The following is a 144,179-nucleotide window of genomic DNA, read 5'->3' as shown; positions in this document are numbered from 1 at the left end:
TGTGGGGGAAAGGCTAATATCTTGTGTGTCAATTCACAGCATGAAACTTTTAGATCTATATAAGGTTACTCATTGCAGAACTTATTTTCTAAGAGAAAAAAGAAATCCATTATTTATGAACATATTCCCAGTCCATGGCTAATTGTTTATTTTCTTCACAATTGCTTTGATGTAACCAGCTAGACACTTATAGAAGTCTGTCGAAAGCTGAATATTTTCCATTACGCTCTCTTAATATATAATTATTGTGTGTCATTGCACTAAGGTTTATTTTAGCTTAGTGTTTCCCACATGTGAATTTGAGAAGATTAAATAGATATTGCCTATGTCCTGCTCTAAAATGTGCCACAATGGGTCTTCCTAAAGATGTTCAATTTTTTATTTCCCCTGAAAAATATTTCTAGTTTTCTTTCACTAGCCCTGCTTGGCAGTATTACACCCATTCATTTCCCTTTAGTTCTGTATGTGAAAAAGATATAGAAAATGCTTTTCTTGAAATAAATGAAACAGTTGTTTGAGTGAGCTAGCTACAAGGTGCTGTGTTTTTTGTTGGGGTTTGTATAATGAGCATTTTTTTTTTTTTTTGGTTAACACTGCAACCCAAGTTGCCTGATCAGCATTCTTTAGGGTGGGAGTGGAGGGCCAAGCTACAGTGGAAATCAAACATTCATAAAATCAGATTACTACTATTACAAAGATTATGATCTCTAATAATTATATTAGGGAAACATAAAACATAAAAAGAAAGCAGGATTGTGCACGCACGCTGTGCCAATCATGAATATCCACATAGTGCCCTGCAGTTGTTATTGGATTGTTAGGGGAACAGTCATTCCAGTGTGGTTATATTGGATAACTGGCTATTTTTGGTAAATTTTAGGTGGGTGTGTGTTTTTTTTTTTTTTTTAATTTCAGTTTTGAAATTGAATTGAAATTGAAATTCCATGTTGATAAATAGGAAGTTGTCTTAATATCAGGAAACAATGTCAATAATGCCTTGAGGCAACTGGTTCTTGTGATTTGGCACTATATAAATTATCAACATTACATGACACTATTTTGCAGTCTATCAAATAAAAGCACTTCAATTGATGTCAACCAACCAACTGCCCTGATTATGAGCTTATGTTCTACATACAACCTTTTGAGCATGATCAGTTTCATACCGGCCAGCTCCACCTGTCTAGACTTAAAGTTTCCAGCTGGCAGGCTATAGGGGAATGGCCTTCTCGCTGAGGCTTTACGCAGAGCAATGTCGTTCAAATGCCAAGGTGCCCAGTGGCAGGATCTGTAGCTCTGTTCTGGATATCAGCTTTCATAGGATCAAAGCACTGGCAGCGATATCCTCCCCCTCATCAGCCGAGCAGCAGTGCATATACCCAAGGGATATGATCGGCGGATGGGAGTGAAAAGAGGGAGTGAGGGAGAGAGACAGACTGATAGACAGAGTGTGGTTGGGGGTGGGGGGGTGCTGCTGAAGAGGGGGGAGGGTTTAAGGAATGGGGAGACGTGAGCTAGGTTAACGGCCTGCAGGGCTGGGGAGAAAGGGAGTGGGTGAGAGAGGGTAGGAGGATGGAGAAGATGGTTGTTATGGATGTTTGAAGACAGCGGGGGGAAGTGCTGATGGGAAGGCGATGTGTGTGTGTGTGTGTGTGGGGGGGGGGGGGGGGGGGGGGGCTGTGTAAACGAGACAGATACAGCATTCTCATCAACATATAGGCCCTGAGTCTCTAGATGGAGCCCTAACAGCTGAGTTTCCCCTAGCACAACAGCATCTGTGCACCCCACCCTGCCCACCCCTTTACCCCATCCCTTGCCTCACCTACCTTCACCACTCTTTAAGCCCATGAGTCTATTTACTCACCCGTTTGTTTGCCGAGAGCGACAGCATACTACCCCTCCTCCACCAACACCGCCAACCCAGACACCCTCTGCTCCTGCTCCTTTCCCCCCTCTTCCTATCCCCTCTATCATCTTCCTTAGAGATATGAGGAGCGAGGTGCAACACTTTCCTCTTCCTGCTCTCCTCCCTCTCTCCAGGCGCTTTTTGATTTCTCCTCTCACCTCCTCTTTTTCTCTCCCTTTCATATCCCACAGTGCTTCTTTTCTTCTGTTCGTCTCTTCCGATCGCAAGTTCTCCTCAAGGTATCAGTGTGTGGTATAGAGTTGTGGCGGAGTCTTTTCTTAAAAGTGCTAGCTCATTAAGGAGTGAGAGTGTTTGGATATGCGTAGTTTGTATTTTTAGTGTGTTTGTTTGTGCCGCTGTGCCGGGGCTGTGTTCTCAGTTCACCGTGTGTGTGCCTGTGTGTGCATGTGCGTGGTGTAAAGCAGAGGTAGGAACAGTGCTGAGTCTGATTCTTTCTGTTCCACTGTGGCGTTGGGGAAACAAAAACTTTATTCCTGTATAACAATAACATCTGTTTACAGTGTTGAACATACTGAGCACCAGGCGAGGTGAAACAACAAGATGTTTAAAAATCTTACTGCATAATGTAAGGACGTGATGGTACAGTAGATGGTGTTGGATCAAACTTTGTTGTAAACCCAATTTCTTAATATAGATGTAGGCAACAGTGATAGCACCGACAAAGACACACTGGCGATATGTTGTTTTTGACAGCAAACAATGAGCGACAGCTTAATTAGAATTAAAAATAAAAATCACATGAAATTTCTAATTATAATAAAGTGCCAGAAAACTTTTTATGTATGGAAGTTTGAATATCTACATTTTTTTTTCTTACAAGGGGGTAAATTTAAAGTGATGAAAAGCTATGAAAACAAAATGCATCAAGCCCGCCAAAGCTTAGGACTGGGAAAAACAATATTGCATAAACTTTTTTTATTTTGGATAATATTTTGAAACTGTCAGCTCTGAATTGTGTCATTTATCTATATTTTAATTTAAAATAAAACATTTTAAACAGGCATCCTCCACATAAATACATTTTAATTACTACCAATTGACATTCTGTAAAGGGTTCAGAGAGAAGCCGCAAAATGTGTGGGAGACACAGCTGTAGCCTTATTAAAATGTGTCACGGAGCATATGTAGCATTCTGTATGAGTGTTTCATGTGAAAGTTACAACTCTCTCCCCACTACAATGTTTTCCTTTTCGTTTTGTATTTTAAATAAACTGTATGTTGTTTTCCGTGCATTAAAGTGAAAGGTTTCTTTTGTATACTTTGTCACATTTGACAGTTTGCCCACATCCCGCAGTCCCAGTACTGTTTTTAAATCTCCCATCTTTGAGAAAATATGATGAAGACTGAAAGTATTTCTGTGGCATGGTGTCATTCTCACAAGCGGCTACATTGGAACAGTGTAAGCTAACAAGCGTGCTACTGCCGAGAGTGTGAAATACACTGAAAAGGAAAGTGAATTTCTACATTTGAATGGTATAGAATGCAAATGAGGAAAGATGCTTATATAGATAATCTTTCATATACGGATGAGAATGCCGGCCTTTTAATATATCAAAACAGGAAAACCACGACAGTGACTTTAATAGTAACATCTGATGTTTTGTAAAAATATTTTTATTTAACTCAACCAGTGCCTGACTGTGTACATGAAAATGGACCTGAACTGACACAGACACATAAATAACCCTGGGGTCTATGGGTTTGGGCCGGGTTTGTAACCATGCATTTGCAAGCAGACTCAAAATGGGCATGTGTGTACCCAGTTGCTGTCACCTTACGTCCTGACAACAAATTACATTGTGCACACACAAACAAGCACATACACATATACAAACCAGGAAGCTTAGCTGCTGCTGCAAAACTCAACCCAAGCATCAGGCTGGCAGCTCCCAGTTCTGTCCCAGTATGATTATGTGTGATTTTGTGTGTGTGTGTGTGTGTGTGTGCGTGTGTGTGTGTGTGTGTGTGTGTATGTGTGTGTGTGTGTGTGATAGAGTCTACCCCATAAATATTTCAGCCTTGACCCAGTTCCCCAAAGCCTGGGATGTGCTGTCTTCACCAGAGGAGACGTGGTGTCATATATTCCAGGTGGTTAACTGAGTCACTGTGTGCGCTGTGACATTTCAACCCACTGCCACTTAATTCATATGCAATCAGAATTATACTGTGCGTTGACCAATACATGTGCAGGCCTCTCTCTATTCACTGTGGATTAAAAAAGATGGTTGACTTCCATTACATGAAATTGAAATTGTAAGAAATCATGATTAATGAGATTAATTAATAACATGATTAGGTATAAGAAGAGCATCCAAGAGAGCTTGAAGCTTTTAGAACTAAAGACAGGAGAGTGAGACCGCATGGGCCGGTGGTTCAATATTTAACAGAAGTTGTCCCGTAACGTCAAATTAAAACACATTTTGGTATTTCATCATCTATGGTACATAATGTAATTAAAAGACTCAGAAAAGCCAGAGAAATGCCACTAAGCATGGGGCAAGACTGTTCCATTAAAACGATGGAGGAGTGGAAATCTCTGCATGGGCTCAGGAACACCTCCAAAACTCATAAACATATTTCATCACTGCATCCACGACTGCAAGTTAACGCCACCGTGCAAAAAAAAGAACCAAAAAATAAAATAAAATAATAAAATAAACAGGTTCCTGGGCATCACATAATCACATAATTGCACTTTTTCAGATGTGCTTATGTTATCCTAAGATGCATAAGCTGTCTACCGTTTGCAGCAATATTGGCCAGGTAGTCATCACAGGTCCATTTTAATCTGCAAAGGGTTGACACTGGTCATACTGTAAGTTGGAGGGTATCAGGACACTGTGATCTGCCTCCCATTTGACCATTGTGTTTTGCACTTAGTTCACTTTTTTTGCCAGTCACTTCTGAGTTTCATTTTCAGCTGCTTTTTACTTTGACTTTCAGCTCCTGGTTCGGTTTAGGCACCAAAAACCACAGGTTTAGGCACTAAAAGGTGCTTGGTTACATTTAGGCACTTAGAACATACACTTTTGTTGCTGGCATCAAAGTCAAATGAATTTTGAAGCCCCAGACTGAATGAAATTTACAAGATACACTATATAGACATTGTATAGGCAATTTAATATACAGTATAAACACAACTTTGTTAACTTGTCCATGAACAGACACACACACAAAACAGGGTACACTCAGATGCCTTAAGGTATATCCTGTATGTGCAGAGTCTTCCTGGAAAGAGGAAGGTAGCACTAGCTGGCAGGCTCACTACTCCAAATCAATACAGGACTGCTTTTACTGCTGTTTGTGGATGCCTCTTCACCATTGTGTTATTTGATCCTTCACTGAGCTCTGTTCATTTGTTGTTCATTTGCTCTGCTGTGTTGGTTCAATAAATCTTATATCATTTTTTGTTTTCCCCTATTACAAATAGCCAGCTCTTCTCTGCCAGGTCCTCCACAGTATGTCTGCGCATCCTGGGCAGTTATTGTCTTACGAGCTTTATACGGCAGGCCCATCTGTGAGCTGGACTGAACAGATTTGATGGAAGCATGTGATCTACAAAGACAACCACATTTACATACACACTGAAATCACATGCTTCCTGCACACACACACACACACACACACACACACACACACACACACACACACACACACACACACACACACACACACACACACACACACAAAAAGGAGATATTAGGAGTGTAGTAAGCAAAATTGGCATTTCAGAGCAAACCCCTATTTTGTTTGGTTGCAGGCTCTGGCTGTGCAGCAAAACCAACTAAATCTCAGGCTCGGTGTGTAGTGAGAGTTAAAACATTAGTGTTTAATAAAATTACAAGCTGGTTTCTCCTGGTTTTCTGGAGGGTTAAGGCACTGTGTTTAGTGCTTTAACATTTTCATCCATCTGTAAAAGTGATTTACACTCTGCTAGAGTGCAGATAGACGATCACCTCAGTGACCGATGAAACCGGATAGCTTGACAGTCAGTGAAATATTTGCCAAGTTTTCTTTTAATGTATAGAAAAATTATCATGAGATTAACAGTACATGCATTTTGCCATGCCACAGTATCCTGTTAGCATCCCGTGTGTAGAACTGACAGAAAAGGGAGCAATCAAAAGATAGCAGCTAGGCTAGAAGAGGTCCACAAGTATACAACCCAAACAACCCAAAAGAGTGACTGTGTAAATGGATTTATTATCCTCATAGATAATACAAACAAGCACAAATTCAATGGCCAACCTGCCAGAAGCTCCATTTAGGTCACAGTCACAGTCTGCTTGGCCACAGGTGGTCTTCCTATCACAACCAGTGGACCGTGACTATGCAGGATTAGTGTGGAAAGGTACTCATACAGTACCACAAGACTCAGTTTATATTAAACAGGGGACTGAGCAGCTTAAATTTCAATGAAAACAAAAAAAAGAACAGTGATGTTAGGGTGTTCTAGCAGGAACGAAGAGAAGAGAAGAGAAGAGAAGAGAAGAGAAGAGAAGAGAAGAGAAGAGAAGAGAAGAGAAGAGAAGAGAAGAGAGAAGAGAAGAGAAGAGAAGAGAAGAGAAGAGAAGAGAAGAGAAGAGAAGAGAAGAGAAGAGACGAGACGAGACTGACTTTCAATGTCCACCAGGATTGTGCAAAAGACCGTGCCAGGCATGCCAGGAAACCTGTCACTGCTCTCAAGGCTGACAGCTCTGGTGCCACCCGCCTTTGTTTATGTTTTATTCCACTGCTTCCTTGTCATGGCAACCTTCTATGTTTTCTCTCCCCCCCCAAACCATGATTCTTCTCTTTGGTCTCCTTTTCTCCACCTCATCACCTCTTTTTCACCATGTAAAGCGATTCTCCAGGTGGAGGTTGGCCATTTAGGGTTGTGGACTGGCAGTTGACTGGTGCGCGGTTTCTCACTGAACCCATGCTCACCCCAGGGACTGAAGCCCGAGGGGCTCTTGAAGCTTTGCGCGGCTGACGTCCAGCTACTCCTCATCTAGAAGGACTGCTGCCTGGCCATGCTTAGTGCTTCCAGCTCCAGACAAAGACTGTCCTGTGAATGCTGTCAGAAGCAGTTAGGATTTACAATGAAGCCTGATTAAATTGTGCAGATTATTTCCCTCCAATAGTTTGGCGCAAACCAAACTTGCCTATGGAAAGAAATTTGATGTCCTTGCCATCATTCGGCACCATTTGTGATGTCTTTGTCTATACATCAACATAACAATGACATTTCAGTCTCTCTGTATGATGGTGTAATATGTCTGCACACTTGCATTGTCTCTGCATGTGCATGGACCTGTGGAGGTGTGTGTTGCCAAATAGAAGATCACCTTGACTGTGGTCAGTCAGAGAGAGCCATGGGCAGCGAAACTGAGAAGGTGGGGTTGTACTGGCTCCCAGAAGGCTGTTCTGTTCAGCACAGCCGTCTGCAACCCCCCTTTAAACTCTCTCCCGCTCTCTCTCTCCTTTCTGTCTCTCCCTCCAGCTGGGAGGTCCCAGGAGATAGTAAGGCTCACTGACTGATTAGGTCCCAGGTAAAGCACTGCCCTGGAGCCTGCTATAAAGCCAAAGTCAATGATGACGCGCACAAGCACACGCACATGCACTACTGTAAACCTCACTCTATAATTTTTTTCCTAATAGAATATGCATACACACATACAGGCGCACACGTGTGCACACCTACTGTCTCTATCAGACAGCTGCTCATGCAGTCTGCTCACCACTGGGATTTCCCTGTGTTGTATATGATATAATGATATTATTCCCTCTATTTGCTGGGTAGTTAGGCACTATGCCAGGCGGCTCTCTTATGAAATTGGGGTACCATTATGATATTATTTCAGGATATGAAATGGCTATGGAGTGGGACTGTAGATATAGAGAGTCTTATTTAGAATCTCTACATTATGTTTCTATTTTAATTGTCTCCTTTTCAGTCTTCACATATCTTGGTCACTTTTCTCTCATTCTCATCTTGCCTCCAAGCATTCTTTACAATAGTTTTGCCTTTAACAATAGCTTTCATAGCATTGTACCCACATTTATAAACAAAGCACCACAGTGCAAATAAGGAAGTTAGTGGACAATGGTGGTGCCCCCCTCCAATCCACAGGCAGTAAAACGATAGCAGTCTCTGATTCTATTCTCTGCTCTCTACCATTTTACAGTCTGTCAGCCTGTTAGTAGCTCTGTAGTTTGAAGCTCAGACCGGAACCCTCCAATGCTATTTCCAGCCTGTTTCTGAAAACCCGCTATTGTGGAGGTATAATTACAGGCCTATACGCTGTGCTTAATTCTCAAACAATAGGGTATACTTTTACACAAGGACATGAAATTACTCTCCATTCAGAATGTACTTGACTAGACAACAGAGCTCTTCATGTTCAGGGGGACATTTATGCTTCTGTAACAATACTGTGCAAAAGCCAGACTGTTTCTTCCTGTTGTTCCCTGTTATTACTTTAATGTTCTCCAACAAAACAATGGCAATGGCAATGGTGTAATCTATCTATCTATCTATCTATCTATCTATCTATCTATCTATCTATCTATCTATCTATCTATCTATCTATCTATCTATCTATCTATCTATCTATCTATCTATCTATCTATCTATCTATCTATCTATCTATCTATCTATCTATCTATCTATCTATCTATCTATCTATCTATCTATCTATCTATCTTCTTCGTATAGTAGCAGGTGGAGGAGGATTGCAACTTGGAATCAAGTTTCAGTAACATATTTTCAAAGCTTAACAGGAAGTCTTTTGATTCCACTCACTTTTCTCTAACTGCTGTCCTTTTTTCCTCATCTCATCATATAAGTCTGCTGTAAGCTTGTTGTTTCTGATGGAGAATGTCCATTAATGGGCTTTTGCAACACAGCATCAAGCTAATTTTTCATGGAACTTAAATTCCTCTCTATTTATTTTGCCCAATTCAAATTTGTGTCAGTTTCAAATTTGCGTTTTTTCCATAGACTTTGCAGTTTGGCATTTGGCACAAACAATATTACAGTGATGGTGTTTGCCAAATCTCCATCGGCCTCCTCTAACAGCCACCCAGCTCCTGACTCTTAACTGGTGGAAATGCTAACAGCATCTGCTCCTGGTGAGATTTTTTATTTTTTTTTTTTCGTCCGCAATAGTAGTTATCCATGCATTTGACAGCCATAACGTCATAACCTTGGCAACAGACTGGACCCTGGCACTGTTCTGGAGTACTTGCCACTCAGCATTACTTGTCAGCCTCACAGAAGAGATGGGCTTTTCACTCATCCAAGAAATAAAACATTTTCAGAGTCAAATAAGATAATAAGCTTATTTCAGCCCCCACCAAACCACACCACAGTAAACAGTCTTCCCAGCTCACCATGACTAACCCTGGGCTGTGGGAAAGGGAATAATATTTTAGTGGATGAATTTTGTGTCCTGCTTAAAAAATTTTCTGTCAACAGTTCACAGTATCAATGTGTCAGTTCATATAATGATATTTGAATTCTCTCTTGAAATAAGAATCATACTTATAAGTACTTATTTATGATGATGACGACAGAAAATGACCCCAAAGAAATTCATTGACGTGAGAAAATACCACCTATCTTGGTTAGTGATGGCAAACCTTTTGGAGAAATAGCCAGGCTTAGTTACTGTGTCTTTACAGTCATTAGTTTTTCTGCCTTCTAGTTTAATTTGATTAAATTTAGTATATTTTATTCTTTTGAAATTTAAAATCATTAAGAACAGTGTAAAGACTATATGTAAAACCACTTGGCTCACAGTTCTTATTAAGCAATTCAACATGACATGATTTAAAAATGACACCAAATAAAATTCTTCTACAAGCTTTTATTGCCTTTTCAACCTTTAATAATTAATCATTTATAGACACAAATCTCTTAAACTGAGTTTTTCAGGAGCTGTACAAATACACACACATAAGAAAAAAAAATTGTTGGAATAAAGTAAACATGCATCTTGGTTCCTGCAAGATGGCACTCAGTCCACACATCACTTCGTATTTGCTGCTATTTCATATCCACACCTGAGAAAACACAATGATGGCCATACAGGAGAGGAGGCAGCAGAGGAGTAAACAGCATGAGGGCACCAGTTTCAAACTGTGGTGACCAATGGCTCCTGTCTGCCTCACAGCCTTGCCTCTGCCCCAGTGGTTCAATGCAGGTATTCACAAACTGGATTCCAGTGGCCACCAAACCATCTAACCAAAGTGGACACAGTGACTCTTCTAGGTAAATAGAGGCTTGTGCCAAAGTATAAACCATATAGTCTCCTTTTTTTCTCTAAGTATCTCTGTCTTAGTTTTTGTGCTCTGTGGATTCACGACTCTCTGAACCCATCACAAGCTTAAAAATGAAAATGAACGTGCTGTTTAACAGACCTCACAACTCACATCCTGGAATTAAATGCTCCCAGTCAGTAATAAATGTAAATGCTGTGTTGGCTCTATTTTCTCTCTAGAAAAGGAGCTAATGATGGTTTGGGGGAGGTTTACTTCAAAACGATATTTATAAAGAAAGATTAAAATGACATTAAGTTGTAAAAAGAACAAACGTGTTAAGCAATTGAGAGTAATTTTTGATCCTTTGTTGGAATTTATGTAATTATTGTTCTGCACTTAATATCTCACCTAAGCAGCCGTGAAAGCTGTAGGAGACTTGGTGATTTGGCATACACTTGGTAGACACAAAATGCAAACATGGGTCTGCAGAAGAGGCAGACAGCTCGCTGGAGAACAAACCACACCGCTGAGAAAAAATCAAACCAAAAGCACAGCTTTCTGAAATCAGAAGACCATATCTCCGTGCCCACGTTGGCATGGATAGTTTCTTTTTTGTTGTTTACTTGCTGTTTGACTGATTTGTTTCTTGGATTCCAGTCGTTCCAGACTCTCGGTGACACGAACTGAAATTACATGCAAAGGTTTCCTAGTCAACCTAAATGTTAGTTTTGAGTTCTGCATTTTGAAGCTTCAGCATTAGTGTTTCGGCTGCAGTTGTTTTTTTTCTTTTTCTTCTTCTTCTTTTTTTTTTTTTTTTTCTTTTTTTTTTTTTACCTTGTGTGGATGAAAGCATGGAGTGCTAAGATATCAGCTAAAGCTAGAAAGCTTGGTTAGCAAGCTGCATTCATAACCTGGGGTAATCTGTACCACACAGCAAGTCATGATATTAGTCAGATAATCCATTAAAAGTGTTCCAAAAGGCCAACGGCACCAACGGCACAGTGAAGAGGTCCTGTTTAAGGACTCTATGTATTTGAGGAGGCCTAGCAGATGTTGATCAGCTCCTGCTGCCTGTGTCAATCAGGGCGACCACAGTCATAACTCGAGTATCCAGGCAGGAGAGTTATTCAAAGAAAGAAAGAAAGAAAGAAAAAGAAAGAAACCACTCCATTTAGAGCTGTTATGATGGTGGAAACTATCCATAGAAGCCAAAACCAATTTTTGTACCAGGCTGTAAATGTAAATGATTTTAATTCATTTTTCACATTGCCCCTTGGTTTTGATGCAGCATCAGTTTTCCATAGTTCACTGGTATAGAGAAGTTCTAAATCTTCAGGTGAAGCAAACACCTTTATGAAAATTACAACCTAGTTACGGTTTTTATGTTATGTTATAAAGCTACTGAGATCACTAGTAGCACTCTATCTTCTCTGCCTGTGAAGCGCAAAGATAAAATCAAACAAAAGACAACGTTCTCCAGAGTTGCTGGATCAAGTTTCATCCACTGAGTTTATTGTTTTAAGCTGTTATATGATAATTGCAAGTCCAGCCATTTTTTTCCCTTTATATTTGTTTCTTTTTCTTTTTAAATTAAATATATATATAAAACAAACAAACAAGCAAAAACCAAAAAGCAAGCGTGAGTAAAGTTAGAACCACTCCTTGGGCTTGCATATTTCAAAAACATGACAGCTACAGGGCTGGCTTCTTGTTCCTCCTCTTTTGGGGTTGTGCCTTCCCTGTTGCTCTCTGCATTTCTTCCTTAGTGGGTGTAGCGGAGCTACTTAAAGGTGCAGCACACCTAAGCAGGTTGGGCTTACGGCACTGTGAGGCAGCGTTGCCAGACCTTGTCTTCTCTCATTGTTTCTCCTCTTCCCCAGGCTGGCTGGCTGACAAAACATTTGATTTTCTCTTTTTGTTTTTGCATGCACTCACTTACTCATACACTTAGCATGCACTTGCACATCGCATACATGCTAATTTGCTGAAAATAAAAACATTGATTTAATTAAAATGCCCAACATCATTTTGAGACTATGTGGGGTCTCCTATCTTTGTTACACTTTTGAGCTTAGTTGTGACCAAAAATGGCAAATTATGCAAATGACCATAACAGATCATTAGAGGTTGTGTGATTACATGCTGTATGCATGAAGATGTAGATTTATATTGCAATTTTGCTTTGTGCAAAAAGTAAAAACTGTCATGTCAGTATGTTGTCATACATATATAATAACATTATGCAATATTACATTAAAATTTTTATATTAAGTTTAATAATGAGACTTCTTTTGGAGGGTTGGGAGGGTTTACCATTACAAGCCAGTAAAACAATGCTACATATTTTTAAACTGTTAAAGAGTTTAAACAGAACTCTAGGTGTTGGGATTCTTCATCAATTAACAGAATACTGTTGCCAGACCAAACAACATCTTTGAAGAACAAAATAACAAGAACAAAGTAAATCCTAGAGTTTTTATATGAACTTAAAGACCTGCAGTAGGTCAGGGATTGTACTCGAATAAATATATTTTTTTTTCTCATTAACCTTTCTACATGATTTATTGGCTATGACATAAGTAGAGACCGGTGTATTTTTGTAAGAACCTAAGCATCATCTTGCTATGGCAAGCAGTGGTCTAAAGGCTTTCCACATTTATCAAGCATAATTGCTGCTTAAAGTCTTAAATTATTTATTATTGTGAGATCTGACAGTGCTGCTCAGAAGCAAATTGGGATCATCTTCCATGACCACCAAGGATTTGCAGATTGGAGGCAGAACTAAGTTTATTTCCTCAGCTCTGCTTTTATCCCTGCAAACGAAGCGTTTAAAAGGATCACCCGCGACAGATAACCACGTTACTGTACAGACGAATAACGTCGCTGCTCTTAAGATCCCGATTTTGTCTGTGAATTTTTTTCTCTCGTTCCTTCACCCTAGTCTAATTGTGCTGATGCTCTCCCCGTGGGTTTTAATGTTTGACACGGCGAAACGCTCTTAAATCCTCCTCAGTGCTCCCTCCCTTATGAGGCCCAGTATCTTAAAAGCAAAAAGGATGTATGTCTAATTCACAAATTTATCACTTTGCAAAATGATGCATTAAATGAGAGGGGACACGCTCTGATTTGAAATGCTGACTTTAGAAAAGAAGTTGTGATTTTCAAAATTAGTTTAGATGGGCTCCCTTTCACCCATCACCCACCCGCCTGCCTCCTACGTCCTCTTGCTTTCGCAGTTATGGCACTCTCACAGTACAAGCACACACTTGCTATATATATTTGTAAATTTTACCTTTGCAATCTGTGTGTGTGTGTATATATATATATATATATATATATATATATATATATATATATATATATATATATATATATATATATATATATAAAATATATTCTGTACATACTTCTCTTTATCACTTTATTGTCTTTTTTAAAGAATGTGCTCACAGGGTTGCCTTCATCAGATTACGTTTGCTGTTGAAGACAAGGCGTAATCTCTCTTTTCCAAGCAATGGCTGTTTTCATGTTTTTGACCTTGAGAAACTGCTCAGATTCTGCTTAAGGCCAGTGGTAATATTTCAGACTTACTGGCAGAGACTTCTCAGACAGTTTTTGACTGATATTGTTCATCACAGACTTTCTTTGATGTGCTTTACACATGCCCTTCTTCATTCTTTGCTGTATATAATTATTCCCTGCTGTTATAGGAAGCAAAAGTAGTACTACACCAACTCATTAAAACAAAAGTGAACCGGTTTCATCAGCAAATTGTAAGGTAATAAGTACATTTTTATTATTATATGTTATAAATATATTTCCATTTTCCCATGTTTGGCATCCATGGAAAAGCTGCTCTCTTGAGTATTTTGAGCTCCCCAGAGGTTGAAAGCAGAGAAACCATTTTTGAATGCAGTTCTAACAGCTTTTGAACACAGCTCAACCGACTGTGAGGCACCCTGGGCTTCCTCTCGACAGGTCAACCTGCCAAGAAACAAGTTTAAAGAGAAAAGAGAAAAAAAAAAATCAGTGTAAAAGAGTAAATGTAAATGTCCGCTCAAGAGGGAGTGATCCCCGGAGATGTGTTAAAACAAGGGTGAGGACTAAACTGATGACAAGTTCATCCGCACAGCCAACACTGTGGCGGGAAATAGCATGACAGGCTTACTTTCAAGAGCTTTTCTCTTGACAGTCACGTTATCACCTATGCTATGCTCTTGGAAAGTGAGTTGGTAGTGGGCAAAATAAATAAATCAAAATGTTATATTGTGTTATCTCATTATTTTAGATTCACAGTAAGACAAATAAAAGTGTACATAAAAAGTAACCACTGATGCCACATTAGATCACTTAAAAAACTATATATATATATATATATAATTTTTGTACCATATGCATGAAAGTAAAGCAATTTTCAGTGTCGCAGTGTTCCTGTCACGAAATAACACATTCTGAAAGATAGCATTTCAGTGAAAAAACCTAGCCGTGACACATGCTGCCTTCCTTTTGGTATACTGCACAGTGTAGGCGAGTGGGTCTGAAAAATAGTGTTCATTGTAAAGTTACCAGGCAGGCAGAGTTCTTTGGCTACTTACCAGACATAAAGCTGTAAATCAGAGGGAGTCAGCAGATTACTGAAGCATGGCGCGTGGTTACAGGCTGACTGCAGGTGTGTGTTCTCAACACGAGAGACGAGAGAGAATTGCAGGGAAAGCCAGAGCAGAACTGAGAGCACATGTGGTGTACGGTCACTTCTTCAACTTTCCAGGTGCAGGATCACATCACTGTTCTACCACCCGCTCCCTCAGTTTTTCCTTATAGGTGTACGTGTGGATATAATAGATTTAAAAAATCCATATACCCATACATATGTATTGTTTGAACTAATTGGAACAAGGGACGCTTCAAAATATTGCTGTTCTTGTGTTATTTTTCCCACTTGATTAGTGTGCACAGAGAGAGAGAGAGAGAGAGACAGTGTGTGTGTGTGTGTGGGGGGGGGGGTCCATGTGTACAGTATGTGTCTCAGGGGTACATCATGCTCTATGTTACACGCTGTTTCATTCCTCATCATAGGTAACTCAAACACTATTGTTCCTTCCATCTCTGTTAGAAAAAAAAGTGAAAAAAAATGGCCTCATTAGATAAACACACACCTACACAGCCACACACACACACACACACACATGCATGCATACGTAGAAAAAAACATAAATACAGTTGATGTAGAAGAGTAGAAGGTGAGGTCTGACAAAAGTAGTTGCAAAACTCCAGCCTGGATCAAAAGCCACATATAATTAAATACCCGAAGGAATAAACAGCTTGGACAAGTAGAAGAATGTATTATAATGATACGTATGGCACATATATGGTGTGCTGAATTTTTATGCAACACAGACACGGACACAAAGGTGCATGCAGATACATCCACACATTCATAGAAATTTCACCTGTCCAAGACATTATTACATCTGCTCGTATCTTATAGATTTGCAAGTATACAGACAGCTGGTGTTTTCTCAACTTTATCTGAGACAAGGAGGAGTGTGATAAAAATCTACACAACCATTCTCCATGAACCCACTGGGTATAAAGAAGGGGTTTGAAGAGAATGTAAAGGTGAACAGGTGAAAGAGAAAAGCAGAAGAGTGAAGCTTTGCCTGCCACCTCTCCGCCCTTTGTTGCTCCCCCCATCCCTGCATCACCTTGCCTCGGGGGGTTGAACAACTGCTCTTGATGGGGGGGCAAGTGTTCTCTCTGTTCTTTCTCAGTGCCTCTGGGTGTACTACCAACTCTCACTACCCTGGCGATCTCCTGCCGCCTCACACTTTCAGAGTTTCACAAACACAGAAATACAAACACACGTACGAACACACAAGCCCTGTGCAACATCTGAACCCTCTTCACTCTCTGCTCTCTCTCATCTTCCTATGTGGGGCTCTTTGTAGCTGCTGTGCCTGAGCTTGGTGAGGAGAACAGGGAGAACAAAGCAAGGGAAAAAAGAAGGATGGAGAAAAGAGAATCGTGGTGGTGTTGCAGAAGAGAAGAAGGGAGGGGATGGATGAGAAAGCGAGGGAAAGCGCTCATGTTCAGAACCTATTGAGAGTGTTGCCTGTTGTTGCTTGAACAACGCAGGTCTGTGAGCGTTTGCGCGCCACAGCTTGATTTGGGGGTTGTCCCCAGCTGTGCATGGAGACAGCAGTAAAGAGATGTGGCAGAGACTCTAATTAGATGGGCCTAAGTGTTCTGAACTGAGGGAGAGCCCTGGAGTGCAAGCAAACGCTGCTCAGCCCCCCTGCAAATAGAGCAGGAGGAGACCCCCAGCAGTAATTACAACGTTTCACAAACCAAGCAAGACATATCCAGGAAGTTTTCAATCAGAAAAAAACCCTCTTCCACTCACTGGGGAGCAGGAAAGGAGTTGTATTTCATTAGCCCTCACCATAGGATCCTTTAAAAGAGGGTGCGTGGGGTTAAGCTTTGACTGGGGGGGTCATCCTGTTGCGTCTACTGTAATGTGATTGTGATTCAGCACTGTTAGTGAAAATACGTTAAACACAGCATCTCAAGGGACTGCTGCAATATCATGGAAATACTCATAATGTAAGTATATAGGAATCCCACTTTTTATATGAGCACTAAAATCTTAAAAGTCGTATTCAAGTGAAAATCTGTCAAGTTCCACGCCTGCCCAGAAATGACCGCCTGCCCAATTAGTAAATCTTGTGAATATGTGTTTTGATGGAATATTGGTGGCATGGGAAAAATAAATAAATAATAATTAGTGTCACAATGAGGAATGAATCTTTGGAGGGTGATCTCTGATCACATATATCACATATTCTACTTGTATTCACAATGCAGTCTAGTTCTTAAGCATACGTTACTAAAAGTTGATTCAAATGCACAACAAAAATGGAATAATTTTTTTTTTTTTTTAACTAAGCCATATGTGTTACTGTTCTGTGTGTATAGCAAGTGTGTAAGTAGGCTTTTGTGTGTGACAAAGACAGCCACAGCAAACGTGTGAAGGCACTCTCACCTGTCTCAAGCCGGAAGCATCTGAAACCTACACACACACATACACAGATGCATACACGTGCTGTGCCATGTGTCACCGAAAACAGATGCGCTAGGAACAACGCTGCATCAATTATCTCACCAACTTCACTCAGTAAATTAGAAAGGGATAATTATGTCTTACTTATTTTCCTACCGTGTCTTTTTCACTTTTTTTGCTTTTGGCATGAGTAGTGGCAGTTGTCATAGAGTGCATGTAAAATCATCTGTGCAGGTATAAAATGTCTAATCTATATTTTTCCTGTTGGGATTATCCAAGGATGTTGTGCCATGGCTGTCACAAAGTATTAGTGAGGAAAAAAGAGGAACGGGAGCAATATGGGACACCTACAACATTCCTGCCAGACCAAATTCAGTTTATATATTAAAAAAAATAAAAAATAAAAAATAAAAAAAAATATATATATATATATATCATTCAATTATCCTTTGAATGTTATGTTGATCATTCTTGTTATAATAATTATTATACCAATAGCTAAAGACATTATGCGCTACTAAGATAAATGCACAAGTAACCCTCTTTTCACATATATTTTTTTGTATAATATTTGCTTACATCAGAAACATAAATATGTATTAGCTTTATCTTCTCTTTCTCTCTAAAATCCACATGCGTTTACTTCACTGCAGAAATGATAATTACAATCACACTAAATAGGCTTCAACCGTATCAAAAATTAATTTATATCAAATTTATTTGGGTTATCCATTGCTAAAACACATGGTTTTTGCATGCTAATGCCATATATTTTGAAACATTCCTGCAATTCAATTACTTGGGAATATCATTAAAGGCAACAAATTTACAGTTTAATTTGTGTGGACTATTTAGGACGCTCCAGAGCTCCAGAATCCCCTTCCTCTGTAAGTGGATTAATTAATTTGAATCAATAAAGTCTCTTAGTCGGTTTGTACCACTCCCTCAAAAAATAACTAACTCCACACAAAGCCTTATCAGTCGCAGCGGAGGTCCAAACCCTCCCTTTTCAGCTCTAGAATGAAGTTTTGCTGAGACAATTACTGGCAGATTCCTGCACTTTATTTTGCTCCTTAAGCTTTTTTTTTTTTTTTTTTTTTTTAATGTGTTAATCTGTTTTTAGTGTGAGCTTGTGTTTGCAGCACATTTTGGCTTTTGAAAAGTAATAATAGCATGTTTGTATATGAAAAAAGAAAACTATTGGCATTTAAATATTTTATTATCTATTTCTTTAAACCCAGATTTTTAAAGTTTCTATATATAAAGGAGAAAACAATTTAACAAAATATATATAAAAAAATTAAAATACATTCAAATAAATTGTGATTTGAGGTTTGTATATCACCAACATGCATTTGGAGAAGAAATTTGTCTGAAGCCTTATGCGTTTTTTTTTTTTTTTTTTTTTCTGTAATATGTATTAAAAGTTTGCTAGAAGTACAGAATATAAGCTTCAACTCCCTTCTTCCCTCTCTGTATCCTGTTACCAGCTTCGTAGCATGGCTGGAACATTCAGCTTGTGAGTCTGTGTGTCTTTGTGTGTGTGTGTGTTATCCTGGTAAATTATGATCCTGTTATACCTACTATATTAGGGACTACCACAAAGGTACAGTTAGTACTTTACAGGCATGGTCCGAGAACTAATTACCGCTGTTGTGTCCCATTGCGAGATGGTAGAATTTGTAGTTTTACAACTGTTTGGTTACATATTAACACCCCATTAATATACAGTAGTCAGTTTTAGCTCAACGAAAGCTGAGAATATTAACTGGGAACAAAAGTTAACCAGGGTGTCGCATACAACCCTGAAACTTAGAGAAAAAAAATGAAAATCCACAATCCAAGTACAGAAAGAAAATTCAAACATTCTGTTTTGACTGAATAAGAAACAGAATAATTTTGCTACCTACTGGAAATGCAAGTTAAGCTTCAGAATCTGTGGATTAAAAAAAAAAAAAATCTCCATTTGACAGGTTTTGTGCTAAACAGCAGGAGACCGAGTTGCTTGATGAGTCACTATGACAACCCTGCAATGTAAAATTCATGTAAAGAACAATATTCAGCCTCCACATGTCAGTGTTAAACACTGGTTTTGCTGTTTTAGTGTCATTTTATATTATTGAAAAAGCATAAAAGTGCAGCATGTAGCCTTACTACAGGGGGAAAAAAAAGCACCTCCAGTGGATTACTTCAATTTCTGTGTGTTTCCTTAAACTTGTAAACAAGATCATTCATGGTACATTTGATTCCTACTTTCAATTAAGGAATTAGTTCGCCTGTCTTCAGACATGACAATTATATTGTGTGATTAGTGTCAACTTTCACTCCTGACTTCTAAGAGGAATGCCCACTTTAGTTTTGACACTCAAAAGAGAGCGAGTCTGAAAATAGTGCTGACAGATGACTCATTCATAGCAAGTTGAGGGTGTCTTGTTTTAAACAGGCTGAGAACAAAATATTCATCAGTGACAGGTAACAACATTAAGCACATATTGTTTACATACAAACACACGCCCATGCACGCATACACACTCGCGCGTACACAATGTCTGGTTTTCCTCGCAGACTCACTTGCTCCCACACTCCTTCCCTCCGCCATGGTGAGGAATCTGTTGCAGAGGTGTTGCATTTCTGTTTGTTTACGTGTCCGTTAGAAGTCCAGTGAGGAAAATATGAACAGCTACACTTATAAAGAAAGCTTCTCAGTAAGGAAATCTTAAGTTGCATGTATCAGTGTAAGAAAATTGCAATGTTCTGATGTATATGAGATTGTTACATTTATAAGACATGTACGAAATGGTCACTTTGTCAGTGTTTCTTGTTTCTCTGTATTGTGTTTCTCAGAATCTACAGGTGGATTTTGTGCAGCTGTTAAATGTAATATCTTAAATAAATAAAAAGTTATATGTATATTGTTTCATTTAAAACTCAACTCACACCTTTGCAATATGAAATGTGTTACTCACCAATATAGCAGAAATTAGGAAAATTGAAGATATCAAATATAATATGAAGCGCTGGATTAAACTACTCTAAACAGATGGTGACAAAAGATGGTCTCTGTCTTTCAAATTGCCACATCTGTGTTGTAAAGCTGAAGCCAGCACAGATCCCGTCAAAGTTACAAGGAAATGCTGTTCAGGAAAAAAACAAAAAAGATTTAAGAATATTGGCAATGTTCGCTAATTAAAAAATAAACATGTTCTCAAGAAGCAGATATTTGATTTAAGTTGTCTGCTGCTGCAGCCACAGTGGTTTGGTACAGATGTACTTCAGCCAATGATGAGTATACTGAAAATGCCACTCTCTCTCAAACTGACTGAATGCTCAAAATAAATCCTGAAATGTTCATAAAATATAATTTTTCATTAATTCCTGTTTTTTTGTAACCCCCAGCAGGACAAATAAATATTATTTATTTTTCATGTTTACAAATGATACTGGAGCCTGTGATCAAAAGACTGAGACCATGTTGCCCATTAAAGTTCAAAGCGTGACTGCTTGTGTGTTTGAGTACTTTTCCTAAAACAATCTATGTGCATACAAAGTAGCATAATGGGCATTCACGATCTGGAGTAAACAGAACAGAAAGCAGAGGCCCGACTGTTTGGTTGAAGTCACATGATGGGGCAGGACGAATCGGGATTGGAGATGTAGTGCCTGATAAGACCCATTCAAACATCAAAAATGAGTGGCTGTGTCATTCATTCAAACAAACGCCTTGGTCAAAACTGAAAAAGTAGAATACAGCCTACAGCGCCAAATGGCATGCATGCTAGCTTCAGTGCATTCTAGGTATTATTGCCCATTTGCCTGAGTAAATACTCAGAAAGACCAACTTCAGAAGCATTGAGGCTATGCATCATGTGGTAACAAGGCCTGCAGATCAATGGGGATATACAAGCACTCAAAGGACCGAGTAAATACTGCTAACCTTGACACCTGGAGTCTGTATAGGAAAGGACCAAAAGATAGCCAGGTGGCAGCAATGCAGCTGATGTGGAACACAACAACGACTGCCTCTGTCACTGCCATCACCACTACATATACTAATCATCAAAGAACTCTCAGATAAAGTCAGAAGTGGACAGGAATGGAAAACTATAAGAGGAAGAGTGTGTGTGTGTGTGTGTGTGTGTGTGTGTGTGTGTGTGTGTGTGTGTGTGTGTGTGTGTGTGTGTGTGTGTGTGTGTGTGTGTGTGTGTGTGTGTGTGCGTGTGTGCACATATTTCACCCATCTTTTGAAAATTACTGTGACAAATCTATTTTAATCATAAGAGAAGCATTTAAAAATGTTTTTTTTTTTTTACATTGTCATTGCCAGATGATGACACTGTCACTGATTACATTTTCTCCTTCCTGATAATGCCATCCTAAGACATTTATTTGTTTTCCATGTGCTATGTATATGTCACTAGTATGTGAAATATGTTAGTAAATGCAAATACTAGTGTAAGTGAGAAAAAGGAAACTTGGATGTTAAGTAACTAGTCATGGAGTATATTTTCCACTTTCATAATTCAAGCACCATTCACTGTCCTTTTAGATGATTTTTTTTTATGTTAGGAGAGTGGTGGGCAGTTAGGTATTTTAACCTAAAACACTGTAATGGGTGACACCTCAGAGCTATACTCGCACTCCATGTCCATCTACTCAGAACAGCACTACCAGAAACGAAGCACAACCAAGAGCTGCCCTTTCAAAATGCTTTTACCCTTTAATGGCTCTACACAAAGGTACTAAGTTCTGGACTTGTAAAATGACACAAAATCAATACTGAGGAGAATCAGAGCTACAGCAAGCCCAAATAATGTGTTAGACCAGAAAAAGTGGTCAACCTGGTGATGCTAAACCCATGTTTAACCTACTAAAAATGACTACTAAATACAGAAGTCATTTTGTTGTGGGAGCTGATAATATGTTTTGTTTTTGTTTTTTTTGTTCCTTCCTGACTAATGTTCCTCCAGAAACCCTGCCGCTTTGCTGTTATTTCAAAAATGAAATGCATCGTTGTTAACAAACAGAAAACAATCACTGGTGCTTCCAATAATAATAACAAAAATCCAGCCGGATGTGACCATAATCCACCAGTGGTGCCAGGGCATATGGAAGATCTAGAGACATGCCTCTCTATCCTGGTGGATCCATCTGTCAGTCCTTGCTGGTGCTTTGCTGCTTTCTCTGGCACATTTGACAGCCCCACGCATCAGCTAGATTAGAAAATTATATAAATGTAAGGTTGGAAAGGTGTAATTGACGATGGCAAAAGGGCTGATTGGGAGACATTTAAATGATTATTCTTTAGTGTTCAACATGGAGGGTGTGTGGCAGAGGCCGCAGTGAGAAACACTTTGAAATTATTCCTGACAGGTGGATGACAAGTCTCGCGCTGTCTCTTTCTCCTTCTCTGAACCTATGCAGAGTGTCAGTATGTACATTTATATAAGCTTTTGCTCATATTGTCTGAGTTTGCGTGCTCTGCATGAGCTTGTAAGTGTGTTGTATAAACGTTTTTGTGTGCCTTTGCCTGCGTTCACTCATCAGGATGTGTGAACTTGCATGTGATATGGCTGGCAGGCAAGAGTATAAGCCCTGTGGAGTTTCTTACTCAGAGCTACCACAAAGCAGGAAGGATTTACATCAGACGGGTTACAGTATTGCTCCAATGACAGCATCTAATGGAAGAAATAAGACACCTTGTAATGAAGATGCTAATTTAAGAAATATCACACTGCTCTCTGAAATATAAATCAGAAAGACAAATATAAACCAGACACAGATGCAACAGTGGAAGAAAGACTTAGCCTGACAAAGGGATGTTCCACCTTAATTAGGTGCATTCAATAGGAGATTGTATGTAGTGACGTTCATAAATATTTTTCAAGGAAGCCTTTACATATATTGCCCAAAAATTATGTAAAATGCATTTTTTTTATAATTATGATAAAAGGCTTGACTGGTACAGTTTTTTTTAAAGACCAATACCAGTATTTGATTGATATAAAATCTGACATTCTGATATATTGATCATGTTTTTGTTTGTTTTTTTCCTTCAAGCACTTTGAGGCAACTGTTGCTGTGATTTGGTGCTATATAAATACAACTGAGTTGAATTAAACTTAATTTTTTTTCACACACAAGAAACATAAACATATTTCCCCAACATTTGTTTGGTGCCGTTTTTTATTACTCATTTCTTTACCCTCTGCTCGACTCCGCCTGGATCAGCTGGTTGTTGTGTTCATGGCGTTCCAAACACGTGTTGCCAACAGGGAAGTTGCAGAGAGTCCACTGCTAGACAAACTATGCAACATCATAGATAGATCCGCAAATAGCTAATATCAGTCTGCTGGGACATTTGTTGGGCTTTAAAATTTTAAATACATGGGTTTTTTTGTGTGTTTGTTTTTACAATTCTTTGAATATAATTATTAAAAAGACTGGTCAACACCGATGAATTCATATTATGTTGTGTGGGGATTGTACTTACAGAAAACTTTTATTGTCATCAGTTGGCTCTTTTGCAAAGTGCCACATTCAGACCTTGTTGTAGTTTAAGTGCAGTCTGGTAGATGATACATATCACAAACCTACTGTTTGATGTCTCTAAATTGCTTTTGATTATGCAGGCATCTGTATGCAGAAATATGTCTCCTGTTTCTTGATGACGCACACACCCATGTTTATCAAATGGCACCCCTGAAACCATCTTACACCAGAAAATTGCCAATGTCAGTTATGATCGCGCAACGCAACAAAAGGGGACTTTTTTTCTTGGATATGCAAAGAAAATATACACTATGCATTACATCATCAAAATCATTTTATTGCTCTCATTTTTAAAAACAAGGTTGTTACACAGGAAAGCTTACTCATAAAATTAGCCTTTTAAAAAAAATTCTTTTAACCAGGTTAGGACCTTCACTCTGTTGCATGCGTGGCAGTCAATGCCACAATGCCACAATGAAACAACTGACATATCATTTTTTCCCCTGACATAGTCAGACGTTTTCTATCTATGTGGTTTGAGTCAGAGTTGTGCTCTGTCATGTTAAATGCAGTTGACAGAAGGGGCAGGCAACACCCTAAACCTCTGGCCTGAGACTTTGTTTTCCCTAGGCACCAAAGCACAATACTTAATCAGACTTTGGTCTGTGAACTGCAGACTGTGGCTGTTTAACTGTACTCTCTCATGTCACATTTGCCGTACTCTTAAGGGTTTGTAGCAAAGTATGGAGACACCTTGGCTTGATTGCTGGACTTACTACAAAAACTGACACTCTCTGAAGTGGTACACAGGACTTTAAGAGTATTGAAAATGATAAAGAGAAATATTACTAATTCATTTTTGAATAATATAAAAAGAGCAAAAAGCAATGTAAACAGTTTGTGTTGAACACCATGACTAAAAATTGCATCACACACCTTGGGTATACCACAGTTTAAATGACCTTAGACTGAGCTCAATAATTTGATTATCAATGCTGTTAATTAGGTAATCTGGATACCCAGATAAACAGATAAATTACTTATTTCCCACACAAAGATTACAATTGTTCAGTGGTCCCTGACCCTAAGAACATAAAGAATGCAAACTTGACTTACTGATTACTGATTGATTCATTATCTTTTCACAGTGATTAATAACATAAACTTGAGTGTTGTGCAAAAATATATATGAATGAATATATATATTTTGTGATGTCCATGAGAGCTAACATCCAGAAAAAGTGAGCATATGAAAATACATGACATATGCTCATAGAAGCAGTGTCCATCTGTTGCATCTCACTGGGGTGACTGTAGCTCAGGAGGAAGAGCAGGTCACCTACTAATCGGAAGGTTGGTGGTTTGATCCCTGGCTGCTCCAGTCTGCATGCCAAAGTATCCTTGGGCAAGATACTGAACCTGATGCAACCCGATGAGTGCTCAAAGTAGAGTAGTAAAACGCTATATAGGAACCAGAACCATATAGCAAGCTGTCCAGCTTAAAACACATGAAAAAGGAAAGAAAAAAAGATATGCCCAGGCAGAGATTTTCCTAAATAATATTTAGATGATGGGAAAAAAAAAACACATTTTACATACATTAACTGAAACAGCAGGAGTAGGCTATGCACTGCTTTGAATCTACAGGCAAAGGACTTACTCTTCATACTAATGCTAAATATAGCCTTACTTAGAAAGATACACCATTAAGCTATTTATTGCTTGGCATGTTTTCAAATAAAGGCTGGATCATATATTGAGTTAATAAGGCATTATTGAATGTGGTGCAGTTAGAATGGGTTCAAATTAATGGCATCAATAGTTCATCAGTGTCTCTCGTCTGTTTTCTTTCTTTTTTTTTTTTTCCCAAGTCAAAACATCTGCCACAGAGATTTACTCGGGGGAAAACACATAACATTATGAGGAGAAAATGAGTTGAGATTTAACTGATGTACTTCCACTATTCCATTGTAAATAATTAAGACTTTAAATGCATGAAATTGTGTGTTTGGTCAGATGAGCTTGTGAAAGTTTAAGATCTGACTAATCAAGAATCAAGAAGTCATCCCATTTTTTTTTTTCGCCTTCCTTACTGCGCTGATGAATATGATGTTTTCTCTAAATTGCAGATATGGGGCTGATGTTTCAACTGGACTGCTCATCGCATTAGGCTAATTTGAATCTTCTGCCACTCATCATCTCACAAGTTCAAAAAGCACCACACTATATATGTTTAGTTATTTTAAAACATTTATTTAGACTGAATAAACTATACATTAGCTACAGTAACAAGAAATGAGCCTTCCCTCCCAATTTACACTCAGCCCCATGGAAACAGGGTGAAAAACGTGGGGGAGATTTATGTGGAAGTTAAGGTAAATACAGAACAGTAAGTGCAAGGGAAATTGCTTTGCTTTGTTACCATGGCCACCTGAAAATGCTTTGTGTTTTTCTCCAGCACAAGAGATGATGAACAGAGAGGGGAGCAGGAGGAAAAAATATGTGTTCATGACAGATCTGAATGTTATTTGATTACATACAAGATTAACGGTATTATGCGTAAAGAGATCTTCATCTATTTCTTTCATAAGGTTTTAAGTATATTTGACATTTTAAACTTTTATGCCTGATTTATTTCAGTCATTAAATTGGAGATCATGAATATATGCGTGATGTATATTTTGAATTCCTTACTGTAGTAACAAGACTCACATTTATTTCTTGTACAACTACCCTTTTGGAAAAATGTCAGACTGGAATTACAGAAGGTACAGTGTGGGCTAAAGAGTTAGCCGTGGCACTAGTCATAACCCACCTTTCAAAAGAGCCAGATGGAAAGGGTAAGGTTTCAGTCAAAATATTGTTTTTGGATTGAGGTGTGTAAGCGTTCTCTCACTCTTGCACTCTTTCAATCTCCCTATGTCCTTGTCTCTCTCAATCTTTCTCTCTTATGCTTTCCAGCACTCCTTCAAATCCTCCTCCTGTTGTGTCTTATCTTATCCTGTCAAAGGGGTCCCTTATAAAACCAGCAGAGCTCATCAGGACAGACCTCTGAAGATCCAGCTTGGTAAGTCCTGGTTAGGTTAGGTCCTCTAATATTTTTAAAAAAAATATCAGATTCAGAGTGCAGATTAAAAGTCAGCACTTCAAATCTTTTTTTCTTTTTTTTCCGCAGAGTGATTCACGACGAAATCTATGGTAAAAGGCACCCGAGCGGCGGTCTTAAATCAGCAGTCTCACCCTTAGACGCTTGATAAACAAACCTATGGTACCCATAGGTTTGTGTCTGGCCTGGTGGGGCTGCGGGGCAGAAAGGTATGTGCTTAGCGGTGATTGTGTGCCATGGCCTCCCCTCATTCTCCAAAGCCGAACACACACAGAGTGACCTTGTGTGGAGCAGAGGGGTGGGCAGACACACTAAAATCAGCTCACGCTATGCAGTACTGTTGGCAAAAGAAGAAATGATCTTTCAGGATTACACACACACACACACACACACACACACACACACCAAAAAGCATTAGTTCTACTCTGCATTATTATCTTTTTTTTCTTTTTCTTTTTTTTAACTAACATACACTTGCACGTATTCCTACATGATTCTCATAATCATCAGCTCCAAGCGAGACTGGAGGGTTGCCCCAGACTACTGTGGAGTTGTTATACAAGCGCTCATAAATCCACCCAGAGTTACATAAACCTGTCAGTGAGTTCATTACAATAATTATTTTAATTTTCTGTTGATGATTTAATGATAAAGCAACAGAAAAAAAACTGAGAAAAAAATATAAAAAAAAAACAAACAAAAAAAAAAAACAGTGAAAGCAGTTTTCAGAAGCAAGGCTATGCCACGTTTCCTGCTGAATGCTTGTCACCTTTCAGCTGACAGAACACTTTGTGTTTCAGAGCTTGGCATAGCCCACAGTGTTGTGAGCCATACCAAAAGAAGCACCTTCACCCTCAGTGGCACATACAAGTATATACAGTATATACCCTGAACGCATACAGGACTCTAAAGCTGCAAAAACATTATCATAAAACCAGCAGTGATGCAAATTAGGGTTGTGTTACTTTATTGTTAATTTAAAGAAAAAAAAATCAATAAAAGAATCAGTAAAATGACTTTTTCCTAGACTTTTTCACAGACATCTGTAGCCTGTGCATAGAACTGATTAGCAATTATAAATAACATTATAAAACCACCTTCCTATAGCCTTATGAGAATTAATCAGAAAATATAATAAAACTCAAACTAAGACATCTACATGGGAAAAAAAAAAGGCTGCAAACATTGTTGGAGCCTGCAGACTTACTTATTAAATACACATTGCAAAAATATATAAATAATACAAACCCTGCAGCCACTGCACAGGTTAAAATAAGAAGTCCTGTGCCATTTTTTTTTTTTCATTTAGTGCACAAGTGCACAACACTAATTGCTACAATTGCAAGGCTGTGGCTGTTTAAGGTTTCCTGTTAGAACTAACATGAAGTTTGTGAGGTTGTTGCAAAGGGCTTGAATGGGGTTTGTTGGTGCAACATTCACTGAAGTTACAACTGCATTTGTGTGCAACTGTGTGTAGACATGCAACAGATCGTCACTGTGAGTTACGTTTGATTTTGTTCACACAGCATAATTGCTTTGACTGATATATTGCTAATCTTACCCATATAAACCCAGGATGACCGTCCTTAACTTCACTGAATTGTTTTTTTGTTTTTTTTTTTGGTAGCTTTATCAGCTGTTGAATCTTTACATGTCTCCTGACACCAACTCAGCAAGTATAAACATTTAGCATGACATCCTTTCTAAAATATCAACTACGTGCAGAGAGGTACCATTCTCGTGCAGTCACACGCAGCTTCCTCTCTCCTGACATGTCCTCAGACAGTTTATTATAGATTATAAAGCGACTTTTGTTTTTACTTTGCCATGGATATGACTTTAAATACAGCAAAGCACAAAACCTAAGAAAGAAAAAATGCAAAGAAAAGCACAAAATAATGCCTTTTAGAAATATTAAAACTATTTCTAGAATGAAAACTATTTTATTAGGACACGATATGCATGTAAAGTTTTTGTGACTGTACTACATCTTTACTGGTTCTTGTGGTTCTTTCTCACCATTTTTGCCCACATTCATAATCACAAAGTCAGGCATTGGTCATCTGTGGTGTTTAAGGTAAAATGCCCTCTTACCATTTCAATACAGACAAAGAAGTGTACTAAGGGGAAGTCTTTAACCAAAATACACAAGAAAATAAATGGATGCAGCACAGTCATATCATCTTTGATCAAGACACTGAATCCCTCATTGAGGTATGTCACAATTAAATGAACTCCTCCCTACAACCCTCTCCACTCCCCACCCGATTCCCTTCAAAAAAGATTACCGAATTCCTGTTCATGATGTCACTGCAAATGTACCAATGTATAGGTATATTGGATTGGATAGGTGTACAGGTAGTCATGGTGACAGAAAAACTTCCCCAGATAATCAGATTAGTTGATTATCTGTGCCCAGAAACATGAAAACAATACAACTAGATCAATACAAAACATATTTCACTGTCAGGAGTGTGAACACCTATCATCCAGGGAACACCACTGTTTTATCTCCTGTCTCGGTGGATCCACTCTTTTGGATGTATTCTGGGAAAATACCAATCTATACCCTACTCATCTTTCCTTTGTATCATCAATCTCCACATTAGCAAATTGGTTGACTTAAGAGGGATATATAAAACACTAATTTAGGTGTATTGTTCTGTCATTACCTACATTAGATTTTGGCATCAGGTATAAGAGCGTGACTGGAAAATTTGTGATAAAATTACAATTACCCTTGTGCCACCCCCACAAAACTCAGCTAATGTGCAAACAGTCACAGAGGATATTATGATTTAAGCTTGTTGATTCTCACACCCTACTGAATGTATCATTTAAAAGGAAAAATGGCTCACAGTCTAGATGCCAGTGGCTTAGGGAAATTCAGAAGTTTTCTTTTGGATGAAGATGTATGATTTTTATCAGGTGGCAATGAAAAAAGAAAAAAATTTCCTGAGTAATATGTTTCTTTAGAAAAACAAGACGGGTAGGTGGATTTTAGTCATAGATAAACTCAGCTAAATGAGCTTATAATTACAAAATTATAGGTGTATACCACTGCACCTGGTATTTTGACATTGGACAAGATGCTATCAATGCTGACAAATTTCCTCCAGTGGCTCATTTATTTAGCATTTACATAAATTACACAGATTGGTTATGTAAGGGGTAGTATATTTATATATATATATATATATATATATATATATATATATATATATATATATATATATATATATATATATATATATATATATATATATATATATATAAGCTTATTATAGAGTTTTTAACTTACAATATGAAGCACCTTGAGGCGACTGTTGTGATTTAGTGCTGTATGTTTTTTTCAACATGGATTAAAGGAAGATATTGAAAGTTTGTGTGCAGTTAAAGTTGCAAATGTAACAGCTCTGTTTTGAACTCTGGATATGTAAGGGGGGGGGGGGGGGGGGGGGGGGGGGTGTCTTCTTTTTAACCACCACGGAGATGGCAGCATTCTTGGTAGGGCTTATATGCCAGTGCTGACAAAGGTCTGGGGCATGTGTATGCATCAGGGAGAGGGGGATTTTGGGGGGTGGGGGGGTGACACTGATCCCTCAGAAGGCTATATTTACCCAAGAGTGATAGGGGCAGGTGGATTCAGCTGGGACAGAGGGGTAGGGGTGGTAGAGATGGTTGGGAAGAACCGGACCTGGTTTCAGTTCAGGCAGAGATCAGGGGCAAACAGACAGACCCAAATTGGGGCTTCTATTCAAAGCCAGCTGGTCTGGCTTTATTACGTGCAGGACATCTATTTAAGGTCATTTGTAGCCTTTTGTTTTCTTTTTGTCTACTATCACTTGTATTTTTCTCTCTTTTTCAACTCTTTTTACTTGTTTGATTGAGTTGGGCCTCAGCTGGTGCTGCAGGGTGTAGCTTCCTGGAGAAGCAGAGAAAAGGCACGGGTGAGTTTATAGTGTACACTTATTCCATTTTTTATTTTCACCCTCTAGTCTGAATCTCATTCTGTTAGTGAAAAACCTGTCTCTGTCAGAACTTCAAACACTCTGCACAGCAGGTCATGACATGTTTAACAGATTAAGCCATAATTTGGATATCTGAGCTGCACAATTTAAACAATTCTGAAATGTATTTTGAAGCCGTGTTGCCTAATTGTTTCATTACAGCTTCGCAGGATTTAGTGAATGCTGTCTTTGTCATGTAGCCCAACACAGAAGTGCCTATAGCAGTGTGAGCAAGGCTAAAATATCTACTTAACTTGTGTTTACATTGAGATTTTCCTGCTCTTGACGAAGTAGAAAGACACCAAAAAAAAATAAATAAATAATAAAATCTCAAACAGTGTCAAACAGTAGGAGGAGCAAGGTCCCAGCTGGTGCCAATCACCTCTGCTGTGCACTTGGGGAATAGCTGATTGAGGCTCCTGGAAGTGTGTGTGTTTAGTTTTAAGAGTGTACATTTTTATGTCTCCCAGGCAAGACAAATGGTTAGAGTCAGTAAAGTGGAACTTTATATTGTGCTGTTTTTCTGTTTCTAATTCTTCACAGTCAGTTTAGGTTACTTGTACCGTTATGGGTAATTGCTCAGAACATCTCATTGCAAGATCTGGAATTATCAGTGAGAGAAAAAGCATGGCCTTAAACTGCTGTTTGCTTTAGAAAGAACTTAGTCCCTCAAGGTGGCTGCATTAGATGCAAATACATACTTCAGATGAAATGCACGTTGCACATTTTGGTGTTTAATGAAGACGTAGTGGACCGAACTGTAAAAACTTTTGATTACCAGAAAGGGGGGTTATTCTTCAACCAAAGGGGTCTACAGGAGACATGAGAGTATGTCTCTCCTGTAGGTCGTTGCATTTGCTGATATTTCTGAATTTCATATGTTTTTAAATTTGGAGTTCATGTTATTTCAGATTTTTTTTTTTTTAATCCGCTACCATGCCAACTGTTGACACTGACAGTGGAAATAAAACTTTATTACACACTTATTCTCGAGGTAAAATTGAGGGGAAGTTTGTCTGTTTGTTTTTATTTATTTATTTTTTTTTATATACATACAGACCCGAGAAGTACACATGCACCTAGGTCTCTTTTTGATACCTGACTTGCTGTCCTTCTGCTATTCAGCCAAAAAAGCAGAACATTAGAAACTTTGACCCAGTTTATAGGAACAGTGCAGTCCTTACTTTACTGCTTTTCTGCCCCTGAATTCCATGGCTTTGATGGTCAGCAGAGTTGAGGAAACGCACTGTTTTCCTTCTCTGTAGGGTGGTGAGCGCTCTTACGCAGTTGCCTCTCTGCCTTTGAAACTCACCTCATCCTGTCTTTCCACCTTCCAACTTAGTTTCATTGTTGTTTTCACTTTGTTTTCTATGTTGTATGAATAGTAAGTAAATTATTATTATCTATTGAACTTAAGTGGTAATGTCTCAAATGTGAATGAATAAACATTACTGTCATTCATAATACAAGCAAAGAGTTCCCTAAAAAAAAAATGGAGCTTTCTAAAGATTTGTGGTTACGGCATGTTTCAGTTTGTTTAGTGTTAAGTGGAAGGTAATTCAATGCAGATATGCATTTTGTGGTTTCCACTGGTGTCTTTGTGTAAATTAGAGGGAAAGTTAAGATACATTGTCAGAGTAATTTGCTGATTTGTTGTTCTTCTGTAGCTGCTGCTGACAGAAAGCGTTAGTTTCCATGGTTATTTTGTGGCACCACTGATCCAGATGCTCTTGAGTTACTCAAACTATGTTACTGTAGAAAGTGTATTTCATTTTTAAAACAAATTAGAACTGAACCATGACCAATTACACATATGGGAGCAATTTCAATTGTGAGGCATGGAACGCACAAGTATCTTGGTTCTGTAATGGCTTACAGTAACAGCATAGTAATTCTGTTATTTTTTTTCCCCTTTTCATTCTCTTTTATTATCTTTATTATTTAATTTTGGAAGACTTCCAACAGCGGTCCATCCTCCTGTATAAAAACTCTGTTTCCTTCTACCCCCTTGAGCACCGTCGAGGCCAGAAAACAGTATGACGCTCTGCCGCCACGATACAATGCTTATGTGCCGGGGCCGCCTAAATCTACAAAACACGAGCGCTGGCGTTAGGCAGCTCTTTTGATCTGGAGCTAATCTCAGTTGCCTGCCTCCCCTCTGATCATGTCTGAATAAGAATGAGTTGGGGGTGATCCTGGAGGCACAAAGAGCTTTAGACACTGCCGCTCGTCTCCCAAGCTCTACTATGTAACACAGGTCTGCGCCGATGGTCGGCCTCGCTATCATACATGCGAGCTGGGAAATCCTCATTTAGATACACAATGTATTCCACTCCAGATACTCTCCTTCACAGTGAGATGCTACCAGCTGCTTGTTGAGAGTGTGGGAGAAGTTGCAGAGCCATACTGAATGATCATTAATTGTCAAGAGAATTGGCTGAGGTCAACAGCTGTAGGAGGGGCTTTTGCTGTGTAATAGTTATTATGGGAAATCAAAACAGTGCTAACTGTAGATTTTGGTGCTAAAGTTGGATGCATTACAGTTGGTTTTATTCAGGAAGTGCAAGTCACTTTCTACTTATTATACTCTTTATATCACTCATTATTCTGTAAAAAAAATGTTACTTTGCTTATTTATTGGTATCAAAAAGGGGTTACAATATGTAACTGTGTAACTATATTAATTCTGTTGCCACAAATGAAGCCAACAATGCCAGAGACATCAGAAGAAAACCCATATTAGCGCTGTCTGATTTGGTTCCCTCGTCAGAAGGACAAGTTTTGCCAGTTCCTTTTGAAATGTGTTTAACTTCAGGGAACAATTGCGGACATGGTTTAAAGCTGTCTCTCATGCTCAATATTATTTACAAATTGTAACTGAATGCAACTTCAGCTGTAACGTAAGTCTGCATTTCTTCTTTTACGTGTTGATCATGGCACTTGCTCAGACGTGGGATCTATTCCATTGCTGCATATTTAACACTAATAATGTTGTTTCAGACACAGTTTTTGCACCACTTCAGGAAACACCGGTGGGCACCCCTTGAACTGAAACAAAAAAAAATAATAATAAAAAGTATCACTGGCATCTCTCTTTTATAGGCACAATTAGAGAAAGGGCAGCAAGAACAATGGAATAACTGTGCCTTTGTTGGAGCAGTTCATAGGGAATTACTTTCCAACCATTCAAAATGAGGAAAAATCATTAGCGGAAAGTGAGTTTCTTTTCCCTCCCTCTCATGAAGCAATCTGCTGGAGACAAAGAGAACTTTGAGCCCTTGATATACAGACAGTAAGCATGGCAGTTAAGCACAAAGAAGACACAGGAAGAGGAGGAGGTGAGAGAGAAAACCGTCGGGGATTAGAATAATGAAGGAAATGAATTAAAAACAATTAAAATATTTGTGGGATAGCGGTTAGAGATATTTAATTTCTGTTTAAAAAAAAATTACTCGGCTAAAATGTCTAAATGGTTACTCCATGAAAATACAACAGTGTTACAGTTTAGGGTAAAAAGTTGGTTAAACTTTGGGGTGTAGAGAATACCTCCAGTTAACCCATGTGCTAAACCACTCTATTCTGCTAAGAAGGGTGCAGACCTCCCCTGCAGGCTGCATACTTAATTGCAGTGCCTGTACAGTGTGTCGTTCATACATAGCAGATGGCACACACTGATGGCACCTGTCACATTAATGACATATAAAGCATTTTCATTGTAAATAAAATAAACTGGCTGGCAGTTTGCAGGTATCAAGGCTGAATAATCGCCTTTGTAATCAACTTGAGTTGTTTCTTCCCAATGTGATCATCTTATTGAGACTGTTTATTATCATTCATTCGACAGGTGGCACGGTTAGTTGTTTGAATTAAATATGTGGAAGGTGTGTTTGCTTCATGGTCTGCGTGTCTGTATCTAGAAGCCCACGTCGATGTGATATAACAAAGTGAAGAAGCAACAGGTCTGATTAACAGCTCACCCAGCATCGCTGCGTCTCGGCGTGTCAGCGCAGTCACAGGACCTCGGAGCTTTTCCTGTGATGTAACCGGAGAATCAAGCGGAACAAAGGGAGAATTTGTTGTTCAGCTTGTGCCTCATCCATAATGCAGGAAAGGTGTACAGACAGAATGCTGTTGGTTAAACACAACACATGCAAATCACTCATGCTGTCTCTCAGTGTCACCGCTTCTTAAGGGCTTGTTATATACAGTTTTTTGTTTTTTTTTTGGATGATATATATTATTAAAGATGCAGCCACACAGAAAGAAAAAAAAAAAACAGTGTTACTGAAATTAAAACTGTACGGTTTCGCTGAAATACAGCAGGCCACTTCTCCTGTTAGGCAGTAAATTTCATCAGCTAAAACAGCAAGAAATGTATGCAGCAAAAAAATATATATAACAAATAAAACTGCAGTGATGATTGATGTAGGAATATTTAACACTAAATTTAAAAATCTGTTTTTCTTAGTGAAAGTAATGCAACAGTGATATAGTTATGATATATTAGATGAAAGAATTTGGCTTAGAGGTTCATGTGAGACACATGGTAACAGTGATGCATCTATATATAACATATACGCGTGTTGATCAACTCTTTTAGATTTGCATAGAACAGATTTAGCAAAGACAAAATACCCAGAAGTGCTTCATTGATTTCTTTCAGAAGCAAAATTAACAAGGAGATATTGCCTAAAAGCTAAATCTAGAGGAGAGTTGCCTGTTCACATATTCGTATGTACAAATAAATGCTTCTTCATGATTATGACTTTCTTTGTTTTACATATATTGTAATATGGAGAAATATGATTTCAGTTAATTAAAAAAAGATTTTCTAACCTTTACTCCCTTAATTATAAAGTACAGTAGTACAATTCCTTTGACTATAATTACTGATGATATTGCCCTGTGAGTTTCATTATAATCCTTATTAATAAGGAGCTTCAAATTATGTATAATACCACGCTTTAGATGACTTACCCAAAGACCAAACACAGATCGGCGGGGGGGGATATCTTTCATTTTCTAAAGCAGGTGTGTTTACCCTGAGAACAGAACCCAGATGTTGAGGCTGACGAAGAAATCTATGATATAGATACTTTGAGTTCAAATGAACAAAGACTGAATGATGTTATGGTTTGGTAATTGTATAAAATAACAGACCATATTGTAGATTCTTGTAAATTTTGGTCCTGAATGTAAACATTCACATGACATACACGTAACACTTGAAAATCATTCATAATGCTTAAAAATGCTTTGATTATTAAACAGGCTTTTTATTTTTTTTATTTGCAAATTTATTTAGTCAATCTAACTTTAATTAAATGTATTGACACAATATGTGATACAGTTCAAAAAGCTTGAATAATACATTTTTCCTTCCCCTCAATAGAATAATTTTATAAATAAAAATCTTTAGTTATAATTATAAAGTGAATTATTACATTACATACTGAGATTTGCCCTTGAAACACCCATATGACTCCAACTCTAAGACAGACAAACATCTCCACCTGCAAAAGTGAGATCTATAGATTCCCAGCTGAGCCTGTGAGTTAAATTGGCCTGCAGGTCTTTCTGTGCTCCCTGTGAAGGCTTTGGTCGTCACATCATGTAGCATCAGTCTATTGTCAAAATACCAAATGTGTCTAAAATTCATTAGGGAATGAACGCAGGAAGAGAAAGCGGTAAATACCAAATAAAGCTGGAAGCATCTTCAGACATATCCGACATACAACAAATACTCTGTGTGTCTCGTAGTGCTTCTGTAATCGCTGGCTAATTCTCAGGAGCAGTGAGGCAGAGCGCTTGACAACATCATCTACTGTGACAGGCAGATTGTGTTTTCACGTGATCATGATCGACAACAGATTGCAGTGAGCCCGGGCTGTTCTTGTTTGCCCTGGAAATGTGTTTGTGTTTATCTTTTGCTTGAGAGAGGCATTCCTTTCTTTCTCCCTCTGTTACCAAAAACACACACACGCGTGCGCACACACAAACACACACACACACACACATTTTTAGGCAAGCTGTTCTGCACGTGTGCGTGAGTGCGTGTGTGTGTGTGTGTGACACATGCTGTGAAGTGACTGCCAGGAGAGGCTTAAGAAACAATCCAACCAAGATCAATATCAGCAAACCGCACTTATATGTTTGACTTAACATCCAGTCGCAGTTTCCCCTGTTTCTCTTTTTATGCACAGCTGAAGCCAAACCTCACGAAACTGCATTTACCCGAAAGCCTAAAGTGTGTGTTTATACACACTGTGACATATTTTGAAATTACATAATTGTTTGGCAAACTCTTAAACTGCTTTTTGCTCCACCAGGCTTTGATGAGACTGTCAACCCACACTCGAACACATTCGCAAACACACTCCTCAAAGTACAAGTTCAGGATTGCATGTAGGAGGGAGGGACAATGGCTAATGAATAGGTCTGGGAAGTTTTAGATGGCAAGAAACTAATAATTTCGCTCATTTTGATTAATGAGAAAATAGTTTGTCTTAAGATAATACAAATGCCAAAACATATAATATTTAACTTACGACGCGCTCAGCTTATTTGCACACAGTCATTGTGTACCCAACCCTAAATTTATCAGCTTTAATAGCATAATGTGACACACGTTCAGCTCTTCAGTGTGGGGTAATATAATGCTTAGAGCTGTTTCTTCCATATATATATATATATATATATATATATATATATATATATATATATATATATATATATATATATATATATAGTCTTAGACCCCCTGCTCAGTAGTCTCAACAGCAAAATATACAGTAGGTCTTCCCTATTTTGCATTAAATTAAGAATTGATGGAGGCTGTTCATATGGCATAAACCATAGGTTTATCTTTGTAGACAAGTCTGTCATTTCTAAATAAGCATGAGCCAGTGTTTGCCTCATTTAATGATTTTTCACCATTCAAATGTATTCCACATTCCCCCATTTATTTCTCTCTCACACACACACACACACACACACACACACACGTTACACAGATGTTAACACGGACCTTGCACACTGTGTGTAAGTACCTACTCTTGCATTGAAGCAGTAAGCACTTCACTGGCAGGTTCACTCTTATTCTTACCAAGCCTCCCTACTTTACTTCTCCTCTCAGGTGCTAACCAATGACGACCTCAAGCACTGGGAACACTGAAAGGACCTCTTAAATGAACTGCTCACAAACAGCATAGAAAGCTACAAGAGGGAGGGCACGTAAGAAAGAAGACGAAGGAACACTGCATGTGGTATGTACGATCACATAAGCACCCACAGCTATCCATATATTTCAGAGATTTATTGCAGCTCTCGGCAGTGTACGCTAAGAAGTCTGAAAGGAGGAAATCATGTCTGTTGAAACTGTGACTCTGTGAACTCACCGTTTCATACATGCTGATATGTAATTCCACTGATGTCTCCCGTGTTGCATTTATGAACCTACTGTGTCAAACAGACGGCACCTTATTGATTATCATGGAGGTCTAGGGACCACAGGAAATGCTATTAAAGATTAAAGGGTCAGGTGATGTGAAGGTGGCATTCAGAGTCATCAGACACCAGCGGCTTCAGTTACAGGCTGTAATGTTCACCTGTCAAGCAGATTAGCCAGCTTGATTTATTTATTAACTGATGTCCTACCGTTTCCTACCCTGACTGAGTGAATAACTGATTGACTGGCTGGCTGACTGCTTACATAGCTTATGCGTCATAGGTGAACTTCAAAAGGGAAGGGAAAGATTATGGAGCTACTTGGTGTCTATTTGCGCTACACTCAGTCTGAATTGCTTGAATTCAAGCATTAGGGCAAAGCTAATAATGAGGAGGGACTTTGCTATTTAACTGTATTTAAACCAAAAGGATTTTTTTTTTTTTGTGGGGGGGGGGGGGGGGGGGGGGTATCAGGCTTGAGGAAACTTTATAGAAAAACATAAGGATTTCAAACACAATGTTGAGTAAAAGCCTGTGATTATGTTTTCCTGTTTTTTTATGGTAAATTAATATAAAGTCAACAATGGGACCTTATGGTGTATTGCAGTATAACAAGCTCCTTTCAGGGCAGCCATTAAAAATCCTAAAACTGATATGGCACCCATATAATGTGAGTATAATAGAACTCTGGTATTATGAGGCCTATCTGGGATACATCTCTATACAGAGAGCCAATGCAGTGCCTGTCTGTGTCTTATCTGAAGTGGCAAACTTGCTGTTCTAATTGTTATCTTCACACTAATAGAGTGGATGTTTTGAAATCATTTGGTTGGACGGATAAAGACTTGGCAATTCCCCAATGCTTACTGTCTCTGTCAGAGCTTATCTGTAGGAGATAGCTGGGTCCCTAAGAATGATTGGCGGTGTGCAGGATGTGCAAAAGTGTTGTAGTGTTGTCTGAGAGAGGAGGCAGCACAGACATCCAAGGAATTGTTTGAGAATTAGAAAATGACATTTGGGAGTTGCTAAAGTTGCTCTTACTTTTTAACTGAAATCGCATTGCAAGAAGAATCATGTCATTTAATGGAATAATAAAGCTTTAATTCTTATTCTCGTTAAAATAAGAGTGATGGGGGATCATTTGCGTGTGTTTGCAGAAACTGATTCCTACCAATAAACTTCCTGAGTGGTGGGATTGGCTTTTTCTGTCTTTTTCCCTTCAGCATTTCTAGAAAAGATACTCAAATAAGCTTAAGTGTTTAAGGAAACAAGCTGTTTTTTTTTAAATGCTTTTTTGTGTCTGGTATCTGATGTGGCTTGCACGAAACAAGAGGCCGAAAACTTAATCTGCCTGGACAAAACAGAACTTTCGCGTTACGGATTTCACCATATGAAGTCGGCTGCAGACCTCAGGGTGCTCTCTATTACATCATTAGTTAGAGAACACGTGTCCCATCTTCATCATCTTCTTCTAGCGGTCCTCTCTGAGCAGCTAATTGTGTCCACTCTGTCGGGGCTGGCGCGATAATAAAGCGTTAAGAGCCATGCCTCGTTCATTAAAGTAGAGTTTGGAAATGTGAGACCGCCCCCTTTCAGGAGTCAAAAAAAAAAGAAAGAAAGAAAGAAAGAAAAGAAAAAAAAGGGGAGAGAGAAAAAAATCGATTATTTCTTCACGCAGGAGAGTAGAAGGTTTAGGGAAAGACTTGGTTGGGATTGTGGGGAGGAACAGAAACAGCTTCACAACATCACTATCAAGCTTCAGACGTCCAGTACTATACCGGCACCACCTCCAACACAGCCGCTCCACCGAGTCCCTCGCCGCTCACCGGCACTACGCACTACCAGACCAGACGGAGCGTCCTTAGCGCCTCCTGAGCAAGCACTGTCGGATCAGAGAGAGAGAGGGAGAGAGACAGAGAGAGGGAGGGAGAGAGAGAGAGAGAGAGCGAGCGAGAGAGAGAGAGGGAGAGAGAGAGAGAGAGAGAGAGAGAGAGTAGTTTTCTCTGACATTATAGACTCATACCACGTATTGTAGGTTACTTTTTTCCTCTCGGCGCCGTCCTCTGCTTAGTTGCGCTCCTGGATTTTAAGTGCGTCTCGGCGAACTCCGTCCCCCATCAAGCAGCGGTTCCAACCTTGCTGTCAAACGGCCGGACCAAACAACCGGCGGACCGCTTGTTGTAGCCTTCTCTCGCTTCACTCGGACAAGATTTCAGATAAAGTAAGTACCGCACTTGCACCACTTGGCACTCACCGGCAAACATCCGCATCTTATGTTCTTTATTTTAAACGTTCCCAGAGAGAAACTTGAGGGTCTAGTTTGATGCGCGCTGCCTCCTCAACAAAGTACAGCAACTGCGTGTATTGATTTGTTGTGACCCCTTTCGACTCGTGCCGGTGACAACAATGTAATATAATTACCGGATGACATCAAATCACTGGTTATAGTGTATTAGAAGATCTGTCTGGTGATTTAGGTGTCACTGCTGTGTCGACCTTGTGCAGCTTTCTCATGTCCACATGCAGGCGCACAGTCCCAAAGCCAATGAACAGGCAGCCCACCTTAACACAATACTTTATGCCCTCTTTTGCGCTTTAGGGTGGCATATGAAAAGTTACACCAGGATTGTAAAAAATGTAGTGTTCAGCCTACCTCAGGCAAAACTTTAAAACCTCGTCAAAGACAATAGGAAACACACGTGTATTTTGAAAGTTTTTATATTTCAGACTTTCATTAAAGCAACAAATTAGGGAAACAAGAATATATGAGATGATCCTAGTTTGTGGATATATGGTTCCTTGCGCATGATACTAAACGTACTAAACTGAGGTATAGTGATGATAATTATCCCGTGCTAAACTTTTGAGCGGTATATAATGTATGAAGCTTTAATAATTATTAAATAAATAGCTAATCATTTCCTCACTACAATAGAGGGAAAAACATCTTTTTTAGACTTATTTGAATGTAAATTTATGTAGATGAGAGACACAGTGGACTGTACTGCAAATCAGTGTTTTAGAGGAGGTTTGGCTGTTCAGCCTCAACTATAATTTCTTCTCTGTTCCTTTGTGACTGAGACTGACTTATTACAATAGAGCAAGTATGATATATTTATAATTCAAGCTTGGTTCAGCCTCACATTGCTCAACTGAACCTGTTGCAATGAGAGGGGGAAAAAAAATCAGAAGACTACAATTAACTTACAGCAACTTTCTTAAGTCTCAGCTTTAGAACCAAAAATGGAATTTTGTTTTACACTTAAAGTGTGCGGATTTGAGGCCCAGTGATGTAATGTGCAGAGAAACATTTAAAATTACTACAGTGCATTTCATTTGATTTTAGATAGATTGTGGGACTGACTTGGATATGGGCAATAAAACTTCAAGGTTTATCTCTTTACTTCTGAATTAGTTCTTAAGATAAAATATAGAATTATCCATTCAATAAATTCCACTAAAAAGTAAGAAAGGAACAGGACAATAATGTAGCGATAACTGCTCAAAATTAATATAATTATTGTAACTTTCACAGAATGATTTGAGATTTCATTTGAACTATTAAATAAAAGAAAAACAGATGTGTAAATGAGGTATTTTAAGGCACTTGCCAAGTGTTATTTTGTGAGTGGTAATGTGTTTCTGTCTATAACAGTATATGAGCCTATTTTATGTCTCCGTTTAAAACACACTGCATACTGCTTGACTGCATTTCACAGTTCATTTTCAGATAAAAGGGATGCTCCCTATTTAAAACATATGTGATTTTTAAGATGCCTCATTTTACTTTATAAGATAACGTAGTGTCCAGTTGCCTAACTACCTTTCATTAAACTTTTATGTGAACTTTTTATTCCTGAAAAATTATGAGTGGATTAATCTATAAAAAAACATACGCATAGCTTTCCTCTTCTGACCGTCGTCAATGAAGTTGTTCTGTGTGGCCTGTCTGGCCTGTTGCTCTCTTGGGATTTAGCGATAGGTTAATCCGCTCAGAGGAAGGTGAGCACTTGCATGTGGACCCACGATTACACACTGAGAAGTCTGTCAGCCAAGCTCTGTAATCTAAGAGACCCTCCGCACACACACACACACACACACACACACACACACACACACACACACACACACACACACACACACACACACACACGAACACACACACACACACGGATACTTGTATGCAGTCGTGCGCAAACACACACAGGTGCACACAAGCATGTTCTGTCTCCTTTCTCTTTCTCTCTTTTTCTCTCTTCCTACACACACACACACTTTTACACACATGCGTGCAGCAACACCCACACTATTTGGCCTGCGCTGCTTTTGTTTTTCTTATTCTCTTAAGACCTCTCCGTCTTGACAAATCATTTGGGATTTTAGGCGTTGATTCACAAAACCAACAGTGACAACACACTCTTACCCTTCTCACAGAGAGGGATTAGAAGGTCACGTGTCTCTGTGATTGGCCAGGGCATTGAGCCGATTGTCAGGGCACTTTGCTGTACACCAGGGGCTCAGTAAAGCTTTAGTTAAGTGAAGGAAAGGGACACATTGTATGCCATGGTCAGGGTAATGCCATGTGTTTTCAAAGCACTTAAACAAAATCGGCATTAGGAACACTGTAACAAATATTTTTTTTTAAATTTAAATGCCTAATATATTGCTTATAAATGTGTAATGTAATGCCCATAAATGAGTTTTACTGGAAGTTACTTACTGTTCCTGCCATTCAGCTTGTATCTTAAAAAAACGGGTGTAAACTATACCACTGTGCTCCCTGATCTCTACTCACATTGACATTTAATACTGTATAAGAGGCACATTTCATTCCCCCACCCCATGGAAAACTAGATCTATGAAAACATTTTTCTTAATGGAAACATCCAGTGTATTTATGTTCAAGCAAACAGTTTAACAGCCCCTTTTGCTGTGCTTTAAAGTTATTTTTTTTTCACTAATGGTTTCAAATATTTTGGAAGAAGTTTGCAGAGTTTACTCAGTTAAACATCAGCAAAACATTCATTTGCAGATTGCCGGTTGGCAAGATCGGGAGGTAGATATTGGAGAACTCTAATTGGACTTCATGCCCTTCGGCTCAAATGAGAGGCTAATATAAGAGTCAATTGTAGACATTTGTATTTACCTCATATCTAGTGCTTCATGATATAAGAAAATATCTTAAAATGTCGAGAGACAACCTTGTATATCCTGTATATAAATAAGTTTAATTGGTTTAGCAGCATATGTAACACAATAAAGTACCGCTCTATATGTGGTAAATTTGCCTCGCACAAATAACAGCAATATTAAGCCATTTGCTTAGAAAACAATTTTTCTTGCCAATTTATAAGCTGATGAAAATACTTATGTTTTATAGCAACTTAAGGGCTTGTTGCATTCCTGTTTATTGCACATGGCAGGTGTTCTCTATTTGCTACATGGGAGGAAAAGTCTCCTTTTTTGTTTTCATACATTTTATACTACCAGCGAAATGTGCAGGGCTCAACCTCACCATGTGTTTATTTACTCATCTCCAGCAGATCTCGCTTTCATTGTCCTAACTGTTGTGAGTGTTAGAAATGTTTATCCAAATGCATCTTTGCCTTAGGAGCACTGTCTGTATATTTTCATAAGAGCTGCAATTACTCATAGAACTTATCAAAAAAAAAAATCAAAAAAGTAAATAATGCAGTCCTTGAATGGTTTTTGGTGGATTGAATGCATATATTTGAATATGTCCTGGTTTTTGCATAATGATGCAAAGTATTCTTCTGTCTCTATCTAGTAATTAGCAGTGACGTTCAGCAACTTTCTCTGTATGCTGTAAGTGGATGGGGGTGTATGGGGTTTGTTCACTGGGGTGTTAAAGATCACAGAGGAATATATCAGCCTTTGATGTTTAATTGTATTGTAAAACACACTTTAGAATATTTCTGCATAAAATAGACTTCTGGCTGTGCTGTGCTTTGTGTTTGCTGTTTCTTTGTGTGTTTGTCTGTCAGTGTGTGCTGTGTGTCTGGGAGGTAGGTGTGTGCGTGCGTGTGTGTGTGTGTGTGTGTGCGTGCATGCATTTTCAAGTTTGTGTCTTGTCTCTGTGTATTTGTGCGTTGGAATGTTTGTGCTTTTGTGTGCATATGTGTGTTTTTTTTTTTTTTTCTTCGTCTGAGTTTTGTGAGGTTGTTGCTGGTGTATATTCAAATGAAAATGCTTGTTTTTCTTTTTCTCCTTTATTCTCACACTGAAGAGGGTAGGATTTGATGTCTGCGATGATGGAGCAGTCTGGAAAACAGTGTCAGTGTGAGGGCTGAAAAGGCAAACTGAGAAGACAGATGCACATGAAAACAGAGGGAGACGCGCACAGAGAAAACGCAGCTAGAAATGTATTTGAGCTGAGGTTAGTTAAGAGCAGAGCGAGCATTTGGCCTCTGATCAGGTATCCACCTTTAAAAAGCAATGCATTTGTGATGTCATGTTTAACACACTGATCTAGATGAACAGGATGTCCTGCCCTTCTTCATCCTGTTTCCTGTTTCCTGCCTGGCCTGTTGGTCATTATTACGGCAGCAGCCTGCTGGGTGGTCTGTGCTCGGCAGTGCTGACCACACAATCGTATCATCAGCTGCAGCCCACCTAAAGCGACACCAGAACACCTCACCATACTTGAGGCCTGCTGTCTGAAATATTTGGATAGGGAGAGAGGCCTGGGAGGCGAGAGGGCTGGAGGAGTGCAGGAGCAGAGGATTTTGAATGATAAGACAAAGAGCAACATTTAGAGTAGAGCAGAGTTTGGGTTTCTTTGTCTAAACATGAGATCATTCCAGTTAGTTTGAAAGGCCCAACATGAAGTCTTAAATGTTAAAATCAGAGTTAAATGAGAGTTTTCATGCTTATAAATTGGTACATTATCTTCCCAGTGCTAACCCAAGTTTCATTTCTGGGAATTTTTTTTTTCTTTTTCTGCACAGTGCAGTCAGTTTGAGATGTAATGTAAACAAGATATCTCTAATACTGACTCTAAATGTTATGTGGCAAAACCAGAATTTACTGTGAATCCATTTGACAGATTTCTTTTTTTAGAAGTGAGTTTGTCAGAGAAGTGTTTCCTGTCTATTTATGCAAATGTAGCAGCCAAAGGCATTTTCTTTGATTAAACCCTGTCCCTGACCTCTAAATAGTTAGGAGCAACTTCTTACACCCTAATATTATTTCAGAGAGAGATGCCTCCACCCACCTTCACCATATCCCTTTGGTGTGGGACACATTTGGAATACACCCAATGCCAAGAAAAAAAGAAAAAAAAAAAGAAGAAAAAAAGGTGTAGCGAAGGGGAGAGTGAGAAAAAAATGTAGAAATGTTTTCCAGTCGCTGTAATTTATCTTTGTCACAACTGCAACATAGCCGAGTCATTGTGCAACAGAGTCCTATGAGACGCACAGAGGTAGCTCTGTGCCTTGGCCTCACACAAGCTCACATCCATCTGAAACCCACAATCCGCGCCGCTGCCGCCACTGCTCCCCATCCATGTTGCTGCTGAGCGTCACGTTGCGATTGGATATTTATAGCAGATCTTGTGTTCACACTGAATTCAGAGGAATTAGGACTTGAATTTTACCCTGTCAGGCTTTTAAGTGATGTTGCTTTTGTAATGCAACAATGTAACAGTAAATATCCAATAACAGGCAGCGCGATTGATATGTCTATCTCTCTTTTGTGCTCCAAGGAAGAATATCACAGTCTTTAATATTGTGCTTATTTTTCACCATCAGAAATCTGGGCAATGTGTGTGTAAATGCAGGAGATCCTCTGTTCGACACCAAAGGGAGCGTGTTGCTGAAAATGCTGTTAACACTTTCTAAGTCGGGGGAAAAGCTCAGAATCCGTGCTCAGTGCTCTCCATTTTCTGTAGAGCACACTGCTTAACCAGGCGATGTCCTGCCAAAGCCCACACCAGTGTTTCTTTCCACTGTCATCTGTGCCATTCCCACACCAAAGGCCAGCATTTGAAATAATGTGCAACACGGGACTGTTTGGAAAACTTTGTTTACTCAGCTGACCAAAAAAATTAAGGAGAAAGCAGGATAAAGTATTTCAGAAAAAGAGGAAAAAAAAAATGGATTCAAACTTTCCAGCTAATGTGCACCTGAGCTCAAACTTAATAACACATGATGACACACAATAGGAAGGACCCTGAAGGTGGTGAAGAGTGAAACAAGGTCCACCGTACACGCTCCTTTTCTCTCTCTCTCTCTCTCTCTGTCATTTTTTTTCTTAAAAAATTTTTTTTTTTTTTTTTGCACTTTTTTTTCAGCCCAGTTCCTTCTGCCCTGTGATGTATGGCTTTTTCCTACAGTGGCTCTTCCAAAGTGCAGCTCGTGATGTCATTAATTTTATTCATACTTTATGGATGCTCTGTCTGGAAAAAATGAGAGAAAACGAAGAGGGGCGATGTGAGAAGAGAGGGAAGAAGATAGAGGGAAAGAGAGAGGCCTGGAGAGGCAAAGTGAGAGAGAGAAAGAGAGAGAGAGATGAGAAGAAGATGGCATTGCGGAAGGAGATTTTCAGTGCAGTTGCATGTATAATGAATGAGGGGGCACTTTGTTTGAAACTCCAGCCCGGCGCTTCACTTCAAGGTTTGCTGGGCAGAGTGGGGCCTTGTGATCTCACACCAGCCACTCTCTTTATCCTGCCAATAGATGCTTTCACCTGGCACTGTGGTTCGACCCAGTGGAAAAACAAATAACCTTGTGTGTGTATAAGAACAACAGAGATAGAGAGAGAGAGAGTAGTGACAATGGAACAAGGGGTTGGGTGGAAAGGGTGAGGAGTGGGTGAGAGAGGAAAGAGGTGAGTTTGTATAACTGCAATGACAGCCAGACGATACTGAGGAGAATACTGGCACTTTGCCCGCACTTCCTAAATAGCGCTCTCTACAGAAATAGCACAGCCTTGGTATTGACTTTTGTCTGTTGTGTATGTGTGGATGTGCACATCTGTGTATGCTCAATAGGAGGACATATAGTTTCATTGTCAAGTGAAGACCTTTTCACTTCTTGTCTGCTGTTGTTTGTGCACGTGGATCCTTTTCTGTTCCTCATACACATGCGTGTGTGCATTAAAGTGTGCGAGTGAGGGATCTTTATTTGCTTTTATTGTCATGGGCCAAAATGGCCTCTGTCTTATTTTTGGCCCAGTTCTGGACTCATGGCTTTAAAAATAGCTGAGGAAGTGCGGGGGATACCTGCCGTGGCTCCAGCCTCCCTCCAGCAGAGTCCCAGTTCCTCCACGTCACATCCATCCACCGCCGGCCCACTCCAGGCTACGACAGAGCAGCCCCTTTGGGGGCCGTGCAAACAGGATTGGACTCAGATTGAGGGTGTGAGAAAATCAGTCCTTGGAGTAAAGCGCAAAAAGGGCTCGCAGTTTAGTGTGAGAAGTCTTAGCCGACACTGTCAGATTTTGTAACGTACAGATTAAAAAACTACAAGATAATTCTTTTTTCTTTTTTAACAAATGCAGTGCAGATTAAAAGATTTTAAAGGGAGTGTTAAGATGGCAGCACAAAAGAAATTTCAGAATGAGAACTGGGTTTTTCCACACTCGGTTCATGTGTGGCAGGACGCAGGCTGGTTTTCTCTCTTATCTGCCATCTGAATGCCGAGGTGTCTTGTTGACTTCATTTCTATGACTTGAGCATATGCCATGTGAATAACACTATAGGTCCGAACTTTGTGTCTCTGCCTCACTTCTGCTCGCAGTTCCCCTGTCATTGTGCTCTCAATTTCATACGGGATGATTTGACTCCAAATTTGTGGGCGATTTGGTGTGACAGACTGAAAAAAAGGGTTAGCTATAGGAGTAGAACTGGATTTTATATGCTGTTTAGATTTTTCCATTTGACATTAATTTATTTTTTTTAAAAGATTCACATTTTCCAGGGTCAAACTCATATTTAATGTCTCAATTATGTGGGTGGATAACCACGTTTTTGGTTAATTATGGTATTCTTTACTGGGCATCATACTCCTCAAGCCCATATCTAATTGTTTGCTTTTGAAACTACATTATTATCCAGAGATGCTCTTTCATCTGTAATTCTTTTAAATATGAGTGTCATCACTGCTACACTGTAACCCAAGATATTGTTCACCCTTTAAATGAGTGACACTCTGCATCTTGGCCCCTCATAATAGAGACCCCATAATCATATTATAAGTGGGACAAAAAGAGAGAGGGAGAAATCTTTGAAAAGCTCTACTGCCCTTGGTTGACTGTCTCTTTACACAGCGCATGAGAAATCTTTTTTTTTTCCCAAATGCGCTTTCACCCCCACCCCACCCCACCCCCACCCTCCTCCCCCCTTTCTCTGTGAAGAGAATTGTGCTGCCTGTTATTAATGTGCTTTTGACAGCTTAATTTGATAAGCGGGGTACTTGTTAAAGAAACCTTGGATTGTTCTCATGGCAAGAACGTGTTTTTTTTTTTTTTTTTCCTTCCCATGTTCTTCAAAATGGTGCCGCGCAATCTGTCGATGACCCAGTTCTGAGAGATGGTCGAAAACAAGGAAGAGCAATGCAAAATCCACAGGGAGAAGAAAGGAGAGAAGGCAAGAGGGTAGCAGGAGACAGAGAGTGAGAGGGAGAGAGAGTGAGAAAGGATACTATAACTAAGAAAGGCACTTGTGGGAAGTTAACTCAAATGATTTTCTTTCTTCTCTTCCCCTCTCGCTCTTCCTTCTCCTGCACTGAGCAACCTGCCTTCTTGGGCTCCACTTCCCTGTAGCCTAATCAGGAGAAAACGCTGGGAACGATAACGGGGATTAGCTCCAACTACTCGCCAGTTCCCCTTGGTTAAATACACATGTAATGAGTTGTTTATTTGGCATAATGCACAGTAGGTGCTACAGAAGCCCAGAGCTGCCCTCGCCTCCTTCCTCCACTGCGTACATAGACACACACACTCACAACAGATATACATACATAAAATAAACGTATACCCAGCCAGTTATGCAGAAATATAGATGCAGCATATGTGGTGTGAACATTGACGTGTCCAGGTATGTGCTCATACATACATTCACACACTCAACCCTCCTACAAACACACCCTCCTACTCAGATTCCCACACACAGCTGTGATGCAGGTCACTTGCTGTGGCAAGTTATACAGAGGGAGAAAAATGGGCAGTTGCAGTTAAAGGGTTCATCTAAGTGTGTGTGTGTATATGTATGTGTGGGTCTGTGTGTGCTTTCTTGTGCATGTTCTCAGGCCTTCACTGGGTCATAAGGGCGGGGGATTTTTCTCAGGGCAAAGAGAAGGGGGGAGAAACTGAATGATATGAGAAAGAAAATGAAGGGAAAAAACCTTAAGAAGGAAAAGGGGCATGTCATGCCCACTGGTCTGTGCATGTGTCCAGTGCTCTTGTGAGCGTGCACACCAGATATGTGTGTATGTATGTGAAGTGGAAAAAGCTGTTGCCTTGTGTGGAGGGGACGTGCTCTGCTATCATTAGCGGGGGGGATAGGGTTGGGAGGGGGACATGCGAGGTTATGTGAACGGTGCAGCTGTGCTCGCAGCAGAGGGATTTGAGTGCGGGGAGTGGGTGGAGGGGTGGAGGGGTGGCGGTGGTGGTGGCGGGGGGGAATGGGGGTGGGGGGTTCTCCAGGCAGCCAGGTCCTTCACTGATCCACCAGCTTGCAAAGCAGATGAGAGGAGAGGAGAAAAATTCAACCAAGGAGCAAGCCCAGCGAAGCAAAACGCAACCCGCCTCTGCCCCCTCCGTCCACTGTCCCTCCATCCCACACTCCTTTGCTCCTCCGCTCAGCCACTTTAGCCCATTATTCCCCAAATAGGAAAAATAAATAAATAACAACTGATGCTCGATGGCAAGGATAAAGAGTGCAACAGAGAGAAAGAGGAGGGAAATAAGTCACGATTTATATAGAATGCCTGGTCTGTTTTTCTGCCAGCCATTTGTGGTTTTACTTGGCATTTTTATTTCTGATTTTGGTAAAAAAAAAAAAAAAGCAACTAATAATGATGAAGATGAAAAATAATTTAAAATTGCATATTTTCAAGGAACTGTACAAGGAATAAAAACTGGTTGCTGTCTTTTTATTCAGGGGATTTCCCCACAACTTAACACTCTAAAATGATTCAAATTTGTTTAAAGCTAACTCCACGCTTCTGTTATTTTCCCCGGTGAAAAACTTGAAGCCCACGTAGCGACGACCCAAACTTGCTTGTCAAGCCGTGTGATCAGTCGCTGCAGAGAGACAAGGCAGAGGTGGCTGAAAGACGACAGAACACAGAACGGCATCAGCGTGCACTGCTAATGCATTCAGCATGCCACCGTATCCAACAACAAGGCAGGATATCACACAACTCACTTCACAAGACGTTCCTACAACAACAACAGACATATAAACGCGCACGCTCGCGCAGGCACAGTCATGCAGTCGCACACAGGCATTCACACATGCATAAATAACGACACGCAGCACGTTTAAAACCAACCATGAGGAACAAGAATTTGAAAGCAAACAAACAAGTCAGAATGTAAGCAACTTGTCTGAGACTTTGTGACAGAAAAAAATAAATGACAAATGAAATAACACCTTTTGTTTCATGAGAAAGGGAGTTAAAAAAAAAATTCCTGGCAGAATTTAGCATAAGTGTGAGCTACGTCAAACACAATGGTGAGCGCTAAACTAAAAATAGAGTGTGGTCAAACGGCAGTAGTGCTTTGGCGGGAGCGGTCAGCTCTGTGTGATACAGCGGCCTTCACTGTTAGCCGCATACTGAGAGCAGAGGCACTCTGCCAAAGCTTGTAGATTCACAGCAGTAATTTAATATTTGTTTATCTCTATTATTTCATTCTTCCCCTTTCTCCTTCTCCCTCTCTCTCTCTCTCTCTCTCTTGCTTATGGGGGTTAAGTAACAGTGTGCTTTATCAGATTACTGGGTCTGAGGTCTCTTTCAAACCTCACTTTGCCATCTTGATGTTGTGCAGCTGTGCAGACTCTTTAATCACACGCTATCTTTTTTCACTCACCCTCTCCTCCCTTCTTCTAGTCCTCCCTCCTCCCTTAACATATGTTAATTGGCTGCTTTCTGTGACAAATTACGAGCGCTCACTTTGATGAGGTCGGTTTGTGATGGTGCTGGGAGTGGAGTACAGTGGAGCAGCCAGACCCTCACCAGTTCCCCCTTAACCACTCCAAAAAGAGCGCGGCACCCAGCCGATGACTAATGAGAGGCTTGGACTGGGTCTGGCCTGGCTCGGGCCTTGGTGGGGCCACTCCCCTAAACAGAGGCTGATCTGTAGGTACCGTATGCTGCCACACGCCCTCCACACTCTATACAACCTTTCGCCTCATGCACCCCACCACCAGCTCTCCCCTGGGAACTGTAACACTCTCTGGGAGCGAAAGAGTTCAGGCTGTGTGGTGGAAAAGACTCATGTTATGCATGTTATACATTACACGTTATATCAGTTTTTCTTTACAAGACTGGATACATTTCCATTGCTTTTTGCTTTTGAATTTATGGCTTTCTTTATGTTTGAGGGCACCTAAATTGGACTTAAAACAAAGCCCAGTAGTAGCATAAATTATAGATGCAGCACATACAGCTCGTGTCTCAGGTTTACATTGAGCGGCATGTGTGTGCGCATGTGTGTGTGTGTGTGTGTGTGTCTGTGGTGAAGAGGCAGTGCCTGGAAACATTAAACCAGCCATGCTTAAACAAACACTTACAGTGGAACAATCTCTGTTTAATGATGCTCAGCATCAACAGGGAAACAATGCTCACCAATAATCAGCACAATCAGCTTGCGGTAACAAAAAGAAAGAAAGAAAAAAAAAGATGACATCATCCAAGTAGTGTTTTCTGTTTTGTTTTTTTCTTCTTTTTTTTTATTGTTATGCTTTGTTTTGTTTTTTTTGTCTTCATAAGTGTTGTTGGTGGTAAGGGTGTAATAATGTGGCTGTCTCCTGCCAGTCTGTCATGCTGTTTCGTGTTCTCAGTCTCGTTTTGTACCTCTGTCTCTCATTCTTACTGTCTCACTCTTTCTCTGTTGCAATCCCTTTCTCCCTACTTTATGATCTAGGTTACTTGGTTTCCTAGCAGAGCACAGGGACCGGAGGAAGGAAAAAAAAAAAAAGAAAAGAAAAACAGAAGGTCGAATCTATGAAGGACATGCTTGTTGAAGTGTGCAACCTTCTACTTCTCTGCAAATTACCCACACACTGTGCATAGACTCAAAGCAGAGCTGTGGCTCCCATTTCAGCTCAGCAAGGCTGTGACCATGACATGTAATGCTGCTGTAGTGTCACAGCCACAGGAGAGGTACCAGTATACCATCAGCTTCGGTACGTGCTCGTCGCGAACAAACCCTAAAATATAATCATTTTCACGTAATGGTATCATTGTGGAATCTAAATTTGCTGATGAGGCGAGAAAAGGAAAAATAGTAAATTCCACAACTTCCTCATGAAGCTCCCTGTCTGTACATGCTGACTTAGTTCCATCAACCCCAAAAAGGGAAATTGTTCTATTTACCTCTTCCCGTCAACAAAATGCAAAAGAGATAACAGCCCATAAGCGACCACAGATTTCCATAGCTACCAAGCTCACACATGTGCACAAACATACTGGGTGACAGAACGAAGTTGGTGAATAAAAACTGCACTCGGCACCTTGCGTGAGGGTTAGCCATGTTAGCATTAGCCTGCAGGCCTTAATTGAGGCCAGGAGGGAGCATTTAATAATTGCTGTCACAAGATCAAATTTAATTCTCCTCTCTTCACAGCCACCACTGCTGTAGGGTAGAGTGAAACAAATTGTCATCAGAGATTTCTAAATGAACAAAGCTTTTAATTAGGGTGATTAGAATACTGTGGCATAGAAGAAGACTAAGGGGTGGGGGTGTGATGAAATCATCAGTGGATTGTCTTAACCGTGATGTGTGGTGTTGATACAGTGTGGGGTGAAGAGTTGGGGCACGCGACTACTGGGAAGTTGTCTGTTTCTATAAGTCAACAACCACCGTTCCCTAGAAGTGGCATCCTATTGGAGCATACAGTTTCATTATTGAGGGAATTATAATTTAGCTGTTCAGTAGCAGTTTTTTTTTTTTTTTAATGAATGCTGCAAGAACTCCTAACTGGGGTGGACTTTTTTGTATTCAACCAGATCGATATGTTTTGATGTCGTCCAACAACAACCATAAAAATGATTAATGTAATATTTCCTCAGCTAAAAGTGGATGCTCTATTTAAAGCCACGTCTCTGTGTCTGCTGAGCAGGCGCCGCACTAGACATAAACAAAGGCCAAACCCAAAATGCTGGCCAACAATCTCTCACCTTAATGTTGTTGCATATTTTAATAAAATCAAAAAAAAAGAAAATAATACAATACAATAAAACACAATAAAATCCTGGTTAAAAGCAATAATGGGTTTATTATATCTATTGAAATGCCACAGCTTTTAATTTGAAGTGGTTGCACAAACTGTTGTGTTCGTACGGAAACTCTGGCTCAGCTAAAATGCTGCATGCCTGTTATGATAGACTTGCTCTTTTTCGTATACAGTGTTTGGGTCGCTTGGTTGATGACTGTCTTCGTGTTAGTACAGATATGTGAGCGCAAGGTACTGATCTGCTTTGCTGTTTTTTTCATCCAGAATGAGTCACTGTCCTCTACAGCTTTAGCAGCGTGATGAAGTAACTTAACGTAGTGAATGGAAACAAAGGTTTGTCTATAACAAGGCTGCTTCAGACTAAGGCCCGCTACCTTCTGCAGCTCAGGTAAATAAAAGCCCAGGTTAATGTTCAACTCTTTACCAATATGCAAACCAAAGTGGCAACATTTCTTCCTTATGGTTTATGCTATAGGGTCTTCAAAATGTTTGTACTTTTGGAAATCAGTGGTATATAAACATCATTTCTATGAGACAGGGTTGGAGTAAGCATGGCCCCTACAGTAATGAGGCCTTAGCTTCAGTTTTAAACCTCTGACTCGAAACACACATACACACACTTTTTGCCCCCCACCCCCCACCCTCCACTGGAGAACATTGCTAACATCCTGAGACATTGTCATACTCGGCAGAGTACATAATTGGGTGAATATGTCAGTGCTTTGTGTTCTTAGTGACATGACTCCCGGCTGTTCCTGTGGGGGCTGGGTGCACTCAGTAAAGGGTTTCTACTGCAATTTTGTTGCATTTGGCTTGTTGTTCATTATGCTTGTTTTTATTACTCTAGATAAGCGGGTAACCACTGGTCTGGGCACACAGACCTAGCCCTGTGAGAGCGTGGTCATTTAAGCACATGTGTGCATTAATTTTCTGTTCCTGTACCTTCAGTGTCAGCAGTTGGTCGCACCTGGGTCCTTTGGTGAACGTGGAAACATGTGAGTTGAGACAGTGGTTAATGCTGACTGGAGAGCGAGAAAAGGAGAGAGAGAGAGATGAAGAAGTGAAAGAAACTGTGGTGGTGATGATAAAGTGAAACTTAGTGAAGTTATTTGTGTTTAAACATCAGATGTGTGTATCGCCACAGTCAGCACCACTTCCATATTCAAAACCATTTTAATACCTCTAATTTCAGTCCCGTCTTTCACATTGTCCTCTGATCTGTTGTGTACTGTGTCATCTTTATTATCTATATAATTTCTATCTATGTGTTTGACTTTAATACAGCCGGTGTCACTTCTTACACTCAAGCCATGGAAAGACTGAATGTACGAAATGGTGATTCACTCCAGTCTTTCCGGGGCCTCTCCAAAATGTGGCTTGCCTATGCTTCTGCTTTTTTCTTCTGTTCTCCTTTTTTTACTGATACAATTTTTTCCAGTTTAGTACAAGGGCATGTTTGTGGTGAGCTGCGGTCCTCAAAATGTATTTATGTATTGCTCATGTTTGTAAGCCACTGTCACAAAAAAAAAAAAAAAAGCTGCTGACAATTGACAAGGAATTCCTTTTTAACCACAACAGCTAGTCGTCGTCAGGCTAGCTTCACCTAGCTTTAATGTTTGGCCCCCCCTTGCTCATCTACCTTTGGCCTAGCAGCTGCAGCTTTATAACTCTTGGCCTCCTTTCAAACAGAGGGGTTGACGCATCGTGTCAAGTCATTTTGTCCTTGTGGCAGTCAGCATTAGGTTACGGAAAGATGGCTCTCACCTGTCTCCATACCGGCTCTGACGGATGGCTACCTGTCTGCATTGCTGCTCTGATGGCCCAAGGCCTGTTTCCTGGTGCTGAGTGAGATGTACAGCTGCCCAAACGAAGGGCAGACCTCTGTACACGTCTGCTTTCACATCTATCCCCTCACTATATTAATGTGATGCTACAAAACTGCAAGAAAAGTGCTTCATGCTGCACCGAGAATTAAATTCCAAAAGCACCCGCTGAGTGATTATGTAGAAGCTTTTTTTGAGAGACTGTAAATGCTCCGTGATTAAAAAATATTTGTAAGCTTGGTTGTTTTTTCTTTTGTAAAACTTTACATCACAGTTTACATGAAAACAGACACACCATAATTTATGCATTAGTCCTTCTATTCACTATGCATTTACACTGGGGAGTTCTCTCTATTTACGTTTATAATGCTAATGGTTTAGAATGAAGTGCAGAGTGAATAAGAATTTAAAAGCATTAAAGTACCTTTCTTCATGGGGATATTGACACTCCCTCTCACAGATATGTATTTAACACAAAATATGCTCAAATGTATTCATAAGTAACTAATACACATTCATAACAACCATGAAAAATTCTTTTATTCTAAAATTTTCAAACCAGTGAGTGTTTATGTCTGATGCATCATCAAAAAGTTATGATTTCAACTTTTTTTTTTTTTTTAATCTTTTGTTTTGATTCATGAGTTCCTGCACAACACCCCCCACCGCCACCCCAAAAAGGTCATTGCCTTACAAAACCAAGAGACACGTTTTGAGGAACTAAAAGTAACTGAGGCCTGAAGTATTTCATATTAAAAAAAAAAGAAAAATCTGGTTTCTGTTCATTTGTCCTCATCATCAATCTGTGGTAATGAGAGGGGAGTGTGGCAACTGAGTTTGGAACCCCAGTTCATGCTCTGTGAGGGCAGAGTGATTTGGGGAAGGAAAGACCTTTAGCACTTTTGATTGTCTATGTCTGCTGATGTCACATCCTTCCCCTGCATGTATGTGTGTGTATTTCCTGTCTTTGCATCGTCCAAGACCAGGCAGATCTGGTGGATTGAAGGATAATGGGGGTTGTGTTGATAGAATGGTGTTATTGTAAAAGTCAATTAAGTTGAATGAATTGTGAGGTTTTAAGATAAAAATGGGTTAGACTAGGGTTGGTAAGGAATTGAGACCTCATCCTAAGTAATTAAGCTATATATATATATATATATATATATATATATATATATGTTACATTTATTTATTTACTTTGTTACATAATGTCACTCACACTGTAAGTCCTTGGGAGAGTGTCTCAAACTTGTGCCAATCACAGTCTACTGGCTCACTTTGCTCCTCATCAATAGACAGGTGTTTCAGTTCTAAGACACCTAGAGATTGAAAATAGAATACATGAGAAACCGTCCCTGTCTCGGTAATGATACAGCCAAACCCTGATCTAATAGAGAGAGACAGGTGAAGACATATCCTCCAACACACACATAAGAGCGCACTTGCACAGCAGCCTCTCAGTTTCAAGTTTAGCTAGAATGCTCACTGGGAAAAAAAAAAAAAGCAGGAATGAACACATTATAAGATGATCCACCGCTATCACTCTAATCCCCAGATGTACATGTTGCTAATCTCTTTAGCTGCTAACATGTTAAATTAGCCCTAATATCTGCTGAGATTCAAAACCAAAGAGGCCCACCTACGTGTGGGCTACCGCCCAGGTTTAGGTCACTCGTCTCCCCCTTCACTCAAAAATGATACAGACTCTGGAGGGGGGGGGTGGCAGTGATAGCCATTCGTCACCCTGCCTATCTTGCTCTGACAGATGGGGAGTGTGGCGTGCCACACAGAGGAGTCACTGCCTGTAATGACATTAGAGGCACAATGAGACCCGATACACATTTTTTTCTGTTCCCATCCTGCCTAGCCATCAACTTGCTTCTTTGCTTGATTCTTCCCCGCCTCTCATTTCTCCCGCTGTTATACCTTCTTCTACCCTTACAGAAGATAAAGTGTTGTCTGCTGCTATTTCCAAATCAAAAGTACAAGTGCACAAAGTGCACATTTAACATGCAAACTAGGGTTTAATCCCGGGATCCGGGATTCCCGGGAAATGCGATCAGAACCATTTCCCGTTTCCCGGGAAACGTTAGACGGGAAACCGGGAAAAAAGTCGCGCGCGTCGATTTGACTTTCAGAAAGAAAAGAAAGCTTCAGAATGTTAAATTTAAGGAAATATTGAGAGAAGGGTTCGTTTAATGCGAAAAGCATTACTCTTCATTTCAGGCACGTTCAGCCTCCGTTTAAGGCTTCAGCTTCATCTCAAGCGTTTTAATAGAGGTATTACACAGTTGTGCTTTTTTCCTCTTTAATTTGTTGAAATCGTAGGCAATGTGTTTACCCTAAGGTATTTTGTATTATATAATTTTATATTATTATATATTGTTATATTGCATTATATAGCCTATAAAATATGCCTGCCCTGAACAATAAAGAAATATCTGTTTAACCTAGAGTGTTTCTTTTCCTCGTTTGCAGCCGCTTACTAACAATCATGAATTAGGATACGGGCCTAATGTGTGAAGAAATTATCATGAAATAGATTGCTTTAACATATTTCGCTTTTAAAATGGAGTTGAGTAAAATGTATATTTTTTAGGCTATAAGGATTGGCCAGTTTTTCAAAAGACGATTCACAGCGAACCTACTTTAACCCTCAGACACGGTGTTATAAATTTGCTGTTGCCAGAATGGCAATGACCAAGTCGTGGAGCATTACTCAAGGCCCTGTGTTATGCCATATTATAGTTTAGTACGGTAGTTAACTTTTCAATGACTATTACAGCGTTCCACTGGTGGAGATATAGCGCAACAGATGTCGCCACGACAGCGTGGCTGAGCCTTTATCAATGCTGTGGAGATGAACCGTATTGTTTTGCACCAGCAGTTGTAAAATAGCTTGTTATAATTCCATGTACAATGGAGGAATATTCGAATTATATTTGTTAAGGGAGTGTTGAGGAACGATACAACACCGCATAGCTCGAGCACTCGAATGCCGAGATGTAGGTTTTATTGCGTTAATCAAGCCGACGTTGCCCCCTACTGGGCATAACAGGACATAGCTGGAAAGCTACCTCTACAATATCACAATAGGTTAAGGCCGACACAGGCTACAGAAGGCCTAATTAAAATAAAAAAATAAATAAACTTTTTCCCGGGATTCCCGGGAAATGGCTCGTCATTTCCCGGGATTTGATTCATGTCATTTTCGGGAAAAATATTAAACCCTAATGCAAACATGCACATAGCTACAGCAAAAAACACAAGAAAGAAACCTCCAAAAAATCTACACTGGAAAAAAAAAAAGAAAGAAACAATTCCTGAGCAAAAAAAATAAATAAAATAAAATCTGCTACATGACAGAAAAACTCAAGTATAAATTGAGCACTGTGAGTGTGTACTGACGTTCAGATTGTTTTGGTGAAAATGCTATTAAAACACTTTTTTTTTTCATCCTGTTCTTCCAGGAAATGGGAGTTTATTTAAAAATGAGAGCGTTTATTTAATGTACCATACACCTCCTAAAATGTTTACTTACTGCAGTGTAATATGTTATTTCAAATTCTCACAACCACATTTCCCGAGAGGATAGGGGACACTGGCACTGCACTCCTGCACACAGTTCATTTACAGTTGCCCCAGTTTTGTTTTTACATTTCTTCCCCCACAAATTCTCTGAATGCAGAAATAATCTTAACAGCTGATCGTGCAGAGCTTTTGTTCTCGGAACTGGATTTTATGTCTATTTCTCCTTATTCATTGTCACGTCTCACCACCTCATTCACAGAAAAAGGGAAAAAAAAAAAGAAACTGTCTTTCAAAATGATGAATTAGCCCTGCGCATGAGTTAAAGTAAAGTTCCTGTTTTTGTTGCCCCTTGATTCAAAGAAGTCATCTGTAGTGTATGTCCTCAATAACAAAGCCACATTAACAAGCACCCTACAGACGTCTATTAGAATGTGAAAAAGTGCCATGTGCTGTATATTAGTTTTTAGTGACTAAACACTTGGGAGAGGCGACCTAGAATCAAGCCTTGTGGTGCACTGAGTGTATATGTTCTCATTGTCCTCTCAGCTACACTTCTGAGACACAGAGAGAAAATGCTCATTAGATCTATGTGCTGAATTGCTGCTCTCTCTCCATCTCTCCCATCCTCCCCCAACCTTCATATCTCTCTCTCTCTCTCTCTCTCTCTCTCTCTCTCTCACCATCCGTCTGCTTAACAGATGGGAGGGTCGTGGGCACAGCTCTTCCCCTCCCTCTGGAGAGGCCTGGTGCCTGTTCAAAAGATCCCACTTTATGCTTCTCTCCATTTCCCTGTCTTCTCTCCATTTCTCTGTTTTCACTCTTCTTCTCTTTTATTGTCACCTTTAAAGCTCGAAGATATAAAGCCAGCAGTGGTACAACCGTTGTCCTTCAGCGCGCTTGGTGCCAGCGTGCCCTCTGACCTCAGCATTTGCCCAGCCCGGCCTCCTTCCAGTTACCACATTAGTGTGAATACAGGCATACCGCTAGTCAACAAGTCTACAGAGTATAATGGAGCGCTTTTGTTTATTCTTCATTTCCCACAGATTCATTCCCTCCTTGCCTGCTTCGGGATTAGTAAATTGGCTTAATGTGAGCAAGCTTGTTAGTTTTTTTGTTTTGTTTTTTTCTGCTCTCTTATGCTGCATGTCTTCATTTCTTGTCTTGTTACTTTCTCATCTGCTTTGCCCTCTCAAGGTCAGATGTCAATGTCACTGCCTTGCAAGACATTCCTGCCAAGGACAGCTGTGCTGTGCCACTTGACCACGTTCACTAACCAGTGCTTGTCTCCTGCCTTTCCCTCCACTTCACTGTCTTGGCGTCATGAGGCTAAATTGGATTTAGTGATTCGGTGGTAATCTGTTAAGTTACCCGATGATCTATCCAGCACAAGGGAAGGGAACGCAATGGGGAAGTGGGCACTCGTTTTTTTACCCAGGAGCTGTCTGGCACCCATAAGGGACGGGGGTGGGTGTGAGGAAAAGTGAGGGGTGGTGGCAGGAGTGGGGTGGGTGAATAGTGGAGGGGGGATTGAGGCAAGGCAACTTGTGTTGTTGTGTAGGAGGAGGTAAAGGAAGCAGGAATAAGAAGGGATGAGGAAGGGGGCTGGGTGAAGTGGAAAGGCACCAACATGGGGGTAAGCAGCAGCAGTGCTTCACCTCAGGGACTGTTGGATGGTGCTGGGAGCCAAAAGCGGGGATTAAATGTTCAGGACACAGGCTTAATCTTAGTGTTAATGTTACGTAAGGCCTAAGGTGTTGCCCCAGCGGGTGTTGACATTGAGAGGTTCAACTTTGCTCAGCGTGCTGTGGGAGGAACGCGGAGGAGGCGCAGGCCAGGAGGCAGGGATCATGAAGGTAACGCCTCCTTGTTTGGAGCAATGCCCGGGCTGGGTAGTGTTGAGTACAAAGACTGGGAGGGGATGATGCTGTCAGCCTGTGATTGAGGTATGCTGGCTTGATTGATATCCTTGTCTGGCTGTCTTGTGCCAAGCGCCTTAGTGTTGGCTTGTAATCCTAGTTTGTCTGACAACATCCTTTTTTGTTTTCTTCCACAGGGCAGCTCTTTGTGTGTCTGTCTACGGATGGGTGTGTTTGCACAGAGCAATGCTAAAATGTTTTGGATAGCCTCTTCAGAGCTGCCACAGAGTTATTTTAGATCTTGTTATTATTATGATGGTGCAGTCCGGCTGTTGTCCTAACTGCCAAATGACGCATTTATGTTCGTATCTCAGTTCTTCCATGAGTGGGTGTATTCCAAACCATCATCTCAGGAAGTTTTTTGTCATGCATTTCATTATTGTTGAGACTGTATTGTCTCACTTTTTTCAGTTTTTCTGTGATGGACATTTTGGCAGGCAATCTTATAAAAATCCATAAAAATCAATTCAATGCTTTTTTCTTTAAAAAAAAAAATAATATATTTACTAAATCTGTGTTTTGCATACATGCGCTCGAAAGGCCTTAATTACAAGACTGTATTTTACATTTTGAAGGAGTTAAGTAGCACAGAGCTTGAATTTTGTGTTGCAAATAGATAGTCGTGCTTGTGCTACAGGCCTTGGTTTGTCATTAAGAGCCACAGCATCCCTGGATGTCTCTATTATGAGTTTTCATTATCAATGTCCTACTCTCTAGCACAAAAAGGTCAAGTGCATAGCAATGTGCTGCATTCACCTAAGGGGTTTAGAGCTTTCTTGTGCTTCCTCATGCATGTTACTCAATAAATACATGGATTCAGGTTAGCGGGAGGTAAAAAAAAAAAAAAAAAAAAAAAGGGAAAGGAAGTGCATTACAATGTGCAGGTATGTGTGCAGGAGAGTGCAAAGGAGAAAATATGAGAGAGTGAGGAAAAGAGCAACGTTGTTTGAGAAAAAGGAGAGAGAGAGAGAATGATAGAGAGAGAGACTGAGACTGACATGTCTTTTGGTGAAGCGGTGTCGTCTTCCACATCAATGTCTGATGCTTGTGCTGCCAGGTGCCGGAAATCTGGTTCAGAAAGGAGAGAAGAGAGAAGAAGGGGAAAGTAGAGAAAAAAAAGGCAGGGTAGATGGAGGATTTTTTTTTATGTGACGGCGTTGACAGCTCCCCTGCATTGCACTGAGCTTAAATAATGGGATGCTCATTTGCATAACGAGGGACGTTATCACCTCTACTGTCAAAAGAAAACACAACAACAGTTCTTCTGCTCCTCCCTGAGATAGATTGGGTTGGCCTACTTTAGCACTCTGGAGAGATGCACTGGAGCTCTGGCTTAGCCAAGCTCACACAAGAGCACATACGGGCGCACGCACACACACACACACACACACACACACGCACACACGTACATGTGTACACACACAGTCATTCACTCATGCAAACTTTTTGGGAGCGCAGCTTTTTTTCTTCGGCTATGCTGGCCTGCACTTCTGAAACACAGGTACACACACATTAAACCGTGTATACACAAGCAAACATACATTTATTGGCTACTCAGATACTCTCGTGGAGGTGTAACATCTCCAGCTGGATTAAATTCATGTTATAATTTTATTATGTTTCAAACTATTATGTCGCCACTTTTTTTTTTTTTTTTTTTTTACTTTTTTTTACAATAGCTTTGTTTTGCCAGAACATAGCAACGCTTTGCTCCTCAGTTTTACATCTGTATTCTATCCCGCAGATCACATCTGCCATTTTGGAGATGAGCTGCGAATAGAGTAGAAAAAGTTGTGGCTGGCAGCTCCACTGTCAATACAGTGCAGTTTCATGGGAAGAAACAAAATGTATTTCTCAGTCTGGAGGTAATGTTACAGTGTTGGTGATTAGAGCGTTTAAGTTAGCGGCACTTCCAAAACACTGTCAAACTCTCTGTGAACGAGGCGAGATCCTGACAGCGCTGTCTCCTCTCATAGTCGGTGCCTAGGAAAAAAAAAAAAAAAAAAAAAAAGCAAAAACTGATTTGCATGATATCGACAGTGAAAAACACAGCGGTTCTCACAACATTGTTGACAGATTCTTTGTCTTTCTTCACCCTCCCTTGTGGCTGCCACGATGCCACTTTTATTATTTTTTTTCTCTCAGTATTTTGCCATATTTCATTTCATTTAATGCTTATTCTCTCCGACCCCTCCCTTCTGTCTTGCAGGTACAGATGCTGGAATCTTTGAGTTGATTGAAACAAATAGAAAGCAGAAAAGAAAAGACAGATAAAGGAAGAGCAGAAACGTGAAGAGCAAGAGGAGAGAGAAGAAGAAAGAGAAGAGAGAAGAAAGCTTGAAGTTCTTTAGAAAGAGGAGAGAAAGAAAGAGACGGGGACGATGGGGAGGAAAAAGATTCAGATCACGCGGATTATGGATGAACGCAACAGACAGGTAAGTCCCTGGGGGATGGGAGGATGGATGAGTATGAGGATGGGGGAGAAAAGGGTGGAAGAGGGAGGAAGGAGAAACACCCTACACCCCATATAGCTCTTAACAATGAAGGTTTCTGGGAGTCTGGGCAATATGTGAACTGGGAGACAGAGTAGTCCTTGCAGGGAAAGTACAGATATTGCTTTTGGTTGGAGGAGTTCCACTGGCTTATAATAGCATGTTTGTTTCTCTTCAATCTAACAATCCAGTGTGAGGACACAAGGAGTGTACGGTGTTTCCTAAAATGGATTTGCTTTAAAACATTTGCGATTTTTAAAGCACATTCTGCATATCACAGAGTAGTCTGAGGGGTGCAGCCTACACTCAACCCAGGCACCCTTCACACACCCAAGCTCTCACACCATACCACCCTGTTTAGCTCTGTGCCAGTGGAATATTACCGGGCAGAGGGTGGTACCACCAGTGAGGCAGGGTGGAGGAAAATATAAACAAACAACCAAACAGAGGGTTTGGGATGGTCTGAAATGACACACTGGGATGCAAACACTGAAATGCTATTTTTCTTGAGCTAAATCAGTAACAGTAGAGCTGCTGTAGCTTTCCGCTGCATAGCTCAGATGATCTATTTTCAGATGAATGATACATATTAATAAAAAAACAAACAAACATGTTAGCAACCAATCTAAGAACCATGGAATCCTTGCAAGAAACTCTTAACAACAGCTGGCATTACTTGAGACTTCAGATAATAAATTGTGGACACTACTGTCTCGGGCAGGAGACAGAACTCTCTCACTGCCCTTGAGGCCTACAATCGATCACTTCCTGTGGCGTAGCTGACCACTGACACTTTGTCAGCTTCCTGGCAGCCCAATTGGATCCATACGCTGCTAATGTGGCCCCTGGATCACAGGTCAAAACACACACACGCATACACACACACACACACCAGCACACACAATTTATTTCATTGCTTTTCGAGACATCTACACCATGTGACATTCTCAATAGTATTTCTGAGCCATTTCACAATGTGCTTTATCAAACACAGTCATATGTGGTCGGAGTTAAGGCTCGGTGAATTGATTGGAGTGTGCTGGGGGAGTAATTGAAGTAGATGTTGGCCCTTGTCGTGACTAAGCTCAAGTGTGTTTGCAAGAAATAAGAAGATAATAGGAAGTATGTGACAAAGTTTGCGTGCTGGGCTCAAAGAAGGTCATATCAGAAACGTAGTTCCTTTAGAATCACAGATGCAGCATAAAAACAAGAGTTTAACTGAGGAACATCTATAGAGATTTTTTTTAAGTATGGAGGATGTGTGACAGTATATCTTTGTAATTGAAAGAGCCAGACAGACAAACAGAGAGAAACAAAACAAGAGCAAAGAAGAGGTCACAGAGTTTTAGATGAGGACTAAAACTATCGTGTTGCAGCAGCACCCACACTTCCTCCTTACTGTTATCTCAGCCCTCCTCTTTTATCCCACCTTAGACTGGGCCTGCGAGTTGCACCAGGCTCTTCGACTCCTGAGGAAAAGGAGAGAAAGAGGGAGACAGGAAGGACACCTGAGGGAAATCGATGCCTGAGATATCCGGGCTTCACTTACAGGGGGAGAAGGAGGCAGGAGAAGAGACTGAGGAGAGAGAGAAAGGGTTCATGGGAAAGAAAAATCAATATATCACAGGATTTTGTTGTTTTGATCCTTAAAACAATAGATTGCTCATTGACATTGTGTACTTATTGTTGCTTTTAGGTGATAACGATTCCTCCTGATATTATATCATCAAGTCATGTGGAAAGCACCACATGTTCCATGGAGCATAGTGTCATAAAACCTACGGCCTAAAAAAATGACATCACCATGTTTTGAAGAGGCGGATATCACAAGACAGGGACAGACGCAGAAACTTAAATTTTTCTTTTTTAAAGAAGAAAAAAACAGAAGCACAAGCTTTACATATTTTCACTTCCTTTTTGAGGAAATGTCCCGGAGCCCAAGCCAAATAAACACCAGAGGACTTTGTGCAGTGTTGCTTTTGACCTCACATTCTTCTCATACTTTTAGTGTTTTATATGTAAAAAGTTTTGCCATTTCTGAAAGCCCTTCTATGGTCTTAGCAGGTTAATGTTGTTTTATGATTTATATAAATTCAAATATATTATTGTTTGGCATTAAAAAAAAAAAAAAAAAAAAGAGGGCATGGCTCAATTTCTATGTTGTCCTTCAATACCAATATAAGGCCTACTGTAAGATTTACTTGGTTATTACACACTTATAACGCAGCTCTCATTGGATTGGCACCACTTGGTGTAGCTGTCAGCACTACCTTTCTACCTACTGGTCTTTACTGCCTCCTCACCCCTGCCCTCCATGCAGCTGCAGCATCATATTGGGCACAGGGCCTGGCTCTCTCTGGGCGGCCACTTTGGGTTGCCACCTCCAGGCCCCGAAACACTTCCCAAGAGCAGTGGCAGAGGGGCCAGGCCTCCCTGGCGTTGACTGGCTGCCCAGAGTGCTGGACAGTGGGCAGCAGTGTGTGAGCAATGGCTCCAAGCCGCCCGACCACTCAGACCCTCTCCTAGCCTCGGGCACATGAAAGAGCCCCCTGTGTCATAAACTCATGGGCTGCTCACAAAGAGCAGACTCTTGAGCCAGCTTGAAAATGCACACAGATAGGCAGGCGCACACAAGTTAAACGTACAGGTGTGTGTATGTGCCTGCACTTACTGGCGTAGACTCGAGACATGGCAGATTATATGCTCAGATATTGATTTAGATGGTGCGTTTGGCATCTTTGAAATGCAGCAGTGACAAACGCATGCGTGTATTCACATGCACACATCTAAAAACACATCTATCTCTCTAGAGTCTGTGTTGTGGATCGACTAATTTACCGCAATTGGCTCTAATTAGTGTTACCTCTCCAGCCAGTACACTCAGCGGGCTTAATTTAGGTTGACTTGTTTGTGTGTTTGTGTGTGTGCGTCTTTGTGTTGGACATATGGGTTTCATGGGGGAAGGGACCCAAGGCCAAAGGTTAAACATGTATCAGGTCATCAGTGACAGGAAGTAAAACAGGAGGATCTCCCAACTCCCCCAAACAACAGCCACACCAGCGCACACTCAGCTTAAAGAAGCTTTAAAACTGCATCTTTTTTTAATGTCTTCCTGCATGCGCCTTCACTCCGGTGAAGAGAGCCACTTTAACTGCAGCACTGTAGCTGTAGTAAGGGCTCTTTTTGTTTCTACGACAAAGCATTCTTCCCTCCAATCAACAGTACCGGGGTGAGAAAATGTGCGAGTGAAATTAACAGCAGGAAAATAATGAGGCCCACAGGGTAGCTCCTCACCCCTGCACCCCTCCTCTAATTCCCTGTTTCCCACCTTCTACCATCTCATTCATTTACCACACAGAGTGGCACTCCTTTTTGTCGTACGTTCAGCTTTGTGAGACCTAACCTGTGGGCTCACTAAGCTCTCACCTTCACTCTAGTTCCCCTTTTTTCTCCCCCTTTTTCCACTCATTTTTTTGTTTTGTTTTGTCTCGTTCGTGTATTCTTCACTCCAACTACACTCCTCACTACAAAGTCTTAATGGTATAGCTTTCTATAGTTTCTTGCCTTTGTATGCTGTAGAATTCATTTTGTCAGGCTTTTGATCTTCAAAACAGAAATCTGTGTATTTATGAAAGCATATTTTGCTGTAAAAGTTAAAAAAAAAAAGAAAAGGTTTGATGCTAATAACACCAGCCAGGAGTCTTTTAAACAGTTTTTTTTTGTTTGTTTTTTGCATTATTTTTTAAATGTAACTTTCAGATATGAGCTCAGTTGCATCCTCACCAAAATGTTTTCATCTTTTAAAAAAAAAAAAAAAAAATTGGACACATGTAGATCAACTGTGTATAAAAATGAGTTTAAAACAGCTGGTTCCCTATTTTGACTTACGTTTTTGGGAAAATTTGCTAAAACTAAAAATAATGTGCCTTATATAGAGTATACAGCATTGGCCTTAGTGCCACACTGACAGTTTATACCCTTCAAATGAATGACAGCAAAGTTATTTTTGTCTTTCTGACCACTAACTTGAGCCTTGCAATGTGACATCCCCTTTTTTTAGTCAGTGGGTATATCCTTTTCCAGTTGCGGTTTTTCAGCATAAACAGGAACATGCTGAGATGTAATTACTTGCTCTGCTAAGAAAAACAATCTAAACTGGCATGTATCTGAAGACATCTATTGCTAAACCTGCCATAATTAAAACACTTTCACAAGTTCATTTTTAACTAACTTAAAAGCTAACAGTGGAATTAAAATACAAAATTTTTGGACTACGCTCCCTCCTGTATTTTACTGTACACTGCGCCCTGGAAAAGGATGGTAAGTAAGTAAGTGGGGTTTTGAGGAGAGAGAAGAGCACGGCATATATTAGAGGTGGGACAAAGCCTCTCTTGTCATAATGCCTCTTTTAACAGTGTCTTGGCTGTGAGGCAAAGTTCAAGCCAAGGTCTTCGGCTCCTCTTATTCCTTTTGCGTAAGCCGATGTCTTCCTGCTCGGCCCCTGACAATGGGATAAGTGTTTGTTTCAAGTCAAATCTTGCTGCTCCGTAGGTGACTGACATCTATGTCTCTGTGTGTGTGTGTGTGTGTGTGTGTGTGTGTGTGTGTGTGTGTGTGTGTGTGTGTGTGTGTGTGTGTGTGTGTGTGTGTCTCCACATGGCCATGTTTGGTTTGCTACCAAGCAGTTTTTTTTTGGTGCCTGTCTCCCCACTCCTCCTCTTCCTTCACCTCCTCCTCCCCCAGGGAAGCAGGCAGGAGGTGGGAAGCAGAAGCGAAGCCATTGTGAAGGGGAAGCCACTGGCCTCTTCCTGTTATGAGAGGAAATGCATACAAATGTGCTTCCTGTGCGTCCGCCCCCTCTTTTCTCCTTCGTCTTTCCCCTCGTCTTTCTCTCACCCATGTGGCAGAGATTTAGCCACTTTCCCTCCTTTCTCTGTGTCCCTCTGCTTTTCCTGGGTGTTTCTATCCATGTTTGACAGACCAAATGTACAAATGTAGCAAGTAAAGCAGACATTATTTCATATATATGAAATAATGTCCGCTTTACTTAAAGTGTCATTTTTAGATGATTCCATACAAAGTCATAAAGACAGAAATAAAGAAGGAAAAAAAAAGACAACAGTTTGTTGAATAAAAATGTACAAAAGATAGACTTTAAAGGGCAGCCAATGGTAATGCGGCTGAGTGGTTGCAGGGTTGTCTGTGTGTGTGTGCATCTGCGTTGCATTGCATTAGTCTAAAGCCCTCCTGGGATGGGGTTGTGGAGGAGGATAGGGGTGAATGAATAAGACGTGTGTTGCAGTGTGCCTACAGTTTATGAACAGTTTAGTTCATATAAATAATTGCCCAGAATAGTGCTTGATGATTGTAGATGATATGGAAGTGTGGGGATGAGTTAATGTCCTCCACGGGGTCTTTTGAAGGTAGTTGCTGCCAAGATCTTTTCTATAATTGAGTAATCTCTTAGAAGCTTAAGCTGTTGTTGGGACATTTAGTTTTGCTACTTACGAGGTTCACTTGCACATGCATTCACTGAACCTTTTTCAATGTTCGGGCCAAACTTCCCAATTCTGTCTTATTTTATTGTAGATTGAAAGCCTGAAAGCATATCACTGAGATCTGAGTTACTCTGATAAACATGTTTTGCATATTTTAATGGGAAGACTGTATGTGTTGCGGTTAGAATTTAAATATGGTTAGACTAGCATACCAAGACAGCCGTAAAGTCATGCGTCCCATTAAATCCAATAAGTTTAGGTCTTTACCTCAGTGATGACCAAAAATAGTCAAAAAAAAATTTTTCGGTGTATTTGTGAGCGTGTTTTTATGTGTGTGAAGATAGGTTTCACACCCTTGTTACCAATGTACTGTGAAAAGACACAGTTGGGTTCACACTCACGCACTCACACCATTCCCTTTTACCAGCATGCACAGTACTGTAATGTCATTCTCTCTGTTATTAACATAGTGATGTGTCTAACAGCACCCACTGACCAAGGAAACAAAGATTACTCCCACACTGACATATGGGTGGTTTACAAAATGTTTTGTGTTTTAACAACAAAGACAGAGGACTCATTCAGTAAAATAAATGTTTAATAGTTCAAATTCATCAATTTGCATGTGTAGCAAAATGTATATATGGAAATATTTTTGATTTTAAAAAGTGATTTCGTTACAGGCGTTAAAACAAAACATTTGGTAGGCTACATTAGTATGTGGCTTACAAATTAAGCTTATTATGTTTTTTTTTTTGCTTATGAATATTGTAAAACTTTTTACATTTTTATCAAATATCTTTAAAAGACTGTAGATCAACTACACACCTCACATGGCATCTGTTTTACCTGCTCGGAAAACAGGACCATAGCGTCAGTTTACAGCTTCTCCGTGGGCTGAGCGATCGGTTATTAGCTTGTACAGAAAAGGCTGAAGATGACATCACCAGTCTGGATGTTGATGGGCTAAAAGTATCACATGATGACATCATATGATGCTAGGAAGCAACAATAGAGTTATCTTGAAAAATTAGATTGAATGCGGAACTCAAAAAACTGCATAGGTGAGATGCAGTGCAAATGAGCATGTCCTACGTGTCTTGTAAGATCTGTATTTATCTGTGTGCATGTGTCTTATATTCATGGATGTATGCACATAGCGTAGTAGTATGTGTTTTAGAGGCAGCATGTTGTACGTGTCAGATTGAGATAAGAGGGTGTGATGTGATATTTATGTAGGTGTTATAGTTTGGTCAGTTAAAACTTTTCATAATCACACCCATTCTCTTCCCTGTGGTGCTGTTGAAGCCAGACTATGTGTAAATTATAATATGTGAGAAATGCTTGCACATAGTTCCTCATTTAAAGCTCGAAGCTCAAAGACAACTTTGATTGAATTCCACTCTTTGTTTTTTTATGGTTTAAAATCAGAGTACACCGACGCATTTGCACGTGCGTGTTGATGCTCGTGGCAGTCCTCACCTTTGAGACTAGCTGCTCTGGACTTCTGAGACCCACACCCAGTCCACTGTGCGTCCCACATGACACTTTTTGAAACATTAATGGCCCCAGCAGAGTGAGTGACTGAGTGAGTGGCTGATAACGGAGCTTGGCCGCCAGCTAGCTGTGTCCTGTGTCTGCCCCTGGTGCCCCATGCATCAAAACACCAAGGGAAGACAACACTCGACTTGTCCTGTCCCTGAAAAGTATGCCTTGACCTTATGTTCTACAGCCCTGTCATCTTATTTACCTGTATGATGTGTACTTCAGCCTCACTGCTGTAAGGCTGGCAGACCCCTTTTGGGTGCTCACGTTTCAGTTGTGGACAAAACAGCTCAGAGTGGGTTGAATATGACAATTAATCCTATTGTCACAAGATGCCTTTTGATCTTAGACTATAATAATAAGCCTTTTTTTTGTTTGTTTTTTTGTTTTTTTTTTCTTCACATTTCAGCATGACTGTATAAATGTCAGCATGGTATTTAGAGCCCAGGGGAGCGTTTTCTACACGTCGTAGTGAGTCACAAGCGTATGTGCCGAGGTATAGAACCTGACACAGTGCTTTGTCAGGAGGTAGCATGCCATCCATGTCTTTGGTTTCAGCCTCTGTTGTCTGACAGATAGTTTGGCGTGAAACACTGACATCACTGGAAAACTTTAAGGTGGGGGGGGTAATGGGGTGGCAGTGAGAGGGTCCAGGATAAGACGGTAGAAAGTGATAGAGAGGGAGAAAGTCAGGATGGAGGTTAGGAATGGTTTGATGTTCTGTTCCCCTGGTGCATCCTGCGATATATTGTTTCAAGAAATTCAAAACTGTCTATCAATATCTATTCGAGCCTCTCTCCTCTTTCAGTTGTAAAGAGAAAATGTGAAGGGCAAGGCATAATAAGTAAATGCAAAAAAATCTATTGAGGCATTACCCAGATCTATCACAGGCAAGGCTTTCTTTACAAGGCTCTTTCTGCTTACACTCATAATCTTTATAACTGTATTCAGAGCTTGTATTTGTTCTGCATTCATCTGGCATCTTTGGCCCACTTAAGTGCTAGAGGAGAATAGGCAAACATGCAGTTAATCAACAAACTGAGATTGTTAGTTACCAGCTGGGCACAGTTCTGGCAGAATTTCCTCTTTATAAAAAAAAAAAAAAAAAACAAAAATCAATGCAGGTCTCCACTGTAAATAATACAAAGTCACAGAGGAAAATAAAAGACATTTTGATAAAAAAAAACATGCTGCGTTGTTAAGAGAGGGAAGCTGGCAGTGGAGCATTTTCTCTTTTTTCCCATTCAGCTGAAGAGTGTGCACACATGGCTTGGAAAAGAAACCAGGTGCAGCTCGCTGGCATTAACTCACTTTCACTGTTCTAGTTTTGACTCAAACAATAGAGGAATAAGGCTGTTCTATTTTGACAGTGTTGGCCCTTGTGTGCTTGCATTACTAAAGGTACTCATCTTGCACCTCTCACACGCACACACACACACACACACACACATATATATATATATATATATATATATATATATATATATATATATATATATATATATATATATATATATATATATATATATATATATATATATGCAAGAACAGTGAGAGAGAAAAAAAAGACAATTTTTGTGCTTTAAGTTAAGCGCATTATCACAATTTGAGCGCTGACAAACAGCTTCAAATATATTTGAGGAAGCTATCTGTTATTTCTATCACGCCTTGTTATTTGCTGTGAGAGCTGGTTAATTGGGCAACACAACAACCGAATGTGTGTTAAGGTTGCTACATGAAAATAGTTAATCTCGACTAATTTTTAGATAAAAAAAAAAAGAGTGGTGTGTTTCTATTGTGCCGAAGCAAGAGTGAGATGGCGAGCACATTCAGACCATCTGAAAAAGACAACTTAACTTGACATATGTTCCAGGATGAGCCTCTGTGTGCTTTGATGTACAAGCAATAACTGACCTTCTTTACCGTTATCTGACTGAGACAGAGTATTTTCAGTTCCCTAAATGCAACCCCAGCTTCTTTTTTTCCTTTTTCCTGGTATAGATGATAGACTGTTACAGTCAGTGGGTGTTAAACCATTAGCAGACTTCACTTTCCTTTAATGCTGTTTCCCTGAAAACTAAAAGTTTTTAAGAGGAAAGTTGCATTGTCAAATTCCTATTTATTCTCTCATTACAAATGAAGAGGTTGAGGGTGGGGGATTTATTTTTATTTTTTTTGGTCATAATCAAATTCTTACATAGTCAAATAAAACAGCTTGGTTTGATTTTAAGTGTGCCACAAAAGTAAACTGAACATAAATCTCTCTTCTACTCTTCTTTCACTCAGGTGACATTTACAAAGCGAAAGTTTGGCCTGATGAAGAAGGCGTACGAGCTGAGCGTGCTGTGTGACTGTGAGATTGCCCTGATCATCTTCAACAGCACCAACAAGCTGTTCCAGTATGCCAGCACAGACATGGACAAGGTCCTGCTTAAATACACCGAGTACAATGAGCCCCATGAGAGCAGGACCAACTCTGATATTGTGGAGGTAAGCTACAAGAAAACACAGACGGCACTCGTGCATGCGCGCACAGCCACACAAGAGCACACGCTCATGCTCAGAAATGGACGCTCATGCAAACGCACAAGCAGACAGATGGTTACAGCATTTGTGACTCATTCAGCAACCCTTACTTCTCTCTTTTTGTCTTCACACCTAACATAGTGTACGAAATAATTGCTCCCATAGTTTATCAGTTTTCCCCAAGGGTTCAGTACCACTATCAATCACTGTTAGAAAACTTATTTTAAGACTCCCAATAAGTCATTAATTTCAAGACAGTGGGTTTATTCAAATTGCCTTCTTGTGTTGCCTGTACTTTGCAGCATAAAAGAAGTAGCCTGTCATTGATCTGGGCCTTTTAGACTGTCCCCCTGTGGTGTGTAATCACCACGCTGAGCCCTCAGTATCTTGTCACCATTGATGTGCCTCTGAGAGGAGGATGTTTATCAGACTTGCTTTGGACACATGTCGCTAGACTGGCTCAAGGCGATGTTAAACAGCACTGCCAGTCAAGCCGGTAGGCAGGTAGATAAAGCAGGAAATGACGCTAACACCCTCCTGGGTCCTTAAGCTCTCAACGTGAACCTGTTATGCAACGTTCACTCCAGAGCTCTGACCTGCTGGACCACACACACAAACATGAATGCAGTCATGTGAAGTTTGCCCCTTTCTCCCCTTTTCACTGCTCTCTTTTAATTATGCTCACACTGTGCTTTCAAATTTGAATGCACCAGGCCTGCAAAGTAATGTTGCATATATATATATATATATATATATATTTTTTTTTTTTTTTTTTTTTTTTTTTTTTTTTTTTAAATAAATGAAATTGTCACAATCTCTATGCTTTGTCTTTATTGTTACAAGGAATCCTTAAATATACAAATCCAGATTTATTTACATTGAAAATACTCAAAGCTTTGTTGAATGGTTGATGTTTTCAGTTTTACCCACTGCCCAACACAAGTGGAACAATATATATCCCAGTTTAATTTTAGAACTATCTATCGTGACAGTAAATACTACGTAAGTAATGTTAGAGACTTTGAAGTCACAGAAAGCATCTGTGTCCATGTACAGTCCCCTATTTTTATATCAATTGTGGATGCAAAGTTTGTACTTTAACAGGCACCTGATTGCACCATAATGTTAATTTGGCAGGTCAGCTAGTTACATTCATGAAATATACAAAAATAAATAAAAACATCAAGTCTATCAAAAGAAAAATGGGAATCACCGACCAATAATAAATGATGGACTCATATGGACCTGGCAGTTCAAGTTCTCCTTTTCAAATATTTTGACTTACATTTTTCCCATTCTTTCTATAATTGCTTATTTCTTTTAATGAGCTCATTTTGAATATTACTATAAATACTTTTGAGTTCCATAGCCAGTTATGTGGGAATGGATAAACATCCATTCCTCTATGCATTTAGTAATTTTTGCATACTTTTATCCCCAGTATGCCTTGTTAACACAAGTGTCCTTTGCTCATCAAGTCTTTCCCTCACTATATAGTCAGTTTATTATCCTTCCCCAGCTGAACCCATGAAGAGAGTGATATATAACTAGTGCTTGTGACAGGAGCTCCCTGCTTTGAAACTCTTTTCTCTAACTGTCTCCATTAGAGAGCAGAGGATAGCTAACGTGTAAACAGCCATGTCAGGGGGAGATGCTAAAGAGCCTGGTGGGGGAGAGTGCTGTAAAGCACTACATATAATGTGATCCCTGGAGAATGGAGGCTCTGCCATCTCTGAGAGACTCACAGCGGGAGAAATCGACCTGAAGAGGCCTTTAGCCTGAGCTGCGGTGTGCTAAAGGGATTGGCCACAGGGTTGGCACTAGCACGTTTAGTGTGGGTGGGGGTGGGGGGGTACGGAGAGGGAGGGGGAACAAAGGGGAACAGCATGGTCACATCTTTCCCTATAAGCCATGTGCACCACTGTTAAGCGATGTCAAAGGTGCAGTAACATGGGTGGCGTTTTGACTTTGGGCTGAGTAAGGAACAGAGAAGACTTCTTCTTGAGATGGCAGCATGATGAAAAGGAGGAGGATTTTAACAAGATGAGGGGCTGATTTTAAATTGGAGCAAAACAAAACAAAAATCTTAAATATGACATCTTACATATGTCAGATTTAATTTCAAATTTGTAGAAAGCTCTTGTCTTTGCCACTATAGTGAAATGCATGCATCTCTCTATTGCTGCTGTGCCTGAAGGTGTAGTGGGAGGAGAGGCAGAGGTAGGGGAGCGAAGCTCAGAGTGTGGGCGGCTGGCATAGAGGCCTGCTACATTAGCAATAAAGCTCTATGTAATTAGCATGTCTTTGGTTGATAATTAGCGTTGTTGAGAGAGTGGCACTGAGTACGTTGCACAGCCTCTCTAGCAACAGCATGTTTACAAGAGGCTGGAGGGCTTTTCTCTCTACCTCTCTCACTCTATTCTGTCTTTCTCCTCTGTATCCACTTTCTCTTTGGAGTCTCTTTTTTTTTATTATTATATAGAATATATGTATGGGTGAATGGGTGTATTTATTTGAAAGACAGAAATAGGGGATAAAAAAAAGAGGAGAGAGAGGAGTGGTAAAGAAGTTCTGGTGACTCACTGAAAAATTGTTTCATCTGGGAACGACACTTGTACAAATATATGCAAAAGCAAAAGACCAACAAACCAAAGCTAACCCTCCTGTGAGAGAGGCGATGAAACAAAAGAGACATCACTAATGAAAACTACATTTACAGTGCATCGCAACTAGAGACTTATACTAATCAATAGAATGGCAACCAGAAACCAACAGGATTTTTTTTCTTTGCTAGTTTTTTTTTTAATGCTTCTATTTAATCCTATTACATGTAGGACAGTGACATTTCAACTCACTGAGACTCCAGTGACTGTATTAAAAAAACATAATATGTAGCTCTTCCATAAACATACAGGGAAGCCCACTTAATTAATGCTAAGTGTTCAAAGACACATCCAGGCTGATCTCTCTAGTAGCTTGATAAAAGCAAACACAGAGACAGACCCTCCATCATTTGATGTCCATGCAGGTTCCAAGTGTGCCGTCCTGGCAGGTCCACAGCACACTCTGAGTCTGGCTGCGGATAAAACGGTCAAACATGCAGATAGATTTCCCATACTCGCTGTCTGCCAGGCCAGTTTCCTGTACATGTGAACAGCATTAGAGGAGAAACAGTAGGCTGTGCTGGGAAATGACAGTAGAATAGATTCATCTCTCACTTTTCCTCTGGTTTTATTCATGCCTAAGAACAATCGCTTTCAGTCGTTACTGGTGATTTATATTCCGGTATGGGGGGTTGTTAATTGCAATAGCACATGAAAGAGTCCTTTCTTTCCCCTCCTGATGATTGCAGATCTAGCCCAAACCTAAGCAGCATTGGCTGGGTCTTGCTGTGATCGAACGGCCCCAAATCCAACAACGCACTTAGGCTTTGCCAAATCCCTCTTCTACAATGTGCTTGTTTTCCCCACTGTTGAAACAAAGAACACGGGTTTGTTAAACAGCTAAAGGGTTTGTGAGTGTGTGGTGATCTGAAGATGTATCGCCTCAATAGCTGGAAAAAATATGAATTTGTGTTTGTGTACCTGTATGTACATATATAGCATACATGCGCTTAAATACACTAATATAGTCATGTGTTTGCCATGTGTAGATGTGCTCTCACAGTCTCCTCACTGCATGGGTTCATGTGTGTGTACATACACAGTGACAATTGGCTCAAACCCTGCAAAGCTAATGGCATTGTAATGACCTCAGCCAGGTCACACTCTCTGATGCCATTGGCTCAAGTATCACATGGAATAGCACATGGCTCTTGGTACTGAAGTGACCTGCCTGCTTGCCTACCTGCCAGAGGATGGCCATTGGCCAATCCCATTTGCAGCAGATTAACCTAATCTGAAAGTTCAGCTCACTCTGTAATCTTAAACAGCAGCAGGAGGGATCCGACTCCCTGCCTATCCTCAACTCCTTTCTCTACCCTCCTTTTTTTTTCACTTTCTCTCCCTCTGTCCTTACCCAGAAAAAGCTATTGAATGAGAGGGGGACGGGAGGGACAGAGGGATGGATGAGTGTGAGAAGAGAAGGAGGGAGGGAAAGAGGGATGGCAGGAGGAAGGCTGGTAATTATTTCCAAAGGTCATTCTGTTAATGACTACCTGCTTGGCTAATGAGATTCAGCAAAGCTCCCTCACCATGTTTCACCCTGCGTATGTTTCACCCGTGTGCCGAGATGTGTGAGAAGCACAGGTGTGATTTCAGTCCAGTGACAGTACACTTGAGGGAGGGAGAGTGTGAGAGGGGGTGGTGCTGGTGGTGGTGGAGGGGTGTAAATGAAGAAACATAAAGAGAAAGCACATCAAGCAGGTATATGCATACCAGTTCACTTCATGTTTTGCACATCGTTGATCCGTTTGGAAAGAACGTTACATTTCCCTGCATTCTAAGCAGTACACAGACGAGCTTAGCTGATTTCAGTGTCTCCTCAAAAAAAAAAAAAAAAAAATCTTACTTTATAAATGTATATGCCTTTTTCCTTACTTTCTCAAGTTATTCATCTAAGTTAACAGGACATGAGTTCCCTCTCTGAAGTGCTGGTATGCTCACTTTCTGCCTCGCTCTTATGAAAATATTTTCCAGCATGTGTGCTATTCTGTGTGCTTATTTGGTTTCTAAACAGCAATGAGAACATTAGCCTTGAGCGGTTTTTCGGGGCTGATCAGCTCACTGAATGACTTCTTCTCATAGCTCTTAAAACTGTATAATTGCTTCAACAAGAATGCAAAATATACTTTTCACATTTGTGGCATCCAAGAGAAATGTGCGAGTCTTATCATATCTGGTGCTCTTCGGTTGTCCACGGTAATTGTGCGTGCAGTAATTTTGTGTTTTTGAGATAGGTTGCATATGGTATGACATGGGGTGGGGTTGTCACCGCATTCACAGGGCCTAAGTGTTTACCAGGGATGAAGCGATTGACAACAAGGCTTGTTTGTCCTGATGAGCTCAGGATTAAGTTCTGAAACTGCTTTGACTGACTAAGTAAATTAACCTCATGACACTGACAAGCTAACAGTAAAGCAGGTTGTTAAAACAAAGATTCAGATGACAGACTGTTTACACGCTATAGCACGTTGTCAAAAAAAAATTTCTAGTATATGGGGTTGAGTGTATGTTAATTAATGTTGAAAAGCAGGAAACAGAAATTGTACCACTTTCAATACTGCTTCACACGTCTCTATCATCAGCGCATAATTCATACTTACAGTGTTAGCAACAATTCATCTATTAATTTACAAGAATGCTGGACTAGTGTAATAGTTACCTAAGCGCTTGCTGTAATGTGTACTCTGTTGCCTTTATTCATTCAGCTATGCATGTAAATATGATCCGTTTCAACTCGAAGCTTTAGACACAAAAAGTATTGATCCTATGAATGTGTGTCCTTTCAGTAACTACACCCCTATAAAATGTATTCAGCTCACCACTTAAAGCAACAGCCTAAAAACAACCACCAGTTTATTTAAAATATCATTTTTTTTAAATAAATGCCTCAAAAAGTAGTAGCTTTCTAAAAATAGTCTACGGTGAAACTAAATATAGATGTCTAGCTGGCGGTTCTTGCTGTGAAAGAATAGAAGAATAAGACTGTCTCTGTCTCTCTCTCTCACTCTTTCTCTCTCTCTCCCCCCCTGTTTTAAACGGGCTGGGTGGGGGTTGTTTTTTTTAAACAGAGGAGTGAGTAAGCAAAGTGTCAGGATATTCATTCAGTCTCTCTCTCTCTCTCTCTCTCTCTCTCTCTCTCTCCCTGCTGATCGGCTAAGAAGACTTGCCCTCGGCGACCGCATTCATAAGACCACTGGTGTGAGACCCTGTGCTGCCTACAAACATTTGGCCCTTTGAATATAATAGTCTGTTTTATTTTAAATTCTCTTGTTGATCCCCGGCCCCAGTCCTCCAAACAGAGCCTTCTGTCTGGCTTTCAAAAACTTTTTTTCATTACAGAGGAAGGAAATTGATTTCTGAGAAATGGTGTCATATGTTTTGGTAGGTTTAAGTACATTCTGATTAGCAGGTCTGCTTTATATCCAATTGATCAACCCAGAGAACCCATATGTCTGCAGCTTCATCCCTCTTTTAAAGACAGATTAAAAACAAGATGGCTGATAAAACAGTATGTGTGATCCACAGATGCAGCATTTTCTTCCACATCACATGCCCACTGACCAGAAAAGCAGAAGCTAAGGCAAGAAACTATACCTCTTGGATCTCTGTCAGAGGTGTTTTTTAAGGTCAATACTGAAGCGGAAGTCTGAAGTACTCGCACGACAACAAAAGGTTTTAAAAATAGACTGTTTGAAATGTGCCAATATGTGGTCCCTGTGGTGAGGAGCAGTGAAAAAGGCAGGCCACTTCTGAGGCCACACTGCCAAAAGGCAAGACTTTTCCACTACACACAGCCCAAAACAATTCACGCCAGCCATTAGGATGAAATGATGCCTTGTTCTTTGAAACTATTTGTGGAAAATTCAGAATAAAGAAGATCTATTTTTATATATGGCATTCCCTTCCCTGCCTAGAACTCCCCCCCCCCCCCCCCCCCCCCCCCGCCGCCACCATGGTTGCTGCTTTGGGCAGGGCGTGGAAACTCAAGGTCACTGTATAGAGGTCAGCCGGCTGGTCATTGTTACTGAAGGCCTCCCTCCGGCTCCCTTTTCCTGCTTTGGTACCACGCGATAAGAGACAGAGAGACAAAAGACGATAAGTGACGATTTGTAGTGGTTGTGGGGTTTGTGTGTGTGTGTGTGTGTGGAGTGGTGGTGGTGGTGGTGGTGGTGGTGGTGGTGTTGGTAATGGGCTGGGGGGCGGAGTTCCAAGAAATGAAAAAGAGGCTGGTTGGAAGGGGACTTGGGTTTTACTATGACTACACAGCCATTAAGTGATGATAATTTAAAGCATGTACATTTTTGTTATGATTGAGTGCACAGTCACATAATGACTGTGGCATAAACAGGCCATGTGTAGTTTCACGGTATGAAGTATGCAAAGTTAAATAACGTGTGGAAAACACACAATTTAACCTTGGCAAATTGATTTTTACGTTGCACCAGAAATACATATAGACCCACACTCATTTCTCTCATTTGAATAGAGAAGCATTATTCAACTGCAGTGTAGATGGGATGAAAGATGGCTAGGTTAAGGGTGCAGACATAAGTGCCCTCTTTATCCAGTTTCACTGAGCTGGCATTGTGTCTCATTATGTCTATCTGGCTAATTATACAGTGTGGTGACAAGTCTGAATGACCACTTTGTTCCCAGGGCTGGGATACTGCTGTAACAAACAGTGTTGGATTCTGACATGTGCTTAGTGTGTGTCTCTTCCATATGGGAAACACTGCACCATCTGGTATTCTGATGTGTACTGGCTAGCTAAGATTGTGTGTCTGTGAGTGGGCTCTCGTCTGCAGTGGGCTCTTCTTAATAGTGATTTTAGCACATGCACCATCAAAATGGCACAGTTTGGAGAAATGTGGAGGAACCTTGTTGCACACAGTGCCCTTTCCCTCTGTCTTGTTTTCTGCCTCTCTCACTTGCTTTAACACTTTCTCTCTGTTTGTTGCTATATATCTCACTCCCTTTTGTGATGTTGAGTAAACTTAGTAGTCTCTAGAAAGCTAAGAATCACATGTTTAGGCAGCGTTCTTACTGAATACATCACCACTTTGCCCAGCAATGATGGATCCCAGGTGCCAGCATCTGGTTACTTATTATAGTGTAGCAGGGCACCAGAGTGGGGCTTCAAAGCCACTAAAGCACTGAAAAGTCATTGATGTGATAGCCCCTCAAACAGTGTACAGGGATGCAGAGATGATGACTTTAAAAAAATAAAAGAAGAAGAAAAAAAGAGAACACAGGCACGGACATACTGGGATTAGAGGTCCTATTTCTCAGATTGGTAACCTACAAAATAAACCATCTCCCCCAAAACGCTCACACACATACACACTCCATGTAGCCATCATCCATGGGCATGCCCCTCGACATGGTCCTGGCATGTTCAAACCACGCTTCATGAAACTGTGGCCCTCTTGCCTTTGGTCTGCCATCTGCTTCCAATAAACTAAGCCAGCCTGATCCCTCTGATGTTCCCTCCACTCTGAAAAGCAGACAGAAAGAACGGGCGAGCGAGAGAGACAGAGCGAGTGAGGAAGGAAGACAAAAATGGGAGCAAGTTAGAATGAGCCAGACAAACCAAAAAAAAAAAAAAAAAGTAAAAAAGAAGAAGAAGAAATAAAATCGGAAGAATAAAATCACATCTCAAACATACTGTTACCTCTTCCCTGCTGCCAGGAAGACCATCCTGCTGGTGCTTATTGTGCAGTGGCACTGGGAGGTCTTAATCCACAGTGGGTCCACTTCATGGCCACCTCCATCTTATTTGTGATGAGGAAGACAATGTTTCTCTTCCTCGTCTCACCCCTACAGACACAAAACTGCATTGCCCCTCACCAATGTGACAATAGATGGTTATTTGGTAAAAAAAGAACCATGTTCTCCCCGGTTTTCCAAACTAAATACACCCTGTGGCCACACCTAGCCTGCATACATTCTCACACAGTTTGAATTATGGTCTGCACAGTTTGCTTACTGAGAATTTCTGATAGTTAGAATAAAGTTTCTCTGCCATTTTTTAACAGGGTAACAAAGGAAAGCTTGGACCCTGCTAGACAAAATATTTCATTGCAGTGCCATTTTATTTTAGTTTAACAGCACAGCTATCATGATTAAACCTAAGTGGCACTGTTACTGATGTTTTTATATTGTGCTTGTCTATCGCAGGCTTTTTCCCCACCCACTGCTGAAATATACCGCAAACCCCATAAACTGGTCCATTTATGGTGGGAAACGCTCCTGCTATTATATATTATTTTCTATCTTGGTTTAGCTTACAATAGCACATGTATACTGAAGATCACACAGTGTTGACAAAGATATAAATGGCCTGTAATACACTGACTGTTAGGCGGAGCGTCTTTGCACTGACGCTGCCTGCTATTGGGTTGAAGACACTGAGGAACATTCACTGGCCTAGCTGTCGCCAATAGCCATAAACACAATATTGAATGTGTCGTAGCCTTCAGCCACTGCCAAGATAACTGCAGAGGGAAAATGGTCAACAATGGAGCTCTTTCCAAACACAAATCATCAACTGCCCAGAGTCCATCAGAAATAAAGATGTACCCGTCAAGTCAACAGTGTTTTGACTGAGCTTCTGTTGAGATGTGGTGGTTTTGCAGAAAATTAGGGGAATAGCGCAGAGGTAGTGAGACAGAGACAGACTGAGCAACAGACTGAGACAGAAATATGGGGGCAGAAAGACGGATTGAGGGATAGAGAGGGTGAGCAGGGTGGCAGAATGCCGAGCAGACGGATCCTGGTATGGCAGGAGCTCTGGGCAGGCGTCAGCTGTCCCTAGCAGACTCCCTGGGGCCACCCGGGATTCACACCCAAATACTCTCCACTGTTTTTCTCAAGAGCTACATGAAGTTCTCACTCACACCCTAACCTATGAAGTGAATATAGAGCTGGGCGTTTTCCTGCAATTAAAACATTAGGGAATGGCAAGCATATTAGAACGTGAATCCTTTTCATTGTAGCGCGAGCCTGTCCCAGTCTAGCTCGGGTTACCTCAGTTAGGTTTTTACAGGGTTGTCCTGTCATTCCTCTTACACCAGCCCAGTCTAGGCCAGCTTAGCTGAGGGTGTAAAACTGAAGGGTACCAATGAGACGGGCGTCTCAAGTATGTAGGACACCTTGTCTATGCTGTGCCTGCCTCACACAGGCCCTGTGAGTCAAGTCATGAGGGAGCATCATGAAGAAGGAGTTTAATTAGGAGCAAGCCTCCAAAGGGGCCAGAGAGAGAAACACAGAGCCAAGCATGAAGACACAGCTTTTTTGCTGTCTTTGCTCCTCGCCATACTTTTTCTCCTTCTTCTCTCATTTACAGCATTAACTCTCTATAGCATTTCCATTGACTGTTTACATTGTCGTAGTGGTCTACTGTCTCCTAACCTCCTTTCTCTCACGCTTTCTCCTCGTAATCCGGTGTCACTGTTTGGTCATTTTCTTCTTGTGTTTTCACAATGCAGCAGAAAAATGCAAAAAAAAAAAAAAAAGTCACTTTTTGCAAATAGGAGCAATAAGAATGCTATAAACTTAAATAATGCTCATTTATGCCAGCAGTCATTTTTTTGTAATAAAAAGATAAGGATTTTTTAACAATACAGAAAAATGTAGTTTCTTGGAATATTGAATAATTTTAATTTAAGCATGAGAATTTTGGGGGAATATTTTGTGCATAAAATTATTGCCACAAGTGAACTGCACCAAAGTGTTTTTGTTTAATCCTCATCCTATTACTGTATTCCCCAAAGACTCTATTTTCATGCCAAGTCTTCATACCCGTACTCCAGTTTCTCTCAATATTACAACGGAAACCTTTTTTTTCTCCTTTTTTTTCAGTGATCATTATTCTCCCCTTTATTTTGAAATATAAGTCTTGGATGTGCCTCATATAATGATAATGTCACTGTATAACAGACTTAAAGTTTGGAGCAGCACTCAGTGGCTCTATGGAGCAGAGCATATTTCAGGAGCAGATAAAGCAATGGGCTATTAGAGAAGGGTAAAATACATAGGATGGTGAAAGTAGGGCAGTGGGATGGTGAGGTGGAAAGCTCAAAAGGGAGAAGCCCTTCTAAGGCTACATGAGCACTTCGACAGTTCTGATTGGTTGCTGGGTTATGTGTCAGCCTTTGGCAACAGGTGTGATGTCTTTAAACAGGTGGGCATAACTGAGATAAATGGCATAACATCTTTGTACTGCACCCTAAATAAACTGAGCCCTGATGGAACGCTAAACCAGGGTCAGTCATACAACACTCACACCCTGGCTGCCTGCACCTCCATAAACACCCAAAGCAACTATTGCCCAACTACTGCTACACCAGCAGCTCAGTTACCCCATATGGGTGTCACCTTTAACTTAGCCCTCGTTCTCCTCTCCCAGCAATGCTCCACAGCTATTCTTCCAAGAATGGAAGTAAATCTCTCATGGACTCTGTGCTGGTGGCAGTAGGTGGAAATCTATGCAAGTAGGAAGAAAAGTTGTTTTGTTTTTGTTTTTTTTTTTTCCTTGCATGCATTCTCATGTGAACAGAAAAAGGCCAGTGGTTCAGCTCTTGTCAGTTCGATATGATGCATCGCCAAGGCCAGATTCAAACTACGCAAAAGAAACAGCAAAGTTTTACATCTCACGCCTTTGCCAAAAAAGACAGCATGCTAAACCTCTGCAACCCCTTTGTTCTCTTGACTCATCCTCCTCAGATAGAGCAAGAGTGCCTGATTCACTGTAGGTCTATTGGAAGTCAGATCTCCTGCATCGCCTAGCGTGATTTGTTTGGTGTGATTTCCTGAAGACTGTCAAAGATGTGAGAGATGCTTTCAAATTCAGAATTCCAGATTTCCACTCTAGGGGCCAAGTGAGGATTCAGAGAGAGAAAAGGAGAGCCAGCAAATGTTGACACACTTACAGTAGCTGCCTCGCCACGAGACGCCTCAGGAATCAAACAGTTATCACACAACACACAAAAGAAGCCCTCTAAGTTCACTAAAACCACACTCAAAACAGGCCTTTGTTGTGCTGACATGAGAGATGACTGGATTTTTATTTGTTTTCTAAGCAGGCAGATCGCTCCTTGTCACTTCTGCTGCTGGTTGTGATGGAGTAGCTAGCACTCGTATCTCTTCTGTGAGTGAGTACTGACAGAGACAAACAAATGAGAGGAAGAAGTTCACCGAGATTAACTTATCTTAGCATCTATCTTCCTCCTTTCTCCTGCTCGGTCGCTCTTTCTTTTTTCTTGACTCGAACACCCACTCTCACACACCCACACATGCACACACACACAAACACAGACTCATTCCCCTCTTTCCCCTCCCACACACACACACACACACACACACACACACACACACACACACACACACACACACACACACACACACACACACACAATACAACATATACAGAGAAACACACACTCTCACACACTTGATCAGCATCAAATACAGGGTGTGCTAAAGTAAATTTAATTACGTCTGTCTGATATGGAGCTTCAGATGAAAGTAGGAGAGCGCAGTGTGAAGCGATGACTGCACAGACAGGAGCAGGCCCGTGATATTCCTCCTGTAGACTAATCTCCCTTTATTAAAGCCAGGAGGAGAGAGGCAAGGGGGTGGGTGGTGGAGAGGAGGAGGAGGAGGAGGTGGTGTCTTTGATGAGATCTCTCTAACTGTCAGCTACTGTACTTTTCTTCTCTCCCGCTCTGTCTTTGTCTTTCACTTTTACGAGGCAAATGAACACAGCACCTATCGTTACATGCCCAGTTGCTCAAGCAAACATACCCTCATGCTATCACACGCAGTAGTGCACTCTGAAACTTATCCCTGTTGTTAAGGTTGTCAACGATATCCAAAAAAGGACAGAGACAGCCCCCCCCCCCCAACCCCCAACCCCACCTCTCATTTTCTTATTTATTCCAATGATCTCTTTGTCTGTGTCTCTCCTCCAGTGAGAGGGAGTGGTGATCGAGTGGAGAGTGTGGTTTTCTTTCAGCGTGCTGTTTTCTGTCCACTCTAATGGGGGCAGGTGGCCATCAGGTGGCCAGAACAGAAACTGCCACATTTAATAGCACATATACTACAGTCATGAACTCATGCACCTCTGCTGTATTTTAATTCTATTTCATGGCCCACTGATAATTATGGTAGTAAAATATGTTTTAATTTTATGACTGTTCCCTTTTCTGTACAATTATGAGGTTTTAAGGTCCCTTGATTTGTCATTTGTTATGTCTTGTTGTGATTGAATGTGATTGAATCGTTGTGTCAATTTTTTTCAGTGTTTAGCAGCATGTTTACTTGTTCATTAAAATCGCCTGTGTGTCCTCATCTCATGCCATGTTGTTAGAGTTCATAATGGAGCTTTTTTTTTAAAAAAAAACAATGATTCACTAAAAACTAATAAAAAAAAAAAAAAAAGAAAAAAAAACGATCTCATTACCCTATACAGTGAGTGAGATTTTTTTTCAGCATCAGTTTAAGAACTTTTCAAAAGTTTTGTTTTTTTTTTTTTTTTTTTTTCCAGATGTCCTGTAATTGGACTCACATTTTGTCTAGATTGATTCAAAAATGAACCTCCTCACACTTCATTACCATTTTGTCCCTCTGAAGCTGTTCACCTGGGTTTCTGTTCCCTACCCCAAAGCCCTTCAACTATGTTGTGCAACTGTTGTGTTTGCAGACATTGAGAAAGAAGGGCCTAAACGGCTGTGACAGCCCAGATCCCGACGCAGATGACTCGGTTGGCCACAGCCCCGAGTCTGAGGACAAGTACAGGAAAATAAACGAGGACATTGATCTGATGATCAGCAGACAGAGACTGTGTGTAAGTACTTCTTGTTAAACCCAGAGCCTTCTTCTCACCTTTTTCTTTCCTCTCTTTCCTCCCCCCCCCTCCCGTGCTTTCTGTCGCTTCACCCTTGTTATCGTCATCTGTTCCTACCGCCCATCTCTGCGTTCCTTCATGTGTGTGTCTCCCTCCATCCTACTCTGTGGTTGTGGGACCTGTCAGGCATTGAACAAGAAGGAGAACAAAGGTGGCGAGAGCCCGGAGCTCGAGTCTGCTCTCATCCTCACCCCACGCACTGAGGAGAAATACAAACAGATTAACGAAGAGTTTGATCACATGATTAAAACTCATAAGATACCTGTAAGTACTGGGTTATACTGCATCCTCAGCAGGCTAACTAAATGCTGATTGGCAAGTGACTGTTGAGCTAACCCAGCTAACCACCATTGTTTGGAAGTAGACTAATTACATAAAGTGAGAGTGAAAGTAAGATGAGGGTAAAATTATACGCTGTAAAATTACACATCTTTCTTGTTTACAGTAGAGCAGCGGTCCTCTAATTTGACATGTCTATAACCATAACTAGTAGGCACTTTTGCTGCTTTAACAGCAGAGTTTCTTTTATGACAAATTTTAACCTTACCCGGTTCCCACCTTGAACCCATTCTACCCATAATGCCTTGCCTGGCTCTCAGGAGAGGTGTGGTCTGCATGTGCTTTTCCTTTTCCTGCACCAAAACGCAGTGGTCTGTGACCCGCAACAACAGGGACAAGCACTGTGGCAATGAAACAGCTGCAGGCATTCGAACACTCTTACTAAGCACGTCTTTCTAACTCACAAAACTTACTTATCTCTCCTCGGGCAAATGCTTTACTAGCTTTGTATATGTCAAGACATGTTATCTGCTGGATTTATATTATGTGGTGTCAACTTTACAGAAGACTTTAATCTATAGCTAGCTGCCAGAAACCACAAAATAGAGGCTTCTTTCTATGTAAACTGAGCCTGCCCCTCATTCAGAAAGCACCATATTGCAATGGTTAGTGCTTTTGCCATACAGAGAAAGGAGATAATTCCACAGTAGATAATTCAGAAAAGAAGAGTAGTGTCTAAGCCGCATGGAGTAGGAGGAGATGTGGTTAGAAACAAGGCAGGGGGCTGGTGAGCTGGGGTGGTGTGTCGGGGTGAGGTGGGGTGTGTTTGGGATTGGAGATGGGTGGGGTTGGGTGGTGGGGGGAGATGGAGGGGGAGTTCTGCAAACAACAAGTGGCAGTTCAGTGTGTGGTCAGGGTGGCTGCCAAGCACTAGGCCTCTGGATTGCAGGGGACTGTTGAGGGGACTGTGGGGAGAGGCAAAGGAGGAAGATGAATAAAAACAGGAAGGATGGCACCAGTTAAAGGACAGCTTACAAACGGGGCCCTTAACCCAGTGTGTGTGTGTGTGTGTGTGTGTGTGTGTGTGTGTGTGTGTGTGAACACGCAAATGTGCATGTACAGAGATAGCTCACACATTTTTAAATAAGAGTGCACAGAGACCAATTAGGTAGAAAAAACTCTAACAAGGAATCAGAGATGGAAAATATAATAGGGTGGGTGGGAATAAATAAAACAGAACCAGAGACAGACCCTCAAAAAAAAAAACAGCATCTATAGGTTTGGGCTAGCCACTCCTGTGCAAAGTTGCAGTTAAAGCAAAACGGAATACTGTTGAAACAATCATCTTCGTACATTGAAATAATATTTGGCCTGCTAAGAGAACATTAGCAGAGGGGAGAAAATTGAAGAAGCTGAGGCACATCGCCCACGTCCACATAAGCCAGGTTGATGATCTCCCTGATGTGCTCCCTTCATGGCTCTGAGACACATGGCAGCAATTTAGGGCGCTATTTTCTACTTCCTAAAACTAACAATGCAGGATCAACCATTTCCAGGGCACTCCCAAGGTTAAACCCTTATGCCAAGTGACACAATAAACATGACAAACTAGATGCCGGGGGCCTGACAGGCTACCACTTCTCGTGTTCCTGGTGAGACTTATTGACTAATCTGAGTGCTTCACTTAAAACACTTTACATAAGCTCCATATGATATGAAAATAAATTACTCCCCATTGCATTCTCTTGTTCAGTTTTGAAGCTGTTTTTGCAAGATATTCTGCAGGCTTGTTAGTGAGGTGAAGATAGACTGAATTATCTTTAGCACTGGGACAGTGGAAAACGATTGGCTTTATTCCCTGTGAACCACAGCCTTCCAGTTTTTTATGTATGAATATAATGACTTCAGCATAATATTTCCTTTGGTCAGCCTTTTGACTTTACAATGGCAAATGCTACAAGATGTCAGGGCCAGCACTTGACTCCTGCATAAAGATATTAGTAGCCTCCAAAGTAACTCGATCAAGATGAAATGAAAAAGTAGTGCCGGTCCATTTATATAATGACTGAGGCAATTTGAGTAACTCTGAAAGGAGTTTTCCTTTTGTCTTTCATGCAGTGCTGCTTTTCACCATCTCTGCTATCTTGTATTTTTATCCTTTGCTGTAAGGAGCTCTGTCCAGTTCATCTGTCCATTTGTCCTGTTTTTTTTGTGTGTGACTTTGTGCAACTTTAAGTTTCGTTGTGTTCCCGGACTATTTCTGAGCTGTCTTGTCTTTTTTTTCTCTCTCTCTTTGTCCCACACGCAAAAGACTTCGTTTTATAATCATTCAAGCACTAGAATCATTATTATCTTTGGTCTAATCACACTCATGTTTATGTCTCTCTATTTCCACCTTTTTCTCAGCAGGCTGTACCCCCATCAAACTACGACATGCCCGTGTCCATTCCTGTTAGCAACCAGAACAATCTCATTTACAGCCATCCCGGTGGGTCCCTAGGCAACCACAATCTGTTGCCACTGGCGCACCATGGCCTACAGAGAAACAGCATGTCTCCTGGAGTCACACACAGACCTCCCAGTGCAGGTAACACAGGTAGGGCCTCACACGCACTCATGCACCCATGTACATGCTGTTATCCCATCTGTCTATCTTCTCAAGTGTGTGTACCTGTCTGTCATGCTAATAGAGGTGCACATAAAAAATGTGCAATTTATTTTATGACAGCTACCCACAATTTTCCACCTAAAGGCAGTTAATGAATCCTAAGTCTTCCCCTCCCACATATATTCACATATTGCCTACTCAGTATTCTGTTCAAAGTAAGCTGATGATTTAATGCAATATAAAATCCCAGGCCGCAGGTCTGCTGATTTAGTGTGCCGTTCTACACACAGGACGTCTGGCCCTATGTATAGGAACTGAGTTACTGGTGACATAAGCAAATTGGGACTATTGGTTTGTTATTGTTGTCCAAAGTCCTTTTTTTGTCCCTTTGGTCTGAAGGCTGCTGCCCACACCCTCACCCTATCATTACAACTGGATGCTAGAAATGCCAGCACAAACTAAATATGAGTTTTGGCGCTAGCAGCATCCACACCAAACCGCACACGCTCTGGACCCTCCCACACGTCCACCTCTTATTCCTTAAAAATAATAATGTGTCATTTTTCTTGGACGGCAGCTTAATATATCCACTTGTAATGTCCAGTTGCTAAGCGTGTTCGAGTTGGAGTGGGAAGCTGTGTTACTTCTGGTGTCAGTGCACACATGACAGACTGACACACACAGCACATTGTGATTAAACTGAGTGAGAGATCCAAGGTGCAGTGGATGTTATGTGGGTGTCTATCCTCTAATGGGTTTCTCTCGTTTGCTGCACTCTCCATTTCATCTTACAGGTGGCCTCATGGGTGCCGACCTTACCACTGGCGCAGGCACCAGTGCTGGTAAGAATGCCCTCTTCTTCTCACACACAGTTGCCTGCTAACATGCACACACACACACATACACCCACTCACACACATACATGGCACCCACTCACCCACTTGGGGCCATAAAATGCATGACTAACACTAACCCAAACCCAAGTGGAGATTTTGTCCATGATGTGTTGAAGTTAGTGGTCGTGGAGTTCATCTGGGAATGTTTGCTCAGTGCCTGGGCTGTGACACATCCTGCCTGTGTTCGTCTATAAAATGGCAGAGCAAGTGGGGGGAAGAGAAATAAAATGGTATTATATCCTGAAGCAGCAGATTGCCTGACGGGCAGTTGAAATATTGCTCGACTCTTTAATGTTCAGATAAAAATTCGTCTTGTTGTTTCTATCACCTCTCGGATTTCTGTCTAGAACCAAATTAATTCAGTGTTTCGAATGTCTCACCGTGGCATAATGATTATGTCGAGAGTGGAGCAACCCACATTTGGGAAACACGTGTAAAGCATCTTATGTGTTAACTTCTGTTTGTACATGGGTTTCTCCCTGAGGATATGTGAGGCCCAAGTTTATAACAAAGAAACTCCCTTTAAAAGGGTTGAATTTTTACTGCTTCAGCGTACGGTGCAGATTGTTAAAAAAAAAAAAGCGAGAGAGAATTGGGGGGGCGTCAGTGGGGCACAGCTGGGCAGCCTTGTCTGGCCCCTAAGGCTCCATCACAAGGGGTCAGCGCCTGGTTTCTCTGTCTGGACAGTCATCGCGCACACAAACACATACGCAAGCACAACAGGACCATTTGTTGCGGCGTGTGTTCCATTGACTGCATTTTGCAGTGCATCCTTCAAATGTAGCCTTTGTGTCACTGCGCTGAAGGAACAGAGGCACTCTGTGAGAGCTGCGCGTCGCTCAGCAGCAGCGAAAAACACAACGTGGAGAGAGAGTCATGTGGGAGCTGAAAGATTCCATTCAGTGCTCTCTTAAATCTCATCTGGGGTAGGGGGGCCACAGTGATGAATATCCACCGATGGTGGAAGCATGTGTGCAAAGGAGAAACAGAGGGGGGAACACAGATGGAAGTGTTCTGCGAACTCGGTCAGCCATTTTAATGATGTTCCTCTAAAATCATCAGTATGAAGTGGCACAGCCACTGTGGCACCTCAAGGGCTGTTTTAATACTCCTCTTTTCCCCAGCGTAAGTTTTGATAAGCTGACTGTACAAGTAGCTGTCTAGCCTGTGCATGTGTCTTAAGTCATGCGGCCTAAGTAACATGAGAGGGGGCTTATGACACACAAAAACACACTACCTCTTTTGTACTTCTGTGCAAGAGATAAAATGACTTATCTCACTGCTCAGAGATATGCTTTGTTTCAGTTCTATCTGTACATAATCCAGTGGATTATGCCTGTATATTCAACTGAAACAGATCTGCAAATGAGCCACATGAAACCCAGATGTGGGGGTATATTCAAATCACAAAAGTTCCCCTGGTAATTCTAGTCCAGTGTAAATATGACATGTTACTGAAGGGCTGAGTCATCATATCTTTTCTATGGAAATATTGTGGAAAGTTTTTATGTCTACATCTAAGTATATGTTTTGATCCGTCATTTTGCATGATGTGAGACGGAACGTGAGCTGAAAGAGAAAAAGAGCGCTCGTGAAGGGAGCTCTGGACGGAGGCCTCGGCTTGTGAAAACCTTTCCACCTGAATCCGCGCAATTAAGCAGGTGTCATCTGTCGACACTCTTCTCACCAAAGCACAGCAAGGAATTAACAAGAATCTCCTCTCACCTCTCACTTTGCTCCTACCCCAATTAGCCCCCCCCCCCCTAAATGAGTTGCATGCAAGGTAGAACTTGAGGACATTTTTGATTGAATTCACATAGAAATGCAAGTTTGTTTGTTTGTTTTGTTGTTGTTGTTTTTTTTTTAAAGACACGCATATAATAACTGATAAAAGGTCAAGCTGATGAGAGTCTGCTTCAGTTTTGGCAGCACCTTACACCAACTGAACAAGTGTGACACCTTTGTTCAGTTGGAGAATTCTGGGTTGAATGCACGTTTGGCCAAACCGCAACGGAAGAGTGTGTGTATGGGGAATAGAATGGAGCGCGCCTGTTAGACCACAACAGGACATCAGAAATTTGTTCAGTAACAGTAAAATCTACATGAGTTTAACCACACCTCTCCTTTGTGTGTGTGCTTTGTGTGTGTGTAAGATGGAAAAACACAGAGAGAACACTCTGGGGGGGGTAGGGTAGGGGGGTGTCTAACACATGTATCTCGAGGTGCCCTATCTAACCATGAAGCCAGATTGTAATCATTCAGCTCTGACCTTAGCTATCCCCCCCACACCTCAGCAATACCAAAAACATATTTATCTGAATCTCAGATCAGATGTTGTTCTCTATATACGAGTTTAAACGCAGCAGCCAAAAAGACTCCCTGCTGGGCTGTGTTTAATTTTGGTACTTCCTCTAAACAGTTGACGCCAGCCTGTGCCGCACTTCGACTGTGCAAAATACTAATAGAGGAGGAGAGTGGAAATGAACTCTGGTTATCATCTGTCTCTTTTGAATGCAAGCACCCTAAAATCAGGTTGATCACGCCACAGAATAGAATGATTTGAGTCACAGTTCTCGCTTCATTAGCTTAATTGGCTTGTGATTCTACTTTTGAAGTGCTAAAGGACTGGCCTGTGCCACTCATGATTAAAGTCATCTAGCATATAATTGACTGGACTGCAGCCATCTCCACAGGGTAGCAATACACAGATGTCTGACTGACTGTCACCGAGATGAAGTCCGTGTCATCTTGACCAAAGTGTGTATTAATGTCTCTCCATTGCTCACTGTCTTTTTGATTCATCTGTACAGAAACAGTGATGTACTTCCTGCTGGGTTATTTACTAAAGTATGTGTATGTGTTCTGGGAGTGCGTGTGTTATGTATGTGTGAGAACTCATTCATCTATCTCCACATGCACCCACTCAATCTCACAAAGGGCCAGCCATGAGAATGAGAGAGCGGGAAAACTGAAGAGGCAGCTGCCTCTTTGCTAATGTGAGACTGACATTGGAACTAAGAGGGTCCAATACAAAACACACATGTGCATCCATATATGCATGGCTCGTGCATAAGCAGCATTTCTCAGACTCAAGTCATGCTACCCTTCTGCACGCAGCATGACGTGCACTTGAAAAATTGCATACAGCAAAATATACAGTGACACACACACACACACAAAGTCTGTGTTAATATCAACTTACATGTGCTCGGGAATCGCACGTCGGCAGAGGCACGAACACGCGCGCGTCAACGGCAACAGTAACGCAACACTGTTTTCCTCGTTTTCTGTCAGACGGCCTCATTTTCTCTCACTGCTAGCGGTCGTTTACTCTTCAGATTGTTCAAATTGAGCTTTTGAGACTTTTCATTTCAAAACAACAAAAACCTCGCTCTCAAATTAAACAAAGATCAGCAGGGGAAATTGCCCAGGAAGACATCTGTGACTCATTTTCCCCTGGAGTATATGATTAGGAAATTCATTTATGTCTAACGTATAATTCCTGCCCGTCTTTCAAGTGGGAACGTCCACACAGTGCCCTGTGTTCTACCCCTAGGAAGAGGGAAGGAGAAGCAAGGGGAAAAACAGTCTGTGGGATTGGGTTAGAAACAAAGACCATGTTGCTTGCAATAATTCTCCCACTTTCAATTTTTTAATGATGTTTCTAGGACTACTTTTTTGAGGGAGAAACTTCGAGGAGTCCAGGTCTGGTGACAACAGAAAGGCGGGATCTTTGTCTGGAAGAACCTCAGAACTGTGTTTAGCTTTGAGGGCCAGATGATTTACCCAATCCCTCTGTGGTTAGAAAATTAGATGTTTTTACAAGATTCGCTGGCTGAAACAGGAACAATGTAGCCTTCAGTGACGGTAGCAGAGTTAGAGGGTGAGGTCCTCTCGTGTGGGTACCTTCACTGTAGAACTCCAGTAGAGAAACTGGGAATCACGAAGATTAAAGCAGCACATCTTTTTTGATTATCTGCTCCACGAGTGTGCACTACTTCCACGAGGCACCATTTACAAGTCTCCTCTTCAGGCTGGTGCGCTAATAAATTTCCTACCTCAGGAAACGAAGATGAGTCAGAAACACTGAAAGGGAGTACAAGGTGAAAATGGATTCCTGTAGTTCATAATTAGGTCACACTATCATGGACAGCAGGAGTTTTGAGATTCATTAAACTTTTGACACAGGTTTAATAACATGTAAGTGTGTCTTCCTTCAAATATCATTCGGAAACGTATTAAATGTTTCTCCGCCTTTTTTCTGTGCTCTCTCAGGGAATGGTTATGGGAACCACCGCAACTCGCCTGGTCTGCTGGTCTCTCCAGGTGGCATGAACAAGAACATGCAGGCTAAGTCTCCCCCACCCATGAACCTGGGCATGAACAACCGCAAACCTGACCTACGTGTGCTCATTCCCCCTGGTGCCAAGAACAACATGCCCTCCATTGTGAGTAATCGTTGCATCCCTCTTAACCTACTTCCTTTCCTCATCCACTTTCCCTACTGCATATCCTCCTACCTTTTGGGGGGGTGTGGGGTGGGGGGGTCTGTCAAATTTGGCTTCTATTGTTTATTTCCTTTCAAGTCCTCTCTGCTGCTTCCATCCTATCATATCAGACTTGGGTTGATGAGGTTATGTTTGTGATAAGTTTGACTTAAGGTACGTGTTTCTCTCGTGAGTCTTGGCAGCTTGTTAAACCAACACCTTTCTTTAAAATTTACATTTGGCCCAAGGCTGATATACTGGCAGATGTAGTGTATCACTTCTGCTGTGTCTGTGTGCATATGTTGGCGCTTATTCTGAAGGCCCCCTTATTTTTTTTTCATCCCTTTATAAATGAGTGTATTACATTAGTATAGTATAGCTGTTAGCATCCTCTTTTCACATTAGTTCTGCTTCCATTGGCTCAATCCTAACGCAGCTCCATCCCTAGATCCGCACCTAGTCACCACTTCTATGTGCTCACCTACACACACTAATTTGAATTTATTACCCTCCCCTTTTAATGCCATCAGTCTGAGGATGTCGATCTGCTATTGGTAAGTCAGACTGCAACTCAATTCTGAGTTCAAAAAAAGAAAAAAAAAAAAAACAACAACCCCCAAACAGTCGTAACCTTCTGAAACTGTCAAGTTTTCTAGTAAGAGATATAGCTCTAAAGAGCATAATGGGCCTTTTAGAACTGAGAGTGTTGCAGTCCCCTGATAGTAACCTCTTAATTTGCATCCAGTTTTGCCTTGACTGCTACACCAAGAATCAGGTTTTCTTTTTTCTTTTTTTCTTTTTTCTTTTTTTAAGAAAAGCCATCCTGACTCTAGAGAAACTTTCACCTTTATTGCTGCTGACTCTGCTGAAGGCTTCAGTGTCGCCTCATATGATGTTTTTTGAGGGCACATGGTGCCATCCAGTGGTGTGCCAGAGTAAAAGCAACCTGGCCTTTGTTTTTTTAATTTTTTTTTTTTTTTGTGCACGTGTGTATCCATTCCTCCTTTCCTTAATCATATTTTTTCACCTTCATGTAGAATTTTGTGTTGCAGATGTGCAACTCACAGCATTGTTCAGAATATAGAAATGAAGGGCAACAAAAGAGTACACTTTCATGTTACATCAAACCGCCATGATTTTCTGACAAACCCTCCCCTCTGCCGCACTAAAGTGCCTTTCCTTTGCCTTTGCTACCCTGCGTTGCCGTGGAAACCGGTGGTGTTACTATAGCGACAGTGGGCCCTCAGAAAAAGGGTGGTAAATGATAGGGTTGGCAGGGTTCAGCCTTGCCGCATGTCAAGTGATTAATTTCTCCAGAAGTTGGCATCACATTCATTCTTTCAGCATCTGTTGAGTGAAAGAAAGAAATGAAAGGGGGAAAAAAAAATGCTTTCTTGGTTTATTACTTTTTTGTTTGTTTTGTCTGGAAGTAGATTTTATGTTCTCAAGCCTCTCCCATCTTTCCTCTTTCTCTCTGTCTTCCCTTCCTCTGCCACAGAACCAGAGAATAAACAACTCTCAGTCTGCTCAGTCACTGGCCACCCCAGTGGTATCAGTAGCAACTCCTACTCTACCAGGACAAGGCATGGGCGGTTACCCATCTGCCATTTCTACTTCTTATGGTACCGGTATGTACCCCAGTGTGTCTGTAAACATGGGTTTATTTTGTAGTTTGTATAATTTTTAAAATAATTCAAACTTTACCCTGCATTACACCAAAATGACCCAACAAATCAAATTTTGGTTCAGATTTGTCCAATTGCAGGCATTCAGTGTGTGTGTGTGTGTGTGTGTGTGTGTGTGTGTGTGTGATACTACGGTCTAACAGCAGAGGGTGATATTGTCCCACCCAGTCACAGTGAGAGTTCATGTCACAGCAGCACATAACAGAGCTGCAACTTTGTTTCTTGGGGGGTTAACTAGAGTGAACAAACTGTAATGTGCATCTCCCTCTTCTTTTTTGTGTATGTTTGTACACAGAGTACTCCCTGAATAGCACAGACCTGTCATCCCTGTCTGGCTTCAACAGTGGCAGCTCCCTACACCTTGGCTCAATGAGTGGGTGGCAACAGCAACACCTTCAGAACATGCAGCATTCAGCACTCGGCCAGCTAGGGTGAGTGCACTGGGCTACTCTGAGGTGTTGTTGGGAAGTGCATGAAGTAACACGTAAATTACTTTTGTTTTGTTTTTTGGGTTTTTTTTTTTTTTTGAAATGCCACACTCATAAATCTACTTTACTGTTTTCAATCTTTACTTGCAAGATCCAACACAAATGACACCTCACTTTTTTTTTCATGAGTGTGTATGTACGCATGCTTGCATGCATGTTTGCGTGGGAAAAGCTGACTTTAAAATCACTTTGTTTCTTGCTCTGTAACTCTGTAACCCCTTGCGTTTCCTCTCCTTCCAACAGAAATTGTTCTAGCTCTCACTTATGTCAGGGTTCAAATCTCTCCCTGCCCTCTGCTCAAAGCCTCCACATCAAGTCCGAACCTGTTTCTCCTCCTAGAGATCGCACCAGCAGCACACCGGGGGGCTACGGTGGTGGGGTACCACCTCCCCAGAACCCCTCGTCCCGCCAGGACTCGGGACGCTCCCCCGTTGATAGCCTGAGCAGTTGTAGCAGCTCCCATGAGGGCAGCGACCGTGACGAGCACAGGAATGAGTTCCACTCACCTCTGGGACTGGCCCGGCCCGCCCTGGATGAGCGTGAGAGCCCCTCCATCAAACGGGTACGCCTGTCAGAAGGATGGGCGACATGATAGCACTGTCCTCTTCTCTGCAGTGCCCCAAGTTGCCCTGAGCTCCCAACAATGCAGCATTATGATGACCCACAATCAGCTCCCTCCTCTTCCTCCTCGCACTCAATATCACGAGTCACTCACCGCCCAACCCCACGGCCTCTCTCCTTTTTTCTCTTTATCGCAGAAGGAAAGCAAAGGGACAACCCTTTCCAAAAATATGTTTGTAATTTCTTTTTCCTTTTTTTTTTTTTTTCTTGTTTTGATTTTGCTGAGTGTGTGTGAGTGTGTGTTATACATATTGACATTATATAAAGCAGTTGGGTGTTGTAATGGGGGTTTGGGAGGGTAGTTGTTGTTCGGGATGGGATCTGGGGTTATTTTTGTTGGGGAACTATGCATAAATTGTATCGTGGAAAAAAAAAAAAAAGAATCATGTATGCATATATCTTTACACGTGCAAATGTGTACAGATGTGCATATCAACAAATACACAAAAAAAAATGGTCAGGTACTCTGTTTCATAAAACGTACTTACAATTTGCCTCAGTGATATATCAGTGAATAGAGACAAAAAAAGAAAAAAAACCAACAAAAACATGATGAGAGTGATTGTGTCCAGTGAAAAAACACCTTAACACTTGAGTTGGACAAACAATACACGTGTACAGTATCAGTTTCATTGCTCTAGACCTTCTCTGCAGTTTTACCTTGCAAAAATGTGTGTTAACATTAGATGATGTCATGTTGCAGGTTCAACGTATTTATGTAAATAGCGGGTCGAGGGGGGGGGGGGGGGGGGGTAAGGGCCAGGGTCAAAAGTTGCCAGACATTACAAGATTTATTTACTCACTAAATGAAAAAGCTATTATGCAACATTTGAAGGATTGTACAGGTAAACAGGAAAACCCAATGCTAGATGTGTGGAACCCTTGATCATTTTCGTGCTCCCCTTAAAGAACGGAGTGAGGACCACTCTTTGATCTAAGAGCTATGTTGGTGTAATCACGAAACTCTGGATCTAGTATTAGCTATTCAGTATTGATAAACAAAAAAAAAAAAAAGAAAAAACAATTGTACAATACACTTGCTTATATTTTCATATGAAAGGAATAAAATGCAAAGCATTTTTGTGGCTTTTTGTAGTTTCTATAAGCCAGAATGTGTTTTTTGATAGCTTTGCCAATAAGAGATGGATAGTTCACCCAGAGGGGAAATGACAGGGCTTCAAAGCCCCCCAAGCCATGAAAAACAGACTGAGATCCAATGCTTTGCTGAACTGTTTAATCTTTGTAGAAGTTTGTTTTTAAACGTGTATTTCTTATTATATATAATAATGGTAATATTAAGAATCTTTTAAAAAAAAAAATCTGTGAAATTAACATGCTTGTGTATAGCTTTCTAATATATAAATATATATAATAATGATTTTTTTGTTGGTTTCTTAGTGAAGTTTCTATGTGCTGTTGCACATGTTGTCTGGTTTGTTTCATTTTAACTCTGAACAGGGCTGTTCGGGGGGGTGTTTAGACTAACCTTAAAAACCAGCTGGAAAGCATTGCCGGGGTCTGTGTGACGGAGGAAAGACGAACCTGAATGCTGAAAATAAAAATATATTTCTAGTGGAAAATGTCACAGGACTGAATCTGGAGATGACACAGAAATAAATGTTGACACGTAACGCACACGGTTGTCACGCTGATGAGGAAATATGACTGGCCCTCAGTCTCTAGATGCATTTCATTATGAATCTAAATTATTATAATTTAATCATCCTAATCATAAAACATTTTTTTTGACCTCACAGAGTTTGAGTTCCACCTTCAATTTTCAACCCGGTCCACCTTGTGTTCAGGATGTTGCACGAGCCCAGACGCAAACTGTAAAATCTCCCTTTGAATCGTTTTTGTGTAATTCAATTTTGCGAGTGCATCGTGATTAAGCACCCTTGTTTTCAGACCTAATTTAATTCTGTGTCGCTCCAGTCTTGAAAACAGGGTTCCACAGGCTTTACGGCACTGTCACAGACAGTTCAGCGTAAAGACACAAAAGAACAAACTGATCATGCTGGTATGGGAGAAGCACAATTGTTTATTCTTGATGAATAGCTTTGATTTTCTCTTTTTTTAAGAAAAAAACAAAAAAGACAATGAAACTAGCCACATATCTCTCTGCCTCCCACTCCCGTATCTGCTGTCACTTACGTGTTATGATATTTCTGTGTGCATATTTCATGCAGGTTCACTAGGTTGTTACTGTATACAGTCTGTGTAGTCAAATGGGGCAGAGCCTCTATAACAGTGTTTCTTCTTCTTTTTTTTTTCTTTTTTTTTTTACTTCAATATAAAAAAAAAAAAAGGTTGGGGGAAAAAAAAATAAACATGATGTTTCAGGCAGCATAAGTGTGGAGAAACCAAAGTCAGTGGCATTTCTGTGTTGTAAAGTCGACTTTTATTTTCACATTCATTTATGGTTTTTGCAAGCATTGAAACAACGATAATAAAAGATTCTGCTTAAATTCACAATTGTTTTCACATTTCACTTTCAGTTAGTAACTGTAGCTTTAGCTATCAAGCTGCACTGTCCATAAGTATCTTATTAATTTACCTGTTTTCTTGTTCGTTTGTCTCCCTGTGCAGTGTATCCAAAAGGTTACATGCAAAAACAAACAAACAGATTTCCTATTTACAATTTGTTACTTACCCTGAATCAGTGGAATCATCTGGGCCTATGTGAAAGCCATACTTGTTTTTCACTTCATCAATCACCATCACACACTGCTTGCTCACTGAATGAAATAATGCCAACATGTCCTGACATTTAATTAGAGTGCTATAGTTTTGACAGTATTTTTAACCAAAGACATGGAGAAAGCTTGTCTTTATAGTTTTTGTTTTCCTTTTTACGTTTGTTCAATTTGAAGCCGTACTTTTTCTTCATCTGTTGATCAGTTGTTCTTTGTCATTAGTATAACAGACTAAATGTTGGTACCTCAAAATTGACCCAAGCAGTACCTCAGCTGATTTTTTTCATAAGTCACTTAACGTGCAAAAGGGGAGACCATTCACCTGTACAGCCATGTGTAATAACAATTGCTTAAGGTCCCAACATTCACATGCTACGGGATTCTTTGTTGCTCCTCTGTGTTTGTGGTTTATTTAAGTTGTACTCTAAAGCTGAAATTAAAAAAAAAAAGAGTAATATGTTAAAATACTTAAAAAGTCAGTCTGTAGTATCAATGTAGCTTGTATAAACCTGATGATGGGGGACGTTTGTAACTAAGGTTTTCTGGAATGCAGGAGCGGCTTTCAGCGGCATAAGCTGGCCTTTGTCGCCACTTGAGACTAAGATGGTATTAAATTAAATCACATCTCTGTAACTCAAGGGACTTGATTCAGCTGTATGTAGTGAAAACGTATGGGGATGAAATAAAAGTCTCCTCTGCAGGAGGGAAAGGCTATTTGTATTTTGCAGAGATTTCAGTAAAGTTACTGGCTTTCTTAGTTATCCTGATGTGACTTGGTGTGATTTCATTGTGTTTGACTTGTTTCTGCATGCATCCCATACAGTAATGGCTTTCATACCACACAGATTCAGAAAACATATCAACACAAAAGGCTTCGATAAGGAAATCAGGACGTGGTGCCAAAGCAGCTTCACTTCCAGAAAATTTGACATCACTTTTACAGATCCCTCTTCATATATATATATATATATATATATATATATATATATATATATATATATATATACATTTAATATTTGAAACCTTTTTAAAAACACTTTGGTATCATCTTTCTCAGTGATGAATTAAACTATATAGGAATATGTTTCCACATAGAGCCTAAACAATGCAATCACAGTTGTTAGAGTAACAACAAAAAGTTGTAGGCCTGCTCCAGGATTGGCTCATTAGCTCTTCAATTAAAAAGAGGGGGAAGAAAGAAAGAAAAAACAGTTAGAAGTGTGAATCAAAGAAAGAGGGGACAGCTCATTCTATAAAATCCATGACATTCTTTATTTTTCCAACTTGTAACAATTATTTCGAAATGCCTGACACACAGTAATAACTATATAATATAGTACAGCGTTGTTATAACAATAAGAACTGGATTTTAAACAAGATGACACTGGGTGACGCATTTCTGACTTCTGAAAAATGCGATAACCTGTAAAATCAGCTGAACGTTTGTTCGGTAGGGATCTTGCCAGTATGCAAAGAAAGAAAAAGAAAGAAAGACGTCTTCCTGACAAAGTGTTGCTGCTGCTTATTTCTGCAGGCAGTACAGGTCGCTTTTGTTATAAATCCATATATCTTACCTAAAAAGAATCACTTCTTTTGGGTGAAAATGTAATCATTTTGGTGAATAGGAAAGCACACAAAGAGAAATACGGGAATTCCAATTTAAAACGGAAAAAAATAAAATAATATTTCAGTGCGAATTTCGAACATCTTACAATAAATTTTTGATTTATTTATTTAAATATTTGTCTAACGTCTACCTTTTCTAAAGGCCCCCTTTCGATCTCTGATAGCTTTTCTTGTTAATATTAAGAAATCAAACCAGTGTTGGATTCTCTCAAGTGAATCTACGCCAGTGCTTCTTGGTGTTTATTTATTTGTGTTACATAGCACATACAAAAAAGTAGTGAATTCATATGAATGAAGATATTTTTGAAGGAAGAAAAATATTTCAGTGGGTTGCTGTGACCATAGGCCTACCTGTAGGATGGACTCACATTAAACTGCGTGCAACTGAATCATCTGTGAATCTTCTTTCAAATACAATTAAGCAGTTTAATTCTATCGAGGTACGTTACTTATATTTAAATTTCGTTTGGTTTTCTACTTTTTTTCCTATTCGGTATGTATTCTACAATTTGACAGTCATATTCATGGTCCAAAAATATACACATTTTCTTCAATGCGCAACATGAAATAATGTAAAAATCTGCCACGCGTAACTTACTAATCGCAAGTATTTAAAGGTGGTAAATCGAAGAAGCAGATTCAACACGTTTTTGGATATTGTTTTATTTCACAAGTACTTGCTACAGCAACAGCAACATGTACACACCACGGTCATTGCAATGCTTTGAATATGTTGCGTGTGAACAAAACCGAAGCTCAACGGATCATCTGAAATTAAGGACTTTGCTATTTCTCTTTAAAAATTCTATATAACACTAAGATCAAAGTTCCGATTTATTTTACTGACGGTTTGACTTAATGTGCACTTAAGATTGACACAATGATTTGTGTGTAAATGTTATTAAACAAACAGTTTTAATGTTTACAGCATTTTTCTTTTGACATTGTTCCGGGACGGTCCGAATTCCTCTAAACCGTCTTTACGCTGCTAAATTCCGTTTTTTCCCCACCATTAAATTCACATTAATACTAGAACCACTGTAGTGAATTTAGAGAGTTTTGTGCCAGTAACGTGTGAAAGAAGGTTTGTGAGGCCATTGCAGACGAAATATAATGAATTATCTGTCAGAAATAATCTATTGTGACAACAGTTTTCACAGTTTCTCAAAGGTCAGCCTGATAGAGCATACCTCGTCGCCTGAATGTGCAAACGGGCTGTCAATCTTTTTGATAAACGCTATAGGAATGAGAAAAGAAAAAAGTGAAAAAGTGCAGCGCCTTCAAGCTGAATATTTTTTTTAATCAAGACAGCACGTGTACATTTACTGGAAAAAAAAAAAAAAAAAAACTTATCTGAAATACATTTCACTGATTAAGCTTTAAGTCCAGTTAAGGCTACAGCTGCTCCATTTGTAACGTCAGAAGTGAAAGAAGGCTGAGGGCATTCGGGTTTACAGCATAAAACGTATTTTAAGATTTGATGTAATTTCACGCATGACGTTGGCTTGCGAAAGTTCAATGTGGAGTTGGTAGGAACAGGTATTCATTCGCCCATGTAGGCTGGTCGCTTGTTCATCTTGAGTACTCAAACAAGAAATCACCACTAGATGTCACCGTTTAGTCGTTTAGTCGACACCCTTCCAACCTGGATCTTCCTCATCATCTTTCTCCAAAGAAGCTGTAGACCAGACCTGAATAGTCCCGTGCACTCCACCAGCTGCTTCATCAGTTTTTCTTTGAGGTAAGTGTGAATGCAAAATACACTATTTATGACCGTTTAAGTCAAACAATTACTGCTTAATATTCGATTGTGGAAACAATGATAATGTACATTGTTTAGCAAACAAAACAAAACAAAACAAAAAATATGTCTAATAATAATAATAATAATAATAATATTAATAATAATAATAACACAGCTTATCTTGTTACTTCAAAGGAAAAAAAAGTTTTCATTTGTGCACACAGCTGCAAGAACGACTTCGCACTTTTACAACCTCAGGTATTCAGTTTAAAAATTGCTTGGCTGGTTCTTTACCTTGGAGGTGTTTCATTACGCCAATTTCTGAACACCGTTTCCATGTGCCAGACAAAGCGCCCGGTTCCTCTTACAAACTGCGTCGTAGGCTCATGCCTGGCCTGGCCTCAAATTGGAAAATACAATACATGATTACCCCACCCCCCCCCCCCCCCCCCCCCCCCCCCCCTTACTGACGATAAGTTAAAGTTATCTAATCCAAACCGGTTTCCGTTGTTATTTTTGCTCTATTTAAAATTGATGTTAAATTCAGCGTGTTGATAGCCGAATTATTACTCGATTTCCTCATACGTCTCTCATATTTAGACTCAAATAATAACAAGAATGCATAAATCACTTAGAACGACCTGTCTTTCTGTGTTTTTTGTCCATCTTTGAAATCACTTTATCTTATCTGTCGTCCTGATGAGACTCGAGCTAAAGGCTGTATTATCCATGCAAACAAGTCATTTTACCGACAGGAACAGTGGCAGTCCACCATGAATGCGTCTCTTCTTTATACAATTCAAATGAGGATGACGGAACAGCTATAACTGATCTCCTCCCCAACTCCGATTACAGAACTGGACAGTGTAATTGTAAGTTCATGAGTAGAAACATTGTGGTTTCCCAATTAAAACTTACAACCTCATATGCCGTTTACTCCCCCCAGTACTGAAGGTCTGCCAGTGTCGAATTACGCAGCCCCAATCCTTTTTTCTTTTTTTTCACTCACGAGGTAACAACTAAAATAATAAATAGCTGCGCTTGTTAAAACATCTAAGTGTCATTTCGGGATCTTTTACTATAAAAACCTTTCTCCACAACGTCGTATCATTAAAAGCCCAACATAAATATGAGTGGGAGAATTGCCTGATTTTGTGTAGGTTATAGGAACAGAGGAAATACTAACCATTCTTAAAATTTGCCAATAATCAATATGCTCAGTTATTTATCAGTACTAAAGACAAAGGCCTATGCGTTACGTTTTTGGTGGTGATGATGAATACGTGTGTGATGCAACAAAGGATGATGAATGGACTCCCAAATATTCCAATATTTTATAACAAGTAATATTAGGCTGCTTTCTAGTTAGAAGCCACGCATAGGTGGGGTAACGGACTCTTGTGGCTTTGAACATCTTTACGTGAGCCAGCCTGACCATTGGTGTTGAGCCACGAGCAATTTAAGAGCAAGGTTCAATGACAAGGGGAGTAGCCATATAGGGCTGCATCTGCTGTGGCTGCTGGAAGAAAGTTTGACCTCCTGGAAAACGTCCTAGCAACTTGATCGAAAAGTGGCATATAACCAAACACAAAATAACACTATGGCAGCGCTGCTGGATTTTGTTAACTGGAGGTAAGTGGTCAGGTTTTTCATTTAAGACGGAAACATCAGGATGCAAAAAGAAAGAAATGGTGAAAATTGCGATATATTTTTTTTTTTATGTATTTCTATTTGGCTTCATATAATGTGATCGTGTTTGTGGATAATTTTCTCCAAGAGCACTTGCATTCGCGCTCTCGTCCCTGGCATCATCTCTGTGCGCGTGCACGGACACTAAGGAGACAGGCTGAGCAATTGCAGCCTAAATGTCAGCGCTGCGTCACTGTTTTTTTTTTTTTTTTTTTTTTTTGCACAAACGGGACAGGAGACTTTTTAGTTATTACTTTTCGACAGTCATTGTCTTATTCTGAGACAGTCGTATCAATCTTACAGTATCATCTCTTAGGTATTACCTATGCTGAATGCCTATTGTCTGCCCACCAGAGAGCTCTTTGTTCATGCATGCTGCATATAAGTATTCAAAGGATATCGCCCATTTACATTAAGATTCAATATTTTTATTCTTAAACCCACAGTGTCTTCATTATCGGCACTGCTGGTTTAATATAAGCCAACATTAATCAAATAATTTGATTATTACGTTTGAAAATAAAGGAAATAAATGCCATCGCTACACAAGAGCTTTGCATAGATCTAAAGAGCAAAACAGTAAGCTATAAACACTAAGCAAGAAGTATGTAATGCAAATCTACCCGCTGAATATGCATCAATATTAAAAATAATACGCACACCAGAGCCAACGGCGTCGGAGAATTGAGAATGGCGGAGCGGGTCGTCTCATTACGCATGGGCGGTTTTCCACGCAGGAGCCACGGTTCTCCTTCTCTTCGTGTCTCCCTTAATTCTGTCCTGCTCACATTAGGGAAGCTTCTTGGAAAACAAAACAAAGCTATGTTGGCTTTCAATACGGCAAACCACCAAGAACAGGCTGAGGGGAAATACTCCGACTGCGGCCGGGCGGACTATGTAGTAAGAGGGATTTGCATATTTTGATGCGCTAATTGCCTTGATGTATTTAAATATGGCTGCACGTAGCTGATATGCTTGTCTACGTCATTGAACGTGCCCTCGCTGTTAAACTAAAACGTGAATCCGGTTGAATCTAATGGATACGCCTGCAATTAGGCATAGGATGGGGCTGGGGTAAGGGGGGTAAATGAGAGAGGATACTTGGCGCTCCCTTTGCATTTGCTGTGTTTCGGTCACATGATGATTTTTCTAAAAGAAAAGGAAAATAGGCTACGTGAAAATTGTGACCGGTGCAAATAACAGAGCGGGAAGCCTGAGGCGCTTGCCTTGGAGAAATGGTATTCTGTCAAAGTAAAGCCTTTTAACAAGTTTTACTGAAAAAAATCGAACATTATAATATATTCACAAAAAAAATGTCTTCGCCAAGAGAATTATATAAAGACACAGGCTACTTGACAAGTGGGTCACTTCATTCTAACTTTTTTTGTGTGGAAAAAAACTCATCTTTCTTTTCCTTTCACTCTCTTCAGTTCAGGCTGTGTGTGTGTGTGTGTGTGTGTGTGTGTGTGTGTGTGTGTGTGTGTGTGTGTGTGTGTGTGTGTGTGTGTGTGTGTGTGTGTGTGTGTGTGTGTGTGTGTGTGTCCAATTTGGAAGGGGGTGCGTGTGTTATGAGATTAGCCTACCTCGTATTAGGCTACTGGGACCAAGGTGGATTTATAAGTCTTAGTACAGGCCTGTGCTGTACACAGAGATTGAATCAAAAGATTCTGAGTGAAGTTTAAAGTGTGTTTCTGCCTTTTCTTTTCATTATTGACCCCATTCTAGACTTAGTTTGGGAATTGCATGTAGCAAATCATTTCCCCTCTGTCTGGAAACCGGTAAATGCGTTCCGTTTGTCAAAGCGTGTTAGCGAAGCGCCTGCAGCAAATTCATTACCACCCAACTGCGAGGCTCACTTCGCAACCTGGTCAGGGAAGAGGAGGGAGAGGTCCACGCCAAACCGCGAACAATGCTGCCTTAGTTCGTGCGTGCAACAAAAGAACCGAGGGAACTTGTTTGAATTTCAGAGCACGTCCTCTCCTCACACAGAAGGATGGACTTTACACCCCCCCACCCCCTCCAATCCCTCCCCCTCCTCATCATCACCCCCTCCCTCCTCATCCGAACTCACCATCAACAGGGGAAAAAAAACTTGCACACTCCGAGAGCTCAACTGTGCATGCACTTTTTTTTTTATTTGGTGCTTGTAGACGTTATGGGAAAGTTGTGTCTCTCCCTCTCCCCATCCCTCCCTCTTTCTCCTTCTCTTCGTCTGTCATGTGCGTGGGATGCTCATGCTTTGCACAGAGCAGCTGTAGCACGCCGAATAGAGGCTAGAGTGTTAGCGGCAATTTTAAAGTCCCCCCACCAAATAATACGGCTGGGATATTTGAAGGGAGCATACACAATATCACGGTACACTCGGACCCCGTTGTTCTTCACCTGGCTGGGACGGCTTCTGGTCTGATTTGACTCGCCATTAGGAAGTAAGTGCAACTTGTGTGCCTGATTTGAAGATTTCCCTGTGCGCAAAAGTTGTCGTTTAAAAAAATGATCGCATGCGTTGCTGTTTTGTTAAAATTCCTCACTGAACGAGGTTTTGTAATTAGACTTTCAAGAAACAAATGCGAAGTTTGTGGCTTTTAATATCTTCTTACACACTTCGGAAATAGGACACTGATTAGATCCATGTGGCAGCCTTTAGACGCACTCAGACCCTGCGTTAGACTTCATTTTGATAAAAATTTGTTTAATGTTATAAACTTTATGACTGTCTTCACTCCTTCTATTCAGCTTTCTGCAATTAAGTCATCTTTAGAGATTTTCAGCAGTATTTCTAGAGTAAAACATGCGTCTGAGATCATCTCTCCTTTTGGTCAAGAAAAACTGCCGAGCATTAAAACAAGTGTTGTCCGACATTTTCATTATTATTATTACACATACATAAGTAATACTTCCATGCCAATGAAGACACTGTGTTTGGGTTTTGTTTGTGTGAACTGGATACAGTGAGAGAAGTGGGATTTCGGGAGCGATGTGTTTGAAGAAAGAAACGAAAACAAGAGCAGAAACAGACCAATTCGCATAAAATGTGTGTTTCCTTTATCTTTACTGAAGGACCTAAAATGTCTTGCTGAAACCCAAAAAAAAAAAAAAAAGTTTGACTTTACACTGAATGAATAACGTCACCAAAATCGTCACACAGTGTCTTAAAAACAAAGCGTTCATTGTACAGTTTTACTTATGTAGGTGTTATTACGCACGAATGCGTCGTATGCTCGAACAATAAAGCTGGTAATGCAAAGAGAACTCTGCCCTGCGGAATTTTTTAAAAATATTTTTTAATTTTTTTAGCTTCTCGGCATTGTATCATTAATTTTCACGGAAATACAGCTTATTGTAATTGCACAAGGCTCAGCAGGTATTACATTTGAAAATGGTGAGTTGTAGTTATAGCATGATCTCTGTGCGGAGGCCTGTTCGGAAGCCCCCTTTTACCTTAATCAGGTGTGCTTCATAATGATAACCATAATGATATAAAGTTGATCATTCAACAGATTCACACAAGAGGGACCAGATGATTTTGGATGTGGGAAAGTTGGCAATGCATTACAAGTAATGAAGACAATGTGTGCGTAAATTAAGAGACTTTTAAGCGTTTGTCCATAGTGCAGAGATGAGATTTGGGCAAATCGGGCTTCTAGCGAATATCAGGTTGCAAGTGGAACGTGTGTGAAAATGGGTGGCTGAAATTTGCAAATATGAATTCACTAGATGTGACTGTGAACATTTAAGGAGCAAAGTGTGTGGAGTATTCCCCGTTGAAATGCACAGGCCTTGTGACTCATATTTGCTCATTAAAACACCTCTGCTTTGCCCCTCCCACCTACGAAACGAGAGTAAACTCGAGGGCCAGCTCTGAAACTGTAGCAAGTGAATGGAACACCTGAAGAAAAAAAAAAGTTGATGGTGCCATTGACAAATAACACGGTGCTAATTTGTCAGCGTGTGCTTGCGTGAAATAAACGTGCACGCATGAATCGAGCCAACCAAGGTGTGAGGCTAACTTTTTTTTTTCTGAACTGAGAGCCTTTAACAGTCCGAAAAGATTCAAAGTTCTGTACAAGGGACAATAAATGCACTCGATAACCTGCAGCTGCGTGCTCCTGCGCATGATCCATCACATGTTCCATGTGCGTGTTATTGTTGACACAGTTACAGAGCCCCTATATTTTGACCCATTTGTGCTGAGCTACCAGTTAACTACTTACATTTCTACGCAAAAGTGAGCGGGTTAACATCCTCCCGGTGAAGCGCTGGGGGCTTTTATTTCGCGTGAGCCGACACTGGGAGCCTACCTGAATGCCATTGTAGTCTACCCAGCTGATTGCGACGATGGCAAAAAAGAAAAGAAAAAAAAAAGAAAGAATAAAAAAAAAAACCACAAACGGCTATTAAGGATTTCGACGCAAAACCGAGCACGTGAGAACAATTTCACTCCTGTCGTATCGCATGTGAGAAGAAGAGCAGTAAGCAAACGGGTATCATGTTATTGCGAATAGGAAATACAGCCTAGACAGGAAGACGCTGGCGCTCGAGCAGCGCTCTCCTCACTAAGTAGTTTCGGTTTTATTGTTTAATAGGTGCTATTTCTGGTCGCATCTCCCAATAAAAGCAGTTGAATCGCTCTCGTTCTGTGTAAAAACAACATATGGTTTCCCTGCCATCCATTTTCATCCCTGTGTGAGACAGGGTGTGCAGACTGCTCGCTGCAAGGCGGACTTACTCCAACGCGCTCTGTGTAATGGGTGAAGATTGAGCATTGATAGGAGGTTGCATTTGCGATTTTTTTTATGACATCACCGGAGTTACTTTGTCGTGGTCCGAGGCCTTTGACCTCACCGGGGTTGGTCCATATTTTGGCCACCCCCAGCCCCCCTATCCTTTGGGGATGGCCCTTATCCCCCCCACTCTTTTCAGTCTGATCGACCATGCAGCCTGAAGAACGGACCCTTTGGCTCAGAGTCATCGGTTTTATCTTTCCTTAAGTACACGCTGGATGCGAACGGACAACTTGACACTCTGGCCAAAGGAAAAAAAAAAAAAAAAGAAAAGAAAAACAAGCTCCTGTCTTCATAATCCGAAACATTTGCGTCGTAATTCCTTGTGCTGTTATTGCACTTTCCACAGGAAACAGGATTTCCCACCTTCTCTGCCGTGTTTCTTCTCCACTGGCCTCGCAGGATATCTATTGCCACTGCCACAACGACTTAATAGAGGCGAAAGAGCCTTTTGTGGGATTGAAGCTATTTGCATTGCAAATGATGGCCCCCGTGCAAGGATGACTACACCTTACCGCGATTTTGAAGGCCCTCCTCAACTCAGTAATACTGGTTAATGTCAAGTGAATATGACATTAACACTGGGAATATATATCTTTTTTTCTCTTTTACATCAGGTGTGTTCCGGCTGTACTGTGGTGCCTTCAACGACAAAAAGGGAATATAAGGGATATAATGCACAATGTGACTTGAAAGAGGACACTGATGACTTTTTGCTATTATATTTGAGTTCTGAGAGGTGGAAACTTGGAGACAAGAAGATGAAATACACATGTGGATTATTGCTGAAGATTAGGAAGTGGGTTGTTATCTTTGGTTATCTAGCTGTATGAGTGTTCTGCTCGTCATAAAGCTAGATAACCGAAAGTAAAAACTACTTCCAGACTCGTCGAGGACTTTTGGACGACACATTCCTACTCAGTTTCCCAAATGGACCTGAGATTGTAGATTTTATTCATCTAAATGGGTTGATTTTTTGTGTTTATTAATTATTTATTATTATTTTGTATTTTTCCCCCACAACGTACAGGTTCAAATTCTCACCTGGAGAGACACATTTTTGTCTATAATTACATTAATATCGTTTTCAGAGAATAATATGAAGCACATTTACAGTGCTGTACACACGTGCAAGCTTATCCGCATTTAACCATGCCTGCGCGCACACACACACAATGCACAAGTCACACACAAACACATACACACACACACACACACACGCTGAACTTTGTCTGAGGCCAAAATACGTCATGTTAAATTGTTTCAGTCCATAATTTTTACAAACTGTTTTTAGTTTAAATGTAGTTTCTTCAAGGGTTTATCGGGAACATTTAATGTGGGTGGTGGGAATGAAAGATTGCATTAAGAGCTTCTGTAGTAATCCACGTGTGTGACTCCACGATTCTTATTCCAGCATGCTCGAGTCCGGCCAGGAAACGGCGCTGGCATTCCAAACAGTTATAATTAGGACATATAGTCAACTGACAAAAATGGAGAGAGAGAGAGAGAAAGAGAGAGAGAGGTGGGAAATAGGGTTAGGAGAAGGAGGGAGGTGGCAGAAGAGGGAGGACAGGAGGGAGGGGATTGGGGAGATGCTGAGGTGGGGGGGATCGGGCCCGCTTAATTGATTCCGTTAACCGCAGTGCAGGAGATGTGAACGACTGGACGATCCCATTCCCACGCTCGGTGGGGCAAGTGGCAATGCCATGCCCAGGCCCAGTATGACAGACAGCGCCGTGAGGACCTGGAGGGGCTGGGTGGGGGGATGGGGGACGACAGGGGTCATGAAAAGACGTCAAGTGCACCAGACTCATCTGCATCCCCAAAGAAAGAGGCGACGTTTCCCAGCCCCAGCCGACGCGGCGCTCCTATACTTGGAGTAGTAACGGTCTTGAATGCGTTAATGTCTCGCCAATTGTAGCCACTGATAATGAGGACTGGGGGAGGTCATTATTTTAAAACTATGCGGTTTATGGCCGCATGTGCCCTACATGTGGGCGCGGATCCAGGCATTTTCTTGAGAATAATTCTCCATATAAGTCTGGAGTAGCTGAATGGATCACAGCTCAGCACTTTGTATTTGAACTTGACCGTGAACGTCCTAATTGAGATTAAGAAAACAATGTCAGGGGCAGAAAATTAGCTGGCACGGATAAAAATATGGGTTGACACATGGGATCTCGCATTATAACGCACATTTAACAGCCTTTCCCAGCCTGGCCTTTAAGAAAAACACACTTCCTACAACAGAAGTGAGAATAAGAAGTTGATCACTCGTGGTGCTTTAGATTCGAGCTCGTAACTCTATAAACATGCAGACCTGTTAGTCTTCCTGATGACTGCTTGAGCTTTTAAATGAGAGGCTGTTTCCACTGTAAACCACGTGTTTCCAGCTTGCCTGTTTATTTTAATAGCATTTCCACATTTCATGTCATCCTCATTCTTTAAACACCCATTCAAAGAATATGTGATTTTTATTTATTTATTTTTTTACTTTCCGAAAAAACATCTGATCAAGTCCTATTCCAAGTTCAGCATATGTTCAGATGTCTGTCTTTGGAATAGAGGATTATTTAGGTGCTGTGTTAAACAGAGGCACAGTGGCTGAATTCAACACCGGCTTTGCTGAAAAGGTCTCTTGCAGACTTTCTCACACCGTCAGACAAAACTAGTGTCTCTTGTTCCCGACCCCTGTCAAAGACGGCATACAATACCAGGTCGTTTGGCCGAAAGAAATTTGAGAACACAATTTGGACCGAGCTGCGGTGAATAAAACAAGTCTTATTGTCCTCGGTTAAGACGATTGAAATCCTTGTCTAGCCTTATGAAAGAGAACACTGTTTTTAAGTCTGGGGGGCATACTAAATGTCAACTCGGAGTCAAAAAAAAAAAAAAAAAAACGCCTCTACTAAGACAACATCTCATAGTTAATCATTAACCAAATTTTCTACCATGGCACATCCTGTCATGTTCTTCTTACAAAATATACTATATATTTTTTGTTTTTGTTTTCTTAAAAAAAGTATATTTATGCTGACTTTATTTATCATGATCCCTCCTAGTAGTGACCAGTGGCCCTTAGTCCAAGGTTTGTGAATAGAATTTGAAATGCAATGCTTAGTTGTACTATTACCAGGAGAGAGCAGCATCAGGTTTCAAACAGTTGCAAATCACACTTGCATGTCTCTCCTCCTTAATAGCGTCCTTTGCTGCATGCAGGAGAGATGCAGCATGATTGGCAGCAGTTCTTGTGTGGTGTTTAGGCTTTTAAATTCTAATTTGGTTCAAAATGCTGTTTTTACATGAAGTGGAAGCCACTGCTGCCATAAGTCCTAAAAATAATGACTGGTATTCTCTACCTGTGATGATGGCTTGGCCCCATATGAATCTTACATTTAGCTGATCCTGAAAATGTGCAATCTTCTGTTCTCTAGAGTCTCTATAGAATATGCCTCCATAAATGAAAGTAAGTGTCTCCTAGTCTGTGAGGAAGCCAAAAGTATGCTTTTATATTATTTATGGAGGTGTCCCTAATATACAAGCACATTCAAAAAAGAAAGGCTCTTCAATTCATTCACAGTGTCCTATGTATCTGTATATCTATATCTATATCTATATCTATATCTATATCTATATCTATATCTATATCTATATCTATATACTTACACCTCTCTCTCTCTTATATATATATATATATATATATATATATATATATATATATATATATATATATATATATATATATATATATATATATATATGGTCTTGCCAGTAAAGGAAGGCTCTAGTTGGGTAGTCTTCTATCCATGTTCACACATACAGTGCACTGCAGCCACTGTTGTCACGTGAGTTGTTGAGTAACATAACCATGACAACCATCATAGAAGGTGTTTTCATATTCATTGGATGTGCAATCAGCATATTTTATGTGAGTGTGTCTGGGGGCTTTATGTGATTCCTCAGTCCCTCTGTGTTGTGTGAGGCAGGTGCAATAGCAGGTTTATAGTATGTATCACTCCTGGGTAATTTGTGTGCCAGACAAAGGATATATATATATATATATATATATATATATATATATATATATATATATATATATATAGTTGGAAAAGCTGTCAGATTGTTGGTTATACAGGGTTACAGTTAGTAACACCCAAAACGAAAAGAACTCGTTTGCATCTACATAGACATGTCTGTTCTTAATGTATGGTACTGCGAGTTTGCCATATTTAACTGACCCATGTGTCTTGGATAGCTAGTGAGGCTACCACAGTCATGTTGATGAAAGGGAACAATAGCTGAGTCTCAGTCAACAACGTCTGTCTGGCTTGGGCCATGTCTCACTCTTTGTGTGTGTGTGTATGTGTGTGTGTGTGCATGTGTGTGTGTCTCTTGGACATGAACTTGAACTTGAGACAGGCGGCCAGACACCATCTGTGCACCAGGAGTAATGAATTCAGTGCATTCATGGCTGTGGAGCAACCCTAGGCCACCACCACCCATTGATGAGCAGATGACTCCTATAGTCTGAGTTAGCTCTTCATTACTAATAGAATTCAACAATGCCAGCTGGTCGTAGGGAAGATTGTTTTGTCTGTTTTCCTAAATGAGTAGTGGTGTGCCAGTGTGCTGGGGCTTACATGTATGCATGCAGTATGCATCCTTGTATGTGTCTGTATGCCTGTCAGTGCGTGAGCATGTATGCATGAAGGCCTCCGTGTTTTCCTATTTATCTTTGTCTCTCCATATAGCGCATGCAAATGAATTGACATGGACCTTTTTTTTCTTCCCATATGCTGGTCTTTTCTCTAATAAAGCACTGGTCTGCTATTTTAACAACACAACCGTGCTGAATTTATTGCCTTGATAATTGAATGGGCCAGTTCAGTATTTCCCCTGATAAAGGGTAGTAAGTGAATGAGGCATAAACCTTAAACAAGCCAGGCACAATGTGAATTCCTGCAGGCCCTCCTTCTCCTACTCCTCCCTCTCTTCTTCCAGCCCAAGCTTCTGTCACAATCACAAGCACATACACAGACACACAGACGCATGCGCACACACAATAAGCTTTTCCCTCTGGTTGGTGTCGCCTTGGCAACGGTAGGTGAGATCACCTTGCGCATGGCAGCATCAGTCCCTGCCAATGCAGGACAGGTTCCTAGTTTCAGTGTGTGTATGTTTGTGTGTGTGTGTGCGTGCATGCGCAGGTGAATACAGAGTGTTATATGCAAGAAACTAGAATGCCACCTACCCCTGTGTCTGTGGCTTAGCGTATACACAGCTTTTGGTGTAAGGTTGCATCTTTGTGGTTAATTCCCATGCACTGGTTAATTGATTTACTTTAGGTTTCTCCTGCTTTTATTGTTCTTTTTTTTTAACCATAAACTGAAGTCATTAAGTTAATCTGATTACTGACAAATTTGTGAGCGTCCTCATATTTACCATATACAAGTCTGGGATGGCACATTAGTGTTTTGCAGACATACTGGGATACACAAACACTCACAAGTGTCACTAACCTAAGTAAGGGTGTCACCGCTGATTAACAGAGATCTGATCGGCCGCTCTCCATAACAGACCAGCCAACCATAACTTGCCAATAATCCACTAAGGAATGTCATGGCCCAGCCCTTTTTAATGACATCATGCATGGCCACTTGAATGTCTTGTGGGGAGCAGCGGGCATGCTGTGCTTTGCCACACTGTATGCCCCCCAACCCCCCCCTTCTCCTTCAACTAACTGTGTGGATATGCATGGCCAACATGTTAGTCAGACACCTTACTTAACTGTCAAATGTCTGTTATGCAACAAGATGGGACTGCATTTGAAAGTGAGAGATTTTTTTGTTGTTTGTATGGCGTAAGTCTGCCTTTGTCTGCAACTATGAGCTTATTAAGATCTGCTAATATTAAAAAAAAGTCTTTTTTTAGTACAATGCAACAAGTAAAATGTAAGTACATTGTCAGACAATACCACAATACTTGAAAACTTCAAACTAAAACTTAAAAACTGGATCTAAAAAGAGTTTACATGCATCATTTAGATGCTTTAAAACTATGTTATGATTACCTGAAAATATTTGTAGCCTGTTTAAAATTGTGAACTTTCTTCCATTAACGGGCCATCAAGTAAAGTCAAAGTTAGGCTGAAATTTGGTAATTCCAAGATTGATACTTTTAACACCCTTATTTGACCCAAACCTATCTTATTAATCTATATCACCAGTATGCTTGCCAGTAACTGTCCAAACATCCTGCATTTATTCCATATTTTATAGCTTACCTTTAAACATAATCACAATATATTGCAATATTCCACAAAAAAGCTCATTTTAGAGACAATAAAAAAAATAGAAAGACATTTTGAGAAAAGCTAAAACAGCCTACAAATTTCTAACACTTTTTAAAGAATAATTAAAAAAGAATTGTCCAGTTCATTTTCTAAAAAAAGAAAAAAAGGAGTATAAATTAGCATATTGCTGATCTTGCAGTCCATTTCTCTGCAGCTCTGTTTAAGTTTTTAATGCAGCATTGTGTAAGCTGATATCATGTTTGTAATTCCCCAACATCTAACATTACAACAACTTACAGCATATACTTTCAGCTTCACAGCAGTATGATAAGATATCAGTATTGTGGCAGCAGCAGTGCAGACTGAGGTTGTATGCGCAAATGCTATTTTTGCTAAAGTCTGAATCTGGCTGTCTGGCTGTCTATATCAGTGCTCTGCTGGCTTTTGATTATGCAAATACTATGCACTATAAATGAATTAGCACACTTGCATCTGAAATGTGCTTCTTTGAAGATGAAAGTGTCTAAATAATACATTTGGTGCCACTGCATTATTCATTCTCTGTTAATTACATACACAAGACTGCATGCTAGGTTTTACATTTAGGTGGTGTAGATGTTGTTTGTTTTTTGTAATACAGAGTATACTGTATATACAGCCACAATCTGTCAGCATCTACATACCTGTTTCCAAAGTACAGTTAATTAAAATTGTTTCTCATTATATTCATAATCACTCAATTACATTATTAAACTATCTTAGCATTGTCATGCTAATGCAATTACCAAAAAGATTTATTGGCTTTTATTGTTGAATTAGTAGTTCATTTTTGAGCGAGCTCTGATTGTGTAAAACACAACGCCCTTTGTTCATTTTCAAAACATGTGGTGGTTTTTTTTTTTCGTTTTCATATCACGCATAAGCCCCTCTGTAATTATGTATGAGAGGAGGAGCTACACAAAACATTAAATAAGCATAAATACTTTAGCCGCGCATCAACTACAATTAAAATGTGTCCATCTTCCCGCGTTTTGTAAAGCGTGTGGTATTGAGGCTTGGGTACAATTTGAATATGGAGAATCGTTTGAAAAATATATGCTATTCGGCAATTAAATTATATGAGCTCTTGGATGAGGAACCACTACCAGTGCATATAGAATAGTGAGCAGTAGTTGCTACGCTTGCATTAGCATCTGGCCCTTTTATGTAAATTTGATGAGAAAGGACTCATGCATATACGCCAGGGCTGGGCTGTACTCGCCTAATATCCTTATTAGAGAGGGATGAATTAAATATTTATTAGGGGGGCTAAGGGTTAGGAAGTGGGGGTGGGGGGGGCTGTCCTGTGTTGTCATGAGGACCTGAGGAGAAAGGGGGGGGGGAGGAGGAGACTGGCTTTCTGTATGAGTGTCTCTCTCTGCCTCAAGGTGCCACCATCTTAAGGCGTTTGGCAGTAGTGAGATTGTGGGGAGGGTAGACCTAAAATGTCCGCTGGCATAGACACACGCATGCATACACATTAATGCATACAAATTTCCGTGAAGCATGTGGATAGGACAGAGATCTGAGAGTCAATTATTCAGTTACTGTCGTCGGCAGCTATGCATGCCGAGCATTTCATTTGCATCTATTAATTCCTTCGATTACTGTCACTTAGTGGATCGACCTGTGTTTAGCTTTCTGTCGCTCGCCGCTTATTGTGTACGAACGCTAATGCCAGCACCACGGCTATCATATTTGCTAATGTTTTGAGAATTTCATTTTAGCACGTCAGTGTATTTTTTGTACCTAGAAACAATTTGCAGGTGAGCCTTCGTTAAGGCCTCAATGAAATACACTGTAATAAGACGCACAAAGTATTCCTTTATAAAAAAAAAAAAAAAGAACTGAAGTTTGTGTAGTTTTATTTTTTTACAATATTACAACAGTTCATTAAGTTGTTTGATAGCTATAATCACTAAACACTTGCTGCTTTAAATCTTAGATATAACAGAATGAAAGTACTTTTTGTATATGACACAAATATATGGGTTTGCTTACTTAAACATTATAGATACAGATGCAGATTTACTTTAAGTGTGCAGTTACTGATAATACTTTTTTTTTTACAAGATTATACCTTTTTTAAAGCAGCCTTGCCAAAAATGACAATACAGATGCTACAGAGCAGGGTAAGGAAGGCAGTGACAATATTGTAAGTTTATGTAAATGAGCGCTTTACTGTTCTCCCTATCATTGTCTGTCTCCTTCTCTCTTACTCACTCTCGCTGTCACACACACACACTTTAGCTGACCTCCCCTATCTGTTAATTATCATAAATGTGCTTAGTGAGTTGGCACACAGGGGCACACATGCACACAGGCACACACACACACACACACACACACACACACACACACACACACACACACACACACACACACACACACACACACACACATATCCGCAGCACACAAACACACATTGTTCAGCGAGATACAGACACAGCATTAGCATTCCCTTTCATCGTGAAGTGCTCCTGAGCATGAAAAAGAATGTGCAGGAAATTATTCAAGATGAATTATACCACACATCATCCCCAGGTTTCAGGCACTGACAAATACACACACACACACACACACACACACACACAATGACATATATATATATATATACACACACGCACACACACCATACAAACATATAAATACAGGGTTCACCAGTTTGGGTAAGTATGTTATCGAAGGGTATTCAGCTCGTACTACAGTTTCGAGATCTAGTTTAAATTGGCTGTTAATGTGTAAATTTGCTTTTGTATGTACGTGTGTGTTGCTGTTAGTGTATCTGTGAGTTGCCCTGCTTCTATGCTGAAATTGTCTCAATGATTATGTGGAATTATTTCTATGTGAATTCTATGTCCTTACATAGTCAGCCTGTTGTCCCTTTTTTACATGCATAAAGTATATACACAATATCAGCTGATCCCCTTTCCTACCTCCCTGTTTCCTTGATGAGTTGGTATGTCCTGGCGCACTGCCAAAAGATGTGAGAATAATTAAAAGGCTGTGAGTTTGAATCTTGCGTTGGCTAATGGATTGTTTCTGAGAGGAAATGAGACAGGCAGCATGGGGGGAGCTGGGTGGCAAAGCAGACCTTAACTTTGGATAATGAAACACTGTAAGCCACGGTGGTGGCGAGGAGACACACCTCTCATAAAGGAAATGCTTTTGTTCTGTGACTACTCCCTTTTGTCATATAGGCAGGGGCAATTGGAAGGTGTCACACAATGTGGGAAAGACGCCATCAATCCTGTATCACTTCAGTCAAAATATATGTAATATTTCCCATTTTAATTTACAATCTGTTTAAAATCTCTGCAGCTTACTTAAATGTTTTTCTTTAATGTTTTTCCACACAAGATAATCCTTTTATGGCTCATATATGTTTCTCTTTATGTTCTCTTTTACCGCCTCTGTGCACGATTGACTGTGATATGCATACGTCTGCAATTTGCATTACATTTAGCATCACATGCATCACCACGGTGCCGCTTGCGAGAAAGCCGGCTTGATTTTTGGCACTGTTACCAGTGTAGCAACTCTACCACCCCCCACCCACCCAACATACATGTAGGCTCGAAGCGTGGTGGTGGGGAGAGAAGGGGGAGCAGAGCGAGGCAGGGAGATAGAGGAGCAGGAGGGAGATGGGATGAGACAAGTCACACAAGCCGCAAAGGGAACAGGGTGAAGGTGGAGGGGGAATGCTGTATAGTTACCCTAAACTCTGCTGTAGGGCTAGAAACACACATCGATACAAACACACACACACACACACACACACACACACACACACACACACACTGGTTTACCAAACAACCGCAAGACACACTCAGAAATATGTGCAACATTGCAGTGGGGAGTATGAGAATATTCCCTGATATCCCAGTCATTGACTTTTTTTATTTTGGTTATTCTTTTTACTCCTGAAGAGCTGATTAAATTTAGAGGTGCATGACATGCATGCATCTTTCAGGGTGCTCGATACTAATGCGCTTATGAGGCCTGTATGTGATGAAATAAAAACACAACTAAATGGGGAAAATAAGAACATGTTGTGGTTGTATTATTAATTACCTCTTACAGCACACACTGCCAGGGTGAATGTGTAGCTTTGTGCGCGCATGAGAGCTTTAATACAGAGCTCTAATAAAATGTGGCGTCTGTCAGCTTGATGCTGACACGCTAAAAGAGTCTCACAATCATTTGGGAGCGCAAGAGGAAAGAAAGCCAGTCGAAAGTGACTACACAGTAGTCTACGGTACATTTCTGTACATTGTCTCCTAATGAGTCATAAGCACAACATGAGAGTGATGAAATCTAAAGAAGTGTTGTGTCTAAAGTGCATGCTTTGTCATCCATGTTCAACCTTCTTCCTGCATCCTTCTGTGCCTGTCTTCAGGTGAAGCTAAAGAAAAAGAATTCCCGATTGTTTAAGGATGTATCCAAGTTCACGGCTAGATCGTTGGTTGAAGCCACAAATTAAGTCTCAAACTATCCATATAGGCTGCTGCTGTCTTTAATAACCATCTCTGATCTCAAATGTGCTAGCCCTTTAATTTTCATGTTAGCGAGTGAGCTGGAGCTCAATGGTGATGGGGTTCAAACATGGCTACACAAACTGTGTTGGCACACACCAGAAATAATTGGGTAGTTAACAAGAAAGATGAGAATCTTTTAATATGATAGCGTTAAACATCTCACTAAAAACTTTTTTAAGTTAACATTTGAGGAAAGATTTATAATGATATTTGGAAGTATGCAAAACTACTTGCCATGACCTTCAAATGATATGCAAGTCAGCTGTTCATGTTCTGTAAGGTCCCAGGTTTGGTGTACTATTTGTGGCAAAGAGTAAAGGTTGAGAAGACATTTGCACAAAGTTATTGCCAATTTGAATGCCTTCAAGCAAACTTAGCTATGGCAAAAGCTGCCTCCACTTCCTTCCTTAACCACATAACCGAGTGTTTGCTGTCATTCCATTATTTTTAGTGAAAACCTGTTAATTGTGATTTGCTCGAGAAGAGCTGCTCAACAAGTAAAGGTTACCTCTCAGTAAACACTCCCTGCTTGTGTTGCGTATGTCTTTCATTGCTGCAGTGCTGGAGGAAGGGGGGGCTGCGAGGAACTGCTTGCAGCAGGAAGTAGAGGTCAACACAAGATTTCTGCAGTTTTGCACGCTAATGGACCCACATGAGGTGAGCTTTGGTTAATAAACAAACTGTGTATGTGTGTATGTGTGTCTGTGTGTCATTGTTGGCCTACATTGTTCAAGATGAATGTGTAGGCATGTGCACAAACATTCAGCTTTTGTACATTTTATCTGTGTATCTTTCAGAAACCTGAGTGTCGCCTAATGACACCCAAACTGTGGCTGTATGGGTTTACTGTGACCTCTGGTAATTCAAGGACAAAACATTTCAGTAGAACACACAGTACCAATTTGCTGCTTGGCCATTTATCAGTAATTGTTTTATTCTATAAAACATAACTGAATTATTGATTGGTCAGACACACACTATGGTCTTATTTGATATTCATTTGGATGTTTTGAATATAAAATAATGAAGAATTTTTATCAAAACATCCAAATTTCTTTGTTTTGGCTGCTGTTTTGACTGAATTTTTTTTCTCTCTCTCTATGCCTATCTCCGCTGAAGTGTATGTGTCTATGTCCATGTGTGTCTGTTCGCCTGAAGCAAAGTTAGCCCGTGTGTGTTGGATAAAGGCATAGATGTTAGCAGTGGTCCAGAGGACACAGTAAACAGAATAACAGTGGTTTGAAGGGAGCTCAGGCAACGTGATCGTGGGCAATATCAAATCCCATGACCCATTCTTTGCCCTGTGGTCCATACCAAAGACAACAAGCACAGGGGGAACAGAGGTTACTGTTCACTATTCATCATCACAACAATGCACACACAAACAGTAACTACAACCAGGAAGTGATTGCAAAAAAACCAATCTCCTTTAGCTACTGGAATCTGCACATTAACACTAATTACATGCGGGGCATCTTGCTGTATTACCCACCATTATCACATGCAGCATTTCATGTTATTGTAGACAGACAAATATTTTAATGATAAGCTGAGTTTGCTGTCATGAGGAGGGTGTTCTTTCTGAATTAGCCAGCAGCAAGAGCTGACATTCATCTCTTTATGCCATCCTTATTATAAATAGATTTTGCCGAAATGTGAGACTCCACATGTAGCTCAAATGATCGACATTGTCATGATAGTCAAAAAAATACACACTGACATTTGTTCCCTATCACCTAAAAGAAAAAAGAAAAAAAAAGAAAAAAACTCCAATGACTGAACACATTCTTTTTTAGTTTATTTCTTGGTGATGCTGAAAAGAAAAAAATGAAGGGGCTGAAGAGATATGATGGTATGTTAGCACCCTTGGGCCTCAGTGCACTGTGGTATTACTGTTCTTAATTACTCCCAGTACTCGCACACATTTGGTGGACTTCTCAGAAGGGCCAATTAGAAGGTCAGGGCAAGTCACTCGGTAGAAAAAGTCACTGCTCAAGTCTGTGGAAATCCAGAATTTCTCTCTCATTCTTTTTCTCACTGCTCACAACTTAGACAATACAAAAATCATTTACACTGTAACTCTTCCTTTAGTCATATCTGCCAACCATTAAAACAAGCACTAATAAAAAAAACTAACTAATAAAAAAATACTACTACGCAGTATTGTTTGTTTATATTCCATCACCTCATTTGTAATGCTATAGTCATAATCATCTATCAGTATGCAGATTTGAAGTACAGCTGCTTACTATTAGGGTGCCAGCGGGAATAAGTATTTATAATGTGCCGCCTGCATTCAGCGAAACCCTCGAGTCTTGCAGGCCGGCTTCTGTATCATCAGTGCTAGCCCACAGCGGTTAATGAAGTCATCTGCATGTGTCTGTATGATTAAGGAGTGCTAAAGTGTCATTGTGTGTATGTGTGTGGGTGCATGCGTGCGTGAGTGTACATGTTGTCTGGTCTTTGTAGATAAAACAACATCAGAGAACAAAAGATGCCAGAATACAGGGAAGAGCTGCATTAGGTCCATTCACAAAGAATAAAATAATAATTTTGCACAGTAAAGATAGCACAGCAAATATGGAGGCTTCATTCTTCATGATCAGGTAACAGAAGAGGAAACAATAAAAAAAAAGGGTGACTAAAATCAGAGTGGAAATTAAGGGAGAAAAAGTGAATTGTTTAAATAATAGGTTGTAAAATAGTGAAAGTTTCTCCCTCTCTTCAATGATTTAGTTTCCATCTATAATTTTCCTATTTCCTATTTGTCAAGTAATTCCATATTTCATGCTTGGATGCAATCCTTTCCCCATGCTATATATTGCAGATGCTCATGCCTCTTAGCGATAGCATAATATGTCTTTTCCATGCTTGTTCAAAAATTCCACAAAACTAGAACATCCTCATTTCTCCCCCCCCCCCCCCCCCCACCTTCATTCTGATGCACCACGGGTGCACAAGCGGATGAGTTTGGTATTTGTGGAAATCTCATCCTATCAATTCATAATTAAAACATATAAAACTACAGTCTTTTTTTTCTTCTTCTTTTCTTATAATATCTAAGTAGCTTCCAGTGGGCTGTGTAATAGCGCTGCTTAGAGAGGCTTTCTTCTGCATCACCATACAGTCAGAACAAAGGATATGCACATCGTAAAAATCATGCAAATAAATGCAAATTGCTGGCAGCAAGAGAAAGCGTAGTAGTGAGGTGGTGGTGGGGGAGTTTGTATAAGCAGAGAGGGATGCCAAGGACTTTGTATACAACACTCACACACACAGTCTTTCTTTCAGTTGTGTCACATAACTGAAGAATACTGGTTTTGAATCTCATTGTAAATCTCTTCTCAAGACTTTCTCCTTTTAAATTCTGCTTTATTTCTGTTTACCCACAATGCATAAACGATATATGGATTTGTGTTATTTGCGGAGAATCACATTCTATTTTTATGATTCAACAAAACACATAGTGCTCATTGAAGATGCTATTGTGAATGGAGTGAATGCAAATGTGATACATTGGCTGTGTGTGTGTGTGTGTGTGTGTGTGTGTGTGTGTGTGTGTGTGTGTGTGTGTGTGTGTGTGTGTGTGTGTGTGTGTGTGTGTGTGTGTGTGTGTTAGGGTGATGCAATATTTTGGCAGTATCGTCTCAGAAAAATCCAGAGCAGATATTAGTGGCACCATGCTAATAACAGTCACACCCCTCCTCCTTGCCATCACAGTGAAAACTTTATCTTACATGACATTTTCATGAGTGGGTTCAGTAACTATTGGGAATAGGTGAAGACAACCCAGGCCTCTTCCCTCTACCTCTAAAAAGCAATATGCTTGCATTATATTCCTTGATATTAGGACTGGCTCTTAGCATGAACGTTCAAAGCACTGTCAGGCTTACTGCATCATCACAGGTTCATCAGCATAGAATTTGTTAAATGATTCATTTTTCTTCCTATAAGCTCAAAGTTACATTGCTTAGATCCTAAATTACATAGCATTTTTTTTTTTTTCATGATGTAACCGTTTTTTGCTCAGTGCTTAAAATGTGTTTATGGGGTTAGAGTTCCCAGTTTGTATTTCATTTTCACACCTTATTAGAATATAAATCCTTATCATAAACGGAAAATTTTGCGCAATATATTGATTTATGTAAAATTCATTCCTTTAGCATCTCACCCCGATGGCCAAGGCTGATCAAGACAATAGTCCACAATCAGTAATGTGCTTCTGCTCGCCTGCAAACAATCATATTTAAATAACGCCGCCCTCTTTCAGACACACACCATGTGTGTGCACACGCACACACGTGGACCAACCCGCAGACACAATATGGCAGGGGAGAAAAAAAGGGGGAGGGCACACACAGAAACACACGCACAATTGTGCATAATGATGTTAACATTCCTGCATGTCTAATGCAGGGGATATTGAGACAGACACTAGCTGGTCTGCGGTCTCGCTGCACATTGTGTGTGTTCACGGGTATAAACGGTAGCAGAGCATAATGATGTATTAACTGTGGCTTGCTCTCACTCTCAGTGTTTGGGCTCCTTGCTGAGGTTACTACAAGACTATGTTAATCTTATGCAAGATCACGCTGCGCTTTATTTTCTAGTCTGCTGCATTAAATTTTAGGTGTACTATTAAAGGAACAGCTGTTTTGGTTTTGGTTTTGTGCAAAATTGCAACCAATGGGCTGTTTATTGCTCTCTGATTCTTAACTGGTGGTTCATTTTGGAGTGATTAACCAGATTCACAAAGCTATTTAAATATTGCACCTCAATAAAAGAATATTAGTGGGCATAGCTGTCCAAGGTTTTAGCAGATAACTGCTAAATTGAAAAAAAAAAAAACATCATTAATGTATTTATTCACAAAGAATATCTTAGAGGGTGTGGCTAATTTTAAATGCAAGTGTTCTACATATTTTTTCAAGTTCCTTCCAAATAAAACCAACAAAAATATGGATATAAAAATGGTGCGCCTAGATCATAAAAGACGGAAACAAAGGGGGACAGACAGCATATACTGACAAGGACAGGCAAAAGATGAAGCTCATTTTTCCATGGGCACCCAGTGGCGTCTGCATTGCAGATCGCTAAAATCCCCCTCGAATGCGTCCCTGGGCTTAAGGAGGGTGGAGTGGGGAAGGGTGAACAAGGGATGGGTTTATGCTATCCCTGCTTTGGTACACTTTGTTTTTTTTTTCCTTCCCCCACCAAAATATATTTTTTTTCTGTCTGCATCAAATGTCAAGTTAATTTCCTGGGCGCTATGAGGGATGTGTCCTCCCCTTCGGTATGTGTGGCAGGGTGGTGGATTGTGGCAGGGTGCTTTGCGTGCCGGTGTGTTTATGTGTATGTGTCTCTATGTCTTTATGTGTGTGTGTGTGTATATGTGTGTGTGTTTGTGTCTATATGGGTGAATGGGGAAAGGAAAAGGGGCATGGCAAGGCAAAGAGAGAGATGAGAGGTGGTGAGGGGGGTTCAGTACAGTATGTATAAATTGGTTCTCTCTGAAGAGCTAGAAAGGTGTGTTGAAAGTGTGCATGCTTATGTGTCTATGTGAGTGTGTCTGGTTGTATAGAATATGATCCAATTATTAATAGATACTTTTGGCAATGTACCCCTGGCCGTGTATCTGTCCTTTTTTTGTGTGTGAATTCATATGTTCTGCTCTTTTGAAATTTCATCTGAACTGAATACTAATGCAAAAAGGAGAGAAGAAACACAAGGTATACAATAACAGGCATAGTAATTCAATGTCATTGTTAAAAAAAAAAGAGAGAAAAAAGCAGAAAATATTACCTTACTTACAGGTATTTCATAACAAAATAGTTAAGTGTTGGGGGTGTTGGTGATAGAGGAATTTTGTGGTTGCAAAAATTACTGTGCAAAGCTCATTATCAAAGGATGTGCATCTTTCTTAAACATGCTAGCATGTCACCCCCAACCCCCGTTAACCTTTCTATTTGGTCTTTAAGTCCTTCTGTGTTCTAATTCATGTTTAATTTTACTGTTTTTATTGATTTGGGCTTTCCATCATTATCATGAAGTAATTGTACAGCTCTGTTACCCCCATGTCCACTACCTTTAAATACAACTAGGCCTTTATTTTTATTTTTTCTCTAAACACAAATGCGCTCTGCTTATCTGTCGTTGCGTTGTTAAAATGAACTGTGATTGAGAGTTTCTGTTTGTGCTCAAATGCACAAGCTGTGCTGTGTTTACAAGGCTGTGTTTAAGTGTCTTTATTATGTATGTATCTGACTGTGTGTGTCTATGCATGCAAAGATGTACAAAGATGCACTTGTGTGTGTATTTATTTTTGTGGGGTTTTTTTGTGTTTGTTAGTTTTTTTGTTTTTTTTACATACACCTATTAGGTGTATGAAGGCAAAGTGGATATTTTGTATTGCAAAGTGTAAAAAGGCTTATTGCAGAGAAAGGGATTTGCGTTTGTCAGTCGGGCTTACACTGATGTATGCTCCAGCCCCGCAAATGTCACATCCCATAACCCAGAAAAATTACACTAGTCCCACCTAATTACGCATATTCATGATGCTGCTTTGCATAGTGCTGGTAGCATACTTCTGTTACAAGCCACAGAGCTGAGGGATGTGGCTGAGTGAAAAGGCTTTCAATCCACTGATTCAGCGTGTCTTCGCCACAAGCATCAGCTTGATAACAGTACCTCCATGCCATTTTTTTATTATCTCAGACCATTATGGAAAGAGAGCTTTCTCTTATTTCTTGCAGTCAGTCATACTGCCACTGCCTGCAGCATGTTCAACCCCAGTGGGAATTTTTAATAAAGAAATTAGCTTTGTCCTAGTTTATGAAGGTCATTTTGAAAATAGATCAGATTCAACAAATGATTTTTTTGAACTACTTAATCATTTACAGTCCATCTTTCCTCTGTTTTGGTTTCTCTGCTTCTTTATCGGCCTTATCCTTCCCCTGTAGTAAATGTGATTCTCTTGGTCACTGGTAATGAATATGCAAATCAGAAAGAGACTAGTGCTAGCAGAGCAGCTGAAGTTACGACTGAAAAGACAGGAAAGTGGATGAGTCGTAGTTGTGGGCTTAGTGGTGTATTCTAGCACTTGCAGAACAGAAGTAATCAGACCTGGCCCAGCTATAATGAAGGAGAGAGTCTAGGCTGTGCCACCACTTGGGTAAACAGCGATTGTTTCAGTCCAGGCCTCCAAACATGGGCAACAGTGGTACTATTGTCCAGTCAACTCTCATTAAGAAGTGAACCAAAGATGGGGGAGCAGAAGTGGGGATGAGAGGTGGGTAAAAAGGGGGCAAGAGGGGAAAAGGGGGGGGTGTTGAGAGGAGAGCAGGAGCAGGTGGGAACCTGGCAGGAACAGAAGCTGGGACGGGGGCGGTGGGGGTGAAGGAAAACAGAGGTACGAAGGAAGGTAGTGAGAGGTGCTTCTCTGATCCTCATCTTTTTTTTCACACTTTCATTGTGTCTTTTTTTCTCACCATCTTCCTCTTGTTTCCATATCCTTCTATCTCCCAACACCTCTCTTCCCTGTCTTTCCCTGTCAACCTTTCATCGATACTCCCATCCCTCATCATTCTAAAAGTCATCTACTCTGTTCCATCCACCTGCCCTTTGTTCCCATTTTTTTTTTCTTTTTTTTTTGCATTTGGGATGGTGAGGGATGTTTTGCCTGTCATACCACCTTTGTATCACCTTTCCCATCCAGAGAGGGGCAGAGAGAAGAGGAGGGAGAAAGAAAAAGAGGAGCAGGAGGGGGGGACGAGAGCAGCAGGGGGAGAGAAAAGAGGCAGAAGCGAGACAAAAAGAAAAGATCACACTGCTTCCTGGCTTAATGAACATGGCCAAAGGATGATCACAATAGAATACATTATGCTCTTGTTAGTAGAGGCAATCAATTAGCAGAGAGCACACACCACTGGCACACCATCTTTCCTGCTTGGGCACTGGCTCATTCAAAGCCTGAACGAGTGACTGAAGGGACCCCCTCGAATCTCTGTTTTTCCCACCCTCAATGCCCAGTGGCCACAAAAGATTTTCTTTGATACATCAATGTGAAAGAGGACAGTTTTGAATTTGCATGTCCGCCACTTTCACTCCACATTGGCTGAATTATTACTCAGGTTTTACTACAGTCAAAGGTTGTGTGTGTGTGTGTGTGTGTGTGTGTGTGTGGGTGTGTGTGTGTGTGGTTGACTAAACAGAAACAAAAGAATTCATTAAATCAAAATTAGAAAACAAGTCCTAAAACCCCATTTAGTCCTCATCATCTACACCAATAAATACAACATTAGGTTTATTGGACATTTAAAAGCTGTCCACCGACAACAAACTGTACCCACTAAAGCTCAGCTCCAGAAGATGGGAATCAGACATGACAACGTATCTGTGAGTGACACGGACAATTGCATATGAAATTGTCACTCAAGTTTCCATCAGAAATTCATACAGTGGTTGGATGAAATTCCTTCATCCTCTTACCCCCATGTTTTCTTCGTCTTTTTTGTGTCATCTAGAGGAATAGCTCCAGATAATGGCAGCAATCTTTATTGTGAAAAAGGCAAGGAGTAGTTCTGCCTTAACACAGGCACAAATCACAACTGTCTGGCTGAGGATCTGTAGAAGTGTCTGTGATGAGTAGAACAGACTGCTTTCACTGAGGAACTTTGCTGTGATTCGAGGTAGAGGCTGGAGATAGAGGAAACAAAAGGAAATGAAGGAACATGAGAGAGAGGAAAAATTGTATTAAGAGTGAAGATTCAGGACTTGTTTTTTCCTGAAGACGGAGCTCACTGAGAGAAAAATGGCCCCGGGTTTGGGTTCAGCGAATCAGCTTTTGCTGTTTGTGCCAGGGCATTCGCACTTTTCAATATGGCCAGCTAGAGATTGTGTTTGTGTGTGTGCATGTGTATTTCAGTCACCTTTCCCATTATGGCATAGAGCATAATAGAGTGCAATGCTGAATACAATTTCTTGTACAAACGGTGTAAAATGTCCTTCAGAATGATGTTTGATGTTTGACATGATTTTTTTTTTTTTTTACTTCAGATCAGATTAGCAAAAATACCTCACAATTCTTCAATCTTTGCTGAAAATTAATTGTCCAAGTTTTGCCATCAAATAAGCCAGGCATTTGTTTTCTAATAATGTTGTACATGAGCACATTTAATCTGCAATGCATAATTGAAGATATAAAAACTTTTAATTATAAATTGTATCTTACTTTACTTACAAACAAGCAAAAAAGAGAAACACTTGTCATTGTTTTTATTTAATTATTTAATAAGACATATGAGCCTCATCTTTTTCACCACCTGAAGTCCACTTCAGACTCATATGGTGGCAAAATAAACAAGGACCATGAAAACGTTTATGTAGACATGTAGGAAAATTCAGTCTTGTAGTATTAATGCATCAGAGTCCTAGAAGTACATGTCTGCGTAGGTCAACAGAAAAGTGGTAAAGCTGGTGTTTATCTTGGTATGATCTTTGCATGTCAGGTAAGTTGTGAAGCATTGCCAGTCCAGTCTTGAGTACCCACAATTAAAATGGTGCTCATGTTTGTGCTACAGCGTAACTCCATGCAACACAGTTAACTGCAACTTCCAATCAAGGAGACTGTGTGTGCGTGGCTGCATCATGAGTGTCCGATCATTTGCAGCAGCAGAATCTAACTTTGAAATCTGAATGACCTGCCACATCATATATGCTCATGCCAAGGAACTTATGTGTGCACGGCGGCTGCTTTGTGTGCCTGGCTGCTTAGTTTTATAAATGCGGTTGTTAAATTAATCTTTAGAACTCAAGCGTCAGTTAAAGCCTGTGTGTGCGTGAGCTGCTATTATTGGCTGTTCAGTATGTTTTATCGAGCTTGCTATGAGAGAAATTTGATACCATACCTAATGGAGCTTAAGTCAACACTGCAATGAGTCTGGATCTTATTCTTTCTCCATAGAACATGTATATGTAGAAATATTATTGATTGTTTCATGGATTACTTATTATATCTTTGTTTTCTCTGGGAGCTAAACTTATATTGCTAATACCATTTTGTCGATTTGCCTACGTGTAACCCAATAGTTGTGCAGGAGCTGTTGTATCTCTGTGTTTACATTTCTTCTCTTCAGAGTTTTTTTGAAATGTTATGGTGTTGCGTTTTGACCTTTGATATGGTATGCGTGCTATCTATGATGCTTGCATCGCTTGGAATATTCAAGTGCAAGTGAAAAAATGCTTTTAAGCATTCAGCATTTAAGGCTGCAGCGGGCATTTTGTTCTTTGTGCACTTCTTTAAAAGGTGAAATGTTCAACACCACTGGTGATCTATTCAGGGTTTACCCTGCTACCTGCCCAATTTCAACTAGGATAGCTGAAAAAACTGTTTTATAGTAGTAGAAAGAGACACCAAAAGAGGTTGCCTTTGTCATAATTTGATAACCCTTTTCTGAAAATACACAAAACCCGAGACATAAAAAAAGACTCAGCGTGTAGCTTCTTTTCTAAAACCTTGTCTCAAATAACTTTACACATTCATAAGAGTTTCTCTTTACCTCGTATATACTGCTGCCTTGGCTGCATTGCCTGTTATCTTTATCTATTTCTCCTCCTTGATCATCTCCTGTACTCTCATGGTTGGGTTTCTGTATACAGGTCATCATGCTGCTGACATTTGTGTCCAAGCAGGGCCTAGTGGTATGGCCTTTACCACCCCTCGCTGGGTCTCTCTTCACCATCAGTACCCCCTACCGCGATTCTTAACCCACCAAGTCCTCTTCATCTGCGTGCACATCAATGAGTGTGTGTTTTCGTGTGTGTGTGTGTGTGTTGGTGTGCTTTGGGACCATCCTCTGTGTACAGTGCTTGTATGTTTAAGCCATGTCCATATCAGCCACATTCATGCTTGCCTTTAGCCTGTGAGCACAGTAGGGAACATGATATGGAGCAAGCCTCTTTCTCTGCTGGATACAGGGTGAGCAAATACAGTTGCTGTGGGCTGGTGGGGGTATTGGAGTATGTTACAGTGGCTAGCTCACTATGATGTGATAAGATAAACTCACAAGGTCTTTTCTATGACAGTAACTTGAAAATATGTCTAAAATGTCTTTCTTGTTAAAGAATATCTAAAAATTAAATGATTGTGGGGAAAAATGCTTATTTTTAAAACTATACAGAGATTACTTGGAATTATTTTATCCCTGACTCTCCGGAATAAAGAATTTTGGAAGAGCTGATGTGTTTAAAAAAGAAAGAGCAAAGCTCCATTGTTCTGCTCCTCAAACACACTCACACACACACACGCATAGATATATAGACATACTCACCGTCCCCGCAGCCATGGGAATGGAGAATGCCGAGGTTCAAGGTCATTTCAAGTATTCTGCACCCTGGGGCTCTCCATTGTCAGTGCACCACATCCTTTTGCTCACGCATGCCCTCAAATTCACATACAAGACATTGTGGGCAGGCATTCATTCTACACACAGCTATTCAAGAACACACAAGCATCCGAGAGAGGAAAGTGTCTGTCAGGTGTGAACATGACACTTTGTAAGTCCACTCACATACACAAGCAGCTGCATGCGTGACTCTTTGGTGGAGATGCAATTATTATCCACATTTGCTTCTGTATCAGAAAAGAATAAAAGGTATGACAAGCTGACAATTGCTGTTTTTGGCATCATTTAGCTGTTGCAATAATCATTGTTTGGTATCAGCAGATTACATATATTTGGTTTTCTATTAAGTAAAGGAGTGGGGCTGTTTGGAAATGATAGAGGCATATTTTTTTAGAAGCAGAATGAAGGTAAGGAAGCGAGAGAGCAGCAGTGGGTGTGATTAGCTCCTTTGTTGGAGGTCTGTTGAGCTTCATTGGTTCCAGAGAATAGGTTCCTAATGAACCCAGCCAAGCTTGGACCAAACTTTGTGCTGAAGACAAACTAAGTTATGGTGGTCTGGCAGAGCGCTGGGGGTGAGCTGACTGATATACAACGCCTGGACATATGGTCCCCCCATCAGGGCCTCTCCCAGCCACTTTCCCATGTCCTGGCTTCTGTGCATGTGTGTGTTCTTTTGTGTGCGTACATGTCGGATGGACATAGACTGAGGAAGAATATTTATAGTGTGCATTTTTGTATTTGTTTGGTAACTAATCGGAACAGGGAAACAGGAGCGAAAGCTGGAGAAGAAACAGAGGGATTGAGGGGGGGACAGAGGGGGGAGCTGGATAGAGAGGCTGGTTGATGCTTACTGAAAGCGACAGAGGAGAGAGGGCTCCAGGCTTTGTCTTTCCAGCTGACCCCAATACAGAATCCTTTCTGACACGTCCTACAAGACATGAAGTAACTGAGTAAATCAGGCCAACCTGGCTTTTGTGTAGCAGCAGCTACACCATAACAGATGTGTGTTTATCCATGCATGTGTAAGAGCATGTAAGGAGGAGGTGCAGGTGAGCCTCATGGTGGTTTGAGCCTAATTGTTTGGGTCAGGGTGGGAGTGTGGGGACGGATGTCTTCCGTGTCCCACCAACCAGGCTCTCGGTAACTGAGCTGGCGAGGGGGAGAATGGGCCCACTACAGGGCCACACAGCGGGCTCAAACAACACTTATTCTACTGGCCAAACTGTCAGCCAGAACAACTTCATTGTGCCCAAAATTGGAGTTGAAAGCAAGGCAGAGACTAGGGATGGGAGGGGGCCTTGGGAAGGTAGTGAGAAAGAAGGGGAGGATGCAAATAGAGAGAGTGAGAGAGAGAGAGAGGGAGAGAGAGAGAGGGCGAGAGAAGAGTGAGGGGGTCTGTGGGAAACGGGGAACTGGAAAAGGGGGAGTCCCAGAGAAAGTGCAGTCTTGGGGATGAATAGGGTCAGACGGTGTGAGTTCATTTCAGTGAGAAGAATTCTCATAGATCCTACATGAGGGGCAGACGGCCAGGAGCAAGGCTTGAATGGAAATTTATTAAAATGTATTCTGGGAGAAGGGGAGGAACTATACTATTTTTGTATTCCAGTGTTTGTTTTGTCACCACATATAATCATGCCGTTCAGCCATGAAAAACACAGTTTTTAGACAATAGCACAACAGCTGATCGGGGTACAGATTTAACAAATGTGCACTTAGGTGCATTCTGGTCATTATTATTCTCTTATAGTGGGGCTGTGTGCAGCCACTCCCCCATTAACTCATATTAGATCATATATGTGAGAAATTTCTCAAGCATACATAATAAATAACAGAGCCACACACGCACACACACACACACACACACACACACAGGTAACCCACAAGCATTAGACACTTCCCTGCAGACTTTTCCTGCCTTGCACCCCAGGGGGGGTGAGTCCAGCAGCAAGCTTTGAACTGTGATTTGAATATAATACCACAGAAAGCCCCTTTAGACTGATACAAAACCAGTTTAAATCAGTCCAACACTCACTTGTGTCACAATTCTCATCTTTGTCTCTTCGTTTCTCTCCTGCTCTTGATTTCAGGTAATGGCTATAAAAGGGTGAAGAAGTTTACTTAGTCACACCGAGTTTAGGGAGGTGAGGAAAGTCTGTGATTCTGTGTGTGGGCAAAGGTGTGTGTGTGTGTGTGTCTGTGCTGCTGCAGTTTTTGTATGTGTGTGTGTGCATGCACAAAATGAAGAAATGCACACACACGCATGCACAGATACACACACCACGGTTTGATCCAGAGCTAGCCCTGCAGCTCCCAGAGACTCAACAAAAGGCCTCCTCTATCCATTGTATGAGCTGTGTGTTTCCCAGGAGAGATCGGGCTCAGTTAGAGAAGGGCCCCAGATCGCTTTCTCCTGACATGGATGTTTATTCGCTCTATGGTCCAGCAGAACACCCTCAAAAGGACTGGCCCTAGCATTTTGACGTGCATGACACATAGTTTTTGAAAAGAAGAGAGGGGCTAGAGGGTGTGAGAAAGAAAAAGGGAGAGTGAGTGTCTTGACAGATGAACAGTCATATAAGACAGACAGATAGAGAACAGGCCTGTCTATGAAGGTGTTCTCAGTGCACTCATATGAAAAAGAATATTCAGGCTATTCTCCGCCATTTTATTTGCTCCTTGTCTTTACACTAGTCAGCTTTCTTGTCAACCTTGTTCATGAATGTAGAGCTACCCAGTGGGTGGGTAGAGATTTCTTCCTGATCTTGACAAGCCCTCCCATCCCTAACTGCATACTAATTTCTTCCGAACTACTGAGCCAGTGCAAAACAAATACAAACTGTCAGGGCTTTTGTTCGGCTAGGTCTTAGCAGGTTAGCAGATGCTATTCTGCCTCTTGTGGGTGTGTAATTAATGAGCTACAAATTGTATCTTTAGGACTCTGTCAGTAGGTGTTGAGTTTAAAATTTCTGAGCTAATAAAGGAAAGTGCATAAATGAGATGAAAATGAATTAAAAATTTCTAAAAATCTTTAATACGACCAGTTAACATTATTTGTTTTCAGAACTGCAGGTTTTTAGCTTTCAATGTATTTCACTTTATATATGATGATCTGTCCTGCTCCTATTTCACAGCTGTCTCTATCTCAGAATGCTATCTGTCAGTGTTCTTCACTTTCCCTAACATCTAAAGCTTTCCTCGAGACTGAGGCTGCCTGCAGGCTTGACCATACATCTCAGTCGAGAGGCGGGAGTCGACAGTTGAAAACAAACACACTATGGCGGCTACCATCTAATCTGCTGAACACCATTATCGTTTAAGATATCACTATACTCCCTTCCATGCCCACATGAACCCACCCTCTCAACCAGACATACTCTCTGCCTCTACTCTCTTTGAGGTAAAAAGCTTGTGTGTTGAAACTGAGTGAATGTAAGCTATTGTTGTGCTGTAACCGGACTCTGTAGCAGGTTGTTTGATCCTGTTTTGGGCCTGAAAAGCTTTTTTCTTACTTGAGCTGCCAGATCAGCTGAGAGGGTCAGACAACAGAGTCTATTTGTAGAGTCCTCCTTCTGTCCGCTTGTTTTTTTTTTTTTTTTTGGTTCTTTTTTCATCCTCACTTTGTCTCTCTTTGTCAGTTTAACTTCCTCATCCAGATTCAAGTTGGAATCCATAGCTTTCATTATAATGATTAGGAGCATGCACTCATTCACATACTGTACTGAGACACAGATGTATGCTTTTAGGCACATAGTGCTGCTCTCAGTTTCTCCTTTTATTCCCTTTTCTTTAAACAGGATCTTCCTGTACTGTGCCTTTCGCTCTCTCTATGCAGGCACTAGGATTATATTCCTTGCTGGCACCTCTGGTGTGGCAGTAGAAGAAGAGAATGCTACTGGAAAGCGTTTAGATGACAAAAGCTTTCGTAAATTGTTTTGTTAAACCACAACGCTTCCCATGATACATCCAAGCTCTCGTTGTATTCCTGTTTACCCGACATCATTTCATTATTTACATTACAGCATAGAACCATGCCTCCGTATTGTCGAATGTTTTGCGAGCTGACTTGCACTTCTATGCCTTTGTTACTGTTTTGACATTGTACTCTCAATTTATGATCTGTTTAGCGCTCAGTGTGGACAATGTGCATGCAAATATACTCATCCCATTATACTGTCTCTCTTTGTATGTCAGCTTTCTTGCCTAAGAGGTATAGATGTAGAGTTGGTTGGGGGGAAGGGTTTGATAGTGCTGTATGTTTGGAGGGAGATTTGCACACACACACACACACACACACACACACACACACTCACACATGTGTGCTGCCAAACCCGTTTCAGACGTGAGAAACTGTACCTTAATTTGCATAAGAATAATTGACACTTCAAATTAGCCTTCCAATCAAAGAGGATTATTTTTTTCAGCATATGTGCAGCTACTGAGCACTGCCATACTGGAGAATATGAAAGGGAGGGCAAAGAGTGTAAGAATGGGAGGGGGCATGTCATAAAAGATTAACCCTTTCACTTCCTCATCTCAGACTAGAGAATCTGACGTGCCATTTTATTGCATATATCACTTGATATGCAGTTAAAAAAATACTTTCGTAGGGAATTTTTTTTCTTTTCTAAGTCAAGGTACACTGTAACACCCTGGTAGGGCAAAATGGTGCATGTGATTGATGGGTGTTTTACGTTTGAAAGCTTTAGGTGCGCTGACTGTGTTATGTGCATGTTAACACATCTATATTCACCTTGGTGGCATTGGGCACAGGCAAGAGAGCGAGTGGTATTAAGCAGATCGTGTGTGTGTGTGTGTGTGTGTGTGTGTGTGTGTGTGTGAGTCCATGTGGATGTGTGCAGATTGAGGGTTTGCCCACATTAAACCATTAAAGCAAGTGCAATGTTGAATTATTGATAATGGCTAATGAAAAGGATCAGTTCAGGATAAACTACAGGCTTAACCACAGCCCTGAGGCTAATACACACACACACACACACACACACACACACACACGTACATGCATATACACCCATTTTCCAGGTTCAGCATTGATTTCAGCTTTTCTACGACTGGAGTCAAACCGGTACAGACGTGTTTTTCTCTGTTTATAGCTCAGTCGTCATCATTCCATCATGTTAAAAGGCACATAATGATCCATTCCTGTTGGGAGCAAAGGAGGCCACGACACAGCAATAAATAAATAAATAAACATCTCCCGCTTTCTTCTGGGTCTCCGCGTTTGACAAGCAGAGAGCCTTTTTTAAGGTTGAGCCGGTTTTCAGGGAGAATAGGGACAGAATTCATTTTGGGGGAAGGGGTAGAGAATGGGGGCTGAGGGTTTGGCGCCAGCCCCTCTGAAGCGCTCAGCATCCCCCCGCTTATGGGATGGCGGATGTGTCTGGGTGTATCCATGACAACCTTGCTGCATGCAGGGATATACCACGGCAACATAGCCAAGGAAAGTTAGAGTAGGTGTTTGTGTGTGTATGTGTTGGTGCAGATCCATTAAGGTCCGCATACTGTATCTCAGCAACATTATTCCCTCAGTTAGACCCGGCAACCTACTCCAGCCTCAGTTTGCTGCTAGACATGTATCTCTAGCCTTTGACTCAGAAGGTAAACATAAATAGATGTGCTGCATACTTACTCTCTTGTAAGCCAGTTATTTACGTTGACACAGTTGTAAGTGAAAGTGCCTTCATGCTAATGGTTCAGCACAGCACAGTTTTATGCTATATGTTTTATACTTTCACACACGCAGACAGGTGCACCCTCATCGATGCTCAGGTCAGGACTCACTCATTGTCTAACAAACATTAAAACACAGAGTAACACATTCTCAGACAGAAACTCACACAATCACTCTCGTGGGGCTTCCACAGCTCAAGCTGTGTTATAATAATCCCATCTGGGATGGCCTGGATTCTCACTCAAAAAGTACCTCATGAAGTAGCACGTGTGTGTGTGTATGTGTGTGTGAGAGAGAGTGCACGAGACAGATGGAGGAATATGCTTTCTGTGGGATATATACTGTTTTATATTTTAAATTCACCTTTCTGTCCATACTCAAGCACAAACGCACACAAGCACACACTCACAGATGTAGAGTCAAACTCAGATCCTGTGGGAGTGTATTTTTAACCCCGACTGCCTGTGCTTTTGCTGAGGGGTTAAAGGGCCGAATGGAGAATCAAGTAAATAATTCACAATAGCTGAAACTCTTTCGATGTAACCTCAGAATGAACGGGGGAGGGATACCAAAGAGACTTCGTTATGTAGTGGCACACTGTAGTCCTGCAAAATCCTGCTTTCTCCTTTGACTTAATGGTAAAGAAACAAGTAGGTCAATAAGCAGACAGGACTCTTACCTTCTTACCTTGATCAAGTTGAATTCCATGCAGCATCTGTGAAATATCTGTATATTCACAACCCTAAACATCATACCTGTCCTGTTTTTTTTTTAGGTTGGCTGAACCAGAAGTTGCTCATGACCCCCAAACAAATGGAATAATGACGGGAGTCTCCATAAGTCAGACACGGAATACATTCGGCTGATCTAAGAGGTGACTGAACTCTCTCCATTGTTTTATGGCCTGCTCTGTGCATCTTTTCTCAGAGTATGGAGGTTTCTGTAAGACACGTTTGAGTGACAGTGCATCTGTCAAACGGCTGATCGGAGGAGACACAGAGAGAAATGTTGTGCTAATGAAATCATCTGACCCACATCCTTTCGTGCTATCCATTTCTCCAAAGACACAGAAAGGGCATTTATACAGGTAAACCATGACTGGTCCCTGAAGTGAAAGAAGGGGTTTTTTTTTCAGAAGGAAGAGGAGCATCCATTATTTACCATACTGAGGTTGCTAGACACTTAAGAGATAATGCAGTGCTTCAAGCATACAAAACATAGAGCCTCCTTGGTGCTGGTGAGGCCATTGTTGTGTGTTTTGAACATGTCTGTTTCCATCCATACTGACAGATGAAAAAGAATGTGTCTCCCTAAGGTTCAGAAGCTTGGACAGAGATAGACAGAGAATGAAGGAGAGGCAGGCAATGGGATGGTAGAGAGATGTGTTTGTGTGTGTTACATCTTTGTGGATGTTTTGGTTTCCAGGCTGTGCATTTGTGCACATGTATGTCTATTTTATTACCGCCCAGTTTGTTTTTCGGCAGCTGCTCGTGCAGTTATATGTTTGAAAACCTGTCCAGTCATAGACTGCAATATGCAGAATAAATAGTCTTATTTAGTACTTGGACCTGTTTATATGTGCATTGTGTTCCTCCTGCTGACTTTGTATAAGTAGTCTCTTCCAGTTCTAAAAGACTTCAGTCAGGTCTTATTCTCTGCAGATTAGCAGCATCACTTTCTCCCTCCTGGAGTGCGGAAGCATCTGACTGTTGTCTACTGGGAGTAGTTAGAGAAGGAGACTAAGGCATACAACTCCTCCACCCTGTTACCAGACTTGGGGCAACACCAGATACTACTTTCTGCCTTTGTCAGTTTCCTGGGGGACACTTTGACATGAAATCCTTTTTATTGTTTTGTGGATGAGGGGAGAGCACTCCCAAAAATTCCAGTATTTTTCTGCATAAATGCGCATTGCGATGAACAGCACGGCAACTATACATGTTTACAGAGCCACTCTGGGAAATTCCAAGTCGACTGGAACTGAAGAATATCCATAATTAGAAAAAAAAAACACCTATACATGTTTTATATTATAACATGAAAAATGAAAATAGTTACAATGGGACCTACAATGGTTGTATTTTTATTTCTGGCCTCTCACTAGTGTAACTTTGCATTTTACAGAGAGCAAAAAAAAAAAAAAATTATCTTGCGCTGGGTCTCGGTCCAGCCCCTAAATTCATCCTTTGTGTGAATAAAAAAAATCATATTAGCTCCCTCTCCCTTTGAAGCCACCCCCCCATCATTTGATTGGCTATTCCACACAAACAGAAAGTCTGAAAAGCAGGTGGGGCTGTCAATTTGCATGTAATCAAATTACTTAAAGCCAGCATTTTGGGCATATATATATATATATATATATATATAAATATATATATATATATATATATATATATATATATATATATATATATATATATATATATATATTTTTTTTTTTTTTTTGTTTGTTTGTTTTTTTTGTTTTGTTTTTTTTGTTTTTTTTGTTTGTTTTGTTTTGTTTTGGTTTGGTTTTTTTTTTTTTTTTTTTTTTTTTTTGAGTGTATTAAGGATATCATTATTTTTGGCATTATACAGACCCAAGAGTGCAAGAAACCTGCCCATACACTGACTTCACTGTTTGAGGCTTAACCAACGTAAGGCCATAAGCTAAAACATTAGATCATATTTTACAACCCGTTGTTACATATTTTGGTTGTTGCTTGTATTATTAAGACTTTAACAGAAATCAGGGATCTTTATTACTCAATACAGGAGTTTTGGAACAATGCAAAAAAAGGAGCATAATACAACTTTAAGGTACCTTCCATAACCACCACTCTGCCTCAATCAAACCAGATGAATCCAGTGATTAAAGCAAATTTATCATTTCAATTTCTAAATCTTGGCATCCACAACTTTATGCATAACATGATTTGGATTGCTAAAAAAGAGAAAAATGTATAAACGTTTTTGTTGCAGTACTCCAAGGTTCTGTGCTTCGCTTGAAATCTGCAATGAAATCTTATGACAACCAAGAAAGCAGAGGCTAAAACTGTTTTTAAAAATGCCCCATTTCATAAAAGATACAAACTTTTCTTTGCAGCGTTTTAGATCATTTCACAGCTTTCTTAAGCCCTATAGAAGTTATAGGAACATGTTCATTAAAAATTCATGCTAAAGCATGAGGGTTTTTTTTGTTGTTGTTGTTGTTTAAACCATTTTTTTCTTGCATATATCATTCATTAACAACAGCAACAAAAGACCACATTTTGGTTGAAAGTTACTGAAAGATTTTTTTCTTTTTTTACATACACACAAGCATATACTGTGGACATCATCCTTATAGGCATAAAACTGCAGTGTCAGCAAAGAATATCAGCAGGATGCATAGGCATAGAAAGGCACATGTAGTTTTGACTACGATCAGCTGCCACGGATAGACAGGCAGGCAGTATTTGCCCTTGAGGAGTTGTGAGCAGACAGGGTGGTGTGCTTGAGTTGTCTGAATCCACCTCCCTTCATCTCTTGGAGTCAGGCTGAGTTGGACTGTTGATGGCCCAGGGACCCCATGCCAACCCTGAACTATTTTGTACTGTCAGCCAAACATCAGACAGACTTGTTCAAGGAAACAAGTCTGGCCAAAAGAGTACTTTCATATATTCTGTTTTCCCTGAAAAAAAAAAAAAAAGGGGGAGTTACTGACTTACTACAGCTTGCAAAGGTGTAATCCACTATTTCAAGTGGCCTTTTAAATCAGCAAAAAGAAAATGGTAAATCTCTGCTGAAGTCATGGGTTCCTAAAATGCTTTGCTGTCTTTGTTGTCTGATGATGACACAGACAGCCACCCTTACTGCCTCAAATGACCCCAGCTGTTCTGTACAGCCTATACATTCATATTGGGCCCCTTAATACCTTCCATGCTTGTCAACGAGCTCTATGGTTTCGAGGAAATGTAATACCATAATGTCTTTTTGGAGGAAGGGAGTGTCAGGTATGGCAGGAGTAATGGAGGAAGGGCTGGAAATGCAGGTAACCCAGGTTAGGCTGAGGGTACAGGGATCCGGTAAGGCGTTCCCCAGACCTTAGAGTCTTCTAGGCTTGTCTATTAGAGAATAATAAGCAGCTGTAACCCTGAGACACTCCCAGGACTGTGTCCTCAGCTACAAAAACCTCCACTGGGCTTCTTATCAGGTTCTAAGGATATCATGTAAGACAATACATGTGAGAAGTGCAGAGAGAACAATAGGAGGAAAGTGCAGCTTGATATGAGGGGGACTAATGTCAGCGGATATTGCTGAGGCCTTTGTCGCCTTCAAGTACAGTGGGAACTCGCAGCTCACTGAGCTCTTTTCATTCAAGGCTCATGCTCTGGGATGTGATGAAACTCTACAACAAATACTGTCCCTCATGCTTTATGGCAAACTGTAAACACAGAGGTTATGTGTTTGTTGTACGTGAAGCGCAACTCACTCTTTTTCCAATCTTGGTGGAATAATTCTGTTTACTGAAAGCTAAAGAATATTTCCTAAACTCAGTGTGTCATATTTTTTTTTTTTGTATAAAAAGATCAATATTTTTCTTTAAAACTGTAATAATAAACTCCTGTGATAAAATATAATGCCTTTGCAGTGATAAAATGCATATTTCATCAATGAAATGTTTGATTTGTTTTTTTGTATTTCTCTTTTTTAGATAAATAAGTTATCCAGATTAAGAAGAAAGGAGCCAAACTTTCAGCAAGACAGAAGCTTCAAGATTTATAAAACTCACAGACTGGAGTAACAGACTCTTTCTGACACTTGAACCTGCATTGCACTCTTTATTTCTGTATTTCTGTCAACTTATCCTATAAGATTGTTCACCAAATTGACAAATACTCTCACCAACAGCCTGAAAATAGTAATTCTAATACTTACTGTGCCTTTGTTCTGATGGGTATCATATTTTCTATTTTATTTTTATTTTTTTTAATGGAAGAACACTTCCTAAAATAAGATGAAGATATTCTACACATTAAAACATGTATTTATTTCATGTCAGTGATTGAGTTTAACAAGTATATTTTCTGACAGCTAAATAAAGACTTTTTTCCCCCTGTAAGTGATGTTTTAAGTGCAAGTTATTTCCTCCTTTCTGTTCAGTGCGGTGGCACTCCAGGTAAAGAACAATGTGCTTGACATAATTGGGTCCTATGTGGTTATGAAAAGAGCATGCACACTGATAAAAGCTGGCAGTGTGATCAAAGCACTATGTGTCCTGATCAAATCACACACCTGACACAGTTGTAGTTTTTCCAGACAAACTTACAAAATGTGAGGGAAAGAAATTTCAGTCAGCACCAAGAAAGAAGCCTTCCTCTTTAAAAGCTGTTTCATTCTACAACCATTTTGGTTCACTTGCACATACATTTACAAGTGTAAATGCATGTGCAATAATTAAGAATTACAATAATTATAATTTTTTCTATGCATTATTCGGGGAAAAAATGTACACTTTTGTTTTTTGCTGTCAAAGTGTCTCCAAAATTCTATTCACACTCTAAAATTAAGAGACAAATTAAGATGACAATGCCTTTTATTTGTCTTTTATTACTCTATTTTATGTTCTTCCTGTTGCACATCTACCAGCATGTCAGGCTTTGAACCAATAACATGACTAAGGTTTCTCAATTTCAATATACTTTAAAGGGGCTTTCTTGGCTTTCCAGTTGGCAGCAGTATTTGAAACCACGTGGGAATTAAAATAATCATGTATGATCAATGATTAAATAATGGTTTGAGTCCATTTGTAGAATCCATTAATGCATTAATTTTCTCTTTTAATCGTTTGCATGCTGCTAACGAGGATACTATAAAAGAGATACATGCTTATATTTTTCTATTATCCTATTTTAGGGCTGTCTAGATGCTAGTTTAATATTTGTTTTCTTTTATAGCTTTTAAGGGCCTCTAGTAAAAAAAAAAAAAAGTACAGAATGTGTGCACAAAATGAGAAAACGAATTCATTCACTGGAATATTTTTTCTTAAACAAAG

General features: G+C 40.5%; 1 protein-coding gene and 1 long non-coding RNA gene across 13 annotated transcripts; both read left to right on the top strand.

Moving 5' to 3' along the window:
• The first annotated feature begins 30,606 nt into the window (after positions 1-30,606).
• Positions 30,607-98,392, top strand: mef2cb (myocyte enhancer factor 2cb). Of its 12 annotated transcripts, XM_030737690.1 has the most exons (12): positions 30,607-30,776; positions 37,972-38,101; positions 63,183-63,408; positions 72,795-72,998; positions 86,400-86,543; positions 89,289-89,478; positions 90,285-90,332; positions 94,662-94,834; positions 95,404-95,427; positions 96,372-96,501; positions 96,854-96,989; positions 97,290-98,392. In XM_030737690.1, exons 3-12 carry the CDS (start codon positions 63,355-63,357, stop codon positions 97,636-97,638), a joined length of 1,452 nt encoding a protein of 483 aa, XP_030593550.1. In that variant the 5' UTR covers positions 30,607-30,776; positions 37,972-38,101; positions 63,183-63,354; the 3' UTR covers positions 97,639-98,392. The 12 variants fall into 12 exon arrangements, with proteins under 12 accessions (XP_030593550.1, XP_030593559.1, XP_030593560.1 ...); XM_030737689.1 differs by lacking the exons at positions 30,607-30,776; positions 37,972-38,101 and adding an exon at positions 40,027-40,503; XM_030737693.1 differs by lacking the exons at positions 30,607-30,776; positions 37,972-38,101 and adding an exon at positions 40,028-40,503 and having other exon boundaries at positions 89,292-89,469.
• A 9,083-nt stretch (positions 98,393-107,475) lies between these two features.
• Positions 107,476-143,235, top strand: LOC115786065 (uncharacterized). The gene is made up of 4 exons (XR_004020394.1): positions 107,476-107,848; positions 121,632-121,729; positions 138,939-139,037; positions 142,839-143,235. It is a non-coding gene; the product is annotated as an uncharacterized LOC115786065 (long non-coding RNA).
• Positions 143,236-144,179: the final 944 nt, after the last annotated feature.

Source organism: Archocentrus centrarchus, chromosome 9 (genome assembly GCF_007364275.1).
Source record: "Archocentrus centrarchus isolate MPI-CPG fArcCen1 chromosome 9, fArcCen1, whole genome shotgun sequence".
In the NCBI taxonomy this organism is placed as follows: domain Eukaryota; kingdom Metazoa; phylum Chordata; class Actinopteri; order Cichliformes; family Cichlidae; genus Archocentrus; species Archocentrus centrarchus.
The sequence above is the reverse complement of the archived record's forward strand: the minus strand, read 5'-3'. Positions and strand labels throughout refer to the sequence as shown.

Bases quoted from the DNA above. Each gene is read 5' to 3' on its own strand.
- mef2cb (XM_030737690.1), top strand. From the start codon at position 63,355: ATGGGGAGGAAAAAGATTCAGATCACGCGGATTATGGATGAACGCAAC. The intron at 89,479-90,284 runs GTAGGGCCTCAC...TTCATCTTACAG, and splicing joins TCCCAGTGCAGGTAACACAG to GTGGCCTCATGGGTGCCGAC. The intron at 96,502-96,853 runs GTATGTACCCCA...GTTTGTACACAG, and splicing joins TTCTACTTCTTATGGTACCG to AGTACTCCCTGAATAGCACA.